The following is a 107780-nucleotide window of genomic DNA, read 5'->3' on the forward strand; positions in this document are numbered from 1 at the left end:
AAGTTTTTGGAGAGTGTCGCTGACAATTTCCTGGTGCAAGTGCTGGAGCAACCAACTAGGGGCCGTGCTTCTCTTGACCTGCTGCTCACAAACAGGGAAGATTTGGTAGGGGAAGTAGAAGTGGGTGGCAACCTAGGCAGCAGTGACCATGAGATGGTCGAGTTCAGGATCCTGATGAAAGGAAGAAAGGGGAACAGCAGGATACGGACCATGGACTTCAGAAAAGCGGACTTTGATTCCCTCAGGGAACTGATGGGCAGGATTCCCTGGGAGGCTAATATGAGGGGGAAAGGAACCCAAGAGAGCTGGCTGTATTTTAAGGAGACCTTATTGAGGGCACAAGAGCAAACCATCCCGATGTGCAGAAAGAATAGCAAATATGGTAGGCGTCCAGCTTGGCTTAACAAAGAAGTCTTTGGCGAACTTAAACGCAAAAAGAAGCTTACAAGAAGTGGAAGCTTGGTCAGATGACTAGGGAGGATTATATAAACACTGCTCGAACGTGCAGGAATGAAATGAGGAAGGCCAAAGCACAATTGGAGTTGCAGCTAGCAAGGGACGTGAAGGGGAACAAAAAGGGTTTCTACAGGCATGTTGCCAACAAGAGGAAGATTCGGGAAAGTGTAGGCCCCTTAAAGAAAGAGGGAGGCGACCTAGTGACGGAGGATGTGGAGAAAGCTGAGGTACTCAATGCCTTTTTTGCCTCTGTCTTCACAGACAAGATCAGCTCCCAGACTGCTGTACTGGGTGGCACAGAATGGGAAGGAGGCAAACATCCCGCAGTGCTGAAGGAACAGGTTCAAGACTATTTAGAAGGATTGGACATTCACAAGTCCATGGGGCCGGATGCAATGCACCCGAGGGTGCTGAGGGAGTTGGCTGAGGTGATTTCAGAGCCATTGGCTATTATCTTTGAAAGCTCGTGGCAACAGGGGAGGTCCCTGAGGACTGGAAAAAAGCAAATATAGTGCCCATCTTCAAAAAAGGGAGGAAAGAGGATCCGGGGAACTACAGACCGGTCAGCCTCACCTCAATCCCTGGAAAGATCATGGAGCAGGTCCTTAAGGAATCCATTTTAAGGCACTTGGAAGAGAGGAAGGTGATCAGGAACAGTCAACACGGATTCACCAAGGGAAAGTCATGCCTGACCAACCTGATTGCTTTCTATGATGAGGTGACTGGCTCTGTGGATGTGGGGAAGGCGGTGGATGTGATATACCTTGACTTTAGCAAAGCTTTTGATACGGTTTCTCACAGTATTCTTATCAGCAAGTTAAAGAAGTATGGGTTGGATGAATGGACTATAAAATGGATAGTGAACTGGCTAGAGCATAGGGCTCAACGAGTAGTGATCAATGGCTCCATGTCTAGCTGGCAACCGGTCACAAGCGGAGTTCCCCAGGGGTCGGTCCTGGGGCCGGTTTTGTTCAACATCTTTATTAATGATCTGGAGGATGGGGTAGATTGCACCCTCAGCAAGTTTGCGGACGACACTAAGCTGGGGGGAGTGGTAGATACCCTGCAAGGTAGGGATAGGATACAGAGTGACCTAAACAAACTGGAGGATTGGGCCAAAAGAAATCTAATGAGGTTCAACAAGGACAAGTGCAGAGTCCTCCACTTAGGAAGGAAGAATCCCATGCACAGCTATAGACTGGGGACCGACGAGCTGGGCAGCAGCTCTGCAGAAAAGGACCTGGGGGTAACGGTGGATAAAAAGCTGGATATGAGTCAGCAGTGTGCCCTGGTTGTCAAGAAGGCTAATGGAATATTGGGCTGCATTAGGAGGGGCATTGCCAGCAGGTCACGGGAAGTGATTATTCCCCTCTATTCGGCATTGGTGAGGCCGCATTTAGAATACTGTGTCCAGTTTTGGGCCCCCCACTACAAAAAAGATGTGGACAATTTGGAGAGAGTACAGCGGAGGGCAACAAAAATGATTAGGGGCTGGAGCACAGGACTTATGAGGAGAGGCCGAGGGAACTGGGCTTGTTTAGTCTGCAAAAGAGAAGAATGAGGGGGGATTTGATAGTGGCCTTTAACTACCTGAAAGAGGGTTCCAGGGAGGATGGGGCTAGGCTGTTCTCGGTGGTGGCAGATGAAAGAACAAGGAGCAACGGTCTCAAGTTGCAGGGCGGGAGGTCTAGGTTGGACATTAGGAAAAAGTTTTTCACTAGGAGGGTGGTGAAGCACTGGAATGGGTTACCTAGGGAGGTGGTGGAATCTCCATCCTTAGAGGTTTTTAAGCTGAGGCTTGACAAAGCCCTGGCTGGGATGATATAGCTGAGGTTAGTCCTGCTTTGAGCAGGGGATTGCACTAGATGACCTCCTGAGGTCCCTTCCAACTCTAATATTCTATGATTCTATGCAAAAAGGAAAAAAATTAGTTTGTGCATTTTCTTGATGTTTAAAAAGAGCTGGAGAAGTGTTTTGGTTTGGTTTCTGAAGGTGAGTTTTTAACACTGTAGAAATTCAGATCATGTGTACTTTGGAAGACACTATGGCCCACTGGAGAGAGGAGGTAATAGGATTATATCATCACAAGTAATGAGGAAGTACAACTTCTGATTAATTGAGATGAGAGATTTTTATTCAGATTGTTTACAACTTTTTGGCAGTACCTATTTAAGTAAAACATTTTGGAGAAAAGCTCCCATTGTTAAGGATTCAAAACTACTGTTCCTTTCAATTAAGAAAACAGAAGACAGGGTTTTACTCCTGGCTCTGCCACTAAGCTACGGTGAGGTGTGTTTGTTTTTTTTTTTAATGAGTAACTGCTCATTTCTTGATTTCCTCTGTCACTCCTTTGTCTGTCTTGTTTTGAAAACTGTGTTTGTACAGTACCTAACTCAGTGGTGCCCGGATCTTGATTGGGTCTTTTAGGCCAGAGGTCCCCAAACTGTGGGGTAAGTCCACTTAGGGGGGCATGGAGGAACATGGGGGGAGGGGTCAGAGCAGGGGGTGGGGAGGGAGCACCACCCAGCTTCACTCTGCCCAGAGCTCCACTCTGGTCCCGTGCCTGCCCCCATGGTATGGCCCCCAGTGCCCAGCCCCGGCTCCTGGTCGTCGCCCCCCCCCCCCCCCCCCCCCGCCGGCGCCGCGCCGCGCCATGCAGCCCCTAGCCCGGCCACAGATTCAGCTCCTGGCAACAGCACTGGCCCTGCCACCCCCCAGCTCCAGTCACTGCCCCCATCCAACGCAGCCCCCGGTGTTGGCCCACTGGGCATGGCCACGGTCACTTGGCTCCCAGCCTGGCCTGGCCCCACCTCCTGGCTACAGTCTTGGCCCCTGGCCAAGGTGTTGGCCTTGGTCCCTGGTGCTTGGCCCAGGCCTGTGGTGCCCAGCCCCCTGGCTGTCAGGGCCCCCCAACCACCACCACCCCACTCCCAGCCTCGGCCCCTGCTCCCAGCCCCAGGTGCAGGGGGGAGTGGATGAGGTAAGGGGGGTGGAATGTGATGTAAAAAGTTTGGGGACCACTGCTTTAGGCACTACAGTAATAATGATGGCATACTAGAACATAAGTTGCCACACTTACCTGAAGGCTTTTATAGCCACTTCGCCTTTTATAATACCAGCAGCCAATGATCAGTAAAACTGCAAGAACCATAACAAGGATTCCAATACCTGCTGCCCTGTTGCAAAAGAGAAACTAGATTAATTTTTCCGTAGATGAGTGTGTTTAGCACAAATGTTTACAGCATTCTCATTTGTCAGCAATTTTAAGAGGCTTATGTGACAACACAAACTACACTGTGCCCTTTAAAAAATAAAAACATGTTTAAGAGATCAACTACCAGGCAGTGAGTAGTGAATGCTGCAAGTATGTGCAGTGAATCCTGCAGCGGTTGGATAATATACAGAGTATGAAGCATGGGATCACCTGGTGAACATCAAAGATAAAAGTAGCTGTTGAACAGTAGTTTCATTTTCAGGACACTGTACAACCTGCCGGTTGAATGAGACTTCCATCCATTTGGGGAAATTTTGGAGCCTTCAGAATTGCATAGTAAACAATTTTGTTGAGGATTAGAGAACCACAAAAAAGGAATTAGCCAAAACTTTTTCTGTAAAATTTGACAAAACATTTGTTTTTAGCTTCAACCCACCCTAGTTGGCAGCTACACATTCTTGTAAAAGACTCTCTGGTTTCTGCCAATCTCCCCAATGAAACTGACTAGCTAAACTCCTTGCCAAAGGCTTGACCATTTCAACAACTGGGAAAATGCAATCATAGCCTCAAATATTGATCTCCCAAGAATCAGCACTTGTGGAATACACCCTAATCCCTAAAGACAGCATTGCCATAGAGGAAAAGGTATGTAAGAAATGAAATGCCTCACTTTTGTGGAGACCTGTCCCATTTTTATTAGTTAAATCTCTCCAGGCAAAGAACACTGCGATCTGTCTGTGTTATAGCAAATGTCAGACAAAAAGATTATTGGCTTATAAATCATTACCCAACTTGAGAAAACAGGTAAAGAGACTGTAAACTGTGCACAAACAACTTCCTAACTTGTTGCATGTTCCATGACACACTAAGCATAATGACTGCTGTGTGATAAATAGTGAGATGATGGCCCCCTTTGAGGTTCTTATAACACAAAGGTGGATGACATGGATGTGGACATCAGCACTTTTTTCAGAGATGGCAAGGCCAAAATTCAGTGCCGTTTCTTCAGATGAATGATGCTAAATAAGTATCAATACATCTTTAATTATAAAAATCACTAAGTTTAATGCTTCTGGTCAGCTGAATTAACAATGCAGTTTTGATGCTGTCACTGATTTTGTTTGTTCTTTGATTCTCTGGTAGATCCCCTTTGGATTCTGCCATACAGACCTTATTTAATTGTTAAATGCTTCTTGTGATACTAAAGTGATAGATGTTATAGAAAACTACAAAATAGGTAGATTTTACTTTCCCCAAACACAGCCATTCTGAAAAAATTGTCTTGGGTTCTGTGTTTTCTTTGTTGCAACCTGAAGACAAATCCTACTTTGTAAAATTCTGTTCCCAGGATGGAGGAAAACCTCAGTCATTTATGAACAGGCTTTTGGAGAATACATTCAAATTCAGAAATGTGGCAGTTCTTTTTACTACTAGCTTTGATGCTGTCATGGGTTTTGTTTTATACTCACTCTTCTGCTGCAAGATAAGTGTATCGCTTCCCTGTGCTGAAGATGCCATCTGGCAGGCGATCTCCTCTGGGCATTTTGTAAGGATGGTTTTGGTCACACCTACAAGGGCAAAAGTATGGCCATTCAGTGCAAAGAGTAACCCATTACAATACACCTAAGGCATAATGTATTACCACTATTTCCATTATAAGAAGAAAGAGGGTTTGGGATTTTTTTTAAAACATTTTTTTAGAAAAAAGTAGATCCATTTGCACACAAGGCCTAACCCCCAATGTAGACTGCACTAGGATGATGGGAGACTTCTCCTGTGGACCTAGCTACTCCCTCTTGGGGAGATGGGTTACCTACACTGACAGGAGAATCCCTTCCATCAGAGCAGGTAGTGTCTTCACTGGGGCACTACAGCAGTGCAGCTGCAGTGCTCTGTCTAGACAAGCCCTTAGCTAGCATAAACTGGGACAGCTCCATTGACTTGGAGAGAGTTGCACCAATTTACATCTGCGGAGGATCCTCATTTACATTCACTATCTGTGCATGCTTAATTGCCATTAGTTTAAGTGCCTGAGGGAAATTAACCATCCAAATCAGATCAGACAGAATAATTCAAATCTAATTTCTCACACAACCATGGAAGAATACATAAATATATTCATCTCAGTTAAATAGCACAAGAGCAAATCCTAATGTATATTCCCAAAATCAACCACCAAATTCAATTAAGACAAAATGATCTTTTTAGAAAGAAATCAGGCCTAATAACTTTTTCAGAGAATTCAGAACAAGCTAAACCTCATCTGAAACTGTTTTAAAATAACACAAGGAAATTCTAGTGGAATAGTAAGCATGCAAGCCTTACCTTCTTCACACACCCACACTCTGCCTGCTAGGTGGAAGCACACACAGCTTTTTTCTCTTGCACTTAATCTTTTTTTTTTTTTTTAAGTCTCATGACTATCATGAGTTTAAATTCCAAATGGTGCAGCCTTTGATTGCTTTAATTAGCATGAAAGAGGTCAAGCAGAGACAGCTTTTTCCCTTTTTTCTTCTTCCCCCTTTTCCCCTGCCCCTTTCTTTTCAGTAAACCGCTATAAGATCTACTACTTTTCCATTCTGTCCTATACACTGCATAGGGCTGGTCCACACACAGTTTTTCCACTGATTTACCTAAATCAGTGAAAACATCTACTGTGGACACACTTGTACTGATTTTAAATTGTTTATATTACTTTTGTTTTTGAATTAGTGATGGTTTGCACAAAGTTTTTGTACCCAGTTTGAGAGTTTATCTACACAGTTTTTAGTTAAATAGGTGCAAATCCCTTGTGTATATGCAGTTACACCAGTGTAAAAATCCTTTACACCAATATAGCTCATTTGATACTGGTAAGTATGCAAGCACTTTAGCAAAAAGAAATCACTTAAGCCATAACTACTACACTATGATTTAGTTAGTGTAGGGTTCAGGAGAGCAAAACATTTCTTCTGCTCTTTCTTGTCCCTTATTTTTGCCTTACTAAATAATACAGTAGTAAAAACACCCAAGTCTTGTCTACACTACAACTTCGTACACTGTAGGCACCAGTGCACTAAATTTTTCCTAATATAGACACAAATGCATTTAGAGCTTACTGCTTCTGGAAAAGATCTTCATTCTAGGCAAACTGAAGCTAGCATGGTTCTACTCTGTACAGGGCCTTATTTGTTTAATATTTCTGCTCATTTAGCTGAATTCTACTTTCCATTATCCCATGAGACCTAAGAAGCTGAAATCCTCTTTGCTAGAGCCATGACAATAAAACAAATCCAGTGGGGTCACACAGTAACTAGGATCAGAATTTGGCCTGTTTAGAATAAATGTCTGCTATTTAATTATCTGATCTCGCAGTGATTCCTCCACATTATTGCACTTGCATACTGTGCATGCTTTGAATGTGAAAGGGACTGCAGGATCAGGTTTTAGATCTGTGTGTAACATTAAAGAGAATAATTTTGGAAAGCCACAAATTTAATCTTTTCCACTGCCCACCTTCATATAAAGAATTATATGAAATCTGTTATATAAATTTTCTCCACCCTTGAACAAATGTTTCACTGCTAGGAGAGGGATGTTAAATAAGGAATATAATTTTTCTTCATTAGTGCCAACAGTCCAGCATTCATGAAAAACCCATGTGTTAACAAGTATTTTTGTCTTGCCTTGGGCAGTGGAAGAAGAAATATTTTAGCTGATTTAATTTTTTTTAGCTTCCAATAGGCTGATGTTAATAGCAATTAATGGAAAAAATGTATGAATAGTGCCTTATAACACAGGTATAATACTGTTGTTGAGGGGTTGAACAGTTGTTATGGTGAAATACAAAGTCCTGATCTCATTTATGCTGTGGTAAAACCTGTGTCCCTATTGACTTCAGTGGCATTGCTCTTAATTTACACTGGTGTGAGTTCCTTGAAACACAAAGGACAGACGCTGTAAGCATTACTATGATGGAGTAGAGAGGAATCACAGCAGTGAGGGGGTTAAGGAAGCTGACAGGGTCCCCATTGCCAGTGAAAGGGTTAGGGAAAACCTGTGGAGCCTGTTGCCTTGTTCTGCTACACTTTCAACCAACTTCAAACTGGAGAGGGAAGATAAAAGGAGAGGGACCTCACCCAGCTCAGGGTTGTGTGTGTCAGTTGCAGCTCTGAGATGGAACTCACTGGCCAACCAGACCAACCGTTCTGGAAGGGACAACCAGATACTGGGAGGGAATCAGTAGAAGCACAGATTGTTTTGGAAACAAGTGTTGACTAGAAAGGCAGGACCCCACTGAAGTATTGTGGATGACCATGGTTTTGAGCAGTGCTTTTGTTCCTTATTTCCTTTGAATGACCTAAAAGGGATGACTGAAGGCACCATTATGCTGGACGTTGGCAGGGCAGAAATGTACCAGCAGAGACCTGCAGCTTGAGTGAATTGTGTGTGTCTGGGAGGGCCACAGTGGGGCACCTCCCTAGCAGCACAGTAACAGTTAAATTTCTGAAGACATTCTAAGAGCTAGAGATTCATCTTTCTGTTTGCTGGGCTGCTGATAACATTTTGGAAAGAAATTTTTTAAAATACATTCAGAAAACAGAACAATCCAGACCTTTGACACCCATTAGCCTCTGGCAAATATTCTGCCCATCCTGACCATCCATAGGTGCAGAATGAATGCTTTCTGTGTAACTGAAAATATGTGCCTGACTTTTTAATCAGTAGGCCCATTGTCTTTTTTTATTGGTAGTGTCACTTCATCTTTCTAGAATGAGGTCTTGTGATTTTTTTTTTCATTGAAATGTAAGGTCCACAAGATAAGGAAGAAATAGGAATGCTTAGTAATTTAGGACCTGATAATGCAAAGTGTTTGGTGCCTCGTGTGAGGTGTTGAGTGTGCTTGTCAAACAGTAATTTCAGTGCAAATTCAGGGCACTCAGAATCTCCAAGGAAGCTCTCCCCAGCACCATGCAGCTTATTTACTATTAGTTTATCCCTGGCAGATTAGTTTTATTTTTTTTAGAAAAAGTAGGAACAGATCCTCCGCTACAATCTGATCCCTTTGTACTACTTGGCTACCACAAAAGGGCCAAAAAGCAGCCAGATCTCCCCCAACTAAGGATCCTGCATCCTGAGGGTGGAAGAATCTTGAGTGGATATTGAGCTGTCATAGCTAGCTCCTTTGCCTCACTGCAGCTTCCAGCATAGAGATGTGTAAAGAATGGAGAGGGGCATGGCTGGATTGCATTGTGTTACAGCAATCCCCAACACATAGTCAGCAAAGATTAGATTAGAGCAGTTCTCAATTGATCCCAGCACAGGACAGAGGCCTTACTGAAGAGAGTATGGGTTCTGGTGCCTATGCAAGGCTGATGACACCTGAAGTGTAGGTGCATGGGTATTTGAGTTGGAAACTTTTTCCAAACATACCAGTATGCAGTGTATGTGCCCCTGCGCTCTGTGCATCAAGCTAAGGGCATAAAAAGGGCAAGATCACTGGCTTCATTTCAGTCCCTTCTCACTGCCCATGGTCAGAGTTGGAGCTCCTCATCACTCTTGAGTTCAGTTAACCAGCCTTAGATAAATTCTTCTGTATATAGTTGTTTTTAGTGGGATTAACCTGCAGAAATTCCTAGGTTTCAAATAGTGTGCCACGTGCAGGGTTATGATCCCTGTGAGTGATGGGCAGAAACATTGCCTAATCTGCTCAGGTGAGAGGCGTGAGGGATAAATATCCTATTTGTATTTCCTTCCCAACAAGAACAAAAAAGTAAAAGGACATCTTCTTGTGACGCTAACACCAACCACAAGACAGAGCGCTCGTGCACAAGAAGTGCCCCTCTGGTTGTCCCAGTTTCTAAGCCAAAATCAGGTGAGAAATGTTATTCATCTTCATCTCCAGTGACCTCCTCAAAATGCTCAAATCCCTCTCTCCTCAGAGATGGATAAATGTTTGAAGTCCTCTCACAAAAAAAAGTCTGAAACAGTCAGTACCGAGTCACAGTCTGGTTGTAAGCACTGGCACGCACCTGGCAGTATCAGAGGTGGCACTTTTGACTCTGGTAGCAGTGGAGCTGTCAAGACTGGTGTCCTCACACCTACCAGGGAGATCATTGTTACTGGCACTGCCAGGTTCAGCAGTGCTAGCTTTAGTGGCTAAGCATGTGCTTCTGCTATTGGAGCCATTGATTCTGCAGGCATTCTTCACAACATAATACCTCCTGTCTCTCTCTCTCCTGCACTATCCTTAGTTGGATTTTCCATTCACAATCTCAGTGGCACTGCTGGCACAGGCAACTTCCGTTTTACAGCACCGGCAATTCCATTCACTTCATCGGTAGATACAGCATCAGCTCCACTGGCACTGTGAACATTGACCCATTTATCTGCATTTCAACTGCCTCATCCACTGACACGATCAGCTATATAGTTGACTTCTGCTCCTCTCCTCCTGCTCCACTATGGTGTCCCATAGTGCCAAGACCTCCACCGATGCCTACTGGGATTCATCCTTTTACTGAGAAGAGTTGTATCTTGTCGTCTTACTCTCACCGTGGAAAACCCATATCTCCAACAAAGTCATTTAAGTCTCTATATGGTCAACATTCTAGAGATGCCCGAACTCTAGAGCAAGCTCTTTATTCTAAGGATGCTTCAGTTTAGTGCCCTCCACCATGGGACTGTCCTTCCTGGCTTTATTGAGCTCCTTGGCCTGCTTCTAGAATGTCTAGGCCCCCATTGGTGACTAAATCCTGGAGAAAGTCATCTTCTCCTGTTCCTGTAGTTCCTAGAGATGACCTATAGCTAGGCTCACAATTTCCCTCTTTACTAGAACACAAAGAAGAAGAGGAGACTGGAGAGGAACCTCTAGATGACCCTCCTCCACAGTTTCTCTTCCTCTTCTCTGGGTGAAGCTATCACTTCTGAGTCCCTGTTGCTTCCTCCGGAGGACTTTAAAGTTTTTCAGGATCTCATTGTCTTTGCTTATGACCTTGCTTTACTAAGTGTGGCAAATAGCCAGCTTCTTCCTAGTGGGTCTCACACTTCAACCCCTTGTAGTGGGCCAGGGAGTCTCCAGTAACCCTGTCTCCCCTTGGAGGTACCTTGCTCCAGCTTCCTCCTCCTGTGCTCCTCTCCCTTCCTTTAGGGAAGGCAGGGTTTAAGTACACCTGGACTAGCCCTTCATTGGGTCCAAGTGTCTCTAATTGCCCTGCAATCATCTCTTCCCTGCTTGCAGGAACCAGGGCTTTAGGCATTTTTGGGCTCACATTCTGGCCCTGGTATGCCTTTTTGCAGCCCTCTGGCCTGACTTTATCACATAAGTGACATGGAATAGGATGATTGCCATTACTTCACAGGCAGAGCAGGACACATCAAGAATTGAATTGAAAGTAAATGCAGAGAAAACCAAGATTATGAAGGTAGGAACTGGACAATGGATGCAAAAGAGTACATGGGGGGGGGGAGGGGGGGCGGGGGAAAAAATTGAACAGTTAGACAAGTTCTGCCATTGGGGCATGTGATGACATATGAAGGTGGCTGCAATAAAAATATTCATACAAGATTAGGAAAAGCAAACACCACTATTGGAATGATGAACAATATCTGTTCAAACAGAGGTCTCCATACCAAGCCAGAGGTCAGATTATACCATGCAATTGTAGTGAGCATGCTACTGTAGAGAGCAGAGACTTGGCCAATGACAGTGTCTAACAAAAAAGAGATTGGAGGCTGCCCATCCCAGTTGTCCAAGGAAGATATTACATATTTCATGGAAAGTCCAAACAAATGTTAGAGTAAGGCAGCTGACTGGACAAGATATGTTAGAAAAATATCATCAAAGAAAGAAGGCTCAGTGGTTGGGATGTGTATATCATAAGAGAAATGGGAGACATGCTAAATAAGCATTGAATTGGATACCCAAGGCTAAAAGGAGAAAGTGAGGAAGGCCAAGGAAGAACTGGCTGAAGACAGTGACAGAAAATACTGAATGTGCTGCCATCATCTGGTATGAAGTACCACAACTAGTGTGTGACCAAAGTCAGTTGAGGAACTGGAGTGCCCCATGTGTCAGCGGTGCAGGATGAACTAAGATCTAAGATAAGGTTATTAGGAAAGTAGCAATGTCTTTGAGAATACAAACAGAACTTGTGCCGGACAATCCACACAAATTATTAGATACCTTGTAAACTCCTGCTCCTTGAAGGGCTGTCCTTCCCATTAATGATGCCTTACTGGAAGCTATGAAGACCCTTTGGCAGACACCCACCTCCATCCCATCCACTGCCAAATGGGTGGACAGATGTTACCAGGTTCCTCAGCAAGACTTTGAACATTTCTTTACCCTTCCCATTCCAGACTTATTAGTGGTCACAGAGCCTCACCCCAAAGCTACCCTGAAAGATAAAAGATTATCAGAGATTGGATGTGTACGACAGAAAGGCATATTCCATCATGAGCCTTCAAATGAGGGTATCAAATTATCTGGCATTGTTATCAAAATATACTTTTATTGACTAGTCAGCAATTTCAGAATTTTGTTAACAAACTGCCAAAAATACAGGATTCAATTCTTGGCCATACCCTCAGAAGATCATCTCACCGCTTGCATGTCCCTCCAAGCAGTGATTGAGGTGTCAGATACTGCATCACATTCAATCACTACAGCCATTTGAATGAGATGCTTTTTTTGGTTTCAGGGCCTCAGCATTCCAAAACAGCTGCAAAATACAGTAGAAGATTTACTATTTGAAGGTGCTACACTGTTCTCTCAGAAGACCGACAACGTGATGCACATGTTGAAAGATTCTTGTGCAACTCTTTGTTTGCTGTATATTTACATTTCAGTAACAAAGAGGAAACAGTTTAAGCCCCAATTGTGGTACAGACCCTACTATCAGCAGAGTCTGCAAGAGCCCTTTATAAGGAGGTCTTCTTAACTTTCATATGTAGCAGGTCCTTCTCACCCATCTTCAATGACTTTGAAACAGGTGCTTTAATACTTATCAGCCCTGTTTCATCTCTTGCATTCTGATACCCTTCTCACCCACCCCCCATTTGGAACATAGCTATCTTTCTTTTACAGTGCATCAACAGAGATTACTTTGGACAGTTGGATGCTTAGCATAGTAAAGAAGGGATAAGATTATCCAATTTACCTTTCTCCAACACACTCTCCACATCGCTTTTCAGGGATCCATCTCACAAGACTGTTTTACATTAAGAAATATAGTCTCATTTTTAACAGAGAGCAATAGAAGTTCCTTAAAAATGCAGCAGGAAATGTTTCTATTCCCTGATTCCCAAAAAGAGATGTGGTCTTTGACCTATTCTGTACTTAAGAATGCTTAACAGATTTATCAAGAAAATCAATTTCAGGATGGTCACTGTTGCTTCTATTATCCCTTCCCTGGAAATTGGAATGCTATCTTCAACCTGCAGGATGCCTATTTTCACATGGCAATACATTCTGGCCCCAGAAAAGTTTTTCAATTCATAGAAAACAGTGTGCACTACCAGTATACAATACTGCATAAGAACAGCATGCTGGGTCAGACCAATGGTCCACCTAGCTCAGTATCCTGTCTTCCAACAATGGCCAATACCAGGTTCTTCAGAGGGAATGAACAGAACAGGTAATCCAGTGATCTATCCCGTCACCCTGTTGGAGGGCCATCTGATCCAGCCCGGTTGCTGCGGCCCTTCCTCGGATCCAGACTCTGGGGAAGGCCACAGCGCCTTCCAAAATGGAGAGTAACATCTCCGTATGAGTTGTAGTCCAGCCCTCAGGCAGGGCGGGCAAGCAGTGGGTCTGCTCTCTGGAATGGTAGGGAGGAGGAGGCTCTCCCAGGGTGGCTAGAGAAGGGGGGAGAGAGATGCAGGCCCACCCGTCTCCACTGCGTCCCAGCCCAGGACCCTAGCAGTGGCAAAAGCATTTGCCACTGAGTTGGCGGGGCTCCCACCGCAACACACCAACGGGGTCCTTGCCCCAGACTCAGCCACTGTCTATGGCTGTCCCTGGGCCACTTACTCCCTGTATCCCCAGGTACCTGTCTCGTCAGGGTCCTCGGGGTTGCTGTGATACGCGGTCCAGGGTAGGCCCGGTGGCAGGGCGGGGAGCTCCTCGGCGATGGGCACCTTCTCCAGGTCACAGGGCTCTGGGGATGGCTCGGCATCAGGCAGCTCGTCCAAGTCTTGTCTGGCCTCAGGGGTATCTTCCATCCGGGTTGCTCAGGGGTCTCCGTCCAGTCCTGGGGATCTGGTTGCTCAGTCCAGTCACCGTGGCCTGGTCCAACTACCCGTGGGCTGTCCCCAGGCCCTGAGGCAGGATCGGGGAATAGTCGGGATCTCTGCTCTGGGAGGTGAGTGTCCTTGGGGTCGGCTCGGCTCCACTCCGGCCTAGGCCTCAGCCAGCGGGGCAGCACGTCTACCTCCGGCGGCAGTCTCCTCCAGACTGAGCTCTGGGGCCTGTCTTTTATACTGCCACTTCCTGTAGGAGCTCTGCCCTACTGTCACTGAGTGGGCTGGCCAGGTGGTCCTATCACAGCCCGGCCTTTTGGGTGCTGGGCAGATGGGCCTGCTGGCCCTATCACAGCCCGAGCTCTCTGTTGCCAGGCAGACTTGTCTGCTGGTCCTGTTTCGGTCCATTCCGGTCACTGCGGCCCTTCTTCAGGTCCAGACTCCGGGGAAGGCCTTAGCGCCTTCCTACACACCCATTACCAGCTTCTGGCCCACAGAGGCTAGGGACACTTCAGAACATGGTTTTGTAGCTCTGCTTATCCTGGCTAATAGCCATTGTAGACCTATCCTCCATTGCCTTTTGGTTTCTCTTCAGTCTGAAGGGTATTTGCAATGTGTATGATAGAGGTAGTTGTTACGGACTGAGGCATGGGTGGCTGGGCCTAGTGGGCAGAGCAGTGGGCAGCAAATTCTAGTGGACATAGCTGAAGTCAGGAACCAGGAGTCAGAGCCAAGGGTCAGAGCTGGAGTCAGGAACTGAGCAGGGGAGCAGATGTGGAGTAGCCTGGAGCATGGCAGGAAGAGGGCTGGAGTGAGGTTGGGAACAAGGTAGGCATAGGAGCGATTGCAGCTGCGGGCATAAGTGTTGAGCAGCCATCAGCCTAGTGCTGCTGTGCTTGGCTTCAAAGCATGTCTATTAGTTCCTCCAGCCTATCAGGAGGTCTGGCCAAACAGATGATTATGCTGCAAGTCAACTGTGATTCAGCTGAGAGTCCTCTGCTTACTTGGGGATGGAATTAGCTGGTCCCTGGCTCAGCTGGGACCTAATTCTTGACAGTAGCGGCCTTCATCTAGGAATTAAAGTATTTCCTTACCTGTTTGATTGGCTATTTTGAGGAAGATCAAAGTCCCATGTCCTGAACAGCTCTTGTCATCAGACATCTGTTCTCTCATGTATGTCTAAAAGTGAATGTAGAAAAATCAATTTATAACCTACACAGAGAATAGATTTCATGGGGCAGACCTTGATGCCACATCTGCCTGGCTTACCTCCCAAAGGACAGGTTCCAGTGCATGGGCTCTCTGGCTGAGATTCTCATGTCCAATCGGAGAACAACAGTGCGTGCATAACTGCAGCTATTTGGACACACAGCTTCATGTATTTTCATGACTCAGTATGCCAGAATTCACCTCAGGTGCTTGCAAGCACGGTCTCACTCAGTATATTGCCCAAGCAGATATCCCTTGGACATCCTGGTTTGTGTACCAGCACAAGTGCTTCAGTCTCTAAATTGGTGGTTAAACCCTCAGAAACTCAGAGGAGTTTCATTCCTGACACCAGAACTCATTTTGATTCTCATAACAGATGTATCCACCAAGGGATACAGTTGGGTCATCTTCAGGCCCAACCATTTGGGATGTCTCAGGAAGTCTCATTACATATAAATATACTGGAACTTCAAGCCATTTGCTGGGTCTGAGAGACGTTCATTACCTCCATCGAAATCCAGGTGATACAAGTGCTCATTGATGGCGATGCTGCTGTGTTTTATCTGAACAACCAGGGAGGCATAAAGTTATCTTTGTTGTGCCAGGAAGTGGTCAACTTGCAAAACTTCTGTATAAAGAACATTATGCCATAGGTCTTCACCTTCCAAGAGTGAGGAACTCTATTGCAGATTTGCTCAGCAGGAAGTTCATAGACTATCATGAGGGGTCAGTAAAGAGGGACATTCTGCAGCAGGTCTTCCATCAGTGGAGTTACCCAATAATAAACCTCTTTGCAACCAACCTGCACAACAAATACAGGAGGTTCTGTTCCAGGGGAAATCACAGCCCAGGTTCCATGATAATGCCTTTCTTCTTTTCTGGTTGAGCCATCTCTTCTATGCATTCCCTTCAGTCCTTCTGAATCTGAGCGTGGTCAAGGAACTAAAAAGAGACAAGGCAATCTTAATTCTCATAGTACCTGACTGGCCAAGGTAGTGCTGGTACACTGATCTACATCAACTGTCGATGTAGCCACCCATAGTTCCTACCTCTTGTCCAGGATCTATTGTCTCAAAACCATGCAAATCACTACACCACAATCTACAATTGCTTCACCTCACAGTGTAGATGATCTCTGGCTGAGCAGCAAAGAAAATGCCATCTCCCAAGAGTCCAAGCCATTGGAGTGAGCAGCAGAGAGGATTCCACCAAAACTGCCTATGCAGCCAAATGGAAGAGGTCTGGGCAAAATCTTGTCAGTTATCATCTCATCATACAGAGATTAGACACATATTGGACTACGTATTATATCTGAAATCATCTGATCTCTGTATCAGTTCAGTGAAAATCCATTTTGCATTCATTTCTGCAGTACATCAACTGGTGAAGGAGTTTTTTATCTCTTTGCATCTATTGGTTTCTAGATTTTGTAAAGGTCTTACCCATCTGTACCCCCAGTGTTTCATCGAGTAGCTTCATGGGACCTGAATTTAGTATTGTCTTATTTAAGGGGTTCCCCGTTTGAGCCCTTGGCAACAACATCTCTATCAGTGCTTTCAATGAAAACAGCATTTCCGGTAGCTATTACCTCTGTAAGGAGCGTGTCAGGGCTCCAGGGCACTGTCCAGTGGACCCTCCTTTCACAGTTTTTCACAAAGACAAGGTCTTTCTTAGGCCACACCCTACATTTATGCCTAAAGTGATATCAGCATTCTACCTCAACCAGACTATTCATCTTCCCAAAGTCTTATTCCTTCAGGGCTAAAGGGAAGCTTCATTCCTTGAATATTTGGAGGGCTCTGCCATTTTACCTGGACTTGACCATGTCTCTCACAGCCAGTCTCCCAGATGTTTGTAGCCTATGCTGAAAAGATTAGTGGGCAGCCTGTTACAGCCCAGCGCATTTCATACTGGATTTCAGACTGTATCAAGCTTTGGTATGATCTTGCAAAGATCACTCCTTCATTGAGGATAAAAGCCTACTCCACTTGGACTCATTCCACTTCATCAGCCTTCTTGAGCACCATTCCCATAGTTAAGCTTGGAAGGATTAGATTTTTATTGAGGAATGTTGATAAACATCAATTTCACCATACAACACACAAACCGACTCAAAATATTTCCATTGATGATGAAATTTACAGATAGGCAAAGTAAGAAAAATGTTGCTTGAGAACTTATTGGAGTTTTGATTTAACGATATTTACTTTGTATATTTTGACATGATGTTGAAGGTTTTTGTTAATGGATATAAAGCTTTACCTTTCTGAATCTCAGCCTCTACTGTCATTAAATAATTATTGTCTGACTTCACTTCCATTGTCAGAATTCCACAATTTCCCACAACTATGAACATTTAAACAGATAAAAATCTTTAAAAAATGCTTAAAAATAAACAAATATTATCTGTTGAATTATATATAAAAATTGAATTCTGCCAAACCTACCTATAATGGACATTTTGTAAAGCTGTAGCATGATTACTTGTATGTACCTTCCCCAGAACCTGTACTATAACTAAAGCTTCCCGGGTTGATGCCATTTCCAGCAAGTTGGTGTTGAAGTCCTTCTTCAAGTAGTCCAAAGTACCTCCACCTATATAGAAACTCTGGTATGTCACCTACAATGGAACATATACACAGTTATTGAGAGGAGAAAAACGAGGTTACTTACCTGGACAGTAACTGCTGTTCTTTGAGATGGGTTGTGCACTATGCATTCCACAACTCTCCCACTTTCTCAGGTACTTTGGTTTTAGCTTCCAAGTGGTACGAAGTAGTGATTGGATAGTCTGCTCATTAAGGTTAATCCTCCCAATCATGTGCCATAGCCTTTAAGAGTTTGGGGTAGTCTGATACACAAGGCTTGAGGAGCTATGGGGAAATGGAGAAAGGGTCCCAGGAAGAAGTAGCAGTTAAAGGAAACCAGTTACAATATCTTTAAGGACCTGGAATGTGGAGAGGGTGGGATAGGGCACCCCTGAGACAACCAATCAGGAATGAGCTAGGAAAAGGGTCTAGTGTAAATTCTCTGACCTCCTTAATGGCAGGGCAGATGCCTCTAGACACTGCAGAGAACAAAATAACTGCTTCAGGGCACTGAATTTACAAGAAGACAGGAGCAGGGGAAGATCTCCCTGCTGAACCTTCCTAGCCTGAGGGTGGAAGGACCGAGGTTATATAGGGCTACATGGATGAGATGTGCAAAAATTGAGAAACTGTCTACTGGTGAGTGGAAAGTTGTTATTGATGCTAAGTGAACCTTGATGGAATTCAGAGACAGACCTGATGTTTTCAGTTCCAACAGGTAATCCAAGATTGTGGAAAGAGATGACTGGACAGGTGAAAGATGATGGTTACCGTAGGTGTGCCAGATGTGCCCAGGCACACCCTAATGCAGGGGAGTCTAACCTTTTTTATCCGGCCCGAGAACCTTGTTGATGTGGGCTGGTAGAGCTGCCGTCAAAAGAACAGAAGGCACGTGCGACTTTTCGGCGGAAAGCAAGCTGCCGCCAAAAAAGAAGGAGCCGTGAGATGGTGCGGTGGATGGAAGATGCCGCGATCTGCAGCCAAAATCCTGTTCTTCACGAGATTTGTCGGCAGAGACGAGTACGCCGGCGGGTCATTCAAATACGGCCCGCCGGTGAAATTGACTTTGACACCTCCTAATGTAAATTCCCTGGGTGCACACCCTAATGAAATGTGCTGCGCACGCCTATGATGGTTACACGAAAGATAATATCTTTTCCATTTCTGGAGATAAGTGTGTCTTGTAGATTCCTTCTTACTATTTAACAGCACATATTGTATTCCTGATAAACAGGATACCTGTAGTCCCGAGAACCTTTGAGGAGCAATGCTTAGAGTTGCAAAACATTCAGACTGGGGTGAAGTGTTCAACCAGCATTCTGAGATAAGAGTCGAGAATTGCTTGGGAGCTGCCATGGAAGGCAAGAGGTGAGTTTATTGAGGTAAGGAAACCAAACTTGTGTTGGCCAGGTTGGTGCAATCGAAATGATCTTGGTTTAGTCCTTCTTGATCTTGTTGAGAACTTTTAAAAACAATGGAGACTGGTTATGCATAAAATATAATCTTGGTCCATGTAATGAGAAAGGCATTTCCGAGAGATTGTGTTCCTCCTCTGGAACAGAATTTTCTGCATTTTGTGTTGGCTGCAGTGGTGAAAAGGTTGACCTCTGGAAATCCCCAAGGTAGGAATATTTTGTTGAGGACTCGAGAGACCAACTCCCATTCATAATTTAGGGGAAACAATCTTCTGAGGTAGTCTGCCAGGCTCTTTTTTATACCTAGTAAGAAGCCGAAATGACTATCTGATCAGCTACGCATCCATTCCAAAGCTTTATTTCTTTTGTGTAGAGCGAGGGGGAACGTGCTTCTGCCTGATGATTGATCTAATATATACAAACTACATTCTCTGTCATGATCTTGATTAACTTGCTTTTAATTAGGAGAAGAAAGTGGAAGCAAGCATTTCTGAGTGCCCTCAATTCTAGCAGACTGATGAGCAAGCAGTGTTCTTTTTGTGACCATTTGCCTTGGGCTTTGTGAGGACCCAAATGTGCTCCCCATCCTTGGAAAAAAGCATCCCATATTACCATGACTGTAGAGGGATTCTGGATGAACGGGATTCCTGCATAGATCTTGAAAGGATCCTTACACCAGGTGAGTGACTGTAGGACTTGCTGGCTATAGACACCAGTTTGTTCAGATTGTGTTTGTTGGAACTGTCCTGAACAACCACCCATGGAAACATTGAAGATGTAACCTGCTGTTCTGTGTTATAAAAGCACAAGCTGTCATATGTCCCAGAAGCTGCAGACATGTACTTGCTCGGACCTGAGGACTGAGCTGCATTCTTTGGATAAGGTTCATTAGAGCAAGGAACCTGCTCATCATCAAATCTAGAAACACTCCTATAAAAAGTATTTGTTCTGTAGGAGTCAAGGTCAATTTCTTGAGATTTATTTGTAGTCCTAGACTGTGGAAATGCAAGCCCCTCTTCCTGATAAGACCAGTCTTTGAGGAGCCAGTCATCAAGGTAGGAAAAGACTTTATTCCTAAATGGCAATGGTAGGCAGCTACAGTCACCATGATTTTTGAGAAAACCCTGGGGCAGAAGAAAAGCCGAAGGGTAGGACCTGGAACTGGTAGTGATTATGATTGAACGTGAAACAAAGAAATCTTTTGAGAGAGGGATGAATTGCTATATTGAAGGAGGCATCTTTGAGGTTGAGAGTCACAAACCAATCCTCAGAGTCCAGGGAAAGAATTATAGCTGCTAGGGACACCATTCTGAATTTTAGATGTATGACATGTTTATTCAATTGTCTGAGACTGGCCTCCAACCTCCATTTTTCCTGGGTATCAGAAAATAGCTTGAATTAGAACCCTTTTCCTCTGTGTTGAAGTAAAACTGGTTCTATGGCTCCTAGACTTAGGAGAGATGTGATCTCCTGTGTCAGCAATTGATTGTGAAGGAGGGTGGGATGTTGGGATGGAGGTAAACTGGATAGTATAACCTGATGTAATGGCGCCCATTTGTCCAAATGTTATAGCCTCCCACACTTGTTGGAATAGAGAGAGATGGTAACCAAATTAAGGAAAGGGGATTGAATAGTACAGCTGAGAAACCCTGACTATTGGGTGCTTTAGACTCTTGACTAAACAATCAAAAATGGCATTTTGAGCATGTTAATGTTTGGGATGAACTAGTTGAGATGGTTAATGGTTTCTTTTTAGAAAGTCGACTTTGGAAGTCAATTTCTTAGCAGGCGGTTTGCTGGCTCTTTATATCTCTAACAACATGTTTATAGTACAGTGGTTTAGAACAATGTTTCCCAAACTTTTGAAAGATGAGCACCCCCTTCAGGAAAATGTTATTAAAGGCTTAAATGTATTTTAGAGATTTAATCATAGAATCATAGAATATTAGAGTTGGAAGGGACCTCAGGAGGTCATCTAGTCCAACCCCCTGCTCAAAGCAGGACTAACCTCAGTTATATCATCCCAGCGAGGTCAAGCCTCAGCTTAAAGACCTTTAAAGATGGAGATTCCACCACCTCTCTAGGTAACCCATTCCAGTGCTTCACCACCCTCCTAGTGAAAAACTTTTTCCTAATGTCCAACCTAGACCTCCCCCCCAGCAACTTGAGACTGTTGCTCCTTATTCTGCCATCTGCCACCACCGAGAACAGCCTAGCCCCATCCTCCCTGGAACCCCCTTTCAGGTATTTAAAGGCCGCTATCAAATCCCCCCTCATTCTTCTCTTTTGCAGACTAAACAAGCCCAGTTCCCTTAGCCTCTCCTCATAAGTCCTGTGCTCCAGCCCCCTCATCATTTTTGTTGCCCTCCGCTGGACTCTCTCCAACTTCTCCACATCCTTTTTGTAGTGGGGGGCCCAAAACTGGAAACAATATTCTAAATGCGGCCTCACCAATGCCGAATAGAGGGGAATAATCACTTCCCGTGACCTGCTGGCAATGCCCCTCCTAATGCAGCCCAATATGCTATTAGCCTTCTTGACAACCAGGGCACACTGCTGACTCATATCCAGCTTTTTATCCACTGTTACCCCCAGGTCCTTTTCTGCAGAACTGCTGCCTAGCTCGTCGGTCCCCAGTCTGTAGCTGTGCATGGGATTCTTCCTTCCTAAGTGGAGGACTCTGCACTTTTCTTTGTTGAACCTCATTAGATTACTTTTGGCCCAATCTTCCAGTTTGTTTAGGTCACTCTGTACCCTATCCCTACCTTCCAGGGTATCTACCACTCCCCCCAGCTTAGTGTCATCCACAAACTTGCTGAGGGTACAATCTACCCCATCCTCCAGATCATTAATGAAGATGTTGAACAAAACCGGCCCCAGGACCGACCCCTTGTGACTGGCTGCCAGCTAGACATGGAGCCATTGATCACTACTCGTTGAGCCCTGTGCTCTAGCCAGTTCTCTATCCATTTTATAGTCCATTCATCCAACCCATATTTCTTTAACTTGCTGATGAGAATACTGTGAGAGACAGTATCAAAAGCTTTGCTAAAGTCAAGGTATATCACATCCACTGCCTTCCCTACATCCACAGAGCCAGTCACCTCATCATAGAAAGCAATCAGGTTGGTCAGGCATGACTTTCCCTTGGTGAATCCGTGTTGACTGTTCCTGATCACCTTCCTCTCTTCCAAGTGCCTTAAAATGGATTCCTTAAGGACCTGCTCCATGATTTTTCCAGGGATTGAGGTGAGGCTGACCGGTCTGTAGTTCCCCGGATCCTCTTTCCTCCCTTTTTTGAAGATGGGCACTATATTTGCTTTTTTCCAGTCCTCAGGGACCTCCCCCTGTTGCCACGAGCTTTCAAAGATAATAGCCAATGGCTCTGAAATCACCTCAGCCAACTCCCTCAGCACCCTCGGGTGCATTGCATCCGGCCCCATGGACTTGTGTATGTCTAATCCTTCTAAATAGTCTTGGACCTGTTCCTTCAGCACTGCGGGATGCTCACCTCCTTCCCATTCTGTGCCACCCAGTACAGTAGTCTGGGAGCTGATCTTGTCTGTGAAGACAGAGGCAAAAAAGGCATTGAGTACCTCAGCTTTCTCCACATCCTCCGTCATTAGGTCGCCTCCCTCATTCTCTAAGGGGCCCACACTTTCCCTAATCTTCCTCTTGTTGGAAACATGCCTGTAGAAACCCTTCTTGTTCCCCTTCACGTCCCTTGCTAGCTGCAACTCCAATTGTGCTTTGGCCTTCCTGATTTCATGCCTGCATGTTCGAGCAGTGTTTTTATAATCCTCCCTAGTCATCTGACCAAGCTTCCACTTCTTGTAAGCTGCTTTTTTGCGTTTAAGTTCGCCAAGGACATCTTTGTTAAGCCAAGTTGGACGCCTACCATATTTGCTATTCTTTCTGCATATCGGGATGGTTTGCTCCTGTGCCCTCAATAAGGTCTCTTTAAAATACAGCCAGCTCTCTTGGGTTCCTTTCCCCCTCATATTAGCCTCCCAGGGAATCCTGCCCATCAGCTCCCTGAGGGAGTCAAAGTCCGCTTTTCGGAAGTCCATGGTCCATATCCTGCAGTTCTCCTTTCTTCCTTTTGTCAGGATCCTGAACTCGACCATCTCCTGGTCACTGCTGCCTAGGTTGCCACCCACTTCTACTTCCCCTGCCAAATCTTCCCTGTTTGTGAGCAGCAGGTCAAGAGAAGCACGGCCCCTAGTTGGTTGCTCCAGCGTTTGCACCAGGAAATTGTCTGCGACACTCTCCAAAAACTTCCTGGATTGTTTGTGCTCTGCTGTATTGCTCTTCCAGCAGATGTCAGGGTGATTGAAGTCTCCCATGAGAATCCCATCCTGTGAACTGGAAACTTTCCCTAGTTGAGTAAAGAAAGCCTCATCTACCTCATCCTCCTGGTCTGGTGGTCTGTAACAGACACCCACCACGACATCACGCTTATTGTTCTTGCTTCTAAGCTTAACCCAGAGACACTCAACTTACTTATCTCCAGTTTCATACTGGAGCTCAGAGCAGTCATAGTGCTCTCTTACATACAGTGCAACTCCTCCACCCTTTCGCCCCTGCCTGTCCTTCCTGAACAGTTTATACCCATCCATGACAGTGCTCCAATCGTGAGAGTTATTCCACCAAGTCTCAGTTATTCCAATCATGTCGTAGTTTCTTGACTGTGCCAGGACTTCCAGTTCCTCCTGCTTGTTTCCCAGGCTTCTTGCATTTGTGTACAGGCACTTGAGATAAGTAGCCGATTGGCCTACTTTCACAGTATGAATCGGGAGGCCTCCCTGCTGCACCCTCCTCCTTCTGCTTCCTTGTGGTGTCCCTCTTCCCCACTTATCTTCGAGCTTAGGTCCCCGTCCCGTCGAAACTAGTTTAAAGCCCTCCTCACTAGATTAGCCAGCCTGTCTGCGAAGATACCCTTCCCTGTCTTCGTTAGATGAATCCCCATCTCTTCCTAGTAATCCTTCTTCCTGGAACAGCATTCCATGATCGAAGAATCCAAAGCCCTCTCTTCGACACCACCTGCGTAACCACGCATTTACTTCCACAATGCGACGGTCCCTACCTGGGCCTTTTCCCTGAACAGGGAGGATGGATGAGAACACCACTTGCGCTTCAAACTCCTTTATCACTTTTTCCAGAGCCACATAGTCCGCAGTGATCCGCTCAAGATCATTCTTGGCAGTGTCATTGGTGCCCACGTGGAGAAGTAGGAAGGGGCAGCGGTCTGAGGACTTGATAAGTTTTTTTGGCAGTCTCACCATCACATCTGTAATCCTAGCTCCAGGCAAGCAGCACACTTCTCTAGATAAATTTCAGGGTTCCGTGAAAAATTGAAACCGCGCCACCGAAAGCTGCAGAAATCGCGCCGCCGAAAACATCTGACAGTGCGTGCCGCCAAAAAGGGGAATACGTCCCGGATTTTTCAGTGGAGGATATCGCGTAGCCCCGCAGAAGTTAAAAAGAGTTCTGTGGCCAAATTTAATTGATAAACACTGGGCTAGAGCATAGGGCTCAACGAGTAGTGATCAATGGCTCCATGTCTAGCTGGCAGCCAGTCACAAGCAGAGTGCCCCAGGGGTCGGTCCTGGGGCCGGTTTTGTTCAACATCTTCACTAATGATCTGAACAATGGGATAGATTGCACCCTCAGCAAGTTTGCAGATGACACTAAGCTAGGGTGAGTGGTAGATACCCTGGAAGGTAGGGATAGGATACAGAAGGACCTTAACAAACTGGAGGATTGGGCCAAAAGAAATCTGATCAGGTTCAACAAGAACAAGTGCAGAGTCCTGCGCTTAGGACAGAAGAATCCCATGCACAGCTACAGACTGGGGACCGACGAGCTAGGCAGCAGTTCTGCAGAAAAGGATCTGGGGGTAACAGTGGATAAGACACTGGATATGAGTCAGCAGTGTGCCCTGGTTGTCAAGAAGGCTAATGGCATATTGGGCTGCATTAGGAGGGGCAATGCCAGCAGGTCACGGGAAGTGATTATTCCCCTCTATTCGGCATTGGTGAGGCCGCATTTAGAATATTGTGTCCAGTTTTGGGCCCCCCACTACAAAAAGGATGTGGACAAGTTGGAGAGAATGCAGCGGAGGGCAACCAAAATGATTAGGGGGCTGGAGCACAGGACTTATGAGGAGAGGCTGAGGGAACTGGGCTTGTTTAGTCTGCAAAAGAGAAGAATGAGGGGGATTTGATAGTGGCATTTAACTATCTGAAAGAGGGTTCCAGGGAGGATGGGGCTAGGCTGTTCTCGGTGGTGGCAGATGAAAGAACAAGGAGCAATGGTCTCAAGTTGCAGGGCGAGAGGTCTAGGTTGGACATTAGGAAAAAGTTTTTCACTAGGAGGGTGGTGAAGCCCTGGAATGGGATACCTAGGAAGGTGGTGGAACCTCCATCTTTAGAGGTTTTTAAGCTGCGGCTTCACAAAACTCTCGCTGGGATTATTTAGCTGAGGTTAGTCCTGCTTTGAGCAGGGGGTTGGACTAGATGACCTCCTGAGGTCCCTTCCAACTCTATGATTCTATGATATACGGTCAGAATTAAGGCTCTTGGTAGAAACTTAATTACAGTGTCCTGATTACAAACATTGGGGTAAAACTAACCCATCTCCACCATCAAAAGAACATGGTGGGGTAATTTCAGTGAGGTAAGCCTCACAGAAGTTTCATCTACCTGAATTCCCTCTCATGGGCTTTATCAAGGGTAAGAGTGATCCAAACCTGTGAGATTAAGTTCCTTTTCTCCTTCCCCAAGCAAGTGTTTTTTGTTAATTCTAAGCACAGTGATTCCCAAAGGGATGGTCCCTGGCTGATTGCATGATGCTGTCTCCTTCACCTTAACTGCATGTAGGACAAAGGGGGGGCTGAGCTCTGACTGGGGCCTGTAGGCACTAATGTAATATAAATATTAATAGTCCTTAGAAGACATTAAAAATTAAATTAAATACTTGGTCTGCACAATAATGAATGGGTGCGGGGATGTGTCTATGAGATATCTTGCTACTATGGGATGGTCCACACTGGGAAAAAGTTTAAAAACTGCTGTCTAGCTCTATCCTGCCTGTTGCATGGGCTCAAAATGTTGTAAATAAATATGACAAGGCAGAAATGATTAAATGACCCAGATTATAAATCAAACATAAGACTTTAATAGGCACTTAGGGAGTGGGAATGGTATTGGTAAAAATTTCTGTTAAGATTTTTGCATTTCATTGCCATTTTGTGTGTATGATCCACTTTTGTCCTCCCTCCCCTCCCCCTGGAGAAGAAGAAAAATCCCCTAAAAAATGCATCTTTTGGATTTAAAAAATACATTTTTGTCATTTCATAATTTGAATTTTTGTTCAGATGAAACTGCAACATTCACATTAAAATATGTGAAATTTTGATTTTTTTTTTTGCATGCAAATTGTGATGATTTTTCTGAATTTTGCACAGCCCTACATATAATACCAGCAAGAAATTTATAAACACCTACTGCAATAGCCTTGGGAAAAAATCTGGAATGTATTAAACTAAAACATTTAAAATTAAAAGCCTCCAAATTTGCTCAGAGATACATTGCAATGATCCAAACCCCCATATCTTGTTCTTGACACTTTCCAGTCTTAAGTTTCAGGAAATGGATGGAAGGGAAGAGCAGGATTTGCTGCTTTAGTTTTAGTATCTGTCTGATTCTCTTGTTCTTTCTTCAGCTGAAGTTCATCTATAACAACCAAAAATATGGTAGATAGGATGAGTGTGGCTCTTGCCATGTAGAAGCCTGCGCTGTAATTTTCTGCTATGTCTCCAATCAGACTTGGTGGGAAAAGTAAATGACTAGATCAGTGGTTCTCAACCTTTTTTTCCCCGAGTACCACTCGGGCCAGGTACAGTCAGGTCAAGTACCACTTGACCCGACTGTACCCAACCCGAGTACCACTCTGGAAAAAAAAAGGGAGGGGACTTGCGGCGGGGTTTCGCGGCGGGAGGGATTTGCGGCGAGGAGAGATGGGCGGCGGGGTTTCGCGGCGGAAACAATACCCGCTGCCGAAACCCTTCCGCCGTTGCCCCATTTTCGGCGGCAGAGTTTCACAGGGGCAGGTGGGAGGGCCCTTCCAGCGGCGGCGGATTCAGTGGCGCACGTACCACTCAGCCGTCTGGTAAGTACAACCGGTGGTACGCGTACCACCAGTTGAGAACCCCTGGACTAGATGATTGTCAGGAAGAAAGTAATGTGAATTGCTGTGATAGCTCAATAAAAAGGGGCACATGTTTTCTTTGTGAGTTTAAGCTTTATCTGCTGGCTTTTTAAGGGTTAATTCAACAGTTTAAGAAACTTGCCATGACAGCAAATGTAGAAAAGGCTGAAGTTGGCCCAGTGACACCAGTTTGTAAATTAAGTGCATGGTATTTTCTGAGTCTCTCAGGGAGTGAGAGGACACCTTAGTTTTCCCTTCCACTCTTGCCTCAATGGCCCTGCACACCAAGAGAAAAGGACCTACAGGATATGTTTTGCCATATCAGACTCTATTGGTGAACTACCAACCCTAATACTGTGCCAATGATAGTGGCCAATGATATAGCATGCCAATTTGCATGTGCCAGTATAGTCATCCTAGGACAACATGAAGCTCTTCTTCCTTAAAGGTGTTGAAGTGTGCTGGGAAGAGGTTTTCATTTGACATATCTGCTATTCCATCAGCCACTATATATCTGCAACTCTTCATGATAACAGCAGACTATTAAATCTCCCCATTGTAGTATTCTTAAAAGGAACAATTCCAAGCACAATTTACTTATCACTTATTTTGTGTACATGAATGTAATGCTAGTGAAACATGCCACCAGACTGACAGTTCTACAGAATGAAATTCTCTGTTTAGTCACAAAACAGAAGGAGAGCACAGATAGTGGCGGAAGTCCTGGAGTTTTTCACCTTCCTCTGCAGTATGGGGCATGAGTTACTTGCTGGTGAATTTCTCTGTATCTTGAAGTCTTTAAACCAGTATTTGAGGACTTCAGTAACTCAGTCATAGGTTAGGAGTCTATTACAGGAGTGGGCGGGTGAGGTTCTGTGGCCTGCATTGTGCAGGAGGTCAGACTAGATAGTCATAATGGTTCCTTCTGACCTTAAAGTCTGTGAGTCTATAGTGGCACCTTTATATACATAAAACCAAACCCTGCAATATTGTGCTGTAGTTGCCCAGTTCACTGCAGTGTAGCTGTTATAAGATGCTGTGTTTTGGACAGTCACTGAAGAGCACTGTAGTAATTTTCAGAAGTGAAGTGTGAGCTTCTCCATGACACCCTGCTAGGGAGCCTCAGCCCTGATCTGGAGCAAGAAGCTGGTCCTGTCTTCAGGCCCATTCTTTTTTTGGCTTCTTTGCTGTTTAGGACAGTCATTTTTCAAAAAAAAACATAGAAATTAGAGAGAAAAGAAACTCTGATTTCTAGCCAGGTTTCAACTTGGCCTGCAGATACCTCAGTGACAGGCATGGTATAAGAACATGAGTGGATGGATGGATAGGATATTGTGGGTGCATAATCATGCTGTGGCAGTGAAATGCAGGAACAATTAATTTTGTCCACACTCACGTCCATCTAGACAACTTCCTGGTTTGCAAATGTAGTCAGGTAACTTAGGCTGCTCAATGGATGCAGTTGCAGATGCAGTTAATTGTGCCTATAATGCTGGAGGCAGTCTGACCAGAACTATGTGGAAAAGGGCTTTAAAAACTTCTTGCTTTCTGATATGGTGCTGTTACGTGGGACTGATTCAAAAGTCATTGGAAAGACTCCCACTACATTCAATGACCTTTGAATTAGTTCTCATGTGTTGGCTTACAATCACATTGGCCTTTTCTCTGCCATATCACATCGCAAAATCATATCTACTTTGTTGTCCACTGTAAACCCTAAGTCTCCCAGCATAACTGCTTAATAGACTTCTTAAGGCCTGGTCTGTACTACCAGCGAAATTCGGCAGCAGTCGATGGGAGTACACAGAGTAGCTTGCATAATTCCCGTCAACTTCATAACTTCCGTTTAGCATGCCATCTCCACTGCACTCCGCCGACGGGAAATGCGTACCCATCGATGCAGCGCTATGCTCTTTTTGGAGGTGGCTTTAATAAATCGACTTTCAGATCGATTGAGCAGAAGTGAAAACCCACTCAATTGACCAGGATAGATCGATCTGACGGCAGCAAATTTGCTGCCGTCGGTGTATACATACCCTGAATATCTGTATTTTGTATTTTTTCTGCAGTGTTTTAGCTTGAGTTTTTCCAAGTTGAACCTTGTTTTGTTTCCAGGCTATGTGATCTATCTCTTCCCACTGGTTTTTATGCTATCTCCCCTGTTGATTGGATGAGATGTTGCCAGAAAACATATTGATATGTCCAGGAGAATTTGCTTAAGATGCACTTGTTGCACAGCCTAAGTAGCCAAGCTGTGAGCTGAGGTTCTCCACAGTAGCCCAAAGGGGATGGAATCCTCCCACAGCCGTTACCTCAGAGCAGAAACAGCACTACTCTGTGGCCAGTACTACAGTCTCAAAGCTGCAGTAGACCCTACAGCTCCTACCATGAAATCATAGATATATTCTTCTACTCTGCTTCTCTCACAAACACTCTGTGTGTGCTGGAACATTGGGAATCCCACAGAATTGGACTCCATTGTGTGCAGCGGGCATGAATACTTCCATTAGTCCTGCCACTCTCACACCAGTTTCACTGCTGGCAGGGCCTACACAGCCACCAAGAGGAGAAGGGGCAAGATTTTCTCCATAGGATTTATTCAGGCTCTTTGCATTATGGATATTGTAGTTCATATAACCGAAGATGGACTTGAGACACGACTTAGAGCTATACTAGGGGGAAATTTGGACCAGATCTAAACTTCTCAATTTGAGCTTATTGCAATGAAATAACCAGCAGTTCACTAATAAGCTGTGTTTATGAGAGTCCCTTCTCAACTTATCAGCAAGGGAAGGCCCCAGAAAACCCCACTGCTTTGAATAAGTATAAAGAGCCCCAGGGCACTGTCAAAATCTGAAATGCCCATGACATCTGCCAGCATAGTGATGTGGAGGGACACTGTTGTACCAAAGAAAAAGCCATAGAAGCCAGTGAATATTGGCAGAGATAGGTAATTGTTAGCCAGCAGCAGTAACATCAGAGATACACTGATCAGGATAACTGTCATTGTCAGCAAATGTATAGTCTTAGTAAGTTGGAGGTTAGCATAGACAACAGCCTGCCCAGGAAGTCCACTATAGCCAAAATGGACAGGAGAGATGCAGTCCAAGACTCATCTATCCCTAGACTGTAGCTAAGTGGAATCAGAAATAATGGGGGAATGAAAAAACTCATAGCAGCTAAAATACCAAAAATGGCATAAAGCATAAAATCCAGTCTCTTCACAAGCATCCAGTTGAATGTCTTTTGTCATATGGGAGGTGCATGTTCCTTGCCAGTCTTAGGCACAACCTTGCCAGATGGTCTCTGAGCTTCAGAACTGCTAGCTTCAGGAACACAACAGTCCTTCAGGGGGCGCATCAGTGCTCCACAGATAAATATATTGAGTTGAATGCCACCTATGATCAAAAGCACTTTTCCATCCATATAGACCAATTAGCCACTGAAAAAAGGGCCAAAGGTGAATGCAAAGGCACATTCTCCAGCAGTGGCAACGGCATTGGCCAAAGCCCTTCTCTTAGAGAAATAATGGCTGACAATACTAATGGCTGGTGTCCATGAAAAGGAAATCATTAAATCCCGGGGAGGGGGAGAGAAAAAAAGTTAGTTAGACTTGACCATACTATGGCATCCAGGCAGTAGCAACCACTTACAGCAAAAAATGCTTTCACACTATTACTTCTGTGTTAAATGTTCATAGTTAAAATCAGGAATTGTGAAAAGCTATACTTCCATCAGCAGCATTAGCTTGGCTGTGTTGCACATTCTGTATGTTTGTGTCAGGCATTATATGAAATTTATGTACACATGTAACCAGAAAAAGAGGAATACAAAGTAGTGTATATAGATAACTTTTCATTATTGCTGTCCTTACTGCACAACAGTTGTTTTTTCAAAGACTATTGATGAGTTTGCTATTGGCTGAAAAAGTCATGTGACTTAAAGTAGCTACATCTTGCAGTGCTGATGCTGCACCACAAACAAGGTGAAAATGTCCTGAGCCACATCTATGTGTCAGACTGAGGTACATTCAAGTGCAGGATCTGAGGGAGGGGAACAAAGATGGCATTTTGCCATCTGTATGTAGTCCTCATTCTTGGGAGCAGCCAGGAAGGATTTGGCCTTACAGTTGATGTAAGTTAGAGCACTTGTAACAATTCCCAAATGGCAGCCATTCTGCTGGCCCAGGATTGCCAGACTTCAAGAAGCTCTGGCTCCAGCCACATCCTTTCGAACAGCCAGGATGCAGCCAGTTAATGCCTGTGATTAACTGACAACACAATTAACCTGTTAACTTTTTTAAATGCGTTAATCGCAGACCTCTGGGCCGGGAGGGAGGCAACAGCTGCAAGGGACCTGACTGTGTCAGGTCAAGCGCAGTAACCGAAAGCTACCAGTGGAGGGTGTGAAGAGAAAAGAAAAAATGTGTTGTACTTCCCGTAGCTTAACAAGAGATGCAGAAGCCCCTAACGTCCAACAAATTTAGGGACTGAATCTGAGAATGCATAAATGTAACCGTTCTGCCAGACTGAGTCGGCAGCAGCAAGGGCTGGGTCCTATATCTAGGGGTCCCTCTCAATGATACAACACCAAACTGGCTTGAGCCCCCACCCAGTCACCTGGGAAATTACACACTATTCCCTGGGCGCCCCCCAAAGGGCAATACTTCCCCTCTCGCAAGCACAGAGTCTGAGTGAGAAAGAAACCTTTTAATAGCAAAAGAGAGGTAACACAGCACTGGTTTGGGAAACAGTGCAAAGAGAGTTCATGAACTCAATGAACCAGACCCCTCCCAGAGTACGGGGTGTGTCCTTCGCCTCTCCCTTCCTTCTTCCCCCTGTACTGACCAGCATAGTTGCAATGTCCACCTCTTGGGTGTGGCTCCACCCCCTATGCCGCTCCTGTCCGACACAGGCTTGACCTGGCCCCTTCTGTTGCTGTCTTCTTCCACCTTCGGGCCTCGCTGAGTCCCCGACTGCTAGCAGCGACCATGCCTGTTTCCCACCGACCGCTGGCTCTGACTGCACCTGGCTCCAGCTGACTGCACAGGGCTGGCTCTGACTATGCCGGCCCCTCTGCCAACCGCTGACTGGGCTGGCACCGACTGTGCCGGCCTCTCTGCAGACCGCTGACCAATCAGGCTGGCACCGACTGTGCCAGCCTCACCGCTGACCACATCAGGCTGGCATCGACTGTGCCAGCCTCTCTGCCGACGGCACTGGCACTAACTGTGCCAGCCTCTCACCAGAGTTGCCTGGTGCTCACTCAGCTCTGTTAGTTGTCAGGGAAGGTTTCCTAGAGCCTCTACTCATTCAGCTCTTATTGATTTCAGCTCATGGGTAAACCTTCTGCTGACATACAGGCAATGTCCCTGCTTTCAAGAAACAAAAGACTCCAAGATGAGTTATTAATTCTACCTTTTAACAATGGGGGAGAAAGAATCATTCCAGGGGGGGAGCCCCTTGTCAGGGCCAGTGCAATCCCAATAGGAGACTGCTCTACCTTCTCTCCCCTTCCCAGCCTGAAACATCTGTCTGCCACCCTCGTGGAGCTCTGTTTAGTTTAGGGTGCAGATTCTATCATAACAAACTAAGCACAGTTTTGCTGACATCTGTTCATACAATTGAAGGACAACATTTCATTACCCCAGCAGTTAACACAAAAGTGGTTTGTAGCCCAAAACCAGCCCTGCTAACCATTTCCCATTATGCTCAGCACCTAGGTAAGTTATGCTAAATACTTAATTGTACTCATGCAGATACAAAACCCATGCAAATAAAGTGCCCCCCTTTCAGCTGCTGAGCAGGGAGAGTGCTACTGAGACACTCAGACCTGGCTTACATCAGAAAAGTACCTCAAATCAAATATGGATCTCCTACACCTCCTCAGCACCTTATAAAAGGTTTGCAACTTCCAGTGGAAGGCAGTTTAATGAACTCTCTGCCTGTGGAGTAACTGTTTTTTACAGCCCCATTTGGATAAGCATTAGGGAACGTAACACATATAATTGATGACTTTTCAATAGAAGTTTTAAGCCAAACTGAAGCAGTGATAGAATACTCCAGTACTAAAATCTATACATAGACTTAAATATCCGATAACTGGGATCTCAGTCTCTATTAAAAGCTTAAAGCCATTTCTATAGAACATTATTAGAACATACTATATAGCCATCCATTGGGTTCAAGCAGGGTCACAGAGCAAGAGGCACTGACGGCTTGAATTTCAAAGGTGCTGATTATCTATACTTCCCATTGAATTCACAATCTTCAACTTCCAGCTGAAGGTATGAAGACCAGAATGTGTGAAAACCGGCTTCTGGAAGTGCAGTTTATGACAGGCTCAATACTAGGGTGACCATATTTTCCCAAAGGGAAAACAGGACATCACATGATGCTGACCTGAGCTACTCATCCCTGGTGCCTGCCTATGGAGGGCTGGCCCAAGCTGCTGACCTGAGCCCTCCCTCCTAGGTGTCTCTGGTGTCTTCATTCACGCCCCTGCACATTCTTCTGTGCCCTGCTAGGGGTTGCACCTCACTTTTTTTTCGCAAAACCAGGCATTTGTCCTGTTTGCTCTTGAAAACTGCTGATCAGTTGTCAAGAGCAAACGGGACGAATGCCCAGTTTTGCTAGCAGGATCGGGCTGGCTACCATGGGGCTTAAAAAAGGGACTGTCCTGATCAAAACGGGACCCATGATCACCCCACTTAATACACTACCAGTAAGACCTTAGGTTGTATTCTTTAGTGGATGGGTATCCAGTGCAGGAACATACTGAATGGAGCTGAGCTGGGGTCATGAACTAAGCCAGGTTCTGCTTTCCCAGTGCTCCCATGGTAGAAGCCTGTACCACAGCCAGAGCTAATGCCTACTGGGAGCCTGTGTCAGGGCCCAGTGGCTGTGTGGAGTGGGTACAGCAGAGCGGGACACAGGGCAGGACGCGTAGTGCTCCCAGCACGGCTCCTGTATCCGGCCCTCCAGGGCAGCGAGGATGAGGGGGCGAGGCCGGTGGGACATCTTCACCCGCTTCCAGGGGCAGATCGGAGGAGGGCTGCCACCGCCTCTCCCCATGTGACTACTCCGCGGAAGCAGGCACTTCCCCTCCCCCCTCCGAGTGCGACGCGAAATCCAGAGGGGGCGGCCCTAGCCGAGTTGGGTTTTTGAACCTTCTCCGTCCCCGTAGCGTAGCGTTCTTGCGGAGCCGCTGCCGCAGCAGGCCGCCGGGCACGGGCGGGGCGCCGGTCGGTCAGTCTCTCCATGGAGCGGGCTCCGGCGGTGGCTGTGAGGCGGTTCCGCGCTGCTGGCGGGGAGCGGGAGCTCCGGCCCCCGCCACCGCCTCCGGGGGAGAAGGACCCAGGCGGGAAGAAGCGAGGTTGCTCCCGGTGGCGGCTGTTACCCGAGGCGTGGGGGGCGCTGCTGCTGCTGCTGTACCTGCTTGCTCTGCGGGCCCTGGTGCAGCTCTCCCTGCGGCAGCTGCTGCGCCTGCCGGGGCCGCGGGACTTCAGCGCTCACCGGGCCAGGTACGGGCAGCGCCTCCCCCTGGTCTTCCCTTCCCGCTTTTCAGCGCCCCGACGCTCCGCTCCCCATCTCGCGCCCTTTCTCTCAGCGCCCCGACTCTCCCCGGGCCGGGTACGGCCTTTCCGTCCCTCACCTCAGTGACCACCCCCAGGCTTTTCCATCCTACTCCAGGGTCTCCCCATTTCACTGGGTCAGGTAGGGCAGCACCTGTGACCCCATCCCCCCCAGACCGCCTTATCCGTCATTGCCCCTGACACCCTCTGGGCCCGGTAGGGGCAGCACTTGCAACCCCCGTCCCTTGTCCTGACACTCCCTCGGGCTTCCCTCTCCCCAACCTCCCAATCCTCTTCCCTCACTCCAGTCCCGGCTTTCTCATTCTGCCCCTGTGCCTGCCCATCTCACTCCTGGGTCAGGTGCTAGTTGAGTGGGCCAGGGGGTATCTAATATGCTATGGGCTAGTCTACACTTAAAAGGGCATAGCTGTGTTGGTACAGCTGTGCCATTGTAAGGGCTGGTGTACACTAGAGAGTATTGTCGAAAACAGTCAGCTTTTGTGGATAAAACAGTGGAGGTGTACACATTCAAATGCTCCTCCCACCGATGTAACTCTTGATATGCTGACATAATAAAACCACCTCAATGAGAGGTGTAGGCTTATGGTGGCGTAGATAGAGTGAAGCAACACCAGTGTAGACACTGCATGTTCTTACTTGGGAAGTTATCTATCATTCTTGTCAAAGGAGCCCTGAAATTGACAAGAAAACCAGCTGGGAGCAGGGCAAAAAGCCATAGGCGGCTGGACTCCAGCTCCTGGCTGGGAGCTGGGACAGGAGAAGCCATAGGCGGCTGGACTCCAGCTCCTGACTGGGAGCTGGGACAGGAGAGGCCAGGGGTGACTGGACCTGGCTCCTGGCAGGGAGAAGTCATGAGGGGCTTCTCTGCATATTCCCTGCTGGGACTGGAAGCCAGGTAGCAGGTGGGGGGGGGGGGTGAGAAGCTGGGGCAGCTGGGCCCCACTCCCCAGGGACAAGAAACCCTGTTTCCTTCTGAGAATTGGGAGGGGGAAGCACCTGGCAGCTTCCCCCATCTCCTGGGGGAACGGGGAGGGGAGAAGTCGAGGTCTGACTCATGGTGGGGAGTAGCGGGGGGCAGCCTGCTGGAAGGGAGCTGAGAGCCTGGTCTCTTAGCTGAGAGTCACTGCCTCTCCCCATGTGACTCCGTGGAAGCAGGCACATCCCTTCCCTTCTCTGAGTCTGATGCAAAATCCAGATGGGGTGGCCCTAGCCAAGCTAGTTTTTGACCCTTCTCCATCCCTGTAGCATCTTAGCAGAGCCACTGTGCAGCAGGCCATCCCCAGGCAGAAGCTAGCAGCTCAGTCTCTCCATGGAGCGGGACCCAGTGGTGGCTGTGTGGTGGCTCCGTGCTGCTGAAAGGGAGCGGAAGCGGGAGCCCTGGACTCTTCATCCGCTTACGGGTCTCTCAGCTCCCCCAAACTGCCCCTCTTAGGTTGGTGGAAGTGCTTCTGATGAGGTCATGCACCACCGACACAAGGAGGGTAGTGTGGATGTCAGCCCCTGCAATAATTATTTTTCAAGTGCAGACAAGGCCTAAGAGTGCTTGTGTAGCCGCATTATGTTGATGGAAAAGAGCTCTTCTGCTGACATACTAAAACATCTAATTGAGCGGAGGTAGCTATGTTGGTGGGAGAGCGTTTCCCACCAACATAGCGCTGTCCACACAGGTGCTTGTGCCGGCAAAACTTGCGTTGCTCAGGGGTGTGTTTTTTCACACCCCTGAGCGACGACAAATTTGCTGGTATAAGTTCTAGTACAGACAAGGTCTATGAGTTAAACTGTGATCTGTCTCATATAACATCATCACCATAAAGATTCTGCCCTCGCTGACTCCTCTGCAGTCCAAACTGAAACACAAAACTAAAATCCATCTCTCTTTAACTGTGTTTGCTGTAGATGGCTAACGGACTAAAAAGCTTTAAAAATTTACTTTTTGACACTGAACAGATTTGATTTTGAGAAAACAAATGAAAATGTCTAATTGTTGTTTTTATCAATTTTCATTGTGGATCTGTACTTTGAGGCCCATTCTAATGTTTGTCTCATGCTCATTTGAAAATGGGTGGGTAGGAAAACTAGTTTGGGACCAGAGACCATCTCCATTTCTAAGATACAGAGCAAATGTGATCAGCAGAGGTGCTTATTGTGTATTGTAACAGTGCCTCCAGGGCCCATTCAGTAGTTGGGTCTGATTGTACCAGGCATCATATAAAAACGGTCATGTTTGCTGCCCTGAAGAATTACAATTCCAGGAAAATGGGTGGCAGTTGCTGGCAGAGTGCTCTTCATAAAGAGCATTAAATTCTGGAACTCCCTCCCTCCTCCCCCCCTCTCCCGCCCCATGGTCTATCAGAGCCTAAAATTATTAACTTTCCTGACACTCAACAAAGTCTGCCTACCTTACTTTGGCTATTAGCCCCTGACGCAATGTCTATGCTGTTGTTGTTACCCATGTTAGCTAAATTAAAGTTAGCGTGGGCATGCTTGCCTGTACTAACACTTTCACTTACAGTGCAGACATAATATGGGGAGAAAGTGGGCTAAATATTTAAGAGCTATGGTTTCCCTTTGGCATTCTCATGGGTTTTATTTTTCTGGTGAGTAAATATTGTGCTAATGTTTGACTGATCAAATTGTGTATTCCTTTTAGTGTTGAGTATCTTATATTTTAATTGTTCTAATATGTTTAGTTTTTGGGAAAGGTGCTTGACAAATATATATTTTAGATTTATTTCAGTTGTTCAGACCTGCAAGGGATGGGGAGTGATGTGGTGCGTGGTATATGTACATCAAAAAGCAAAGAACTTACTCGACGGTCTCTTCTCCCTTCAAGCTTTGTTTCTGTGCAGATTTTCTCTGGTGATATTCTTATTTTGAAAGATAAAAGCAATGGTTTGGCATATTGTCACACTGAAAGGGGGTGTTTCTCTCTGGTTTTGGTAGGCAGCATGGCACTAAGCAAAGGCTGTGTACTCAGATCTCTGACCTTAATAGCATTAGGAATTTTAGCAGTATTCAGTTGCAGTATATGCTAGTTGATTTAAGCCTCTTCTGCTTGGTTTGTGTTAGGATTGGTAGGGTATCTAAAAATGTATAAATTGTGGCCAAGTTGCACATTGAATCATTTGTTACAAGAGATCTGCATTATTAATTCTTCAATTTATCTCTTGTAGGGAGTATCTTGAAAATATAACGGCAGTTGGTCCCAGGACAGTTGGAAGTCCAGAAAATGAAATTCTCACAGTTAACTACCTCTTAGCACAAATTAAGAAAATTGAAATCGAAAGCAATGATGCACACAGGATTTCTATAGATATACAGAGGCCAACAGGCTCCTTCAGCATTGACTTTTTAGGTGGCTTTACCAGTTACTATGCAAACATAACTAATGTTGTGGTTAAGCTGGAGCCCAGAAATGGAGCTAAGCATGCCGTGCTATCCAATTGTCATTTTGACTCTGTACCAAATACCCCAGGTAGGTACATGTATTTATCCTTTTTTGTTGAATTCTTGTTGTTTTAATATGGCAACTTAGACCTTTTGGCTTCTAAAAGTTCTTCATAATGAAGAGTAAACAACTTTTATTTTGTTACAACTTTTAGTGTTCTTTATTCTGCCTTTTACAGCAGTATAGTATAGGAGTTGCTTGTGCACAAAGTGATATATGTTACATGAACAGCAGAACTCTTCATGCAGGGAATTTGTTCTAATGTTGTTTACATACACTTATAAGAGGACTAGCTATACCAGGGAGCATCTCATGCTTGCAACAAATTACACAAAACATTTAGGGTGAAATTGTGACCCCATTGCAGTCAGTGGGGCCAGGATTGCACGCTGGTCTCTGACATGAAACCATGAGTATTTTCCTGTCTGAATTTTGGAAAGTGTCTTTACATCTGTATTTCTCTCATTTCTCTGCATACTCCTCTGTGTTATGTGCATCTTAGTTATATGGCCCACATCCTTCAATGTTACTTGCCACTGATTCAAATTGACCCTTTTTATCCAAATTCAGCAGGGTAGTTTGATGTACTGTTTTTATTTTTTTAATTAATAAAGTCTGCATGTGTAGTTTATCCAAATGTGTTAAATAGTATCATTGATTTGGTCCTGGCAGCAGCTAAGCTTCAATTGCAACTTAAGGGCTGTAAAATTTCTAAGTGAAGGCCATTTCCCTCCTAAAATCAAATCTCGGCAAACAGAACTGTTGCTTGTTTCTGGAAAAAATAGCTTTGAGAGACCTGACTGCAGACTATAACTTCCAAGCTTTATTCAGCCTCTTAAAATCAAATCAGACTGTGTCTTGCTGCTGCTGCTAAATTTGCAAGTCTCTCCAGTGGTTGTTACACAGTCTACTCTGACTTGGCTGGACAATTAAACTATTGTGTACCTTCAGACAAAGAAAATTACCTTTGAACCAGGATTCCTATCTATGGAAAAACTGCCACCCAGTCTCTTATCTTTCTAGTCACCATAGATCTCTAATTGGAGGACTGAGAGATGATGCATGCAAACTGAGGATTGGCCTCAAGCATGCTTAGCAGTATATTTCTTCCTGGCCCTCTTCTCTCAAGTCATTACTTATGTGGCTGTTCTCAGCTAGGTCGATCACCCTTCCCATTTACTGGAAACTCATTTCCATTTGCTCTGCTTAGCTCTTTCTCATTGCTTCTTTGCTACATTTTTGCTGAGCTTCCTCTTAGATTGGCAGTTCAGTGCTGCTTTGCCTGATGTCACTCAGCCTATCCAAGCTTCCTCTGTTGTCCTCATCTGGTAGGCAGAAAACCTGAAGCTTTTGTGCATCCAGATAGTACTCTTACTTGTCACGGGCTTCTGGGAAGTGAGATAATTTCTCCCAAAGCTAAGGTGAGTGTGACATTATCCAGGGTACAGTCTGGACTGTTGAACAGCTGTGTTCCCTGAGTTCTGTATTCTGGGATGCCTTTTACACTGCTATTCTGTCAAAACATCCATTTCTGGTCAGCTCACAAAGCCTTCAGCATGCAAATTCACTTCCAGCTAAATAAACGAGCACTCTGACCAATCACTCATGAATTAAATATAGGGCAACACGAGCAAATTCCTAATCCTGGCCTCGTCCCCCCAGAAATGTGCATCTTGTACTGCTCAGTACCCTTCTGAACAGTACAAGCTCATAGGAAGTCCGTCATTTCATCGTAGGAAAATGATAATGCACCAGCCTTGTTATCTGAGAGAGTGTGGGAAACTCCAATTCAAACACACTGGTTAAGATAAAACAATAAGATTTTTGACCCCATATGGGGGTGTGGAAGAACGTGCGAGGGTGTGTGGCAGGGCCTGGCCAGTCCCCATGTGGGACACAGAGAGAGTACCATCCAGCCCTACTCAGCCCCCAGCTTCCGGCCGCACTCCTCAACCCGCTCCTGGCCCCTGCTGCAGCTCCGGCTCCTCAGGGGGCACATATTGGGTAAAGGGGGGCGGGGAGCAAAAATGTTTGGGGACCACTGCATTAATGTCATGAGCAGAGAGATGGGAGGAGGAGAGGTGAGTTGGAGGCCACTGTTTCACATTCTTATACCCCTTTCTTTCCTTTTGAGGACTACCCCCAACTGGTGTGCAGGTGAGAAGTAGTCTCTTGTGGACATGAGGTTTGAAGCATTCTTCTGATGCAACATAAATTTCTTATTCATACCTTCCCCCTGCCAGAGATTAGCTGCTTAAGCGGATGATACTTAAACACTTGGATGGGGCCAGGGTGTCTTTGTGTCTGAAAAACTGGTTTGTGAGAATTACCAAGAGTCGCAATGTATTTCAGTAACAATCATACAGCAGAATCTTTTAATTCCATATATAGTGTTGCTACGCGTGTTTCAACGGGATAATGATATTCAGCAGAATATGACTTTTCAAATGATACCTCACAAGGCATACTTTGTACAAAATTCATCATAGTCTCATAAAAGTGGTTAACATAATAGTATAGACCATCACAGTGGGTGAATAATATTTCCAGGAAAGAAACTCTGCCCTGACTGACAAAAAGTCCATTAAAAAGTACTGACTCCTTTCTGCAGACTTATCTATGGGCACAGGGATTGAAGTATGCCTATCACTGACCTGCAGAGGGATAGTAGAGCCCGCATAGGCTGTGTGGGGAGTACTCGTGTGGTCATTGGAGTCAGGAAGCTGAGGCATGGCTGGCACAGAATAGGCTTCCTCTCACTAAGGGCAAGTGGTAGTGAGGTTCCTCTGGGGAATGTCAGAATTTTATGCTTAAATGGGCTGTGGAGAGTGGCTTGGCAGAGGGGGAAACTGTATTGTTCCATCACATCACAGCTCCTAGTGTGTACCAGACTGTGATTGCACTATCCCCATAGAGCGACTGAGCATGTTCCCTCCAGTCCAGGGCTATAGGAGTGAAGCTGGGCTTTCCCTCCAATGGCTGGCTGCTCTGGGTCACAGTTAAGGCTGGGCACTGGAATGGAGATCAGGGTGCCTGTCTCCTGAGCTCTCAATGACTTCTCTGCTGACACTAAGTTAGAGTAGAGGAGGAAGCTGCCTGACCTGAAAGCCAGGATTTCATGCTGGAGTAGATGGGGACAAGGAATTTGGTAAAGTGGAGACTGGGAGAGCTGGGGAATGGAAATGTGGGGGTAGAGGGAGATTGGTAACCAGATAGCTGGAGAGGAGGACCATGGAGATCAGATGAGGAGCTGGGGAGGACACTGAAGCAAGGAGCCAAGGAGAGTATGTGGGAGGGGAAGACTGAGACTGGATGAGGAGCCCAGGTAGTGAAACCAGGACTAGGAGCCAATGTTGGAAGAGACGGGAGATGTCAGACAAGATGCTGGTGTGGGGACAAAGATTAGGACTGGCTGGGCAAGGAGACTGGGACTGGGACAAGGCTTTGGGAGAGGAAGGAGGAAGACGTATGGCAGAGACAGGTTGGAGGGGATGGAGCAGAAAGATCAAATTTGGAGGGAACGGGCAGAAGAGTCTTCTATGTCCACTCAAGCACACATTCCTCCAGAACCTGAAGATCCAGAATTCCTCAAGATCCCAGAGTTTTTCTATTCCTTTGCCGTCAGCAAATACCTGTGAAAACCAGTGGTACAGTGTGTCTCATCTGCCTCTACTGTTGGTCCACATAGACAATGATGACCTACTACTGCTATCAGTCACTCCCTTAGCTCAAGGGGCAGAAGTCTGTGCAGTGGATTTAAATGTTCCAATCCTGCTGCAGAACCATATGGGTGTCAGTATGATAGCATATGATGGAATTTCTGTTTTTTTCAGTTTGCTTTTTTTAAAAAAAAACTAGGAAATTACACACACAATAAAAACTATGTTAAAATAACATGATTAAGGTTGCAAAGTTAACTATCAAAGTTAGGAAATGCCAGTATTAAGGTCACCTGTGCAACCTTAATTCTGTCCTCTTGTGAATATGCATTATGGTACTATGTTTAATTACATGATCATACACTATTTTTTCCACAGGACCCCTTCCTCATTCAATGTGCAAGATGGACTAGAATGTTATATAATGTGACCACTGCTTTATTTGTTCCAGAAGTTGGAAGATGTATAGTGAATGAGGCAGGGGATTGCAGGAAGAGAAAGGAGGGTCTCACAGTTAAGACACTTGAATGCTGGTCTGGAGATCTAGATTCTATTTCTGTCTGTGCCACAGAGTTCCTATGTGGTACTAGGCAGGTTCATTTAAACCAAAGGTGGTTCCTAATCCGGATCACCTATGGTATGATTTGGCAAAGATCTGAGTACTCTCAGCTATAACTGAAGTCAACAGGAGCTGTGCTTTGAACACATTGGACTTGTCTATAATCTAAGTACACTGAACATTTTTTGGGGAAGTCCTGTGGCCCTTGTTATACAGGAGGTCAGACTAGATGATCACAAAGGTTTCAGAATCTGAATCCTATAGATGTCTCAGATTGGGTCCTCAAAATTAGTGGAAGCTTTTGACCTTAATCTTTGTGTTATTTTCCCCATTTCAAAATGGTGACAACACCCCCTCACTTCACAGAAGGGGTGTGTGTGTTGTAAAGATAGATTCATATATATGAAGTACTTTAGATGTAATAGTGTTGAGCTCCATAGAAAAACCTATGAGGAAATTAATCATTCTTTGAGACGTGTCCCTGTGGGTGCTTCACTTTAGGTGTCCGAGCACCCTGTGCGTGAGATCGAAGATTTATGGTAGCAGTGACTGGTTGGGTCACACATGCGCTGTCGCCGTCTCATGCTGTTTTCGGCGGTTACATAGCACTGTGCAACCAACCGTCCCTCAGTTCCTTCTCTACCACCTTTGGCTTTAGTCGGAGCCCACAGCAGCACCCTTCTTTTTAGATAGTTGATACTTAGTAGTTAGTTGTTCTCGTTAGAAACCTAGTAAATTCTAATTTTTCCTTGTTTCTCCCTATATTTAAAACAAACAAAAAAAAAAAGTATTTTTTCCCATCCCATTTTCCCTGGAGTTTTTCCCCTGCTTCTGCCTATAGTTATTGTTAGAAAATAGAAGAATAGGAATATACATGATGGACAAAAAAACAGGCATGCCTGTTTCCCCAGGATTCAAGCGGTGTCTGACTTGCAGGCTTTCCATTCTGCTTTCAGATGATCACTCGCAGTGTGTCCGTTGCCTGGGGGAATCACATATCCCTTAGAAGTACTCATTTTCACTACTTGAAGGCAAGAGACCTTCAATTGAAACGCCTCCTAACGGAGAAATCACTGTGACCCTGTGGACGTGCCCTTGGAACCGGGTTTTCCCTCTCTGGGTCCTCCTCAGAGGGGGACCACCCCTCCTGCCTACCTCCCACCGGGAGCATTCTGGTGCCCTTTTCAGGGCAAGCAGTTTATGTACCAGGCCCTCAGGCAGGGCTGGCGAGGCAAACAGTCTATGTACCAGGCCCTCAGGCAGGGCTGGCGAGGCAAACAGTCTATGTACCAGGCCCTCAGGCGGGGCTGGCGAGGCAAACAGTCTATGTACCAGGCCCTCAGGCGGGGCTGGCGAGGCAAACAGTCTATGTACCAGGCCCTCAGGCGGGGCTGGCGAGGCAAACAGTCTATGGCCAGGCCCTCAGGCGGGGCTGGCGAGGCAAACAGTCTATGGCCAGGCCCTCAGGCGGGGCTGGCGAGGCAAACAGTCTATGGCCAGGCCCTCAGGCGGGGCTGGCAGGTGAGCAAGCCGCTCTCGGGAACGGCACGGCGGGGAAGGCTTCCTCACGGAGGATAGGGAAGGGGGGAGGGGGACGCAGGCCCGCCCGTCTCCACTGCGTCCCAGCCCAGGGCCCTGTCATTGGCAACGGTGCTTGCCACTGGGTCGGTGGGGCTCCGGCCGCAACACGCCGCCCGGGTTGCCCCTGACTCAGCCACTAACATGTGGCGATCCCTGGGCTTCTTCCTCCCCGAAACCCCCGGTACCTGCCTCCTCTGGGTCGCTGAGGTGGGGTAGACCTGCTAGGCCCTCATTGTCCACGGGCAGCAGCTCGGGTAGCTCCATGGGCTCATCTTCGGGGGGTAGCTCCTCCAGGTCCTGCGGTCCCCATGCCTCGGGCAGAGCCGGTAGATCCTCAGGGTCCCAGGCTCGGCACTGCTCTGGCAGGTCTGGTTCTGGCTCCCAAGCCCCGGGGGTCTCCAGGGGGTTCTCCTCCGGCTCGTAGTCCGTGGGGAGCCCCACGGGCCTTCTTCCGGCCCCCAGGCCGAGGGGGTCTCTGGCGGTCCCTCCAACTCCCAGGCCGTAGGGTACCTGGGGGAGGCCTCGGTCGATCCCCAGGCTGGGTTTAAGGCTGGCCACTCCCTCTCGGCCCGGCCTTGGCTAGGAGCTCCGGAGGAGACGCGTCCTTCCCCTTCGGCCGCCTCCCGCCAACTGAGCTCGCTGGCCTGGTTCTTAAAGGCCTAGCTCCGCCCCCCTGCTTCCGGTCAGGTGGGGCCCCGGGGGCCTTTAAAGGCCTAGACCCGCCCCCTCGCTTCCGGTCCAGTGTTTCCCTGGGGCAGGCCTCTGTCAGCCAGGGTGGGTCTGGCTCCCTCTCTGGGTCCTCCTCAGAGGGGGACCACCCCTCCCGGCTACAGACCCTCATTAGAGCCTGAACCAGGGTCTTCTCCAAGCCAACGGTCAGCCTTGGCAGCCTCTGACCAAGGGCTAGACACAAAAACGACTATCAAGGAGTCTGGTCAAAAAAAGACCACCAAAAAGCACTCTGCAAACTCACCTGAGAGGGAATCATCAAAGAAAAAACATCCCTCGGCCACAGAAACCACTTCGGTACCAACAGCACCGAGCGCCTCAGACTTTGGGATTTCGGTACCTCAAGTACCCATAGAACTACAGATCCTAAGAGGGCAAGATCCAACAAAAGTACTAAGGGCAAGGAAAAGCACACAGCCCTGGTACCTACAGAACCAAAAAGACTGCCGGCACCGACCACTTCAATGGCACGCGAGCCTATGCTGCCACCTACAATACCAGTGAAACCTTTGGCACCAACAACAATAATACCTACACCAGCTGCATGAGTGCCGGTACTGACCTTCCCGGCACCACAGCAGTTTCTCAGGCAGGGTAGTCTGGTAGTCTCAGCAACACCAGAAACCCCCCTCTTCAGTACCGACACTACACCAATACATTTGGTACCGAGCCACATTATTACAACACCCACAGCAGACCAGTTACTGTCCAGTGTTGACAAGGAGGGGAAGAAAGTCAAATACATTCACCTCGCCACTCCTCTCCCGTGCATTCTCCCAAACTGGGACTGTCCCACCACCCAACATCTCAAGCACCCAGTGACAGTATTGGGACCCTTGAGTCATGTACAGGACCCAACATTCAAGGACCTTTAGCCCACCAAGCTCAAGAGCACCACATTCTCCCACAACAATAATGGCTCCACCTCCCTCTGAACCACACGAGGAAATAGGTGATGAATCTTATGTACCATCTGATCAGGAGGACATGGCTCCTCCAGAGTTACCATCATCTTCTCCAGACGAAACTATAATGCCTCACCACCCACTACTGGAGATAATTTCAAACAATTCCAGGACCTCTTCTAAAGGGTATTGGAGGCTCTCGAAATATCCCTGGAAAGAGGTACCTGAAGCACGCCACAAGTTGTGCGACATATTACAAACTGCTACATCCTCTAAGATTGTGTTACCCATTAATGACACAATTATGGAACCTGCAAAAACTGTGTGGCAGACACCTGCCATTGCACCACCTTCATGTAAATGCTCAGATAAAAAAAATACTATGCCCCTTCCAAAGATAACGAGTTCCTGTTTTCCCACCCTATACCGAACTCTTTGAATCACAGAGGTAAACAACACCACAGCAGAGCAACACCTTACAATAAAGACTGGAAGAGACTAGACCTCTTTGGACACGAGGCGTACTCGTCCACTACACTTCAATTCCACATAGCTAATTATGAGGTGTTATTGTCAAAATATACTCACACAATCTTTTCCAAACTGATAACTTTTATTGATAATTTACCGGAGGAAAAGGAAGAGTAGTTTAGAGCCAATATCACTGAGGGCCACCTCATCGCACTCACAGCATTACAGGCCTCACTTGACTTGGCTGATACAGTGGCTCGCTCCATGGCCACATCAGTAGTCATGTACCAGGCTTCATCTTTCAGGTTTCCTGAAAGAAATACAGTCAACAGTAAAAGACCTTCCATTCTAAGGTCTGAAGATATTTACAGAGAAAACTGATGTCTCTTAACTCCCTCAAAGACTCCTGGGCAACTCTCAAATCCTTGGGAATCTACACACCTGCAAACAAAAAGAAACGGCAGATTTTACACTCAAAGATTCTGACCACCTTACGCCCAACCTCTTAGACAATTTTACCAGAGGCATAAACAGCATCAGACAAGAAGACGCCCAACATCAAATCAGCCTTCAACAAGCCAGGAACCCACATCCAGACAACAATTTTGAAGGTCTGGTTGAGAGTACGAGATACCACCCCCTCCCCCCAACATACTAACATTGGCAGTATTTACCATCTCCACACCATTCGGAAATGCCTGTCACCAATTCAGAACATCTGGAGAAACATCACATCAGAGAGATGGGTTCTAGAAATCATAGAGAATGGTTATTCCATCACATTTATGTCTATCCCATCTGCCCACCCCCCTTCCCCGTCCCTCTTCAGGGACCCCTCTGACAAGAACCTGTTACAACAGGAACTACAGTGCCTCATATAACTGGGTGCAGTAGAACTGGTACCATCACGGTTCAGAGGAAAGGGTTTCTACTCACTCTGTTTTCTGACACAGAAGAAAACAGGCGGATGGAGACCCATCTTATATCTAAGAAAACTCAACAAATTCCTCAGAACCCAATGTTTCAAGACAGTGACACTAGCAACAATAATCCCAGTATTAGAAAAGGGTGATTGACTCTCTACTCTCGACCTCCGGGACGCATATTTTCATATTACAATACACCCATCTCACAGGAGATCCCTGAGATTCACTTTAGGGAACCAACCTTTTCAGTACAAGGTACTTCCGTTTGGCCTATTGACTGCTCTGAGGGTCCTTTCAAAGGTTCTGTTGGTGGTGGCAGCACGCTTACGAAAACACGGAATCATATTTCCATACCTAGACTACTGTCTGTTAAAGGCAACAACACTAAAAGATACAATGGAGGCTACTCAAGGAGCAATAACCCTGTTCATGAAATTAGGTTTACAAATAAACGAACAGAAGACAAATTCTAGTTTTTGAACAGGTGTCATTGTTATCGGAGCCTACCTCAATACCCTGGAGGCCAGAGCCATGCTTCCCCAACAACGATTTATCACCCTAACCAATCTCATAACAACTGTGATAGACAGCCTGCAGATCTCCACCAGAATATGCCTGCAATTGTTAGGCCATATGTCCACAACAACTTTTGTGGTCAAACATGCCAGATTTCACATGAGAAGCCTCCAAGCATGGCTTTGTGCTTCTGAGAAATGTAAACCATTCAATCTCAAGAGACTCCTTACAGTACCATCCAAAACAAAAGAAGCTCTAAAATGTTGGACTCTTCCCAAAAATGTCTGTGCAAGAGTCCCTTTCTCCCAAAGGACCCTGACACTAATAATCACCACAGATGCCTCCTTAATAGGTTGGGGAGTGCACCTACTCAACAACAAGATCCAAGGCCAGTGGTCCAAATCAGAGACCAGCCTCCATGTAAATCTGCTAGAGCTCAGAGCGGTACAGAATGCATGCAAATACTTCCTCCCACTGACCAAGAACCAATCAATCAGGATCCTAACGGACAATATGATATGCATGTTTTATATAAACCCCCAGGGCGATGCAAGATTATACTCCCTATGCACGGAGGCAGTTCATCTCTGGAACTGGTGCATCAGCCATAACATGGATATAATGGCATCATATCTTCCAGGCTCATTGAACACAACAGCAGATGCACTGAGCAGAGACTTTGTACAGAACCACGAATGGGAAATGGTTCCAGTAGTCAACATGATATTCAGTTGATGGGGCTTCCCTTCAATAGACTTATTTGCGACAGCACAGAACACTAAATACCTCCAGTTCTGCTCCAGAGCAAGACTAGGTCCAAACTTGCTAGGCAATGCTCTCCTCATGAAGTGGGAGGCACCCATAATGTACGCATTCCCACCCATACCACTACTAGCCAGGGTCATCCACAAAATCAAGAAGGACGGTGCCAAGATCGTCCTCATAGCACCTACCTGACCCAGACAAACCTAGTTTCCCTACCTTCTCTAGATAGAATAGAATAGAATATTAGAGTTGGATATATTAGATATTGGACCTCAGGAGGTCATCTAGTCCAACCCCCTGCTCAAAGCAGGACTAACCTCAGCTATATCATCCCAGCCAGGGCTTTGTCAAGCCTCATCTTAAAAACCTCTAAGGATGGAGATTCCACCACCTCCCTAGGTAACCCATTCCAGTGCTTCACCACCCTCCTAGTAAAAAACTTTTTCCTAATGTCCAACCTAGACCTCTCGCCCTGCAACTTGAGACTGTTGCTCCTTGTTCTGTCATCTGCCACCACCGAGAACAGCCTAGCCCCATCCTCCCTGGAAGCCCCTTTCAGATAGTTAAAGGCCGCTATCAAATCCCCCCTCACTCTTCTCTTTTGCAGACTAAACAAGCCCAGTTCCCTCAGCCTCTCCTCATAAGTCCTGTGCTCCAGCCCCCTAATCATTTTTGTTGCCCTCTGCTGGACTCTCTCCAGCTTGTCCACATCCTTTTTGTAGTGGTGGGCCCAAAACTGGACACAGTATTCTAAATGCGGCCTCACCAATGCCGTATAGAGGGGAATAATCACTTCCCGTGACCTGCTGGCAATGCCCCTCCTAATGCAGCCCAATATGCTATTAGCCTTCTTGACAACCAGGGCACACTGCTGAATCATATCCAGCTTTTTATCCACTGTTACCCCCAGGTCCTTTTCTGCAGAGCTGCTGCCCAGCTCGTCGGTCCCCAGTCTATAGCTGTGCATGGGATTCTTCCTTCCTAAGTGGAGGACTCTGCACTTGTCCTTGTTGAATCTCATGAGATTTCTTTTGGCCCAATCCTCCAGAGTTTGTTTAGGTCCTTCTGTGGCCCACCACAGTACCTCCCACAAATACCTCATCTCCTCTCCGAGGACTCGGGACACGCCCATCATCCCAACCTGACAATCCTACACCTAAAAGCATGGCTAGTCCATGGTTCATGGAAAGTAAGTTAACCTGTTCAGAAGTAAAAAAAACATTCTGCTAAACATTCTGCTAGACTAAATACAAGAAAGATATACACCTACAAATGGAAAAGATTCTGAACTTGGTGCAACAACAAATGCCTCACCTGGCTTCATCTCAGCTCCCACAAGTACTAGATTACACATTCGAATTGAAGAAAAGCAGCCTTACCATAAACTCCATTAAAGTACATCTGGCGGCCATCACAGCATTTCATGACAAAGTAGATGGCACTGCCATATTTGCCCATCCAACAACTAAATGATTCCTCAAGGGCATTAAAAATACTTACCTGGAGACCAGAATTCCAGTCCCTGCTTGGGACCTCAACCTGGTTCTGCACACACTTATCGAACCACCCTTCGAACCAGTTGCCATGAGCTCCCTATTGCACCTCTCCATGAAGGTCACCTTCCTTACTGCCATCACGTTGGCTAGACGAGTAGGCGAGCTAGGTGCATTAATGGCTGATCCTCCATATACAATCTTCCTTAAAGACCACATCCAAAATTCTTACCGCTAACGTAGTTTCTTCTTTTCACATAAACGAACCTATTTACTTTACTTTCCAAAGCTGCACACGGAAAAAAGGGAGGCAGCATTCCACACTCTTGACGTTCAAAGAGCACTGGCCTTCTACATAGATAGTAGAAAAAATCTTAGAAAATCACTGAAACTATTCATTTCTACCACAGACCGATCGAAAGGACAGGCTATCTCCAAACAAAGACTCTCCAAGTGTATTTCGGAGTGTATTCACCTCTGTTACCAAAAATTGCACCAACAGGCTCCAGTTGGGATTCACACACTTTCTACAAGAGCACTCAACATCAGTAGCCTTCCTTAATAATAAAAACAACGAGAGTCCTATAGCACTTTAAAGACTAACAAATTTAATTTCTGCAGGCATAAGCTTTCGCGGGCTATAACCCACTTTGTCAGATGTGGGTTACAGTCCACGAAAGCTTATGCCTGCAGAAATTAAATTTGTTAGTCTTTAAAGTGCTACAGGACTCTCGTTTTTGCTGTATACAGACTAACATGGCAACCCCTCTGGAACTTCCTTAATAATGTATCTATTCTAGACATTTGCAAAGCAGCTATTTGAGCATCAGTACAGTTTCCCAAAACATTACTCAGTAGAAAAACAATTGGCTTCAGATGCCCTATTCGGGCTGACAGTATTATCAACAGTACGTAACACAGCTCTGAAGCCCTTTCCGTCCATTGAGGGGCACTGCTCAATAGTCACCTGAAGTGGAGCACCACAGGGACACTCCTCGAAGAAGAGAAAGTTACTCACCTTATGCAGTAAAGTTGTCCCTGTGGGTGCTCCACTACCCTCCCTCCTCCCCTCTACTTCAGAGTATGTAGATACTGTCATCCGGGCTGGCTTGAGAGGGGGGGCGGCTAGTATATTGTGTGATGTCAGCATTGCAGAATCATAATAATCCATGTGGGATAGGCCATGTCAGGTGTGGTTAGGAAGGTTATAATGTGCTAAGTAAGAGAATATTACTTATGTTCATGTGTAATATGTGAAATGGAAGTTATAGATGTATTTGAGATATGTGTTTCAAATTGTCTGCCTGAACAGCGCCCCAGATAGGATGGCTGCAGGACAGTGGCCAGCGTAATGGCCCATTAAGGCATTCCCAGGTACAGGGGGCCCAGAGAAAGAAGCCAGCATCACTAATGAGTCACCAGAACCTGCTTATGTGACTGGACCCCAGGCACACCTGAAGAGTCACCAGGATTGGCCCATGTGACTCTGGACTCCATTTTAGCTCCTGCAAATTTCACAGGCCACATGGCCAAAAGACAGAGGGTATATAAGATCAAGCCAGAGAAACCATTTTGTCTTTGTTCCTGTCCAGTCTGCAGACACACACCTATCTCTGGACCAATTCATCTTGCAACTGAACCGAAAGACTTAGACCCATCCAGATACTGGATGTGAACCAGAGAGAACTACACAAGCCTGCAAATCCACATTTCTTCCAGAAACCTGAAGTATATGGACTTCTAATCATTTGTATATCTGTGATTTACTTTAACCCTTTAACATTTCCCTCATGGTTTATTTCCTTCTTTTCACAATAAACCTTTAGTTTTAGATACTAAAGGATTGGCTGCCAGCGTGGTATTTTAGGTAAGATCCAAACTTATATTGATCTGGTGCTGTGGCTGACCCCTTGGGGTCAGAGGAAACCTTTTTAGTAAAGAGCAGAGAGTTCTAGTAACTGGTCTCTTTACTGGACCTAGTGCTGATTTGGGAGCCTGGAGCTGTAATGCAGTAAAGGGGGCTGTGTGCATTTGTGGACTGGCTTCTTGATATCCAGTGTGGAGAAATCAGAAGCAGTTCGTGGCTGGTTGGGAAGCCAGGCTTCAGTGTCACCCACCAGCATGGGGAGAATCTGTTCTCCTTTTGCAGCCTGCCCTGACCTTGGCATTATCAGTTGGCTACCCTGGGCACGGACGGGTCACAGATACAAATTACACTCCATGGTAGAGAAGGAACGGAGGGACAGTTGGTTGCACAGCACTATGTGCCGAAAACAGCATTGAGACAGTGACCACGCATGTGCGACCTAACTGGGCACTGTTACCATAAATCTCCAATCTCACGCGCAGGGCATTCAGACACCTAAAGTGGACACCATCTCGAAGAACCTCAGTTACTGCACAAGGTGAGTAACCTTCTCTTCTGTCTTCAGAGCTGATTTGAATAGTATTCAATAAATAAGGCATGTGGCCATATATTGAAAAATGAGGTGAAAACAAAACATTGTCTAGCTCCTCATTAAGAGGGACATAGTCCATCCTGTGCACTGAATGAGGCAGGGGGCCTCATGGAAAAGGTAATATGTAATAATGTCAATGCATATTCACAAGGCAGCAGAACTAATTACAGGCAACCTTAATTCTGGCATTTCATAACTTTTGAGTGCTTGACATTGCAACTCTAATAATGTTCTAATGTAGGTTTTTTTGTGTGTAATTATGTAAATATGTTGCAGCATAAATATGTTAAGAATTCTCTTTGGGTTACTTCTGTGAGGATGTGAAGATACTAGAGCATGCTAATTAATATGTCCATGTTTATTCATGTCATGATTTAAAAGATAAACAGCCCATGGATTTAAAGATTACTTAAGGCTAACTCTCACTAGCAGGGACTCTTAACATTTTATTTGGATTATCACACAAGTGCTTTTAAAATAACATTTGAAACTACTTTTTATTTTAAGGGAAGAATTAATGGTCCAGTATTTTAAAACCATTTTATACTATTTAGCACTACTTTTTGCACAGATTTATCTAATATCACTGGAGGTGCAATTAATATAATTTATTATGAAAATATCAGAACAAAAATATTAAAGGAACACACTTGACTTGAAATCTGTTCAGTTTATTTTTAACTATTTTTTTCGTCTTGAATACTACATCTGTCCCTGAGTTTAGTTGGCAGTTGTGTGATTTTTAAATGTTTTTATTTTCTTTCCCCTTGCTGTAAGAGACTTGTCCAAGTACAGGAAACTGACTATACCAGGGGAAACACTGACATTTCATTTGATTGCACTTTGTGCATAGTCAGATTAAAACGACTAAGGAAAAATACAATTTTAAAAAATGTTTGTTATAGTCATATGATATCACTTTTAATAATAGCTTTTTTAAAATTAGGTGGAAGAGGTATTCTTTAAATATGTCCGAGTAGTTAAGGGTCAAGTTGAGGGCACAGGTCTTAACCATGACAAAAAATCTGCCATACAGTGACCAGATGTCATGATTGTATAAGGACAGTCTCAATATTTGGTGCTTTTTCTTATATAGGTACCTATTACCCCGCACCCTTGTCCCGAGTTTTCACACTTGCTATCTGGTCACCCTAATCTTATATTAGCTGTTCTGTTTCATTTATTAAGGTGCAAGTGATGATGCTGTTAGTTGCTCAGTGATGCTTGAAATACTGAACACTCTCTCAAAGTCATCTGATCCCTTGCAACATGCTGTCATCTTCCTCTTTAATGGCGCAGAAGAAAATATCTTGCAGGTAAGATTAATTAGCATGCCAGATTCATAAAACATGCATAATTAGAACCCAAGATTAAAGATGAATTGACCAAGGAAATAGTAAGGATAGTACAGGTATGACTTGCATTTTACAAGTCTAAATGTCAGTTACAGTTACAGTTTCATTTTTGTGAAGTTGAGTTTTAAAAAAAAATCATTTCTTTGTGTATCATTTATACCTGTTTTCCGAAGAGTGCAATATTAACTCACAGACATAATATTTGCAAGGGTTTTGATTTCCTATGACAGATTGTACAGAAGTGCAAATTGATTATTTTATTCATATGCTTTAAAGTTCCTTTTGGCACGGTTGGCACGGTTGGTAGCCATTTGTTTCCTCCTTCCCCCCCCTGAAAAAGTACTGTAAAACTGTGATAACGTGAAATTAAATACATACAACTGTAACTTTTAGTCAGTGAAAGTTAACAAACGTTGTAACTCTAAAGGCCCATCTGCTCTACAGGCTTTTACATCAGTCTTGAAGTGTAAAGTGGTCTTAGTGCTCAATTTACATTTACACTACAAGTCTAAACATATTAATGTACAGTTAGGGAAGTCTGTATTGTAATGTGGTTCTTCTTTTATAATTCGGGTGGAACAATATGTCTAGTAAGCTATGGTAGGGAACCTTGTTACATACCTGATAATCAGTAGTAATTACCTAAATATGTTTTGTTTGTCATTATTACAAAAACAGATAATAAACACTGTAACTGTGCGAAACAGTTGTTTGTTGGCATGTTTGCATGTAAGCTCTTTGAGACAGAGACTGTGTGTTCGTGTTTGTACTGGGCCTGGCTGAATGGGATCTCTAGTATATAATAATATATATATTAAATAATATTGTCGATCGGACATCAAACAATGAGCATGAACATAAGGGTTGTTAAGCGGGCATGAAGGAAGAGGAAAAATCTTGTGGTGGTGTCATGTTGATGGTTCCTCTTCTCTGTGCCCTCATGTAAACTTCTGGACTCACCTGCAGTGTACCTATGATCTTCCTCTGTCAGAATCTGAATTCTAGGTGCCTCTGATGGAAAATAACTTGTAGGCTTTCTCTTTAAGATATTTGACCTATATCTTCTTTGCTTTCTGTAAAGGCTAGTCATGGCTTCATTACACAACACCGCTGGGCCAAGTCGATTAGAGCATTTATTAACCTGGAGGCAGCAGGTGTAGGAGGGAAAGAGCTTGTATTTCAAACAGGTATGATCATGCATTACACTTACTGCTTATATATTTGGAGTGGTTGTGTTTTATTTAAAACAAACAAACAAAAAAAGCTTCTCTATTAGAAACAAAAGAGTATTGAAAATGGCCCATGAGGTCGACAAGAGGAAATTTCGCATCATACAGAATCCCCATCGTATCCTTACCTTACCGATAATGAATTATTGATCAAATTTAATTGCCCTAAGGCTGTGGCACAAGCAGAGAGACTAAGTGATTATGAAGACAGTGAAGCAACATTTCTTCTTAATATCAATTTTTTGGTACTTTTTTCCATAATTAATTAAAAATGGAATATTGGCCTTTAATTTTGGTTTCCTGGTTCTCATCTGTCCACCATAAATGTTTAATCATAAAATAGATTTTGAGATCTTTAAAAGTTCCATCTAACTCTTTTAAAAAAATAACTCTTCTATGCTGTGAAATTCACTGTACAGACAGGAAATCCACTGCAGCACAGCAGTTGCAGTTCCATTTTGTGTTGAAGTAGTTGGTATAAAACAGATCAGTGGAATGGTGGGGTAATCTTGTTGCTGTACTACCTGACATTTTAAATGAGCGTATTTTGTTTTTTCTGTTGGAAGGACAGGCCTGGTTTTTTCCAGAGCTTTGTGCTGATAAGAACTCAGCAGAAAGGTAAATTGCTTCTGTTGAGTCTGGTTGGGCTGCAGATTCTCTCTGATTTTACTGCTTCTACAAAAAACTTCAGAGGAAAGTTTTTCAAAACAGTGAATTTGATACACTGCTGGTGTAATAATGTGGGAGCTGATGATTTTCTCAAGCATGTCCTTAGGTAGCAGGGAGGAGGGGTCCCAAAGCATGGGAAAGGAGACAGTCAAAACCAAGTCCTAAAATATGAGAAATATCAAAATACTCAAATTATTGCACTGACACTTATTTTTCCTAAAATTTACTTGATCTCTGCCTAAGGCACAACAGATGCCACAATAGATGAGTGCATTAATCCACACTACCATGTTGTCATGTTAACGAGAATACATATTATAAATGACTCCTGTATAGCCAGTTTTTACATTAAAGAAGCTGTTGAATTAAGTGTTGGGTAGAGTAATGAACCTGAGAGAGGAAATCAGGAATGTCTGAGTACTGTTCCCCACTTTACCAGTGACTTGATATGTCGTCATCACCATATTATTTATTTTATTTCCCAATCAGTGAAATGGGGAAGTAATACTGCTAATACCTTCTCAAGAGGTTTGGGGATTTGGTAGAAGTTTATACATTGCTTTAAAGATATAAAGTGCTTAAATCAAGGCTAAATATTACTGCCCTTGGGATGAATTAAGAAATACTACAATCATGTCTCTCATTTCCTTTCCAGGTGTTAAATTGTTAAATTCAACCTGTTATGTTACCTTCTAAGGAGAATGAAGTGTTCCTGTTGCTGTAGATATTCAAATGTGAAATTAGTTCTCAGTCCTCCAGTAGAACGTAATGATAAAACTCTCACTGACTTCAGTGGGAGCAAGTTATGGCTCTTTTGACTGTTCTGTAGGGAACAGTACAGATTGGAAGTGAAAAGAAATGGACTGAACGATCTGACAGGGCTCTTCCATTAACAGTGACATGGAATTTCAATAAGTGGTGACCATTTCTGAGGGTATTGACGGTTTCCAATAGATGTTGCTGTGGTGCTAACTGTTTGTAGCACTAAGTCAGTGGTGTGCAGATTTAAAAATTTTTAAAAAATCAAACTTGCAACTGCTTTAGACAGCTGACTGAGGGGAAGAGTAGAAAAAGCATGTCTCTTTCAGTGAATTCTTAAACTTCTAAGCTCTTCTGTCTCCCTTATTTCTTTATTACAGTGAGCAACACAACCATCTTTCTCTGTCTCTGAAGCCTTTAATCTTGGTAGCTTCTTTGCCTCAGCCCTCTCCTTTGACCCACACTTGTCTAAACCTTGTTGCTTCCAAGATCTCACATTTCCTCGTTGCTCACAGTGCTAAAACTCTGGTTCACACCTTGATCATCTGATGCTGTGAATACTGTTAACACCCCCTTTCTGGCAATGAAGCCTGCAGCTTTCTCCATTCAAGTATATTCAGAATATGGCTGCTAAAATATCCTTCCTGGTTCTGTCAGTCCCCTCTGAAGTCCCTCCATTGGCATCTCCTCTTCCAATGCATCAAGCAAAAATGTATTGTTCTTACTTTTAAAGTCTTTCCCCCAACCTACTTAGCCAGGCTGTTATCACAGTGTCATCTCTTGGCACCACCCACAATGCCAGCCTCGATCACCTGACTCTGAGCATTTTCACGCTTTCTCTGCTTCCCTGTGTGTGTGTGTGTGTGTGTGTGTGTGTGTGTGTGTGTGAAGCTTAGAGTCAAAATCCATAAAGCTTGCCATCTTATCTTCCTCAAAATTTGCCTCTAATGTAATGCAGACAGTAAACTACAATCTGATAATGAAGGTGGTGAGCTGTGGTCACTACTACTAAATGGCTAAGAATTGTGTGCACATCCTATATATATCTACTATTGTCTTTTTCCCATCTTAGCCTGCTTATTTGTTTTATCTGCCTGTGATGTCTTTTTTTTTTTAAATCTTGTAGGCTCATTGGGGTGGGAACTGTCATTTTTGTACAGTGACTGCACCATGGAGCCCAAATTCATTGAGGCTTCTAGGTGCTACAGCTACATAAATGTTTATTGATGAATGTTATGTTCTAAAGAGTTATTTAAAAAGAGACTGTAGTTTTAGGAAGGATTTTGGTTTGGGGGCAGGAGGAAGGTTTTGTAAAACTTTAATCAAACCATCCTTTCATCTTGGATTAAAATATCTCCAGAAGAATTTGCAGCTCATACACTGCATCACTGTGCTATTGCACAAGAGCCAGAAAGTGAAACTGATTGTAATCAAATGAGATATTTTTAAAGTTGTGATAGGGACCACAGTGATAAATTTCCAATACTGCTGTCTGCTCTGTGCTGTTCTGATGGTGTGAAGAATCCATTAACCTGTCATTTCCCTATGGGAAACTGCAGGTGATATACAGCGATGATAGTAGCTCCTCGCACATGGAGTCAGCACCTGAAGTAGCACAAATCCATGTTGGAATCTGCATGGTGCAGAACTGGAATCAAGATTGGGGTGGGGTGTAAAGATGGCTTAAAGCAACTTTTGCTGGTCTTCCTTCCTAGACTGTGCTTAGTGCTAGGTGCTGGGCTAAAACACAAGACACCATGCTAGTTTATTTTCAGTGTACAAATTGAAGTATAAAAAGTAAAAATGGCTTCAATAGTAAAAAAAAAAAAAATCAAACATGCAATTCTTGCAGTTTTAAAAATCCATGTTAGTAGTAATGACACAGGTGAAGACTTGTGTACTACTTTAATATTTTGTATGATGATGTCTTAAGGGATTTACTGAATTACAGTAGCAATCTTAAATTAAATCTTCACAGTTTTCAAACAGTTTGAGATTGACTTTAATCTCTCACAACAAAGGTGGTTTTAATGTATTTTTAAACACTGAGATTAGTGTTTGTTGCATGGTAAAATGGGAGTGAGTGTTGAGAGTGCAGTAAACCAAACAAGATCTACCTTACTGTTTTATGTTGAACCTATAACTATTGTATCTAATCACTGGTACAGATGTGATTAAGACTGGTTGCCAGTCATGGGAAACATTTTGGTTTAAAAATAAGAGGGTCATAATGGCATGTAAGATTTCCTTAGGAAATTATGCAATAAGAAAAATATTTACAATAAAGTTGATAACCATGTGTTATCTAGAGATCCACAAAGCACTCTGTCTCTGACCATCCTTTATATGATCTCTCTGGGAGAGTAGTCATCTTTGTCCTAGGCCTCCCCTTTTTACAAGGGACAACCTGCCACTCAGGTACTCCACGACTGGGTCCCTGGCTTCAGCACTACTTTTTCTCACCGTGGTTCCTTTAGCAGGTCCAAAAGAGCTCAAACCCCTATTGGAGACTTGCTCTCTTGGGAGGTCTGCAATTAGCAAATATTAGTAGCAATATGGAACAGCCTTTTCAAAACAAGATGTCATTTATTAGTCAACTGGAATATAATATTTAGGATCCTTAGATTAGAATGGTAAAGCAAAGTCTACCTACATGTGACTAGAGAATTGTAAATTAACGCACTAAAGAGTGGGCTGGTTGGAGCGAAAGGCCTGACATGAAAAGCCCTACAAATCAGGTTTTTTTAATCACAGAGGTCAGGTTCTCAAACTTAACATGATATAGATATGATCCTGATAAAACTTCAGTTTCCTCTCTTCCCCTCCGCTTCCAATCTGGCGTACTGTCCTTACTCTTGATCTTGTGCTGTCACACAGTAACATGTTTGAGATACTAAGGTGCAGCATGAAACTGACTTAAGGGAAAACTAGAAACACAGGAAACAAATCTTTTTCCCCTGACTAAACAGTTTTTCATTAAGGTCTGATTTTATTGGTGAACACTGATAATTAAATGGGAGACTGTCTAGATGTGATTTAATGTGCCTAGTTCTACTTGTTTTAGGGTAGATGGGTTCAGAATCTACTCCTTCATATCAGGTAGACCTGCCTGTGTTCCTACAAAGAAAAGGGTCTCTTTCTAGAGCCTATCAGTGCTCCGAGTCAGTTGGAAGGATCTGTAAAGAACAGTGTAAGGTACAGCCTATACTTGACCAATAGATTCTGTGGTGCTCCCAGACCCTACCGCCTTAGAACCCACATTTTGATTCTCCTCTGCACTCCCTGGAGGTAGCAACAAGAGCTTCAACTAAATGGAAAGGGTAATAAAATCTCTTTCTTAAAAATGTAAGAATGGCTATATTGGGTCAGTACCCTGTCTTCTGATGGACATATCCTCCATGAACTTATCCAGTTCTATTTTGAATCCAATTACAGTTTTGGCCTTCAGAAGTGTCTTAAATCTTCCCTTCCGACCATACACCACTCAACTCTAGAAGTTTTTTGTGTGTGCAGAATCTTTGTACAGGATATTATTAATTGAGATGTTTTCCATGGATCAGATACTGAAGTCCAGTGATGCCTCTTCTTAACAGTCTTCACTCCATTAATTTTGATCTTTATTCTGGTTTTTGTAAATCATCTGCTCTCTATTGGCAGGACCTGAAAATCCTTGGTTGGTACAAGCATATGTCTTTGCAGCCAAGCATCCCTTTGCCTCTGTGGTGGCACAGGAAGTGTTTCAGAGTGGAATAATCCCTGCAGATACAGACTTCCGTATCTACCGGGACTTTGGGAATATTCCAGGTATGTTATCAGAAGGTCTGTCAAAAAAGGCATAATTTAACCCTTATGTAGATTTATAACAAGGGGCCAATCCTGCAAATGCTCATTCATGTAACGATTTTAGGGTTTGGGCTCTAGGTCATGAACTCCAAACTGAAACTTGAGTTGGTGTCTGCTTAAGCTTAGGAGGAACTTCATGTGTTTCTACTCTGGGAAAATAACCCTCATAGTTTTTAGTGCCCCACACAGATTAGGTGCATATACTCAGGGTCCTGAGTGTTCTCTGCTTCAGTGAATTCATCCTCTATCAGTCCCCTGACTTCTAGCACATTAGTGCCAAATGCTATGGCACACTGACAATTGTGTTAAATTGTGGATTAATATTGCAAACTACTGTTGATCTTAATTAAACTGAAAAGGTACCTCATTGTCATGGTACAGCATGTTGGAAAGTATTAAATGCTTTCCTCTATGAAAAAATTTACCACAGTATCACGTTATAGCTGAGATTAATACCATCTCACATTATAGGTTATGTAAAACTGCTACCATTGTCATCTTGCAGTCCAGGTATATGGGTTACAGAAACATGCTCATTTCTGGAATATGAGTTGGCAATGGCAGTTTTTGCAGCCAGTGTGAATAAAACCAATGGGTACCCCCTAGAGAAAGATATCCTATTACATGGGGCAACCACATGAGAAAAACTATTTAATTAAAAATCAGGAAGATCTCTTGGAAATCAAATATATAATAGTGCACAGTTCATAGAATCATAGAATATTAGAGTTGGAAGGGACCTCAGGAGGTCATCTAGTCCAACCCCCTGCTCAAAGCAGGACTAACTTCAGCTATATCATCCCAGCCAGGGCTTTGTCAAGCCTCAGCTTAAAAACCTCTAAAGATGGAGATTCCACCACCTCTCTAGGTAGCCCATTCCAGTGCTTCACCACCCTCCTAGTGAAAAACTTTTTTCTAATGTCCAACCTAGACCTCCCGCCCTGCAACTTGAGACCGTTGCTCCTTGTTCTGTCATCTGCCACCACTGAGAACAGCCTAGCCCCATCCTCTGTGGAACCCCCTTTCAGGTAGTTAAAGGCCGCTATCAAATCCCCACTCATTCTTCTCTTTTGCAGACTAAACAAGCCCAGTTCCCTCAGCCTCTCCTCATAAGTCCTGTGCTCCAGCCCCCTAATCATTTTTGTTGCCCTCCGCTGTACTCTCTCCAACTTGTCCACATCCTTTTTGTAGTGGGGGGCCCAAAACAAGACACAATACTCTAAATGCGGCCTTACCAATGCCGAATAGAGGGGAATAATCACTTCCCGTGACCTGCTGGCAATGCCCCTCCTAATGCAGCCCAATATGCTATTAGCCTTCTTGACAACCAGGGCACACTGCTGACTCATATCCAGCTTTTTATCCACTGTTACCCCCAGGTCTTTTTCTGCAGAGCTGCTGCCCAGCTCGTCGGTCCCCAGTCTATAGCTGTGCACGGGATTCTTCCTTCCCAAGTGGAGGACTCTGTACTTGTCCTTGTTGAACCTCATTAGATTTCTTTTGGCCCAATCCTCCAGTTTGTTTAGGTCACTCTGTATCCTATTCCTACCTTCCAGGGTATCTACCACTCCCCCCAGCTTAGTGTTATCCGCAAACTTGCTGAGGGTGCAATCTACCCCATCCTCCAGATCATTAATAAAGATGTTGAACAAAACCGGGACCGACCCCTGGGGAACTCCGCTTGTGATCGGTTGCCAGCTAGACATGGAGCCATTGATCACTACTCGTTGAACCCTATGCTCTAGCCAGTTCTCTATACATTTTATAGTCCATTCATCCAACCCATACTTCTTTAACTTCCTGATAAGAATACTGTGAGAGACAGTATCAAAAGCTTTGCTAAAGTCAAGGTATATCACATCCACTGCCTTCCCTACATCCACAGAGCCAGTCACCTCATCATAGAAAGCAATCTGGTTGGTCAGGCATGACTTTCCCTTGGTGAATCCGTGTTGCCTGTTCCTGATCACCTTCCTCTCTTCCAAATGCCTTAAAATGGATTCCTTAAGGACCTGCTCCATGATTTTTCCAGGGATTGAAGTGAGGCTGACCGATCTGTAGTTCCCCGGATCCTCTTTCCTCTCTTTTTTGAAGATGGGCACTATATTTGCTTTTTTCCAGTCCTCAGGGACCTCCCCCTGTTGCCACGAGCTTTCAAAGATAATAGCCAATGGCTCTGAAATCACCTCAGCCAACTCCCTCAGCACCCTCGGGTGCATTGCATCCGGCCCCATGGACTTGTGTATGTCTAATCCTTCTAAATAGTCTTGGACCTGTTTCTTCAGCACTGCGGGATGTTTGCCTCCTTCCCATTCTGTGCCACCCAGTACAGCAGTCTGGGAGCTGATCTTGTCTGTGAAGACAGAGGCAAAAAAGGCATTGAGTACCTCTGCTTTCTTCACATCCTCCATCACTAGGTTGCCTCCCTCATTCTGTTAGGGGCCCACACTTTCCCTAATCTTCCTCTTGTTGGCAACATGCCTGTAGAAACCCTTCTTGTTCCCCTTCACGTCCCTTGCCAGCTGCAACTCCAATTGTGCTTTGGCCTTCCTTATTTCATTCCTGCATGTTTGAGCAGTGTTTTTATAATCCTCCCTAGTTATCTGACCAAGCTTTCACTTCTTATAAGCTTCTTTTTTGAGTTTAAGTTCGCCAAGGACATCTTTGTTAAGCCAAGCTGGACGCCTACCATATTTGCTATTCTTTCTGCACATTGGGGTGGTTTGCTCCTGTGCCCTCAATACGGTCTCTTTAAAATACAGCCAGCTCTCTTGGGTTCCTTTCCCCCTCATATTAGCCTCCCAGGGAATCCTGCCCATCAGCTCCCTGAGGGAGTCAAAGTCCGCTTTACTGAAGTCCATGGTCCATATCCTGCTGTTCTCCTTTCTTCCTTTTGTCAGGATCCTGAACTCGACCATCTCATGGTCACTGCTGCCTAGGTTGCCACCCACTTCTACTTCCCCTACCAAATCTTCCCTGTTTGTGAGCAGCAGGTCAAGAGAAGCACGGCCCCTAGTTGGTTGCTCCAGCGTTTGCACCAGGAAATTGTCTGTGACACTCTCCAAAAACTTCCTGGATTGTTTGTGCTCTGCTGTATTGCTCTTCCAGCAGATGTCAGGGTGATTTGAAGTCTCCCATGAGAATCCGGTCCTGTGAACTGGAAACTTTCCCTAGTTGAGTAAAGAGAGCCTCATCTACCTCATCCTCCTGGTCTGGTGGTCTGTAACAGACACCCACCACGACATCACGCTTATTGTTCTTGCTTCTAAGCTTAACCCAGAGACACTCAACTGACTTATCTCCAGTTTCATACTGGAGCTCAGAGCAGTCATAGTGCTCTCTTACATACAGTGCAACTCCTCCACCCTTTCGCCCCTGCCTGTCCTTCCTGAACATTTTATACCCATCCATGACAGTGCTCCAATTGTTAGAGTTATTCCACCAAGTCTGTTATTCAGTTAAAACATTTAAACTCAAGTGGGAGAGAAAACCCACTTACAACCAAAAGTTAAAAGAAAAATTATGTATATAAGCAATAGGGGGAAAAAGAGGCATCACTTTTAGATTGGTAAATGTAATGGCTGCAGTTTTACTACTTTCACTGCAGTAGTCACGCTTAGGAATGGGGACTTTTGAATCCTTAGTTTACAATTCACACTGATCCCTTTTTCATAAGTACTTAAATAGTGGGTGATTTAATTGGAGAAGATATGGAGCACAAAATGACATCTGAATTGGCATAAATGCTAAAGGAAAATAGAGGCGAATTTAAAGTATTTTAACAGGTCTAGCTTTGAATGAACATTGAGGTGTATTTTGTTCTTCAGAAAAGTGGTCTTTCCAAAGTGACACTTAAGGACATGGCTAAAGGAAAGTATTGTACTGCATGCTCTGAACTGTTCTAAAGCACACTTTTAATCTCAAAATTGATTGTGTAAGCATAGTACTTTCTGATGCAGCTAATCTGGGTCCATGTGTGTTTGGAAACATATCTGCTCTGTAAGGTGGCAAATGAGCTTTTATTGTCTTTCTTCTGTTAGCCGTGCAGAGCAGAAATAGCTGTGTTTTGAGAAATAGATTCTGTTCCTCCTTGTGCACCAACAGACTTGTTTGTTTTGATCAGCTAAACCTGTACAAAATCACTGACAGTGCTAGGAGCATGCAGGCACTACTGGTGAGCATACCCACTAAGAGTTGCACAAGGGTACACAGAAGGCATCATTTGGCTTGCAGAACCTTTACTAGTGGTGATTCATGGGGAGGAAAGAACTCACTTGATTCTTGAAGCCTAGGCAGGCTTATGCAGGACTGGCAATTACAAAAAACTTCTTTTACTTGTAAACTGACCACATGCAGAGTTGTTGAGCGATGGTAATCATGCAACCGCTAGAAGGTGTTAATCCTGTAGCTTTTCTGTGTAGAATCGCACTGAATTTTTAGTGGTGATGCTGGGAAAAGCACAAAATCTGGGACTTGGGCTGTTGGCTGGTAAGGGGTGATACTTCATTGCTTCAGGCAGACAACCAGTCACCAGATAAACGATGGAAGGTGATGGTGCTTATGCTGTCTTTGGAGAGTAGAGGATAAGCTTCATTAGAGAATCAGGTGATCAGTAATTATTGGCATAAGATGACTTTCTACAGTAGGGGGAAGTTGTATGTACAAACAACAGGCATGCCAGTAAAATACAGAAGGACCAAATATTTTCTAATACCTTTAATTAAGTCTGTCCATGTTCTGTTATAAAATTCCAGAGGGGTAGCCGTGTTAGTCTGTATACAGCAAAAACAACGAGAGTCCTATAGCACCTTAAAGACTAACAAATTTCTGTGGGCATAAGTTTTCGTGGGCTTCAACCCACTGCATCTGACGAAGTGGATTGCAGTCCACGAAAGCTTATGCCCACAGAAATTTGTTAGTCTTTAAGGTGCTATATAGGACTCTTGTTTTTGTTATATAATTGGTTTTTAAGCAATCTTACTACAAGTCGTAGTCAAAAGTGATTGCTGGCTCACATTGGTAGAAAAACTATTTTTTGTTTTGTAAAATGTTCTGAAAGCTTTCAAGTGTTTGCTTAGGCTTAGGTAACTTTAATCATAGTTCTTTTCTATCTTCATAGGAATAGACTTGGCTTTTATTGAAAATGGCTACATTTATCATACAAAATACGACACACCAGACAGAATTCTAACAGATTCAATTCAGAGAGCAGGTGAGTATTCAGACATCCATCAAAAATTTGACAAAGAATATGGCAAAATGGAAATTGCTTCCTTTTTTCTCTAACCCTTATCATAGCCCCTATGCATTGGAAATTTCTTAACTATTAGTGGTGCATAATCTAAAGAGAAGGAATTACACACACATGATATTGGTAAACTCTAAAAGAAATAAACCTTCTCAGGATTCAATGGCTTGTGATTTGTAATGAGCTATGGAGCCTCTTTAAGATTGAAATCTGGCCAGGCCAGTGGTGATCAAATTCATCGCAATCTGATGGCTGCTCATAGATCTATCTCTGGCCATTTTCTTATGATCAAATAGCCACAGTATCTTGCATCCTTGTTTAACATTCTTCACAAGGAGACAGAGAGTTAAATGGATGGCATGGAGACTGATCCACGTCTGGAAGTGGTCCTTCCTGAACCAGGGCTGAAGCAAAATAGCAGGACAGCCTAAGCAAGCTTTTTCTGCTGCCACTGCCCATATTTTATTATTTCTGTAGATAAAAAGGAGATCACTTTCCAGATCTGTCAATATTTTACCTTTTTTACAAGCACTAAATTTACTCTTAAGAAAAGAAAATGTATAAAAGTAATGAATAAATTCTTCTCATTTTGATAATTTGTTACAGCAAGAGCATTTTGCTGCTTAGAGCTTGATATTCCCAAGGATTTTTATATCAAGGGCCACTATGTAGGTTTAGAAGAATACTTTGCATTGTGTTTAGTCAAATATGAAATGACAGCTAAAAGATCTTAAACACATTTCTAATGTGATGTAGAAGTATAATTTTAAGATGTAATATTTTTCTTTTTTATAACATCTGTATTATAGAACTATGCGCTTGTCTTTCCTACCTTCATGTCATGTATATTGTCTCTTTTTTTTAAACAGGTGACAATATTTTAGGAATGCTAAAATACTTAGCAACATCAGATAAGTTGGCCAAATCTTTTGAGTATCGGCATGGAAATGTGGTCTTCTTTGATGTGTTTGGTCTGTTTGTCCTGGCCTACCCTGCTCGTGTTGGCACCATCATGAACTATATAATAACTGCAGTTACTGTCCTTTATCTAGGCAAAAAAATATTACAGCCCAGACACAGGGGTAAGTCCAGTTAAGAACAATGTGATTTTTCTGAAGAGGAGGAGCTTGGTAAGTTTCTAAATAAACAGGAGCTAATATGATAGGAAATTATCAGCAGATTATGTAATTACATATATAGATGAACTTTTAAAATGGATATTGTGTACTCAGTGGCATGTGTCAATTGTTTTGGAACTCATTGTATTAACTCATTCAAGCATGGAATGACTACAGTGATAAAGGGATATCATAGGCCCAAAATCAAGAACGCATTGTAATCCAAGTTTTCATGAAAATTTCATTGACATTTTTTAAAAGTTAAAAACAGCCATCTGAAATTATTTCAAAATTACTCAATGTCCAGTTTAAATTATGTTAGATTTAATAACATGCGTAGGGCTCTTTTTTTAAAAAGGTATCTTTTTACGTACAAGTTCATTAATATATAGCAGAAAATAATTAGTCTTTAAAAGGAAAAAGGTATTGATGCTTACCTAAAGGACCTTGTCCATGTAGACTAAATGCCCTGCAGTTAAGCCTCTTTTAGTTATTGGGGAAGGGAGCAAGAGCATAGAACTAATAATTATATAATAATACAACTTAACAAAGAAATACTTTTATCAAAACTTGTTAAAACAAAACCCAAGGAAACTACCTTCTGTCTCTGGGGAAAACATAAACTGGAACTTAAAAAACTTAAAAAATAAACAAAATCTTTTCTGAGCTATTCTAAGCTGCAGGATAATCTCTCTAGGGAAGTGCCTGAACAAATCACTAGTTCAATAAAAAAATCTTGTCATGACAAGGATGTGGGTTGGATGACTTAGGCCCTGATGCTGCAAAGGAATCTTCAGCAGCAGACCCCTAAACCTACACTGCATCATATTTAATTGCCTTAATGACCGATGTGATCTTTGTTGTAATTTTGTTGTAATATAGCACCCCAACTGCAGGATGTAAATAATAAAATGGCCCATTGAATTAAGATTTACTCATTTTTTCCTCTCTTCCTTAGCTATTAACTGTTTGAAGAAGCTCTCCATTGCATTTGGCTTCACGCTGTTAAGTTGGTTTTCTACATTAGTGACTGTCCTTATTGTGGCAGTATTTATCTCTCTCGTCGGACGGTCTCTTTCTTGGTATAACCACTTCTATGTCTCTGTCTTCCTGTATGGAACTGCAGCTGCAGCTAAACTAATCCTTGTGCACACATTAGCCAAAAAGTTCTATTTTAAGGTAAGTGCTGGTTCTTTACAGTTTACTACTTGCTGACATGGAGGGGAAAATTAGATCATTACTTGTGATGGACAGGGATTTAAAAAACTCCACTGTGATTCAGTATTAACCTCTTGAAAGCCAATCAATTCAGTTGCCTTATAAGATACATGAAGATTTGTATTTCTGTCCAATATATATTTAAAGGAAATTTCTTATGGGTATTAACTTTAATATTTTTTTAAGCATAGGAATTGTCACATTGGGTCAGTCCTAAGACCCATCTAGTTTAGAATATTGTCTCTGACAGTGACCAGTACCAGATGCTTCAGAAGGAATGGCAAGAACCCCATGGTAGGCTGCTTTAGGATAATTCTTCCACATTAGGTCTTACCTGATCTCTAATAGTTAAATTGGTTTAACCCTGAAGCATAAGGTTTCAGCATTCTTGTTATCACTAATTATGATAACTGCGTATTTTTATCTATTTGGTTATTCATTCATTTTTTAAGTCTTGTTCAGTTTTTGGTTTCAGATAACTCCCTGTGGCAATAAGTTCCACAGATTAATCACACACTGTGTGGAAAAGTGATTCCTTTTATTTGTTTTGAATTTCCTGTCTTTTTAATGTATTGAATGACCCCTTATTCTTGTGTTATGAAACCAAGAGAACAGACATTTTCATTCTATCCCATTCATTGTTTTATATATTTGTATCATGTGCCCTCTTATTTGTCTCCTTTCTGAGGTAACAATCCTAGTCTTTTCAGTCTCTTCATATTGAGGTTTTTCTATGGCTTTGATCATTCTCTTGTTGTTCTTCTGTGAATTTCAAGTTGAGCATTTTCCATTTTGAGATACACTAACCAGTACTGCACACACTATTCTAGGTGAGGCCATACTATTAATTTATATAATGGCACTATAATTTCCATGTTGTTTATTCCATTCCTTATGCATCCTAACTTGTTGTTTGCTTTTTTGAACACAGCTGCCCATTGAGCAGAGGTCTTCATTGAGCTACCTACAGTGATGTCCAGGTCCCTTTCTTGAGTTAAATTAGTTAATTTAGAAACCTGTAAAGTATCAGTAGTATAAATTTATCCCTCCAGTGTGCATTACTTTGCATTATTGACACTGAATTTCATTTGCCATCATGTTGCTGTGACATACCAGGGTGCAAGCCAGACCAGTGAGGAGCTGTGACATCCTTGCCCTTCAAATTGGGATGCAGGGCAGTGCTTTGCTTCTGTAGCTCCCAACGTTGCCTCTCATAAACAGCATGCAGATCACACCCTGAGTATTTGTGTATAGCTGCAGCATGCCAGCATGCTTCAGTCACGCTCTAGTTCCAGTAGCCTTGGTTATTATTTGCAGGGTGACTTCAACATACTTCCAGTCCCAAATTTTCCCCCACAACATGAGCTCTGCACTGTCCATCCATCTCCTGGATATCTCAGATATTTTAGGTCCATTGTGCCTCTAAGGGGATCAATATCCAACAGTCCTGCTACTTTAAATGGAGTTATTCCACAGTCCAGTTTAACCACAACACTGGATTAGTTTTGATTAAAGAATAAAACAAATTTATTTAACTACAAAAAGCTAGGTTTTAAGTGAAGACAAGTAAAAGACATTAAAGTCAGAAATGGTTACAAGAGAAATAAAGATAAAACGCTTTCTAGTACTAAAACTTAACAAACTAGACTTGGTCAAGGTAAAATCCCTTACCACATGTTTCCAGTAACATTACTGACCAAATTCTCATGCCAGGATCTGCTCACAAAGTCCAATGGCTTCTGCTTTTGTCATCTTAGGTGAAAGAGAGAGAGATGGATATGGAGAGATAACTGGAGGTGTTATTGTCCCTCACTTTTATGGTTCAGTTTGAAATGTATTTTCTTGAGGAGTTACCCTTAGTTACATTCCCACTGTGAGGACAGAAATGAGTCTGGTGATGAAAGAGGTTCCCTGCTGTTTTCTAAAGTGTAGATTGATCTGTACCTACTCAGCTGCCTTGCCAAAGGATGGCAACTTGACAGGTGCTTGCCCATCAGCTTTGTTGACACCTGGATGGCGCAGCAGCTGTCCTTTTTGTCTTTGAGAAACAGGTTTACCCACTCTCCTGACTTGTCTGGTAAAAAGACTTCAGTTGTAACTTCATCTTATATTAATAACTTTACGTATAATGTTGATATACACATTTTATCATGATACTATTGACCAGCAAGTTATTAGTTTTCAAATGATACATTAGAAGGCATATTTTATACAAAGATTATTACAATAGCATGTAGAGTATGAATATAGGGGTGCATTCTGTCAGTTGTCCATTCACCTAGCTTGTTTAGGTCTTGCTGAAGTTCCTCACCTTTCTCTACAGTCCTGACTAACTTAAATAACTGTCATCTGTAGACTTTGTTACCTCCATTACTTGTGCCCCTTTCTAGATGATTAATAAATGTGTTAAACAACATGGGACCTAGTATAGAACCTTGAGGCATGGTGCTGTTAATGTTTTGCTGTGATGAAAATTGACCATTTAATCCTATTCTTTGTTTTGTGTCTCATTCACTTTTTTGACCCATGACAATATTTTGACTCTCACCCTAGGACTGTCTAGCTTCCTTAGTAGCTTCTTGTTAGAGGACTTTTGGAAGCATAAATGTCAATTGGTTCTTCTTCAAGTGTTTGCTCATGTCGATTCCATTCTAGGTGTGTGTGAGTGCCTCTGTGCACGGTTACTGGAATTTTTTTCCCTTTAGCAGTACCCGTAGGGCCGGCTGTGGCACCCCCTGGAGCTCCGCACACACGCTGTGGTATATGAGGCACCACCGGCCCTACACCCCCTTCTTTCAGGACAGTTGCTGGAACCTTGCTTTGGCTTGCCATTGTAAGTACTTCAGTTTCCCTGTTCTTATAATTAGAGATTAGGTTAATTAAGTATTCTTTGTTAGTTAAGTACTGTATAGTTAGTTAGTCCTGTTGGGGACTTCTGCTTGGGAGTGAGGTATGCCCCGCTCTCTGGGCTTCAAGCACTGCACAGTTTGTGGCAAACCCTTCCCGCTCAGCAGCCCCCACGGAAGTTGTTTAAAGTGTTTGGGGGAATCGCATAGGAAGGATAAGTATAGGATTTGCTAGGGCTTCAGGCCGAGGACTCAGAAGAAAAGGGAGATCCGCCTGAAAGCCCTTCTCATGGAAGCGGCGGTGAGACCGGCCTCGAAGCCGCCATTTTCCACCTTGGTGCTGAGCATGTCATCGGTGCAGAGTGCCCCACCAGCACTGGAAACATTGCGGCACCGACCTTCTTCTCCTCCATGGACCTCTCCCCCACACCAAAGAAGAGCAGGGGGGAGGGGTCAAATGAGGGCCCTACTTTGTTCCAGACGGCTGTGCCGGGACACCTGGGACAGACTCGCCCTTCAGGGCTCCAAGCCCTCTAAGGCAGCCTCAGCAGTGCCGGAAGGGGCCCGGGACTCAGGGTCAGAGGGGGACTCAGACTCGCTGGTGGGGATGTCAGCATCAGTGGCCCCACGGTAAGAGATGCCACCACCCCCTGTGCTAGTATCTTCCCCATCTCCGGAATAGACCACTGCTGCCATCCCGTCCATCCCATTGGATGATTTTAAATTGCATCAGGACCTCCTTAAAAAGGTAGCCTCTAATCTGGGATTAGCATAGGAGCTCAAAGAGCATAGGAGCTCAAAGAGATGGCTTACCAGTTTCCAACCAGGATCTTCCTTCCCTGTGGTTGCTGAATTGCCTCGCCCCCTTTTTCCCCGAGTGGGCTCACATTACTTTGGACCGTTGGGTCCTTGGGATCATTGCAACACCCTGCAGTTTTCTTCCCCCCACCTCCCACGACCCTGCTTTCCTATTCCTCTTCAGGAACCCCTCTCACGAGCAGCTCCTCGAGAAAGAGGTGGAGAGCCTTCTCAAATTGGGGTGGTGGAGGAAGTTCCACCAGACAGGAGGGGAAAAGGATTCTACTCCCAGTACTTCCTCATCCCCAAGTCAAAGGGGGGCCTCAGGCCATTCTAGATCTGTGCAGGTTGAACAAGTACCTCAAAAGGCTCAAGTTCCACATGGTCTCCCTAGCCATCATTATTCCCTCCCTGGAGACTGGTATGCCGCTCTTGACTTGAAGGACGCATATTTTCATATTGCAATATTTCCCAGGCACAGACAGTTTCTCTGATTTGTAGTGGGTTGTTCCCATTTCCAATTTACGGCCCTCGTGTTTGGCCTATCTTCCACCGTGTAGGTATTCACAAAATGGATGGCGGTCATAGCCGCACATCTCAGATGGCAGGGTGTGCAAATTTACCCATATCTGGACAACTGACTGATTAGGGGCATGTCCCAGTCTCAGGTCCATATCAGCCTCAGCCTGGTGCGGGCCGCCTGTCATCGCCTAGGCCTAATGGTGAACGAGCCAAAGTCCACAGAGAATAGAGTTCATTGGGCCCATTTTCGACTCTACACAAGCCAGAGCTTTGCTGCCGCAGCCTCAGTTCAAAGCCATGTCGGGTCTGATCAGGAGCCTTTGTGCCTATCCCCTGACAATGGCCCGGACCTGTTTGCAGCTGCTGGACCACATGGCAGCCTGCATGTTCGTGGTATACCACATGCGTCTAAGACTCTCCAGGCATTGCTGGCCTTGGTGTACGCCCTGAGGAGACACTCCCTGGACAGAGTGGTCACAGTGCCCCTGCAAGTCCTTTTCTCCCTAGATTGATGGTCAGACCCATGCGGGAGATGCCCTTCAAGGAACTGGTTCCCTCGGTCACCCTGATATCAGATGCTTTGGACCTGGGGTGGGTGGCGCATGTCAGCTCCAACCACAGTACCCAAGGGGCCTGGTCGGAGAAGGACTGGAGGTTACACATAAACATCAGGGAGCTCAGGGTGGTACAGCTAGCATGCGGGATGTTCCTCCCCTTTCTGAAGGGCAGAGTGGTCGAGGTTTTGATGGACAACACAGTCACGATGTATTACATCAACAAGCAGGGTGGGGCCCACTCTTCAGCACTATGCCCGGGGGCAGTGTGTCTATGGGACTTTGCAATACAACACAATATACACCTGGTGGCTTCCCATCTTCCTGGCATCAAGAACGCTACAGTGGACTGCCTCAGCAGGTCCTTCTTACCCTGCCATAAATGGTCACTTCACCCAAAGGTGGTCAACACGCTCTTCCAGAGGTGAGGGTTTCCCCAAGTGGACCTCTTTGCTTCCGAGCTGAACAGGAAGTGCTGGCAGTTTTGCTCCATTCACAGGATGGGCAAAGGGGCGCTGTCTGATGCCTTCCTTCTTCCGTGGTTGGGGACTCTTATTTATGCCTTTCCACCCATACTGCTAATTCACAAGGTCCTGTTAAAGATAAAGAGGGACAAGGCAGATATCATTCTGATATCATGCCTGGCTGCAGCAGCATTGGTTCACAACACTGCTGGACCTGTCTATTGCCCCCCCACTAGAATTTCTACATTGGCACAATCTCCTATCTCAGGACGGGGAACAGTTGCTACATCTGAACCTGGAGTCTCTGCATCTGACAGCATGTAGGTTGAGTGGCTAAACCCAGAGAAACAAGCCTGTTCCTCACAGGTGCAACAGGTTCCAATGGGTAGCAGGAAACCCTCCACTAGAACATCGGACCTAGCCAAGTGGAGGTGGTTTACCTGCTGGGCGACATCCAGGGGGGTCTTGGCCCAGCAGGTGTCAATCCAGACTGTTTTGGACTACCTTTTACACTTTAAGCTGCAAGGCCTAGCTATCGCCTCACTGAGGGTGCATCTGGTGGCTATTTCTGCCTTTCACCCCCCAATTCATGGGAAGTCAGTGTTTTCCCATGATATGGCAATCAGGTTCCTGAAGGGCATAGAGACACTCTATCCTCAGGTTAGGGATCATTACCTCCTGGGGACCTGAATCTGGTTCTTTCCAGGCTCACGGGGGCCTGTTTGTACCTTTGCCAACCCGTTCTTTGTTGTTGCTGTCCTGGAAGGTGGCCTTCCTGTTACCCTTCTAGCTGAGGTGATTGCTATCTGAGATTAGGGCACTTACCTCAGAGCCCCCTTATACATTTTTTTATAAGGATAAGGTCCAATTGCTGCCTCACCCGGCCTTCTTGCCCAAGGTAGTGTCCCAATTTCATTTTAATCAGGATATTTTCCTGCACATTTTCTTTCCGAAGACCCATGCTTCAGAGGAGGAACAATGTTGGCATATACTCTATGTCCGAAGGGCCCTAGTGTTTTACATACAAAGTCATTTCATAAGTCCACACTACTCTTTGTGGCACTGGTTGATAGGATGAAAGGATCCCCTGTTTCAACACAGTGGATCTCTTTGTGGGTAACATCCTGTATTAGGTTCTGCTATGAGCAGGTGAAGGTCCTGCTTCTGGGGGTGGTCACAGCCCATTCCACCAGAGCGCAGTCTTCGTTGTTGACGTTTCTGGCACAGGTGCCCATTCAGGACATGTACAAAACTGCTACCTAGTCCTCGGTGCACACTTTCACCTCCCATTACACCATCATCCAACAGGCACGAGATGATGGCAACTTCGGCAAAGGAGTGCTGCAATTGGCTCACTGATGATCTCTGAACCCACCTCCAAGGTATTGCTTTCAAGTCACCTAGAATAGAATCAACATGAGCAAGTACTTGAAGAAGAAAAGACAGTTACTTGCCTTGTAACTGTTGTTCTTTGAGATGTGTTGCTCATGTCCATTCCATGACCCACCCCCTGTCCCTGCTGTCGGAGTAGACGGCAAGAAGGAACTGAGGGGGCGTAGGGACAGCAGCGCCTCATATACTCTGGCTTGTGTGCGGGGCTCCAGGAGTGCCAGAGCTAGCCCTAAGGGTATTGCTAAGGGGAAAAAATTTCCCGTAACTGCATGGAGGAGCGCGCACACCTAGAATGGAATGGACCTGAGCAGCACATCTTGAAGAACAACGGTTACAAGGTAAGTAACCGTCTTTTCTTCTTATGCACACATTCAGATAATTTTAAGAGATTAATGAGATAATTTTTGTTACAGAAACTGCTGGTTAGATCCTATCATATCATGAGATTCCACATGTTTTGATCTGTTTTTTTAATGATCATTTCAACCAGTTTGCCAGGTACAGATTTAAGACTTACTGATCTGTATTTCCCTAGATCACCCTGTTTTGACTCAAATAGCTTCCTGAACCTTTTAAATATTTGTTGGAGCAGGGACTTGAACCCATTGTCCACTTACCCAGTTGAATGTCTTTACAACCAAGCTATATGCTTATTCTTTTTCTGTCTTTAATATTTAATTATTTATACAAAATGGAACAGCTTCAACAGGAGAGATTGAGAGAGACCCGCTGCAGAATATCCTATAGCCCAGTGGTTAGGTAACTCGCAATATGGGACCCAAGTGCAAGTCCGCACTACCTGATTCAGAGCAGGGACTTGAACTGGAGTCTCCCATGTTGCAGTTGAGTGCTCTAACCACTGAACTGTAGGGTATTTGGGGTTGGGTTTCTATCCTGTTGAAGCTGTTCCACTTTGTATAAGAGATTAAATATTCATTGGGCTCCATTAAGTATTAATTCAGACTTTCCCACATCCCAGATGAATACCCTAGTCACTGGGCTATAGAGTCAATCTCTTTATCTCTGGTCCAATGAATATTTTATTATTTATACCACTTTCAGTTGTATTTTTGGGGGCATAGAAGGACAAAGCTGCTGGATGAGTTTGTCAAACTTATAAACAGCTTCAGTCAACCCAAACTGCATTTTTTGGCAAATAAAGAATTCATCCAAAAACTTCAACCAGCTCTAGTTAAAATCTGTAAATGGCTGTAGTAGTTTGTCAAGTCCTATTTCATTTGAACTTGTTTTACACCATCAGTTTACTCACTTAGTGTCCCAAATAGTGCAAGTTGGCAATCTTTTAATTGAAGATTTGAAGCTACGTATCAAGATCATTAAATTTGACTACATGCATACATGCAAGGCTTTTAGAATAAGTATGAGGAATAAGAGAGGATGGTGATCAGGAACAGTCAACATGGATTCACTAAGTGCAAGTCATGCCTGACCAACCTGATTGCCTTCTATGAAGAGGTGGCAGGTTCTGTGGATGTGGGGAAAGCAGTGGACATAATATACCTTGACTTTAGCAAAGCTTTTGATAGTCTCCCACAGTATTCTTATCAGCAAGTTAAAGTAGTATGAGTTGGATGTATGGACTATAAAATGGATAGAGAGCTGGCTAGATCATCAGACTCAACGGGTAGTGATCAATGGCTCCATGTCTAGCTGGCAGCCGGTCACAAGTGGAGTACCCCAGGGGTCAGTCCTGGGGCTGGTTTTGTTCAACATCTTCATTGATGATCTGGAGGATGGGGCAGATTGCACCCTCAGCAAGTTTGCAGATGACACTAAGCTAGGGTGAGTGGTAGATACCCTGGAAGGTAGGGATAGGATACAGAAGGACCTTAACAAACTGGAGGATTGGGCCAAAAGAAATCTGATGGGGTTCAACAAGGACAAGTACAGAGTCCTGCACTTAGGACAGAAGAATCCCATGCACAGCTACAGACTGGGGACCGACAAGCTAGGCAGCAGTTCTGCAGAAATAGACTTGGGGGTAACAGTGGATAAGAAGCTGGATATGAGTCAGCAGTGTGCCCTGATTGCCAAGAAGGTTGCATAACGGGCTACATTAGTAGAAGCATTGCCAGCAGATCACGGGAAGTAATTATTCCCCTCTATTCGGCATTGGTGAGGCTGCATTTGGAATATTGTGTTCAATTTTGGGCTCCCCACTACAAAAAGGATGTGGACAAGTTGGAGAGAGTCCAGCAGAGGGCGGCAACAATGATTAGGGGGCTGGAGCACAAGACTTATGAGGAGAGACTGAGGGAACTGGGCTTGTTTAGTCTGCAAAAGAGAAGAATGAGGGGAGATTTGATAGCAGCCTTTAACTACCTGAAAAGGGATTCCAGGGAGGATGGAGCTAGGCTGTTCTCAATGGTAGTAGATGACATTACAAGGAACAATGGTCTCAAGTTGCAGTTGGGAAGATCTAGGTTGTGTATTAGGAAAAGGTTTTTCACTAGGACATTGGTGAAGCATTGGAATGGGTTACCTAGGGAGGTGGTGGAATCTCCATCTTTAGAGGTTTTTAAGCTGTGGCTAGACAAAGCCCTGGCTGGGATGATTTAGCTGAGGTTAGTCCTACGTGAGCAGGGGGTTGAACTAGATGACCTCCTGAGGTCCCATCCAACTCTAATATGTTCTATGATTCTAATTAGACTGAGTTTTTCAGACTTGTGTCACTCACATATCTTTTTGTGGCTTATGCTGTCTTCTGTAAGTATAATAGAGTTACATGAAAATTCCTGGAAGCTGATCTTTCACTTGACTATCATAGACATCTAGGTATTGATGATATAGTGCATTTTTAAGATTAGTGGCTTTAGTAACTCTTAAATTTAGTGACATTAGTTTGTTCTGAAATAGATAGGGTCTGGGCATCTCAGATGCTTCCTTTTCCAGCCCAACGTGGGACAGGGTTCTCTAAACTGAATTGACTGTGCAGACTGGAAATAGGGAGTAAATTTTTAATAGCGAGGGTAATTAACCATTAGAACATTTAGCAAGGGTTGTAATGGATTCTCCATCACTTATAATTTTGAAATCAAGATTGGATGTTTTTCTGAAAGGTACACACTAGGAATTATTTTGGGGAAGTTCTATGGCCTGTGTTTTATACAGGAGGTCAGACTAGATGGTCACAATAGTCTCTTCTGGCCTTGGAATCTATGAATGTATAAACTGCTACACGGAAAAAAACTACTTGTAAGATTTGTCAATTATGGCTCCTACACAACTAATTCTGTAACACTGCACATATGCAATTTATTATGGGTCAGATTTTTAAAGGGATGGCCCCTATGGTTTGTGGGATAAATATGTGCCTGATCTTGCCTGTGGACCTTGGTGCTTCATTTGAAAAAATAAAATAATTCCCCTATTTGGACCATATAGAATACTATATGCCAAAAAAGGCTTTAATGTAATCATATATACAGTAATAGCACTTTGTATACAGAAAGAAGCATAGCTACTGATGAAACTATAACTTGGAATCTTCTGAAGTATGTGAGAAGTATTTTCATGTGATTACAAACAAGCCATTTGGCTACATGTGAAAGTAATACTCCTGAGGGAACTCTGCGCTGAAAAATTAAAAATTCTGCTCACAATATTTTAAAACTCTACAAAATTCTACATATTTATATGTCAAATAACACAGTATAATCATGCCACTTTGAATTATTTTGGTAATTTATTTCAAAATACCCATCAGTAAATATGTCTATAACAATACAGACGACAAAAAAGATTCAGGAAATGTTTTTTTGACTAATAGATTCCTTACTAGGCATGTTAATACAGAACTTTGAGTAATAATTAATTTAAACTACAATACAGAAATGTTGTTTCCCGCACTCCTCAGAAGCAGTGCAAAGGTTTGGGGGAATCAGGGGTAACAGAGGAGCTGTAGGGGAGGAAAGTAATTTCAGGGAAGGAGCCTGGGAGTGAACCTGTAGGGTTGTTGGGTGTAGATCGGAGAAGTATGGAACAGTGTGGTTTTTTTGGGGGGAGGAAGGGGATGGATTGTTAGGGAGTAAGGGAACCTCCCCCATGCAGACCCTGTCTGACCCTTAGCCTTTCCCATTCAGTCAGGTATATCTGCCCTAGTCTCTGTGTCTCCCTGCACCCCCACTCAGCCACTCTCCTGCTTCTCCCCATGTGACCCTGCACCCCCCTCCCATTCAGCCCCTGGCTCAATGTTGTCACCCCACCAGCTCCTCTGCCCCTGCGCCAGTCTGTCCCCCCATTAGCCCTTCTGAACCCTACTCTGTGACCCTCTCCCAGCAGCCCCAAGTGCCCCACTCTGTTTGTCTGCCCCGTATTCTGTGCCTCTTCACCTGACCTCTGCCCCCTCCCTCTCTGCAGCTGGCTTCTAACCATCAAAGGAGTGAAGTTCTAGAACAGCTTTCTAAGGGGAGTAGTGGGGGTAAAGACCTAGCTGGCTTCAAGACTGAGCTTGATAAATTTATGGAGGGGATGGTATGATGGGACAGCCTAATTTGGCAATTAACTGATCTTCGACTACGAGCGGTAAATATGCCCAATGGCCTGTGATGGGATGTTAGATGGGGTGGGTTCTGAGTTACTTCAGAGAATTCTTTCCTGGGTGTCTGGCTAGTGAGTCTTGCCCTCATGCTCATGGTTTAGCTGATCGCCATATTTGGGGTTGGCAAGGAATTTTCCCCTAGGGCAGATTGGCGGAGGCCTTGGGGTTTTTTTTTTTTTTTTTTTTGCCTTCTTCTGCAGCATGGAGTACGGGTCACTTGCTGGTAGATTCTCTGTACTGTGACAGGGGCTACCGGAGGGTGGTAGAAGGGCGCTACGTTAGCCCAAGAATGATCAAAGCCCTGTTCCCCTAGCAGCTGCCCAAGGCTCCCTCCAGGCTAATCAGGGTCAGCTGAGGCCAGAGCCAGCTGGGATCAATTAGGGTCAGCTGAGGCCAGAGCCAGCTGAGACCCATTGAGCACTGCCTGGGAGCAGATATGAGCTCCCTGCCAGCCAGGCAGTGTGCTCTTGGAGTTTGGAGAAGGAGCAGGAGCTTTGGAGAAGGAACTTTGGAGAAGGAGAAGGAGAACAGTGAGTGGCAGAAGCCAGAGGAAAACAGGGGGGCTTCCCCGGTGGGGTCGCCACTTAGCCCTGACGGGGTCCCGGGTAGGGAAGCAGCCCAGAGAAAAGACTTGTGCATTTCCTTAGAGCAGCAGCCAGCCACTGCTGTCAGCCAGGGCCTCTGGGCTGGTGTCCGAAGGAGAGGGCAGGCTCGGACACCCCCTACCCCCAAACCCTAGAACCCAATGTCCCAAGGGCACTACTCGGCCTGCGAAGACCTGCGGGAAGACTGGTCTGAAGAGACACGGCCGCCATCTTGAGACTGGTGGGAGTCCCGGGCGGCCATTTTGTGTCCTACCATAGTGAAGAAGCGCTCGGCCCAGGGGAGCACGAAGGCCACCCCATCACAGTACCTTGAAGTATTTAAACCATGATTTGAGGACTTCAAAACTCAGTCATAGGCTAGGAGTCTATTACAAGAGTGGGTGGGTGAGGTTCTGTGACCTGCATTGTCCAGGAGGTCAGTCAGATTAGATGATCATGGTTCTTTGACCTTAAAGTCTATGAGCTGGCTGCCCTCTCTTCTGGTGCCACAGCAGCCCCTGGTGGGCGAAAGGTGTAATTGCAGCACCTCTGTGGCAAAATGTGTTTTCTGTGGGGCGGGGCAGGGGGGAAATCTGCAGGGGATATGAATTCTGCATGCTGAATTCCCCCAGGAGTAAAGTAAAAAAGCAATGTGCATAAAATATACATCTAGAAAATGTTGCCTTTCTTTTCTTTAATTTTCCCTTCCTTCTAACTTCCAAACTAATCTGTCAAACTACTTTTTTTTAATCCATTCTGATGTAGTATCATATTAGATAACTCCATAAAGGGAAAGAAATTGGTGTGGCAGTGTTTATAAAAGCATAGATGGCCAAACAATACCTTAATTGTGTATAAGCAACAGAAATTCACTTAAGAGACTTGATATGCTGATAACTGAGCAGGAAAATTCTGTATGTTTTCTCTTTTTTTATTTCCAGAATACAAATGAGCAGTACTTGGGGGAGATGTTCTTTGATGTCTCGCTTCTTGTTTGGTCAATTGCATTGGTTCTAATAACTCAGCTAGGCCTTTGCTCGGCATTCATTTGTGCAATGTGGGTAGTGTTTCCTTTACTCACAAAGCTATTGATCCATAGGGAATTCAAACAAAAAGGTAAATATGTATTTTATTATTTGACAACTTGGAGCTCAATTATTATATGTGAGGGTGTGATTATAGTCTTGAACTAAACTAAAGAAAATTCTCATATGTAACCATGGGTGTGGTGTGGGTTTTTTTTTTGTTTTTTTTTTAAATAAAAAACTTCTCTGAGTTCTATATTATTCTGACTTAAGAACACCAGCAACACTTGTCAGGAATAACTATAGCCTTGACATAAAGGCATCTTTTAAGAATTGAGCAGATGTATAGGAGTGGCTTGAGTCATCTATATAATATTCCAGTATTGTCACCCTGAACCTTAGAATGTCTGAGTTGGTGTGAAGCAGTGGAAACAGCAACAAGCATGTCTCTTTGATCAGAATATCACTAGGTTCAATCATCACTAGATTTTGAGGTCTGTTACCATCCACTTTTTAAGTTCTCAGCCATTTTGACTTTACGAATTATACCTGTGCGTTGTATGGCTACAATATGGCACATATCTATGCCATGCAAAGAGTCCTAGATCATTGTGATATCAGAGGTAACTCAACTTGTCACCACCCTTACTTTACAGTTAATTTGCATGAAACAATTTCTTTGGCCATTTGAGAGAGGTTGCACAGATGTGGATTATTTGGCCCAAATGCCAAACCCATGTGAGAGAACCTGGGCTTTCAGCTACGTGTATGTGTAAAAATAAATATAGACTCAGTGGGACAGATTATCAGTGTGTTCAGTTATGTCATTGTTCAGATATTTAGATGGAAGATGAGACCTAAACCACTGTTATAATTAGACATATTGAGACAAAAAGCTATTTATACTTATAGTGTGAAAAATGCTAGTGTTATATGGCTTTAAAAATGTCTTGTATTGGCATGGTCTGTACCATATGCCAAAGGAGCCTTCTGTCCATATAGATGGACCTCACCTTTGGAAATAACTTGTTTTGTGCCTTGATATTGTATATGGTAACTAATTAAAACTGTAAATTCTGGATATTACAGGCTACAGACTACCGTGCTTGTTTTTTTCCCCTCTCTCCTTTAGGTGCCACAATAAGATTTGTCATGATTTACATGCTGGGAATGTTTATTCCATACCTCTATATAATGTACCTCACCTGGACAATATTTGAAATGTTCATTCCCATCATGGGTCGAAGTGGTACAGAAATTCCACCTGATGTAGTGTTGGCAGCCTTTATCGTTGGTAGCACTATAATTCTATCTTCCTATTTTGTAAGGAGATTCTTTTTATCCTTGTAATATATATTGAGCTACTTTTTAAATGAATATTTCAAATTAATGATGATTTAATTGTAAGTTAAAAAGCTATCTTATCACAAGAGACTCCCATAAAACTAGCTAAATCACTACATTAAAATGAAATTGGACGCTTTAGCGCTGCTGTTTATGGACCTTGAAGGCCAAGTTCTACTTTCATATAGGAGTGTGCTCCTGTCAGTGAAGTTGGTTGGAGTTGTGCATGTTACAAGATTGAATTTTGCCCGGTATCTGACTAGAAAATTGAATTTATATATGATGTGAAAATAAGATGCTGATGGGGAAGCTCAGTGGCTGTCCCTTCTTGATGAAGGAGTTCCTGAAAGGGCCAACAGAATATTGACCCCAAAAAAAGTACTGAAGTAACCTGCTGTCTATGAAGATGGAGGTTCATCCCATCGTAGACTTCCCTTCCTGTATTCAGGATGATTGTTCTGCATTCATGATGAGATTAAACTGAGTGATTCTAGAGGAGAGAATTTAAATGAAGTAAACAATACATTGTTAGTTGAAGAAAACCTGTTTAGGCAGAACACAAGAATATATCTGCTGCAGGATGGAGGTACAGAGATCAGTGGAAGGGAACAGTATCCTCCATTGAAAAAAAAATTAACTTCCTTGAAGTATTTTAATACTGGGGGCTAATTAGGACTTTAGTGTAATTCAGGAAGAATTAAGTATAAAATTACCTGAAGAATATATAAATTACATCATGTTTCAGCACTGTTTTTAAAAATGTGCTCTCACACAGTCCTCTAATTACAAATGATCAGGCATTTGCTAATTAACGTTTTTTTAAACGTATGCTTTCTTAAAACTCTAGGAGGTGTGCACATAGTTCTAGCATATTGGTCATTTAAAATTGCAAGTGACATGAAGAAGTTTTGCATCAGATTAAATAACACTTGTGAAGAAAAGCACATTTTAAAATGTCCTCTGAATTCCATAAATTAGTTCTTTAGAAATACACCAACACTATATTTGCTACTCAATGCAGTATTTTCATAACTAGTGTCTGGTATTTTTATTCTCTAGCTTAACTTCATCTATCTTGCCGAAAGTACAAAGAAGACATTAATTACTTTAACTACAGTGTTTGGAGTTACACTAATTCTTGTTTGCAGTGGAGTATTCTTCCCATACAGTTCTGATTCAGCTAATCCAAAACCTAAGCGAGTCTTTCTCCAGGTAAGAAAAGCCTTACATAATATATAGCCTGCATCTTCTTTTTTTTAAAGTGATGTTTCTCTCTTCAGCCTTCCTGTCCCCCTGTCAAAGAAGGGCATTTTGGTTTTGGATACAGGATAACTCTTAAGAGGATTGCTCGTTCCCAGGCAATTAAGAAAACTAACTGCTAACTCACTAATTTTATTTTGTTTTCATTGGTCACGATGGACCACATTCTTCCCTGACTTCTGTTTGATTACACTAGGAATGAATTTGGCTCAATAAACATGTTTAAACACTTACACATTTGTTCTAATAAACAATGTTCATAGAAGAAATATGCAGAAAGCTAGGCAGACTGTCTCTCTTTTGTTCTTTGTGGAGTGGTCCATCTGCTTCCTGTGGAGGGTGGTGCTGAGCAGCTGGTTCAGCTACACTCGGTATACACGGATTTTGCTGCAGTGTTACGGTAAACTTGAAAGGGTAGTGGGTGAATGTTTAGCAGTTAAATGATTTGCTTTCCCCAGTAATTTTTAAGGGTATATCTGCATAGGCATGTGCAAAGCACGGGTGGAGTGATAGGTGTAATTTTGCAGTAGTTAAGTCTTGCCAGACTTTGGAACAACACAAAGTGTAAAAACAAGATGTGTATAAAATAAAGACAAATTGTCATGTTGTAATTGGCTTGGAGCCTCTTTCTCTGCTCATCTCCAGTTGAGAGATCTGACTTCAAGAGAACTTGTTAATAATTTAAATGATAACCAGTCCTGTTTATCAATTATATATATCCTAGTATTATGTACTGGAATTTCTTTCTTAGTAGATCAGTGGGCAGTGGCAGTAATTTGGAAATGGGGGTTATTGATTTTGTACCTGACAACTTGTTCTTCTTTGAGCGATGGTCCCTATGTGTATCCCACACATGGGACAAACATGCGTACCAGGCGTCTGAGTCTGGAATTTCTTGCAAGCAGTGTCTGGTAGCCCTCTCATGTGCCATAGCTGTCCTCATGCTCCCAACCAACAGCTTAAGCTGATGCCTCTCCAGTTCCTTCTGACCCCCACGTGTCTGAGTTTGAATCTTCAGTGCCTTCAGCATCTTTTTTTACTGCATCATTCCTGAAAGAGTTGTATATAGCTAGTGTGGTAGGGTGGCCTTCGTGCTCCTGTGGGCCGAGTGCTTTTTCAGTGTGGTGGGCACAAAATGGCCACCCGGGTCTCCCACCAGTCTTAAGATGGTGGCCATCTCACTTCCACCCCGTCTTCCTTCAGGCCAAGCAGTGCCCTGGGGACCTTAGGTTCTAAGGTTGTGGTAGGGGGTGTCCGAGCCCGCCCTCTTCTTCGGACACCAGCCCAGAGACCCTGGTTGACAGCAGTGGCTGGCTGCTGCTATAAGGCACTGTGTAAGTCTTCTCTCTAGGCTGCTTCCCTACCCTGATCTTCGTTGGGGTTAAGTAGCCACTCCAACGGGCAAGCCCCTATTCTCCTCTGGCTCCTGCCACTCACAGTTCCTTCTCCTTCTCTCCAAAGCTCCAGACCTCCAAACTCCAAGAGCACCCTGCCTGCCTGGCAGGGAGTTTTTATCTGCTCCCAGGCAGCCCTTAATTGGTCTCAGCTGACCCTGGGCTCAGCCAGCCCTAATTGGTCTCAGCTGGCCCTGGCCTCAGCTGGCCCTAATCAGCCTGAGGGAAGCCTTGGGCAGCTGCTAGGGGAACAGGGCCTTGGCCATTCTTAGGCTAACATAGCGTCCTTCTACTACCTTCCGGTAGCCCCTATCACATAACCCCCCCGCTCAACACCCAGGGGTTGGGCTACTTGGGTCGTGAGGCAATGGACCCTCGAAAGGCCGTCCACATTGCCATGCCAGTGGCCCGTTCGGTGCTGAATCTTGAACCGAAAGGGCTGTAGGGACAGGAACCAGCGGGTCACCCGAGCGTTCTTCTCCTTGTTCCTGTGCATCCATAGCAATGGGGTATGGTCAGTGACCAGGGAGAACTCATGTCCCAGAAGGTAGTATCGCAGGGTCTCCACAGCCCACTTTACGGCGAGGCATTTCCTCTCAACAATCGCGTACTTCTGTTCTCGGGGGAGGAGTTTCCGGCTTAGGTAGAGGACTGGGTGTTCTTCGTCCTGGACCATCTGGGGTAGGACTGCCCCTAACCTGACTTCGGAGGCATCCGTCTGTAAAATGAATGGTTCTCGAAAGTCCGGGGCGATCAACACCGGATCGCTGCAGAGGGCCATACGCAGGTCCTTGAAGGCTGCTTCTGTCGCCTGGTTCCACTTTACCATGTTGGGGCCGCGAGCCTTGATCAGTTCCGTTAGGGGGCTTGCCCTGGTGGCGAAGTGTGGGATGAAACGCCGGTAGTAGCCTACTACGCCCAGGAATGCCCAGACTTGCTTTTTCCGATTCGGTCGGGGCCATGTCTGGATCGCCTCTATTTTATTGACCTGGGGTCTCACTATGCCCCTCCCCACGATGTGCCCCAGGTATTTAGCCTCTGCTAATCCAATAGCTCACTTGGCGGGGTTTGCAGTGAGGCCAGCCTGCCTTAGGGTTTCTATCACCGCCTCCACTTTTTCCAGGTGGGTCTCCCAGTCGGGGGAGTGGATGACTAATTCGTCAAGGTACACGGCAGCATAGTGGCCATGGGGTCGCAATAACCTATCCATGAGTCGCTGGAAGGTGGCCGGGGCCCCATATAACCTGAATGGGAGGACTGTATACTGAAACAGCCCGTCTGGCGTGGCGAAGGCGGTCTTTTCTTTAGCCTCGTTTGCCAGGGGGATCTGCCAATAACTCTTCGTTAGGTCCAGTGTGGTCAAGAACCTGGCCTTACCCAGCCGGTCCACCAGCTCGTCTATTCGGGGGATGGGATACACGTCGAACTGGGAAACCTTGTTCAGTCGCCGAAAGTGGTGTGGTGCTGTCTGGTTTTGGTACGAGCACGATCGGACTTGACCACTGACTGTGCGATTCCTCGATCACCCCCAATTCCAGCATCTTCTGTACTTCGGCCCTGATCTACTCTCTCTTGGCCTTGGGATTTGGTAGAGTCGCATCATGACTTTAGCGCCGGGGTTCGTGTGGATGTGGTGGTGTGTCTCTGTCGTGCGGCCCGGCCTGGTTGAGAATGTGTCTCAGTTTCGGCTTGCCATCTCCTGTACCTCGGCTTTCTGTGTCGGCGTCAGGTTGGGGGATATCGTCACCTGTTCACGGGGGTCATCCCCCTGAGTTGGAATGTTGAGGGTGACCATACCTGCTTCCGGGGCCCGCCAGGCTTTTAGGAGGTTGACATGGTAGATCTGCTCCCCTTTTCGCTGATTGGGTTGCCGTACCTTGTAATTCACCTCTTCTACTGGCTCGATTATTTCATAGGGCCCCGGCCACTGGGCCAGGAGCTTGCTCTCCACCGTGGGGACTAGGACCATTACCCGCTCACCGGGCTGGAATTGCCTAACCTTCGCTAGCCGGTTATAGGAGGTGCACTGAGCCTCTTGGGCCTTCTCTAGATGCTCCCGGACAATAGGGGTGACTATCTAGGATTCCAGGGGGGTGCCTTCCATATAGTAGCTCAAACGGGGAGAACCCAGTTGAGGCCTGGGGCACTTCCCAGATTGCGAACATGAGGTATGGCAGTAGGTCGTCCCAGTCCCTCCCATCGTGACTCACCACCTTCCTGATCATGGACTTGAGGGTCCGGTTGAACTGTTCTACCAGGCCGTCGGTCTGGGGGTGATACATTGAGGTCCGTAGGGTCCATACGTGAAGTAGGTCGCACAGGTCCTTCATCAACCTCGACATGAACGGGGTCCCTTGGTCTGTCAGTATCTCCTGGGGAATTCCCACTCGGGCAAATACCTCCAGTAGTCTTGTCGCTATTACCTTGGAGGTTGCGCTCCACAGGGGGATGGCTTCGGGGTAGCGGGTGGCGTAGTCCAGAATTACGAGCACATGCTGGTGTCCTCGGGCTGACTTCTCGAGGGGCCCCCTCAGGTCCATCACTATATGCTCAAACGGCACCTCGATTATCGGTAATGGTACTAAGGGTGCCTTCAGCCGGGGTCGGGGGCTGTGTAGCTGCCATTCGGGACATGAGGCGCAGTAGCGCCGGACAGACTTATGCACGCCCGGCCAGAAAAACCTCTGCAGAATTCGGGTGAGGATTTTCTCTGCTCCCAGGTGTCGGCCAAAAAGGTGACTGTGGGCCAGGCTTAATACGGCCTTCTGGTGCTTCGTGGGGACTAGGAGTTGGCGCATCTCCTGGTCCGGGCCCTGGCCCTGGCCAGGTGCTACCTGGTAGAGCAGCTCCCTCTCTATTATGAAGTAGGGTCCAGGCTCTGCCGTCTTCTCTTCCACGGGTACCCCTTCTACCCTTGCTACCTCTTTTCTGGCAGTTTCATATCGCGGATCTTCGGCCTGGTCTCACCCAAAGGTTTCCCATTGCTGCCCGATGGGCCCTATTTCGAGGGGCTCGGATACCCCCTCCGGGTCCCACTTGGTGACCTCCCAACGGGGACCGGCCTCGGGTGGGTTCTCTCCAGGGCGGGGGTCTGCTGCGGCCGTTCGGGCCCTTCTCCCCCTGAGGGTGGCCCTTGGGCCCTGGCGCAGGATCCAGGTCCCTAACGCCTTGGCTGCTCTCCTTTCCCGCTTCGTCTTCCGACCTTTCCCTGGTTTGGGAAACAGGTCGGTGATGAGGTCCGGGAATATCGGTGCTGCCCCATCGCCCTGGGATGGCTCTTCTTCTCGTGGGACTTCGGGCTCCCCTGGCCCCTCTGCCAGGAGTAAAGCCCCGAACCCAGGGAAGTCTCTGCCAGTGATCACCGGCTATGGGAGTTTCGGGACTACCCCTGCCATCACCTTAGTATGGGCCCCTTGCACCTCAATTTCCACTGGGATGGTGGGGTAGTAGGCGACTTCGCCGTGGACACAGGTTACACCAGTGCAGTGGGACTGAGTCTGCTGGGTCGGGTTCACCAGGTCGCTGGAGACGAGCATGACTGCGCTCCCAGAGTCGATGAGCGCCTGGGTGTCAACCCCATTCAGTTTCACTGGTCGCGTGTATCAGTGCGGGGCATCTGCAAGCCCCACTAGGTAGACCAGTGAACAGGGGTCAGTCCAATTCCCCAGGTTGCACTGCATAGGCTCTTCGGCTTTTGGGCATTGGGCCGCTATGTGCCCCCACTTCCCGCAGGCGTAGCATCAATACGCGGCCCTGGTCATCCCTGGGGCCTTGGGGCTGGCAGGCCACGAAGGGGTCCCCCTTGGTTCCCTTGGGGTCCCTGTTGGGCCTTTAGGCACCCTTTTCCTTCCTTCCCTCCTACCGGAGGTCCCCGACGCGGGCTCCGCTGGGAGGGACCCTGGTCGCAGACGGGGTCCCGACCCTCCCTGTGTAGGGCGGGAGAGTTCTCAGGCCATCAACCTTCGTTCTACCAAGGCGACCACTTCGTCGTATGAGATGGGGTTGTGCTGTCCTACCCACTTGCGAAGATCGGGGGTTAGTCCCCGCATATACCGGTCCAGGACCAGGAGCTCTACAATGGTCTCTGAGCTGTTGGCCTCTGGGCATAGCCATTTCCGGGCGAGGTGGACAAGGTCGAACAATTGCGATCTGGGCGCCTTGTCCTCACGGTATCGCCATGCATGGTACCTCTGGGCCCGGATGGCCTGCGTCACCCCTGACCGGGCCAAGATCTCAGCTTTCAGCTGGCGGTAATAGGCGGCTGCGGCAGAGGACATATCAAAATAGGCCTTCTGAGCCTCCCCACTCAGGAAGGAGGCCAGGATTCCAGCCACTGGTCCCGGGGCCAGGCTTCTCGCTCTGCGGTCCTCTCGAAGGTTAGGAGGTAAGCCTCAACGTCGTCCCCCGGGGACATCTTCTGTAGCCAATGGGTGGCCTTCAGCATCGGGGGGGGGGGGGTGCCTACTCCTCGACCACGGGTTGGTAGGGTCTTTAATTGGGCCACCACCTCCTGCAGGAGGGCTCGGTCCTGTGCTGCCTGGCTAATCAGCAGTTGGTTGGTTTCCTGCTGGACCCGGGTTGACTCTTGCTGGTCCACTGTAGCCTGTACTAATGCGCGGACAATGTTGTCCATCTTGGCAGGGCCGGGGCACAAGGGCCTTGTGCCCAATGCGCTCTCACCTCGTTAGAAGGAAAAGGGATCCCACTCCTGACTCCAGTTGGGTAGGGTGGCCTTCATGCTCCTGTGGGCCGACCGCTTTTTCAGTGTGATGGGCACAAAATGGCCACCCGGGTCTCCCACCAGTCTTAAGATGGCGGCCGTCTCACTTCCACCCCGTCTTCCTTCAGGCCTTCGCAGGCCAAGCAGTGCCCTGGGGACCTTAGGTTCTAAGGTTGTGGTAGGGGGTGTCCGAGCCCGCCCTCTTCTTCGGACACCAGCCCAGAGACCCTGGTTGACAGCAGTGGCTGGCTGCTGCTATAAGGCACTGTGTAAGTCTTCTCTCTAGGCTGCTTCCCTACCCTGATCTTCGTTGGGGTTAAGTAGCCACTCCAACGGGCAAGCCCCTGCTCTCTGGCTCCTGCCACTCATAGTTCCTTCTCCTTCTCTCCAAAGCTCCAGACCTCCAAACTCCAAGAGCACCCTGCCTGCCTGGCAGGGAGTTTTTATCTGCTCCCAGGCAGCCCTTAATTGGCCTCAGCTGACCCTAGCCTCAGCTGGCCCTAATTGGTCTCAGCTGACCCTGGCCTCAGCTGGCCCTAATCAGCCTGAGGGAAACCTTGGGCAGCTGCTAGGGGAACAGGGCCTTGGCCATTCTTAGGCTAACATAGCGTCCTTCTACTACCTTCCGGTAGCCCCTGTCACACTAGTTTTTTTAGTAGTTTTTATAGTTATAGTATAGTATAGTGGGTTTTCCCCCTGCCAGACTTTTCCCTTGAGAAATGTGGGATTATGCTCAGGGTCCTGGGGTTATAAAACTGTGTTTCCTGTCCTTGTTCCTTTTTTCTGTGAGTGATGAACATCAATGCTGCCTCTGCTGCCTGGGTGAGCTAACATTTCTGCTAGGTGCAGCATCTAGTTCATTTCACCCCAGAACTTGCGAGGGTCAGGAACTGACACTCAGAAAACACCTAATGTAGAAGGCAATGAAACCCCAATCAGATCCGCTTCATAGACGCCCGCAGCCCCCTCCCCCAGTATATTAGTCTCAACAAGCAGATAGTGCCCCTCAGAGCATGAGTTCGGGAATGGAGGCTAAGTCTTTTAAGCCTAAAGAAAAGGCTTCACAAGAGAGTAAGGGGCACTGTGATAGGGTGCAGGGGGGGGGGGGTGAACCCCTTGTCAGGCCCCTGCCACATTAGCGTAGCTAGCAGAAGGGCAGCAGAACAGGTAGCTGGGTTGGGGTTGATTGCCTGAAGGGAAGCAAATGGGCAGAAGCGCAGCTTGAGCAGCTTCCCAGGGGAGTAATTAGCCCACGAGCGGCAGCTGTCCCTGAAGCCCTAGAAGGCTTATAAGCCAGGCCAGAGGGTTTGGGAAGGGAGAGAGGGGAAAGGAGTCAGGAGGGACAGAGGGATTGCCTGTCTCCCTGGCCCTGAGCCGCTCCTGCAAGGACTGACCCAGGCAGGGCACTGTATAGTGGGTACTTCAGATGCATGCTGTAAATAAACCATGGGTGACTGCAAGTCTGTAGGTCCTTGCCTCCTTTTTGGTCCAGAGGGGAAAGGAGACGGCAGCACCGAAGCTGTTACAGGCACTCTCATGGACATAAGGACAAGTCATCTGTGTCTAAGACTGACCTGAAAAGAAGGGATCCCTCCATGACCCTGTCAAAGTTAGGAGAGCCAGTGTGCATGGGTACTAAGTATTAGGCCCAAGTAAATCTTCAGAAGAGAAGAATGTGGTGCGCAAGGGTGTGGATCATATGGTTCTGACACCAGCTTTCCAGGTAAAGACCTGGATGAGACAGCTGCTAGTGCTTCCATCCACTTTGTGACCAAGGCAGTACCTATTAGCAATGCCCAAGGGGGTGCTGACTGCCACGGTGACCAGAGAGGCACCAGCTCCACCAGTGTACTGTCCTCTTACTAGGAGATGATTGGAGGTATACATCTCCACAGAAGACATCTTCACTCTTACCATCCACATTCATCTCTCCTGTAGGGTCCGTCTATATTCTGGGAATGTTGTTATGCCAGAGGAGGAGATTGAGTCATTCCCCTATTCCACCCACCAGCTTTGAAGCGTGGCCATTGGTACCATTGGTCCACCTGGTGAGCTGACTTTCTCTTCCAATGAGTCGGATGCTCTGCAGGAATTTCTGTGGCACAGAGAAGAGGTGGTCCTGGACAGCCCTACGAGATCAGGGTTCTGACTTCCAGCCAGACACAGTTGGCCATGAGGTCTCGTCTGATGGTGGATCTGCCTTATTGGCATTATTGGGGACCATGGAAGCCCTACTCCAGACACCCAGGATCAGTGCACAAGTCCTACTTGCCATTGCCCAACCATATGCAACAGACCCCATCAGAATATTTGGAGGAGGAAGGTGAGCTTGTTGCTCCCAGAATCATCAGGATCTCCATATCTTCATCGGATGAGGCAGTCACTCCATCTTCATCTCTGCCAGATGATTTTAAACAATACTAGCAGTTCATGCACAGGTAATGACAGAGCTGCAAATCCAGCTGGAGGAAATTCAGGAGTCTCACCACCGCTTACTAGAGACATTCTGCAGCCTTCTAGTCTCAGTAAAATGGCCTTCCCAATCAAAAGGCCATCATGGACCCAGCAAAGATGGTTTGGCACACCCTTGCTGCTCATAAGCACCCCCTAAGAGGGCCAAGAAGCACTACTTTCTCCCATCCAAAGGGTAAGAGTTCTTTTTCTCTCATCCTCTGTCAAACTGTCTGGTGAAGCAGGCAGATATAAAGCTGGTCAAGCAACAGCACTCAAAGACTACTCCTTCTGATAAGGGACACAAGAGTGTCAAACTTCTGGGAGGAAAGGACTTCTCTTCCACCTCTCTCAAGTTCAGCATCCTAATTATCAGCCCCTCTTGGCCAAATATAATTTAATCAATTATGCTAGATTTCTAGAGTTAAAGGACAAACTTCCTGAAAAGGATAGAGCCCATCTCCAGCCCTTAATGGATGAGGGTGAATTGGTGGTGAAAACTTCACTTCAAGTTGTGATGGATGCAACAGATACCGCATTGAGCGGGATGGCTACGGCCATTGTTATGAGGAGAGACTCATGGTTGAAACCCTCAGGTTTCCCTAGAGAGAAGTTGAGTACCAAGATCTGCCCTTCAATACTATCCACCTATTCCACGAGAAAACAGATGAATTTCTCTACTCCTTCCATCCTCCACTTGATAACTGTTCAGTCTTCATGCATCCTGTCACAGCTAGATTTTTCCTTAGATCCTTTCCACCAGTGGTGAAGATCAAACCTAAATGTGATCTCCGTTATGTTCTAACATTCCCTTTGAGCTGCTGGCCACATGCATATGACCTATCTGTCCATGAAGATGGTCTTTCTCATAGCTATAATGTTGGCCAGAAAAGTTAATGAAATGGGAGTGCTTATGGCAGACCCACTATATACTACTTTCTATAAAGAAAAGGTCTTTTTGTCTATAGGGAAAAGGTCTTCCTCATGTACATGCCCAAGGTAGTTTCCAAGTGGATGACCTATGAAGCTGACTTGTATTTTTTCCTAAACCACATGCTACAGAAGAGGAGAGAAGACTATATTCTCTGGATGTCCGGAGAGCTTTGGCCTTTTATCTGCAAAGAATAAAGGACATTAGAAAGACATCTAAACTGTTTTTCTGTATCAGAGCAATCAAGAAGTCAACCTATATCGGTGCAGAGACTTACAAAATGGATCTTGGGTTATATTACCCTTTATTACCAATTAGCTGGCATCCCTCCCCCATAAGGGTTAGAGGTACATTCCACCAGATGGCAAGTTACTTCAGCTGAATCTCTGAGAGACGTACCCATGCTAGAGATATGTAGGGCAGTTATTTGGAGCTCTTTGCATACCTTCACGAGTCATGCTCTGGTACAGTCGTCAGCTGCATATATGGCTGTGGGGACAGCATTACTGTAATTAGCTGTCTCTTCTGCATCCTCACACCTGCCACCTGTTTGACTACTGCTTGTTAATCTCCCATATGTGGAATATACATAGGGACCATCACTTGAAGAAGAAATAGAGGTTACTTACTTGTAACTACTGGAGGTTCTTCGGGACATGTGGTCTCTAGCTGTATTCTGCTATCCTCCTCAATCCCCTTTGCTGTTGATTGGTTACACTGAGGTAAGAATGGTAAACTGGAGAGGCGTCAGCCCACACCATCCTTTGTGCCCTTGTTTGGTAGCAAGAGGAGAGCTATGGTGCATGTTTGAGCCAATGGGTAGTGTGTGCAAGAAATTCCGGACTCAGGTGCACAGTATGCATGTATATTCCATGTGTGGAATACAGATAGGGACCACACATCTTGAATAACCTCCGGTTACAGGTTGGTAAACATCCATTTACAGTCACCCAGGAAAGAGAGGTATGAAAATGTATAAGTATGGGTTTGGAATGCCTAGGTTTTTGGGATATGTGGTTCACATTTAGGCCTCGTCTACACTGGAAAGTCTTTTTGGTATAATCTAAGGAGTGACTTATTAAACTGGTATAATGCTCTATTTGGACACTCTCGTTCCACTATTTTTGTGTTGTTCAGTTTAGTTTATGTAAGTTAATAAATTCCAAGACCAGAAGAAAATGTGATCCTCCAATCTGGCCTGCTGTATTCCTAGAGCAAATCTTTTAGAAAAACAGCCAATCTTGATTTAAAAATTGACAGTGATGGAGAATCCACCATGACACTTGGTTTCAGTGGCTAATTATCCTCACTGTTTAAAATATATGCCTTATTTCCAGTATGAATTTGTCTAGCTTCAGCTTTCAGACATTGGTCATCTTATATCTTTGTCTGGTAGATTGAAGAGCCCATTATCAAATATTAGTTTCTTGTGTAGGTACTTACAGACTATAATCAAGTCACCCCTTAACCTTCTCTTTGTTAAGCTAAATAGAGGTAGTTTGTTTGGCAAGGGGTTTAACCTAAACCAAAGAAGGCACTTTTTTTTTTATACTAGAATAAGAATACCCACGGGAGTGGAGGGATGAAGTGTTTCAGTACAAATCTAAACGAGTATAAAGTGGTAATAGGTTCCTGTGTAGATAAGGCCTAAAGCCGGGTTGATGCAGCACTTCAAACTTTAGAGGAAGATTAAATGAGTTTCATGGAGCTTTAACTTTCTGTAAACTCATCCTAGATTCCTGCTCTCCAAAGTCTATTGCTGCCTTTTCCCTTCCTGAACTGGAGACATCTGTTTACTGTCACTAGAGCTAAAAACTGCTTAGGTGTCCGTAACAGCTAGTTCGGTATAATCCTCTTCCTTCTGCCATACTTGAGCTGCTGTTAGAAACTTAGTCTCACTTTAAAAGTCTCAGTACAGCTTTTCTGGTCATTATGGACAAGCTCAAAGTATCTCCTCTCTAAGGGTATGCCAGATGACTCAGGCTCGTGGGGCTCAGCCTGCGGGGCTGTTTCATTGCTGTGTAGACTTCTGAGCTTGGGCTGGAGCATCGGCTCTGTGGCCCTCCCACCATGCAGGGTCCTAGAGCTTACATTCCAGCCCGAGCCCAGAAGTCTACACAGCAATGAAACAGCCCCTTAGCCTGAGCCCTATGAGCCCGAGTCAGCTGGCATGGGCTAGCCTCAGGTTTTTCTTTGCTGTATAGACATACCATAAATACTTCAGTCAGGCAAACTGTACATTACATCTCTGGGGCTATTGCCAGTGTCACTGAGCTACACTGACCTTACTCACTGAGTGCCTCTTGTAGAACATTTTGAAAGTGCAACCTTGGGGCAGTCTTTCTTTCTTCCCAGAGTGGGTGGGGCTCAGTTCCTCTTTAAATAATTGCTCATGTCCATTCCATGCTAGGTGTGTATGTGCTGCGTGCACAGTTGCCAGAGATTTTTACCTCAGTGGTATCTGTAGGACCAGCCCTAGCACCCCTGGAGCCGCGTGCATATGTGCCAGTATAAGGGGTTCCTCCAGCTCTGCGCCCTCTCAGTTCCTTCTTGCTGCCCATGATGGTTGCTTGGAGTGATCCTTCTTGCTCTTTCAATGCTTCTTTTCCAGTGGTTTGGACTTTTGTAGATATAGTTATTGTAGTTAGTGTATATAGTGCTTTGTGTTAGTGTATAGTGAATAGTTGTTTCTGTAGCCAAGGGACTTTTGCCCCAGGGGCTGGGCATTCCCTGGGTCCCCAGGCTTCAAGCTGTGTGCCTACACAGTGCCTTGAGGAAACTCATGTTAAAGAGAAGTGCCAGATCTTCAGGGACTTCAGACTTTATTCAAAAAGATAGAAACATTCATTTGAGGGCCTTATTCATAGAGGCAACCCTCAGACCAGTCTCTGGACCAAGCTGCTCTGAACTGGCACCAAGCATTTCGGTTTCTGTGTGAAGTGCTCCACCAGCACCATTTCCTTCCCTGCACTGTTCTCCATCCCCGGTGCCAAAGAAGAAGCATAAGAAATAACGCACCAATGCAGGGCACTCTCAGATGTCAAAAAAGGACCAGTGTGGAGTGGCTGGTGTAGTGTGACCCATGCCAGGCCACTCATCCTCCCCAAATCCACTGTCAGCCCTGGTAGTTCCATCTACAGCACTGAGTCCAGTACTGGACCTGCCTCTGACTTCCAGGAGCAGTCAAGGGACCTTGTGCCTGCAGGTCCCTTCAACTCTAGAGGTTTTCTTAGCAGCAAAGGATCTATTGTCCCTTCCGATCTTGCTGACCCCTGCCACCTAAGGTGATCAGGCATCAAAGGGATCAAGGAATGGTGAACTCCATCACTGCACCATCCAGAGGAAAACAATCCATGGTCCCATTGCAGCAGTCTCTGACCTATTGTTGGGCACTGGTTCCCCAGCACCGCCTGAAGGCGGAAGTGGGTACAGTGCTGCCATGATCTCTGAGGGAAGAATCCTCTTCAGAGTCCAAGGAGAATCCTTTGCTCCACTGAGAACATACCGGTACCAGCTCTCCAGCCAGCACTTGGCCACAGGACCTCTGGCCTGTGCAGAGGCAGTATTGGAACCCATGGGGGTTTCTTTCGATACAGGGCCCCCCTTCCCATTGGTCATACTCAGTGGTGTCTGAGAGGCGTTCCACTGCCTCATCTTGGCCGTCACCGGACCCTGAGCCCAATACTGGAAGTCCAGAAGTGGCCCCAATGGATGTGGTGCAGCTGGAAGAAGAAGAGGCAGCCCCTCCTTCAGTGTAGGTTTCTTCCTCGTCATCCCTGGATGAGGCAGTTGCAGGCCCTAGTAACCCACTCCGCTGGATGATCTCAGGGCCCATCAAGAACTCCTGAAGCAGATCACTGCAAACTTGGGGCTGGAAGCTGAGGAGCTGAAGGAGTCTGCTCACAGCATAATTGATATCCTGGCTGCAGCAGTCCCCTCCAGAGTGGCCCTGCCAGTTAATGAGGTGGTGGGATTTGTAGAGCACTATGGCAGACCTCTTTGTCTCTTCCCCCTATCTAAAAAAAGGCAGAGAAGAAGTACTATGTCCCAGCCAGTGGGTTTAAGTACTTGTACTCACATCCCCCCCAGGGCGCCTGGTGGTGGCAGCTGTAAACACATGAGACAGACAGGGGCATTTGAGTGTTACCTCCAAAAACAAAGAGGCTAAGAGACTGGACCTGTTTGAGCACAAGGTTTATTTGGTGGGGAGCCTCCAGTTACATATCTCTAACCAGCAGGCTCTGCTGGGGAGGTACGATTTTAACCTGTGGGACTCAATTACCAAATTTAAGGATGCCCTGGTGCAGGAGTCAAAGCAGGAGTTTACGGCCATCCCGGAGGAAGGCAAGATGGTGACCAGGACTTCCCTCCAGGCAGCTCTGGATGAGACCAACTTGGCAGCCAGGACTATGCCATCAGCAGTCACTTTTCATCGCTCCAGTTATCGGGCCTCTCTCATGAAGTGAAGCAGTCCATCCAGGACCTTCCCTTTGAGGGGACCTTCCTGTTCTTTGAGCAGATGGACTCCAAGTTTCATGGCCTCAAAGACTCAAGGTCTACACTGTGCTCCCTGGGCCTTTACACACCCCTGGCCTCTAGGAAGCATTTTAGGCCACAAGAGTCTCCCAAAATCCTGGTGCCTCCCAGACATGGGAAAGGAAAAAGGCCAGTGCTATACCCCTATCTTCTGCCTCAGCCTCCCGGTCGGGCTTACATAGAGGGCTGGCCTTTTGAAGGTACACTCAAGGACAACATAACAGTCCCGACTCTGGATTCATTTCCTCTTACTTTTGGACTACCTGTCAACCTCCAGTCCAGTGTGGCCATTTATAACTTTGGACCATTGGTACTCAGCACTATAATAATCAGTTATACCCTCCAATTTTCATCTAATCCTCCCTCCCACCTGTCCTCCTTCAGGGATCCTTCTCATGAGTAACTTCTTGTATAGGAGGTGCAAGTCCTCCTATGTGTGGGAGCTGTAGAAGAGGTTCCTCGAGACTTGAGAGGGAAAGGGCTTTACTCCTGATATTTCCTAATCTCCCACAAGCCTGAACAATACTGGCAGATTGTGTTAGCAGATCCTTTTCCTCTCAACCACCAGGTGTCTTCACCTGGAGGTTGTCAGTGTCATCTTCCAGAAGTAGGGGCCTAGCCAGGTGGACCTCTTCGCCACCAGACAGAACAGGAAATTCCAACAGTTCTGTTCGCTGTGTGGGCATAGCAGTAGCTCCCTCTTCAATGCCTTCCTGCTCTTGTGGGCAGACCACCTACAGAACGCCTTCCCACTGATCCCATTGGTTCACAAGGTCCTCTCAAAGGTCAAACGTGACAAGGCAAAGGTTATACTGATAGCTCTGGGGTGACCACACCCACATTTGTTTTGTATGCTTCTGGACCTTTCAGTAGCAGCTCCAATCATGCTCCCCCCTGCCCGAATTTGATTTCACAAGACCACAGCTGGTTGCTTCACCCGAACCTCGCCTCCCTGCACTTGACAGCATGATTGCTGCGTGGCTGAACCCTGAAAAGCAGGCCTATTTGGAACACGTCTGGCAAGGCTTGCTCAATAGCAGAAATCCTTCCACAAGGATTACTTATATGGCCAAATTGAAATATTTCACTTGTTGAGCCTCTGGATGTAATCTCTCTCCATCCCGGTCTTCTCTGCAGTCTATCTTGGACTATCTGCTCCACCTGAAACATCATGGTCTGGTTCTTTCGTCTATTAGGGTTCTCTTGGCTGCCATCTCAGCCTTCCACCCTTCTCTGTAGAGCAGATCAATGGTCTCCCACAACATGACAATCAGGTTTATCAAGAGCCTAGAAAGACTCTACCCTCAGGTTCATGACCTGATTTCCCCCATTGGTCTTAAACCTGGTCCTGTTAAGGCTTACAGGCCTCCCCCCTCCTTTCCCCTTAGAGCCATTAGCACCTTGTCCGATACTGCTTCTCTCTCTCACCTTCCTGGTAGTAATCACCTTGGCCAGAAAGGTCTCCAAGATCAAAGCCCCTTATAGGGTGTTCTTCAGAAGACAAGGTCCAGCTGTGCCCCCATCTGATCTTTTCTACCAAAGGTGGTGTTGCAATTCCACAACAACCAGAATGTTTTTCTTCTGGTTTTTTCCAAAAGCTCAGAAGGCCGCTTAGGAATGTTGGCTCCGTACACTGGACATTAAGCGGGCTCTCATCTTCTATATTGAGAGGACCAAGCCCATCCACAAGTCCACGCAACTCTTTGTAGCAGTAGAGGAAAGAATGCCAAAGGTGTCATCCCAAAGAATCTCATCCTGGATAACCACCTGTATCCAAGCTTGCTATGAGCAGGCAAAGGTCCCTCCTCCGGCCCCCATGACTGCCCATTCCACGAGAGCCTAGACTTCATCAGCAGCATCCTTGCAGAAGTACCAGTCCAGGATATCTGCAGAACTGCGACATGGCCGTTGGTTCATACCTTTGCATCCCACTACACCATCACCCAGCAGGTCTGTGATGATGCCAGTTTTTTGGAAAGCAGTGTTGCAGTCAGCACGTCCATAAACTCTGAGCCCACTTCCAGGGGTTCTGCTTGTGAGTCACCTAGCATGGAATGGAGATGAGCAAGCCCTCAAAGAATAAAAAACAGTTACTAACTTTTCGTAACTCTAGTTCCTTGAGATGTGTTGCTCATGTCCATTCAATGACCAATCCTCCTATCCCTCTGTTGACATTACCGGCAAGAAGGAACTGAAAGGGCCTGGAGCTTGGTGGCACCCCTTTATACCAGCGCATTCATGCACAGCTCCAGGAGTTGCTAGGACCAGTCCTACAGATACCACTGAGGGAAAAATCTCTAGGAACTGCGCATGCGGTGCACACACACCTAGCATGGAAAGGACATGAGCAACACATTTCAAAGAACAACACTTATGAAAGGTTAGTGACCATTTTTTCTTTGCCTTGTAGAATTGTTTTACTTGGGTTCAATCCCTGGAGCTAGGTCAAATAAGCACTGATGTTTAAGAATGGTTTATTTGTGTCCTACAGAAATACCTAGTGGCAAAATCTGTGTACGTGCTCAGATACCACCATGGTGCGGACCATATAAGTATCTATATAGAAACACATTTTCTAATATACCATAGAAAACTTTATGCAGTGCCAAAAGTGTGTAGGCATTTCAAAATCAGTTCTGACTTTACCAGATTGCACAAGATATTCCAAATGCCTAATTTGCTTCTTCTAGCACGTGAGCAGAAGATTTTATGGACTAGATGGAAACTTGATGAAAAGTGACTCTGGCATATGGATTAATGGATTGGACTACTCTGGAATATCTCACATCACTCCTTATATACCTGAACTCAATGACACTATCAGAACTAATTGTGAGGAGACGGCCCCTCTCTGTGGCTTTCCTTGGATTCTTCCTGTGCACTTTCTTCTCAGGTTAGTAGTAATGCCGCCGCCCGTTAGGTCCACTTGGTACTTAGTTTCCAAGACACATCAGACACTTTTGCAAAAGATCCATAGATGGATGAAGAATAAAACTCATTTTGAAATGTTTTTGTCTGTTGTTGCAAAAGGCAAATATATTCATCAAACTTTCATCATATTATAATGTCCCTGTCAGCAAGTGTTTTGTCACAGAAACTCTGAGAAAACATTTCACAACTTATGGTCTCATTGTGCCAAAAGGGTAGGAGTTTGGAAATCTAAAAATTCCTTACTTTGATTCTTGTTTTAGCTTGTTTTTACTTACATTAATAGGTAAAAGAGGTGAGGGATAAAGACCTGGTGGAGGCAATCCTGCTGTTCACTGTGTGTCCCTTTTTAAACATTTTGATCGTGGCCATAGATTGTGAAATCATTAATCACCATCACTAGGGTGAATGGCACTGGAACACTTCATTTTGTAACAATAAGGCCTTATTCTACAGAGTCTTGCATTTTGCCCAGAGTCTAATATTTTAGCACTATAAGGCACTTCTAAGTGTTGTGTTAAGTGTAAAAAAATGCTTTTTATTATAGAAAGAACTGGTATCTTCCTGCTTCAGAAATTTCTCCCACAAGCCCCATTCACTTTAAACTTCTGGCCAAGGAGCAAATGCCCTGGGATTCTACTAAATTAACGTTTGAAGTATCAGGTGAGTGGCTATCAGCGTCTGATTTGTGATTTCTATGCTACTTATGGGCTTAAATTCTGGTATTGAAAGTGGCTGTGCTATGCCTAGGATAGTGAAGTGATTGGTAATTGGGAATTTTGCATCAACTAATTACATTTCCCAGGCACTCAAAAAATTGTGCAGTTGGAAACTTAAAAGCTCATTGGAACAAACAGTTGACTTTTGTTATCTAGTAATGTTTGAAGCCCATTACAACGCTGTCCCGCTATCTCATCACCCCTTTTATTTGTCTTGCTGCACAGGATTCACTATGACTTCTGCTACAGACAAGGGTTCTGCTTAGTTATGTATCTCATATTGAGACACACAACTGGCAGCATGCAGGCTAAATCTCTCAGAACAAAATGAAATTAAACAGTTGATTGGGGCACAGAAGTAGCTAGAATGCAGTACAAATTTGTTTCTCTTTACCACCGTCTGCTAATACGTCCAAATACATTTGCCTGTCTGATGTTGTAGGTCCCAGTCACATGTCTCTGTACATTCGACCACATGAAGGGTCAACACTATCCAGGTGGTCTCTTGGAGATGGAACTCCTGTTGCTAATATAGGAGGGGATTACTTTGTGTTTTATGCTCATGGTCTGCAGGCTGTGGCATGGCGCTTCTGGATAGAGTTGAAGGTGAGGATGAAAATTGAGCAAACTTTAAAAATAAACCCAACTTGTTTTATTTCATAGATTAATAGACACTAGAGATGAGATTTAATTGGTCTTTTAATCTGTTCTCTGTGGGCTGATACAAGGCTGTTCCTTGTATTTTTAGTGCTTTATCCAGTCAAATTTTAAATGACCCAGAAGATGGGGCTTCCATTACGTCCTTTGACAGACTCTTGTACAGTCTTGTGTCTTACCATTATAATTTTTTGATATTTAGCTCAAATTTACCTTTTCTTAATAGTATCTCACTGCTCCTAATTAGAGCTATTTTGTTGTAGTCTAACTAATTCCTCCCCATGTACTCCATTTACTTGTTTTGGGAAACTAGGACTTTTTTTTTTTAAGTGGCAAATCCATCTGCTTAGAAAGAGAGGGAGTTACAGGCTTTGTCTTACAAACTTCCAGTGAATGCTTTTATCCTGATATGGTGACCTTTTTCAGCAATTCCCAGTTTCTTTCCCAAGGTGAATATTGTTGAGAACAGGGTATTCACCTCCCATCATGTTACCTAAAGTTTCCCAGAAATAATTCACAGCATTTCTGGAAGCTTTTATTGCAAAAGAATTTAAGATGTCTGATTCCCTGGAAAAATATTATAGGGCCACAAAGGTTCAGTAAGGTTCAGTTCCTGGATGAGGTATTATGATCATTTACCAAATGATCTTCCAAGGTGGATACACATCAGCGGCCTGGCACCCTGTTGAGCCAAACAGGAATCTCTTTTGTACTAGAGCTCTGCCAGACAGACGAGGAAATTTTATTTCTTACTTGAACACGAGATTGAGTTGTTGGGAAGAGCCCAAAACTTGTAGCCTTTCTTTGATAAGGGGCTGAACTCTTGTGTACAGTAAACTAAAGGTGAGTTAATTTCATTTAGTTGCTAGGGAAGGTAACTCTGGTATTAGTGATGAGTGAGCCTGGTGCAGGGCCTACCAAAATCTTAACAAGTGGATTGTTCCGACAGGTGAAGGAGTAGCCTCATTCATTCCAGACTTTGGAAGCTTTTCACAGTAACTCAGTATTCAGGCAGGACGATTCACTTCATTGTGTGTATTGGAGATTTGGTCATACTGACCTCTTCAAGTATACATGGGGCTAAGTTCTGAGTGCAGTTGAATGTGTACAGTCTTAAGTAAATGGCATTGTACGTGTGTAACAGAGTACAGAATTTAACTCAGCTGGGATATCAGGTCAATACCAATACTTCTATTGATTCTCTCTTCTATCAGGTATCTCTAGCCTGCAAAGTCTCTTCTGGGTAAATGGAGTTTTTTTTCACATTAGATAATGATGCTGGTATATTTTAACAGACATTAAGAGGGCTTTTACCTTTAAAAATATTGACTCATGGGGCTGAAGTTTTCTACAAGACACTAGCTGGCTTGTAGGAAGACTCAGAAGGGGTATCTGGAATGAACAGTTTCTAGAAGCTATGAAGAGGCCAAGGTAAAAAATAATGCTTGGTAAATTTGGCATTGCCTTTTCTCACTTTCAGGTTTCAGAAAAGCACTCTGATGGAATGGTTTCCCTTGCCATAGCAGCACATTATTTCTTTGGGGAAGATCAAAAGTCACCTCAGCTGTATGCCTTAATGGAGAGATTTCCAAACTGGACATTTCCTTCTGGTTGGGTTTGCACATATGACCTTTTTGTCTTTTAGTCTTGCAACAATGCAAAGATAACAGATTAGTTTCACTGTGTCAGAGGATTCAACTCTCATTCATAATGAGGTCATTCTGGCAAGATGCACAAGGCTGTTTTCATAAATTGGTGAAAAACATTTTGGGCACAGGTGTGTTTCTGTGGTAGTTTGACTGCTTAAAGGATGAGCAGGGTTCCTTTCCTCTTTCTTTTGAAGTGGGTGGTCCTGATATCTGGGGCTAAGGGAGAAGTTGTTCCTCCATATTTATGCAACTATAAATCAGCTGTTTCTCCCACTGATATGGCAGTTTGACTAGTGTAGAGCTAACATGAAGACTGCATTTGAAGAGGTATTATAGAGTAGCCCACTGGGCATTGTAAATGAGAGGGTCTTTGTAAAGTTATTCCCACGATATTGTAAAATACTTCCCAGGTTTTAAATAGATGTGGATGCTATCATCTTCAAACATTTAGTCCTACCTGTTCTATTAAAATAAAATAAGGCTTTGCCTGAAAGATTTTTGATCATGTACGTCATGGAGTGAAAGTCCTTTTCTGAGTAAAAATTACTGTGATCTCTGGATGAAACCACTTGGGAAGTAGTTGTGCCCACTTAGGCTATGCTGCATACTTCTAGTCCTTGAAAAATTTCAAAGACTGGAAATTTCATGCCATGGAACTTGAAGATCAATCTGTTACTTAGATCATTACAACTTTACTTTTCCTGTCCTGCTCGGTTGTGTTAAAAGATTGGTTTTTATTGGTAATTTCCTTTCTCTGTCCTTGTGCTAATTGTTTACCACAGTAACTTTCGAGTGGAGGACATTTGACCAGTCTTCTACTTATTTCACTGATGGGATCTTACAGCCTGTTTCAAGTATCAGCATGAAGATTAGACTCGTACATGAGATGCAAACATGTGGCATTGTTGTACGTCAGAGCACAGAGCCTTTTGTTTGAGTGGGCATCTTGTAACTGCTTGATTACTAGTTTCTAAATTGGTTATAAATCTCTATTTATCATACCGGCTTATTTTTACCTGTATATTTTTATCAGTACTTGTGTGTAGGTATTCTAGGTTGGTTAAGTGAAACTCCTTTCACTTCATTAATACTTTGGTTCTGTGTTCAGTTTTTTAAAAAGTGCTTTCCTTAAGGATTTCTGAGAGTAACTATTGTGAAAAGAGACGTTTAAAGCACGATTCATCTGGTATTTGTGGAAAACTGTTCTTAACTTAATCTTACAGGGTAGTGTTTTCAAAAGAATGTGGTGATTTAGGAACACAGCTCCCATTTAAAGTCAACAGGATTTGTGCTCTATGTTTTTTTGAAAATCCCACCCCATCCTCCCCAGAAAAATGCAGTCACCAAAAAAAAAATGAATCTCTGATTTTGTTTTCCTAAATTCTGTGTAAACTAGGGAAGTAGGGAAAATCTTTAGACTTTGTTGGGAAGCTTCTCCAAATTGATTCCAGCGCTTTGTGCTGACCATTATCTAGTGCAGTGATGTAAAACTTAGTGCATTATTCATCTGATTAGAAATTGCAAAATTGTATGCACAGGAGTTGTCCTTGTGCATGCATCAGTTAAAGCAAAAAAGCTGTAGTATTATGGATAGCGACATAGAATGGGAGAAATTAATGCTTAAGATAAAATTCCTCATGATTTGCCGTTGGCCTTGAGGGATGATGGTTCTCATGATTAAGTTTATTGGCTCTAATTTAACTTTTTTTAGTAATTGTGTACTTAACCAGCATGGAACAATTCAGTATTTTATGTGCATACATTTGCAGGGTGTTGCATGACAGATTCTCACAGACCAGTTAACGTATTTAATTGCTTTGGTTTGTGTATTGCAGACTATCACTGTTGGCTCAATAGCACCTGGTCTTTCATGTACAGTGCTCATCTCTATTCATTTAGAGTATCTACCTATAAAGAAGGATGTCCAGCGGAGGGCAACAAAAATGATTAGGGGGCTGGAGCACAGGACTTATGAGGAGAGGCTGAGGGAACTGGGCTTGTTTAGTCTGCAAAAGAGAAGAGTGAGGGGGGATTTGATAGCAGCCTTTAACTACCTGAAAGGGGGTTCCACAGAGGATGGGGCTAGGCTGTTCTCGGTGGTGGCAGATGACAGAACAAGGAGCAACGGTCTCAAGTTGCAGGGCGGGAGGTCTAAGTTGGACATTAGGAAAAAGTTTTTTACTAGGAGGGTAGTAAAGCACTGGAATGGGTAAAGCACCTAGGGAGGTGGTAGAATCTCCATCCTTAGAGGTTTTTAAGCTGAGGCTTGACAAAGCCCTGGCTGGGATGATATAGTTGAGGTTAGTCCTGCTTTGAGCAGGGAGTTGGACTAGATGACCGCCTGAGGTCCCTTCCAACTCTAATATTCTTTGATTCTATGATTCTATGTCCTGTCCTAATGGTTTTGACTAAATCGGTCTCAACTTCAGCATACTTTCAAGTCTCAGTAAATGCACTATTTTGTACTGCATTTACACTTCGAGTTGCCACAGTTAAGCTTCATATGAAGGATTAAGGCTGTACAAGAAGCATTCACAATGTCTTCATCAAAATTGGTATTTTTCATCCTGCCTCTAATTTGTAAACTTAAAAAAAATGAATGGAAGAAGAGGTTGGAGACAGGGAAAATGTCGATGTGCAGCATGGTGATAACTTCTGGAACATTAGTGAAGCAATAACTATATTTTGTTACTGTGAGAAAAAGTAAAATGACTTTGCTAACTCAGGATCACCTTTTATTTAAATTGCGGAATTAAATTGTCTAGGATTAGTGGTTATTGTGAATTCCTACCGTTTAAAAAAAATTAAACTTAACTGGGCTGTGTAACAAGCTGATTCTGTTACTGGGAGAGTGTTTGTTTGTTTGTTCTTGTTTCTAGCACTGCATTAGAAGCCCAAAGCACTTACTTGTTTTGAATGACAAAACTGCTGTTGAGATGTGAGGCATTACAATTAGTGGTAAGACCAGTGACCAAAGTGTGGACACAAAGTGGTGCTGTGTCTGGGGCCTGGTCTACACTGGTGGCTTAATTCGAATTAAAATCCCTTAATTTGAATTAATTACTCCCGCGTCTACACTTGTGCATTAAGTCGAATTAAGGAGCCTTTAAAATCAAATTAATAAAACCACCTCTGCAAGTAGCGTAGCACCTAATACAAATTTGTTAATTCGAATTAGTGTCAGTGTAGACGCACTTGGACTTAATTTGAATTAATTGGCCTCTGGAAGCTATCCCATAATGCCCTATTTCAAAGTCCCCTCCTCTCAAGCAGCCCCAGGAAAATTTGAATCTTTATTTCCTATGTTTGCTGCCAGCATAGAGAGAGCTTTCCCACTGTTCTCATCATGGCTACTGAAAAGCCCAAACATGCTCCAGCATGGAATCGAGCTGAGGTCTTAGGAGTTATTTCTGACCCCTGAGCAGTTCACCAGCACACAGGACAGCACAAATGATCCCGTGGAAGGCACATCTGGTGAGTTTTCTTTCTTATTAATATTTCTGTCCTTGCACATTGTTTTGGGAGGTGGGGGTAAGGGGGATCTCATGTGTTTTGTTGACTGCCATGGGTAAGGGCTCAATGTTTGTTTTCTGTGTGTTAAAAAATATTACATTTCTCATCTATTAATATCACATTGACAATTTAATCTTTATCCCTCCCTCGCTTGAAAAAAAGTGTTCAGGCTGGCTTGTAGGATTCTTCTCTGCAAGAAAGGCAGCCAGCATCCCCCCCACTAACCATACGGTGAATCGGTTTAAAATCCAAGCTGCGATGATCCCCCCCCCACACACACACCAAGCCCTTTGCAGTTTAGCCCTTTAAGGGTTTGACAACTTTATCCCCCCTTTCGCCATGCAGTGAATGGGTTTTAAATGCGGGCAATGAGAGAAAATTTTTTGCTACATTGTTTCAATGGCCAATCATGCAAATTGATGAGTTCTTAAGAGTTTATTCACAGTGCTACATGTGGGTACATTATGCTTTCCATCCGTGAAATGGAAACATTTGTATCACTGTATTAATATGCTAACTGTGGCTCCCTTGTTGTTTATCTTTCATTCTACAGACCCCTCGGCAAAAGTGCTGCTGACAAACTGTCTCAGATTAGAAAAAGGGGGGGAACAGAGATGACATGTTTGCGGATCTCCTGTATGCCGCAGCAGCCGCACAGACAGAGCAAAGATAGAGGTGGTAACATTGGACAAATGCAGGACAATGATTGCAGCACCACGCTGAAGATGCTGCAACTCATGTGGGACCAGTCAGACATTCTATGGCATCTCGTAGACAGTCCCCCTGCAGCCCCTCAATAACGCTCCTCAACAGACGCGCCTTCCTCCTCCCCAGCCCCCAATAGGTCTCGGGGGAGATTGTCCAGGAGGCATTATGTGTTTACCTCCACCCCAGATGTGAGCAGAAAGCTGTGGCGGCCATGCTGAGTGCTGGCCAGCAAGCTACCACCCTACCCCTGGAGACTGTGAAAGAAAACAGGGTTACTTACCAGTAACTGTTGTTCTTCGAGATGTGTTGCTCATATCCATTCCAATTAGGTGTGTGCGCACCCCGTGCACAGATTCCCGGAACCTT

At 45.0% G+C, this 107780-nt stretch overlaps 2 protein-coding genes across 3 annotated transcripts in view; one reads left to right on the forward strand and one right to left on the reverse strand.

Moving 5' to 3' along the window:
* MLANA (melan-A) overlaps positions 1 to 6041 on the reverse strand; it is an 8389-nt gene extending 2348 nt beyond the window's left edge. The window contains exons 1-3 of one of the 2 annotated variants that reach the window (XM_067543065.1): positions 5996 to 6041; positions 5140 to 5238; positions 3536 to 3632 (exon numbers count right to left, since the gene is read on the reverse strand). In XM_067543065.1, coding sequence (XP_067399166.1) covers positions 3536 to 3632; positions 5140 to 5213 — 171 coding nt within the window. In that variant the 5' untranslated portion in view covers positions 5214 to 5238; positions 5996 to 6041. Of the gene's footprint in view, positions 1 to 3535; positions 3633 to 5139; positions 5239 to 5487; positions 5541 to 5995 lie in introns of those variants that run through there. The other variant, XM_067543064.1, reaches the window with a different exon arrangement.
* A 28500-nt stretch (positions 6042 to 34541) lies between these two features.
* On the forward strand, positions 34542 to 106036 carry ERMP1 (endoplasmic reticulum metallopeptidase 1). Its single transcript, XM_067543038.1, has 15 exons — positions 34542 to 34836; positions 38082 to 38383; positions 53608 to 53735; positions 54856 to 54961; positions 60089 to 60235; positions 65394 to 65486; positions 66392 to 66604; positions 67599 to 67819; positions 80521 to 80695; positions 81737 to 81927; positions 83008 to 83160; positions 99931 to 100133; positions 100716 to 100831; positions 101330 to 101493; positions 103025 to 106036. The coding sequence occupies exons 1-15, from the start codon at positions 34574 to 34576 to the stop codon at positions 103187 to 103189; spliced, it is 2640 nt and encodes an 879-aa protein (XP_067399139.1). The 5' UTR covers positions 34542 to 34573; the 3' UTR covers positions 103190 to 106036.
* The last annotated feature ends 1744 nt before the right edge of the window (positions 106037 to 107780 follow it).

The sequence above is a fragment of the Emydura macquarii genome, unplaced genomic scaffold, assembly GCF_026122565.2.
Source record: "Emydura macquarii macquarii isolate MOO-44397 ecotype Brisbane River unplaced genomic scaffold, CSIRO-AGI_Emac_v2 contig_767, whole genome shotgun sequence".
NCBI classification, from domain to species: Eukaryota; Metazoa; Chordata; order Testudines; family Chelidae; genus Emydura; species Emydura macquarii.

Coding starts and splice junctions, on each gene's coding strand:
- ERMP1 (XM_067543038.1), top strand. CDS start 34,574: ATGGAGCGGGCTCCGGCGGTGGCTGTGAGGCGGTTCCGCGCTGCTGGC. Junction 38,384..53,607: donor CTCTGTACCAAATACCCCAG/GTAGGTACATGT, acceptor TCATTTATTAAG/GTGCAAGTGATGATGCTGTT. Junction 67,820..80,520: donor CCAAAAAGTTCTATTTTAAG/GTAAGTGCTGGT, acceptor TTTTATTTCCAG/AATACAAATGAGCAGTACTT.